At 46.0% G+C, this 143,052-nt stretch overlaps 3 protein-coding genes and 1 pseudogene across 18 annotated transcripts; 2 read left to right on the top strand and 2 right to left on the bottom strand.

Moving 5' to 3' along the window:
• Positions 1-25,120: 25,120 nt before the first annotated feature.
• ZNF207 (zinc finger protein 207) lies at positions 25,121-56,079 on the bottom strand. 11 transcript variants are annotated; one of them, XR_005238556.2, is made up of 15 exons: positions 55,867-56,079; positions 54,329-54,455; positions 47,675-47,813; positions 45,135-45,302; positions 44,933-45,008; positions 44,383-44,430; positions 42,921-42,991; positions 40,287-40,444; positions 39,021-39,113; positions 37,787-38,029; positions 36,357-36,516; positions 36,030-36,213; positions 35,730-35,812; positions 32,664-32,718; positions 25,121-28,211 (listed from the first exon to the last, which is right to left on the bottom strand). XR_005238556.2 is itself a non-coding variant. In XM_008010989.3 (13 exons), exons 1-12 carry the CDS (start codon positions 55,905-55,907, stop codon positions 36,053-36,055), a joined length of 1,485 nt encoding a protein of 494 aa, XP_008009180.1. In that variant the 5' UTR covers positions 55,908-56,079; the 3' UTR covers positions 35,363-35,812; positions 36,030-36,052. The 11 variants fall into 11 exon arrangements, 6 of the variants coding, with proteins under 6 accessions (XP_008009180.1, XP_008009179.1, XP_072860944.1 ...); XR_012088779.1 differs by having other exon boundaries at positions 35,730-36,213; XR_012088780.1 differs by having other exon boundaries at positions 25,121-28,208; positions 35,730-36,213.
• A 6,822-nt stretch (positions 56,080-62,901) lies between these two features.
• On the top strand, positions 62,902-76,302 carry C16H17orf75 (chromosome 16 C17orf75 homolog). Of its 3 annotated transcripts, none has more exons than XM_008010987.3 (10): positions 62,902-63,107; positions 63,827-63,907; positions 65,171-65,296; positions 66,753-66,896; positions 67,150-67,207; positions 69,295-69,321; positions 69,806-69,870; positions 70,042-70,178; positions 71,218-71,321; positions 72,769-76,302. In XM_008010987.3, exons 1-10 carry the CDS (start codon positions 62,968-62,970, stop codon positions 72,982-72,984), a joined length of 1,098 nt encoding a protein of 365 aa, XP_008009178.1. In that variant the 5' UTR covers positions 62,902-62,967; the 3' UTR covers positions 72,985-76,302. The 3 variants fall into 3 exon arrangements, with proteins under 3 accessions (XP_008009178.1, XP_008009177.1, XP_072860943.1); XM_008010986.3 differs by having other exon boundaries at positions 62,903-63,107; positions 69,202-69,321; XM_073004842.1 differs by lacking the exon at positions 62,902-63,107 and adding an exon at positions 63,199-63,244.
• Positions 76,303-80,234: 3,932 nt separating this feature from the next.
• Positions 80,235-140,190, bottom strand: RHBDL3 (rhomboid like 3). 4 transcript variants are annotated; one of them, XM_008010980.3, is made up of 9 exons: positions 139,722-140,190; positions 138,094-138,117; positions 121,333-121,491; positions 116,893-117,117; positions 110,968-111,116; positions 106,615-106,727; positions 99,559-99,659; positions 88,466-88,526; positions 80,235-83,720 (listed from the first exon to the last, which is right to left on the bottom strand). In XM_008010980.3, the coding sequence occupies exons 1-9, from the start codon at positions 139,830-139,832 to the stop codon at positions 83,449-83,451; spliced, it is 1,215 nt and encodes a 404-aa protein (XP_008009171.3). In that variant the 5' UTR covers positions 139,833-140,190; the 3' UTR covers positions 80,235-83,448. The 4 variants fall into 4 exon arrangements, with proteins under 4 accessions (XP_008009171.3, XP_008009172.3, XP_008009175.3 ...); XM_008010981.3 differs by lacking the exon at positions 138,094-138,117; XM_008010984.3 differs by lacking the exons at positions 121,333-121,491; positions 138,094-138,117 and having other exon boundaries at positions 139,722-140,162.
• LOC140708629 (small ribosomal subunit protein eS17 pseudogene) lies at positions 90,390-92,440 on the top strand (annotated as a pseudogene).
• Positions 140,191-143,052: the final 2,862 nt, after the last annotated feature.

Below are 143,052 nucleotides of genomic sequence, written 5' to 3'. Positions count from 1 at the left end.
TCTCTGTCCTGCTGTTTCTCAGAACTCAACTTCCCTGGTCTTTGAAGTTCTGAGTCACCCTCACCCTAATCTTCAGGTTCAACCCTTCCAACAACTACCATTTCCAGAGTTAATCCTGACCCCAGACAAGAAGTAATATAAGGACAGGAAAGACCCAGGGTTAACTTTCACTTAAGTATCCCCCAAGCAACTCATTGTTCCACCCGTCAGTCTACTGAGCAAACATTCATTGACTACTGTCTATGTCAGGTGCTATACTAGGCTTGAGAACAATTATGGCTTTATGGTTAATTGCGGTCTCTACGAGGGTAAGTCTCCTCACATTATTATTCTTCTTTAACGTTGTCTTAACCATTCCAGGCTCTTGCCTTTTCATATAAATTTTGGGTTAAGCTTTTCAAGTTCTAGGGAAAATCATTAGGTATATCATTTAATTTATAATTTGGAGTGAGTTAATTTTTTCTTTTTTAAAATTTATACAGTCTTTATTATTAAAACATTGCATTTCCAAATCACAGTGGTTTCTACTGACACAGTGCCTACAATTCATTTCTTTATTAATTACAAACATTTCAGAGTAATTACACAGCACTTTATCTTGTGCCAGCCAAACTTCACAACAACGCTAGGAGGTAAGCTGTCACACCTACTGTTTGTTTTTCCCTCTAAAGGAGAAGGCAGAGAAAGAAAGTCTTTTGCAGAGTTATACAAATATTTGGCAAAATTCAGAAGAAATCTGAGAGGGCTATTGATAAGAAACTCTTTTCATTATAGACATTCATTCTATCCAAGAATGAGAGAAAAAATAGAATGGAAGATTTAGTCATTACTTCAATTGGAGAAATGAGATAGGAGAGTGGCTCACACAAAAATCCCTAAATATTGTTTTAGAAAGTATGAAAAGTGAACTGGGCGTGGTGGCTCATGCCTATAATCCCAGTACTTTGAGAGGTCAAGGTGGGCAGATCACCTGAAGTCAGGAGCTCCAGATCAGCCTGGTCAACATGATGAAACCCCATCTCAACTAAAAATACAAAAAAATTAGCCAGGCATGGTGGCACATGCCTGTAATCCCAGCTACTTGAGAGGCTAGGGCAGAAGAATTGCTTGAAACTGGAAGGTGGAGGTTGCAGTGAGCCGAGATTGCGCCACCGCACTTCACCCTGGGCAACAAGAATAAAACTGTCTCAAAATAAAAAAAAATATGTAAAGTGGCATTTGTATCCTACTTTGTACACTGCTTATATCTTACCTACGTAGCTCATCCAATATCTCATTGCATCTGACAATTATTTCTGACTACCTTTTAAAAAGATGGAAATGAACCAATTTCATAATTCATTTATTTATAAATATATCTTTATACAAAGGGGAAGGGCCTAAAAGACTATTACAGAACTAATTTTTTAAAAAAATTCAAAATTACATATTACCACCAGATAGCATTTTCCTAGATAGGACTTTGAGTAGGCCGGGACAGTGGCTCACACCTGTAATCCAGGCACTTTGGGAGGCTGAGGTGGGAGGACTATTTGAGCCCAGGAGTGTGAGACCAGCCTAGGCAACATGGTGAGACCCTGTCTCTACAAAAAAATTTAAAACTTAGGCATGGTGGCACATGCCTGTATCCCAGCCACTGGGGAGGCTGAGGCAAGAGGATTACCTGAGTCCAGGAGTTCGGGGATGCAGTGAGCAATGATGGGTTGGCAACACTGCACTCTAGCCTGGATGACAGAGCAAGATCCTGTCTCTATGTTAAGTAAATAAATAAATAAATATTGGCTGGGCGTGGTGACTCACGCCTGTAATCCCAACTCTTTGGGAGGCCAAGGTGGGTGGATAACGAGGTCAGGAGTTCGAGGCTAGCCTGGCTAACATAGTCTCTACTAAAAACACAAAAACTAGCCGGGCACAGGGGTGTGCACCTGTAGTCCCAGCTATTCAGGAGGTTGAGGCAGGAGAATCGCTTGAACCCGAGATCGCACCACTGCACTCCAGCCTGGGCAAAAGATTGAAACACCATCTCAAAATAAATAAATAAATAAATAGTCCTGGCTCAGTGGCTCACGCCTGTAATCCCAGCACTATAGGAGGCTGAGGCCAGTGGATTACCTGAGGTCAGCAGTTCAAGACTAACCTAGTCAACACGAGGCCAGTGGATTACCTGAGGTCAGCAGTTCAAGACTAACCCAGTCAACGTGGTGAAACCCCATCTCTACTAAAAATACAAAAAATTAGCTGGGTGTTGTGGCGGGCGCCTGTAATCCCAGCTGCTTGGGAGGCTGAGGCAGCAGAATCGCTTGAACCCAGGAGGCAAAGGTTGCAGTGAGCCAAGATTACGCCATTGCACTCCAGCCTGAGCAACAAGAAACTCCGTCTCAAAATAAAAGAAAATAAAAATAAATACTTCTACTTTGTTTATAACTAACGTTGCAATAAAAGATGTATAAGGGCCAGGCGTGGTGGCTCACGCCTATAATCCCAGCACTTTGGGAGGCTGAAGTGGGTGAATCATCTGAGGTCAGGAGTTCGAGACCAGTCTGGCCAACATAGTGAAACCCTGTCTCTCCTAAAAATACAAAAATTAACCAGGCATGGTAGTGCACACCTGTAGTCCCAGCCACTTGGGAGGCTGAGGGAGGAAAATTGCTTGAATCTGGGAGGTGCAGATTGCAGGGAGCTGAGATCACACCACTGCACTCCAGCCTGGGCGACAGAGCGAGACTCCCCCGCCAAAAAAAAAAAAAAAAAAGAAAGAAAAAGAAAATACACTTTGGGAGGCCGAGGCTGGCAGATCATGAGGTCTGGAGATCGAGAGCATCCTGACTAACACAGTGAAACCCTGTCTCTAATAAAAATACAAAAAATTAGCCAGGCGTGGTGGCATGCACCTGTAGTCCCAGCTACTCAGGAGGCTGAGGCAGAAGAATTGCTTGAACCCGAGAGGCGGGGGTTGTGGTGAGCCAAGATTGTGCCACTGCACTCCAGCCTGGGCGACAGAGTGAGACTCCATCTCAAAAACAGATAGATAGATAGATAGATAGATAGATAGATAGATAGATAGATAGATAGACAGACAGGCCGGGTGCAATGGCTCACTCCTGTAATCCCAGCACTTTAGGAGGCTGAGGTGGATGTATCAGCTGAGGTCACAAGTTGGAGACCAGCCTGGCTAACATAGTGAAACCCTCTCTCTACTAAAAATACAAAAATTAACCAAGCGTGGTGGTGCATGCCTGTAGTCCCAGCTACTTGGGAGGCTGAGGCAGGAGAATTGTTTGAACCCGGGAGGTGGTGGTTGCAGTGAGCTGAGATTGCACCACTGCACTCCAGCCTGGGTGACAGAGTGAGACTCCAAAGGAAAAAAACGAAGTACAAGGTCAGGTATGGTGGTTCACATGTGTAATCCCAGCAGTTTGGGAGGGTGAGGAAGGAGGATCACTTGAGTCTAGGAGTTTGAGGCTGCAGTGAGCTGTGACTACACAACTGCACTCCAGCCTGGGTGACAGAATGAGAGTCCGCCTCTGAAAAAAAGAGAGTCCATTCTAGGCTGAAGGAACCAGAGGTGCAAAGGCCCTTGGGGCAGAACTCTGTATTTTTGCCATAGGAGAATTTTGAGCAAAAAAGTGTAAATATTTTCAAAGTATTAAATTATTGGACTAGGTGCAGTGGTTCACGCCTGTAATCCCAACACTTTGAGAAGCCGAGGCAAGAGGATCACTTGAGTCCAGGAGTTCAAGACCAGCCTGGGTAACAAAGTGAGACCTTGTCTCTACAAAAAATTACACAAAAATTCAATAATTAGCCAGGTAATAATTTTTAGTGACTGGTACATGCCTGTAGTCCCAGCTCCTGGACAGGCTGAGGTGGTGGGAGGATAGCTTGGGCCCAGGAGGTTGAGACTGCAGTAAGCAAAGGCCTTGCCACTGCATTCCACCCTGGGCAATAGAGCAAGACTCTGCCCCTAAAAAAAAAGAAATTATTGTATTCCAGAATAAATTCTCCTTGTCTATTGTATTTTATTTTTATTATTTATTTATTTTGGGACAGAGTTGCACTCTTCTTGCCCAGGCTGAAGTGCAATGGTGCGATCTCGGCTCACTGCAACCTCCACCTCCTGGATTCAAGCGATTGTCCTGCTTCAGCCTCCCGAGTAGCTGGGATTACGCCCAGCTAATTCTTTGTATTTTTAATAGAGACGGGCTTTCATCATGTTGGCCAGGCTGGTCTCGAACTCCTGACCTCAGATGATCCACCTCCCAAAGTGCTGGGATTACAGGTATGAGTCACTGCACCCAGCCTCATACATTATTTTAGTACACTGCCAAATTTGTGAGAATTTTGCTTTTTTTTTTTTTTTAAGAGACAGTGTTCTCACTGTTTGCAGGCTGGAGTGCAGTGGCTATTCATAGGCACGATCATTGTGCACTACAGTTTCGAACTCCTGGCCTCAGGAGATTCTGCTGCATCAGCCTCCTGAGCTCCTGGCAGAATTTTGCTTTTCTTTATACTCATGAGATTGGTTTCTAATTTCCTTTCTTGAACTTCTTTTGCCCATTGTATTATTAAAAAGAGACAAGGTCTCTGTCATCCAGGCTGAAATGTACTGGCACAATCATAGCTCACTGCAGCCTCAATCTCCTGGGCTCAAGCAATCCTCCCATCTCAGCCTCCCAAGCAGCTGCAAATATAGGTGTGCACCAACATATCTGGTTAATTTTTTATATTTTTTGTAGAGACAGGGCCTCACTATGTATTGTCCAGGTCCTCCCACCTCAGCTGGGATTATAGGCATGAGCCATCACACCCAAAATGTTATCCCTTTTTCTGAGTCTCTTTTCCTTCCTTCTACTGAATTGATTTCTCTATTCCCTTTTTCAGCTGTGCTAATTTGAAAACTATAGATGTGTCTGGGCTTTTTAGTAGTTACTCTTGATTTTAAAGGGACACACTTAACTTTAAGTTTACTCTAAATGTCTAAAGCTATGTCTCTCTTCCTGGGGAATGTGAAGAGATTCTTAGCACACCATTGGACAGGTCCTCCCTCACTATTACTATTCAGGGCAGCACTTCTCAGAGTATGTTCCCCAAGGCCTTTTCAAGGGTCTGAAAGGTTAAAGCTATTTTTATAATAATACTACAAATTGTTCTCAATTGATTGACATTTATTAATGGTACAAAACTGATGATGGGTAAAAGAGCTGGTGTCTTAGTATGAATCTAGGCCGTGTTATTGAACTGTCCCAGTAGTCACTGTATTCTTCATCATGCACTCACAGAAGAAAAAAAGCCCGTTTCACTTAAGATTGCCCCAGATGAGAGAATAAAAACTGTTAATTTTATAAATCCTTGACCCATGAATACACATCTTTTAAAAACTGTGACTGAAGGCCGGGCGCGGTGGCTCAAGCCTGTAATCCCGGCACTTTGGGAGGCCGAGATGGGCGGATCACGAGGTCAGGAGATCGAGACCATCCTGGCTAACACGGTGCATGGTGAAACCCCGTCTCTACTAAAAAATACAAAAAACTACTCGGGCGAGGTGGCGGGCGCCTGTAGTCCCAGCTACTCGGGAGGCTGAGGCAGGAGAATGGCGTAAACCCGGGAGGCGGAGCTTGCAGTGAGCTGAGATCCGGCCACTGCACTCTAGCCTGGGCGACAGAGCGAGACTCCGTCTCAAAAAAAAAAAAAAAAAACCGTGAGTGATAACATAAGAAGCATGCATAAAACACTTCCACACACAGAAGTACGAGAGTTGTCTCATGGAAAGACATTTGTGCGATCCTTTGAGTTGGGCTGAACTAGCTACTTTTCTCAGGGAGCACCATTTTTATTTGCAAGAACAACTGATAGACAACCATGGATCTACAGATGTGGGTATGTGGCAGACATTTTCTCAAAAATGAAGTAACCCTGTCACTTCAAGAAAAACAACTCAGCATGTTGTAATAGAAAACATTCAAGCTTTCAAGTGAAAAAGCTATTAAAATAATCCCTCTCCCAACTACTTGTCTGTGTGAGGTTGGATTTTCTTCAGGTACTTCAACCCAGAAAACAATGCAACGTACTGAACACAGAAGCATATATGAGAATCCAGCTGACTTCTATTAAGACAAACATTAAAGAGATCTGCAAAAATGTACAAATAATGCCACTCGTTACATTTTTGTCTTGGTTTAAATTTTTATTTCGGGAAAAACAAAAACAAAAGTAAATAAATAAATTTTTATTTTGGGGCCAGGCACAGTGGTTCACACCTGTAATCCCAGCACTTTAGGAGGCCAAGGCAGATGGATCATTTGAGGTCAGGAGTTCAAGACCAGCTTGGCCAACATGGCGAGACTTTGTCTCTACTAAAAATACAAAAATTAGCCAGGTGTGGTGGTGCACGCCTATAATTCCAGCTACTTGAGAGGCTGAGGTAGGATAATCACTTGAACCCAGGAGGCAGAGGTTGCAGTGAACCAAGATAGTGCCACTGCATGCCAGCCTGGGTGACAGAGTGAGACCCTGTCTCAAAAAAAAAAAAAAATTAATTTCAGGCCAGGTGTAGTGGCTTACACTGCTAAACCCAGCACTTTGAGAGGCCAAAGCAGGAGGATCACTTGAGGCCAGGAGTTCAAGACCAGCCTGGGCAACATGGCAAAACCCCATTTCTACCAAAAAGAAAAAATAAAACAAAATTAGCCGGGTGTGGTGGAGCATGTCTGTAGTCCCAGTTACTCAGAAGGCTGAGGCAGGAGGACCACTCAAGCCCCAGAGATTGAGACTGCAGTGAGCCGTGATCATGACCGCAGAGTGAGACCCTGCCTCAAAAAAAAAAAAAAAATTATTTTGGCCTTTCATCACAAAAAAGTGTTTAGAGTCAATAAATAATTTAAACTTACTGACTTTTTAAATTAATTCCTATGGTCACATTACTTTTCTTTAAGTCGACCACTCCTCCCACTATAGAAACTACCTTTTGCTTCTTGATGTCCACACTTTCCTTCTGGATTAACTTTTCTTCTTGTAGAGGTATATCCTTTAATAATTTTTTTTAAAGACAGGGTCTCACTGGGTCACATAGGCTGGAGTGCAGTGGTGCAATCTTGGCTCACTGCAGCTTCAACCACCAGGCTTAGGTGATCCTCCTACCTCAGCCTTCTGGATAGCTGGGACTACAGGCAAGCAACACAACATCCCGCTAATTTTTTGTAGAGATAGGATTTTGTCATGTTTCCCAGGCCGGTCTTGAACTCCCAGGCACAAGCAATTCACCCACCTCGACCTCCCAAAGTGCTGGGATTACAGGTGTGAGCCACTGCCTCGGTCTGAATTCTAGAAAACGTTCAGTGATTACCTTCTCAAACGTGATCTGTCATTCCTTCCTTAGCATTACGTTTTTCAATATTCTTGAATGAAAGTTAAGGTTTTGTCTTACTTTTTTTTTTTTTTGAGACGGAGTCTCACTCTGTCCTCCAGGCTGGAGTGCAGTGGTGCAATCTCGGTTCACTGCAAGCTCCACCTCCCAGGTTCACACCATTCTCCTGCTTCAGCCTCCCAAGTAGCTGGGACTACAGGCGCCCACCACCACGCCTAATTTTTTGTATTTTTCAGTCGAGATGGGGTTTCACTGTGTTAGCCAGGATGGTCTCGATCTCCTGACCTTGTGATCCGCCCACCTCGAGCCTCCCAAAGTGCCGGGATTACAGGCGTGAGCCACCGTGCCCGGCCGCTGTCTTACTTTTTAAATCTCTCCCTTTTCTTTCTCTTACCCTACTTTATCTAGAAGGTGTGCAGTTGGCTCCACCTGTTCCTCGAGAGCCTTCAATCAAGATCTAGGACTTCACAGTGTTTTGAACCTTCTGTGTGGATACACTAATATTACAGATTCAGTCACTTGAGCAAACAGGTTACTTTACTGTTTTTGGTCAAAAAGTCATGTTTTTCTCCCTCACCCTCACTAGGCCCATTTTCTTACAAAGCAACAGTCCCAGACAGTCAACCCTTTTATCAGCCTGCTTTCACAAGCTAACACCCATTCCAGGCCCCAGCTTTGAGGAATACTCCCAGCTCCAGGCATCTCTGCCATGGAGTTCTCCTAAGGATCTGTTTTACAGAAAGAGATCAGAGTCCCAGCAAACACTGATTCTTCACCCAGAGCTGGAGTCTCACCGTGAGCCTCACTTGTCACTAGAGCTTTCTCTTTTTTTTTTTTTTTTTTTTGAGACTGAGTCTCACCCTGTTGCCCAGGCTCTAGTGCAGTGGCACAATCTCAGCTCACTGCAACCTCCGCCTCCTGGGTTCAAGCAATTCTCTTGCCTCAGCATCCTGAGTAGCTGGGATTACAGGTATGTGCCACCGCACCCAACTAATTTTTGTATTTTTAGTAGAGACGGGGTTTTGCCATGTTGGCCAGGCTGGTCTCAAACTCTTGACCTCAGGTGACCCACCTGCCTCAGCCTCCCAAAGTGCTAGGATTATAGGTGTGAGCCAACTTGCCTGGCCTCTCTTCTATTTTTAGTCACGTTTTTCCTTTCTGAACATTTATTTATTGCTACGTGTTTGAGGCAGAGGAATTGTGTTGAAGCTGAACTCACTTTAATATCTCAATCAGAAGTCATATATCCTTCTATATTTTATAAAAATAGGAATATATTTTATAATTTAGTAAGTTTTTTATTTTAAATTTGTTTTACTCCCTTTACTATATGTGTATTATAACAGGGGCAAATAAATAGCAGAGTCATGGAAGCAAGGAAGAGCAAATTCTGATAGAGGAAATTAATTTCACAGAAGCTCTCGCCACATACAAAAAATAAAAGAAAAATAAAAGATTTCATTCACATCATTTCAATCACTTGCTTGCCAGCATCCTAAAATTTTCTGTGGATTCACTGGAATGGGCAGATCACCTGAGGTCAGCAGTTCGAGACCAGCCCAGCGAAACCCCATCTCTACTAAAAATATAAAAATTAGCTGGACGTGATGGTGGGCACTTGTAATCCCAGTTACTCAGGAGGCTGAGGCAGGAGAATCGCTTGAACCCAGGAGGTGGAGGTTGTGGTGAGTCAAGATCGTGCCACTGCACTCCAGCCTGGGTGACAGAGCGAGACTCCATCTTGGGAAAAAAAAAGGTAAGAAAGAAAGAAATAAAATTTTAAAAAATGATTAAGATGGTAAATTTTGTTATATGTATTTTACATAAACATAAGAAAAATATACCTGAAGATATCATCCAGGCAACTGACTTTTTTCTTTAATAAGAAAAAAACACTTTTGATTTGGAATTTGTGATGTGAAAGGACTAACAGTTAACATTTAGACTTGTAAAGAAAAATAAGCATAGTAATAGTAATTGTGGCTACAAAGCAGAATGTAAATATGTTATAATTCATTAATAAAGCCACAATAAACTTTCATACAACATTCACATGATATTATTTAATATTACTACAAAAAAGTGATCATGAATAAAATAAAAAGACACTCTACCATTTAACTCACCAGAAAATAGGGGGAAATACCAAAGATGCATAGAGAAATGTGTGCAAGAACTTGTGTTAATGGCTGGGTATTGTGGCTCACACCTGTAATCCCAGCACTTTGGGAGGCTGAGGAGGATGGATCATGAGGTAAGGAGTTTGAGACTAGCCTGGCCAACATGGTAAAACCCCGCCTCTATTAAAAATACAAAAATTAGCCTAGCGTGGTTGCGTGCCTGTAATCCCCACTACTCAGGAGGACTGCTTGAACCTGGGCGGTGGAGGTTGCAGTGAGCTCAGATCACACCATTGCACTCTAGCCTGGGCGACAAAGCAAGACTCCCATTTTGGAAAAACAAAAAACAAAAAAAAACCTTGCATCAAAATGTTAACATGGTGGCCGGGCACGGTGGCTGACGCCTGTAATCCCAGTACTTTGGGAGGCCAAGGCAGGCAATCACGAAGTCAAGAGATTGAGACCATCCTAGCCAACACAGTGAAACCCTGACTCTACTAAAAATACAAAACATTAGTCAGGCGTGGTGATGCACACCTGTAGTCCCAGCTACTTGGGAGGCTGAAGCAGAAGAATTGTTTGAACCCGCGAGGCTGAGGTTGTGGTGAGCCGAGATTGCGCCATTGCACTCCAGCCTGATCAACAAAAGAGAAACGCCATCTCAAAAAACAAATAAACAAAAAAAAAATGTTAACATGGTTATCTCTGGATGGTTGGATTAAGGGTGAGTTCTACTTTTTTTTTTTTTTTTTTTGAGACGGAGTTTTCACTCGTTTCCCAGGCTGGAGTGAAATTGTGTGATCTCAGCTCACTGCAACACCTGCCTCCCAGGTTCAAGCGATTCTCCCGCCTCAGCTTCCCGAGTAGTTGGGAATACAGGCATGCACCACCATGCCCAGCTAACTTTGTAGTAGAGACAGGGTTTCTCCATGTTGGTCAGGCTGGTCTCCAACTCCTGACCTCAGGTGATCGGCCCGCCCCAGCCTCCCAAACTGCTGGGATACAGGCGTGAGCCAGCACGCCCGGCCTCCTTTTATATACATTTTTTTCCCTCTGTGATGGAATCTTGCTATGTTGCCCAGACTGGTCTTGACTCCTGAGATAAAGTGATCCTCCCACCTCTGCCTCCCAAGTAACTGGGATTACAGGCATGCTCCACAGTGCCTGCCTTGCTTTCTTCTTCTTCTTTAATTTTGACGTTTGTTCCCCACCTCTCGACCTTTAGAATTCCCACTCCTACTGCCTAAGACACTCAACCTATGCCTTCTTCACATGGCTGGCTCTTTCTGATCACTTAGATACAGCACACACATAATTTAATTCCTCAGAAAGACCGTCCTTCATCATCTAACGATCTAAAGGAGTCCCAACTCCACCAACCACTATTATTTTACTGTTTTATTGTCTCCATGGCACTTTATCAGTATCTGAAATTAAAAGTTATCTTCTTTAACGTTAATCTCCCAAACTAGAATGGAAGCTCTATGAGGGGAAGGCCCCGTCTGTTTTGTTTACCTAATATATTTCCCCAGGGCCCTGAAACATATTATAGCTCATAACATTGGTTGCAAATGAATATATTTGTGCTAATTTTGTAATCAGAACAACAACAAAAAAGAACTTTTTATTTTTGAGACAAGGTCTGGCTGTGTTGCCCAGGCTGGAGTGCAGTGGTACAATCTTGGCTCACTGCAACCTTGACCTTCTGGGCTGAAGCCATTCTCCCACCTCAGTCTCCCCCATAGCTGGGACCACAGGCATGAACCACCATGCTCAGCTAATTTTTTTTTGTATTTTTAAATAGAGATGGGTTTTCACCACGTTGCCCAGGCTGGTCTTGAACTCCTGAGCTCAAGTGATCCACCCATCTGAGTCTCCCAAAGTGCTGAGATGACAGGAGTGAGCCATCACACCCAGCCCAAATTCTCTTCTTTTCTTTTTTTTCCATCTTGTCTAAGTCTAAATCTAAACCAAACTATTTTCAATAGAGAAAATAATAAAAGTAGAAAGATTTAGTTTAAAAAAACCAAAGATTAAACCATAAGATACATATTATGTACATTCAACTGGCAAAAAAATGTAAAAATGTGAGAAACCTAAATGTTGGAGAAGATACGGATCAGTGAGAACTCTTTATACATTGCTGATGGAGTATAACTTGATTCAACTACTTTTGAAAAGAATTTGACATTTTCTTATCTTTATTATTTACATATTATCCAGCAATTCCACTCCTAGAAAAACCCTTTCACAGATGCATCAGGAGACACAGACAATAGTAATGTTTACGGCAGCACTTTTCATAAAGCAAAAGACTGCAAATCCAAATGTACATCAAAAAGAGAGTGGATACCTTCTGGTATATCAGACAATGAAATACTACACAGTGGAAATGAATGCACTGCAGCCACAAAAAATAACATGAATGAATTTCAGTATGATTTTGTATTATTCCATTTTTTTTTTTTCAGACAGATTATCACTCTGTCCCCCAGGCTGGAGTGCAGTGGCGCGATCTTGGCTCACTGCAACCTCTGCCTCCAGGTTCAAGCGATTCTCCTGCCTCAGCCTCTACAGTACCTAGGATTACAGGCACCCGTGTCCACACCCAGCTAATTTTTGTGTTTTTAGTAGAGACAACATGGGGTTTCACCATGTTGGTCAGGCTTGTCTTGAACTCCTGACCTCAGGTAATCCTTCAGCCTCAGCCTTCCAAAGTGCTGGGATTACAGGTGTGAGCCACCTAGCCCAGAGCAATTTTTTTTTTTTTTTTTTTTTTTTTTTGAGAAAGAGTCTCGCGCCGGGCGAGGTGGCTCATGTCTGTAATCCCAGCACTTTGAGAGGCTGACAAGGGTGGATCACGGGGTCTGTAATCCCAGCACTTTGAGAGGCTGACAAGGGTGGATCACGGGGTCAGGAGATCAAGACCTTCCTGGCCAACATGGTGAAACTCCTCTACTAATAATACTTAAAAAAAAAAAACAAACTAGTTGGGCCGCACGTGCCTGTAATCCCAGCTACTTGGGAGACTGAGGCAGGAGAATTGCTTGAACCAGGGAGTCGGAGGTTGCAGTGAGCCAAGATCGCACCACTGCACTCCAGCCTGGTGACAGAGTGAGACTCCATAACAACAACAACAAAGACAGTCTCACTCTGTCACCCAGGCTGGAGTACAGTGGTGTGATCTCGGCTCACTGCAACCTCCACCTCTTGGTTTCAAGCAATTCTTGTGCCTCAGTCTCCCAAGTAGCTGGGATTACAGGTGGGCACGAACACACCTGGGTATTTTTTTTTTTTGGTATTTTTAGTAGAGGTGGGGTTTCACCATGTTGTTGGCCAAGCTGGTCTTGAACTCCTGACCTCAGGTGACCCACCCACCTCAGCCTCCCAAAGTGCTGGGATTACAGGTGTTCCAGTGAGTAAACTGGAACAATTAAACTTAAATGAACACTATCTTCAATACAATTTAAACTTCTGAAGTTATGTGTATCACTTTTTCTCTTTCACATATTTAGATAGAGTCTGTCACCAATAAAATTAAGGCAAATGTATCAGCTGGGTTCACTTAAATTTTTAAAATTGTACCTGGTACCCTTTACTAATCTTCATTAACATCAAGAAAACATAAAAAGTACACTAGTTGTGCTGGAGAAAAGGAAATTACAAGCAAGACACTGGGTTAAATCTAACAACTTACTAGCAAATAAGTTGAAGATGTAAAGTATAATATATAGGCAAATAAGAGTTTTCAGAAGGACAGTACATTCTTGAGAAAACCCTAACGCATGAAAATTTAAGAAAAAGTTCTAAGATGAAATGGGATTAATAATTGTCTTTGGGCCGGGCGCAGTGGCTCACACCTGTAATCCCAGCACTTTGGAAGGCCAAGGCGGGCAGATCACGAGGTCAGGAGATCAAGACCATCCTGACTAGCACGGTGAAACCCCGTCTCTACTAAAAATACAAAAAAAAATTAGCCGGGCATGGTGGCGGGCCCCTGTAGTCCCAGCTACTCAGGAGGCTGAGGCAGGAGAATGTCGTGAACTCGGGAGGCGGAGCTTGCAGTGAGCTGAGATCGTGCCACTGCACTCCAGCCTGGGTGACAGAGCGAGACTCTGTCTCAAAAAATAATAAATAAATAAATAGTCTTTGCCTGGGCACCGTGGCTCATGCCTGTAATCCCAGCACTTTGGGAGACTGAGGCAGGTGGATCATGAGGCCAGATGTTCACACCAGCCTGGCCAACATAGTGAAACCCCGTATCTACTAAAAATACAAAAATTTGCTGGCCACGGTGGCACACGCCTATGGTCCCAGTTACTCGGGAGGCTGAGGCAGGAGAATCACTTGAACCCGGGAGGTGGAGGTTGCAGTGAGCCAAGATCATGCCACTGCACTCCAGCTTGGGCAACACAGTGAGACTTCGTCTTAAAAAAATTTTTTTTAAAAGAAATAATTGTCTTTGATGAAATCTGAATTACAAACCCCCAGTATAAAGATGAAAAATGTCACTTCAGTAAAAAGAAATAAAAATAAAAATTGATTAATGTACTTGAGTAAAAAAAATAAAAATTAGGCCGGGCATGGTGGCTTATGCCTGTAATCCCAGCACTTTAGGAGGCTGAGGCGGGTAGATCACAATGTCAAGAATTCAAGACCAGCCTGGCCAAGATGGTGAAACCCCATCTCTACTAAAAATACAAAAAAGTAGCCAGGCATGGTGGTGGGTACTTGTAATCCCAGCTATTTGAGAGTCTGAGGCAGAGAACTGCTTGAATCCGGGAGGTGGAGGTTGCAGTGAGTCAACATCACACCACTGCACTCCAGCCTGGGCAACAGACCCTGGGCAAGAGAGCGAGACTCTGTCTCAAAAAAATAATACAAATTAAAATTAAAAGAAAAATGTCCCATCACCTTAGGATGCCTCTCTCCTCCACCTTTTTTCTCTTTTTCCTATTTTGGCTGTCTCACTCCGTCGCGTGGGCTGAAGTTCAGTGGTGTGATCTCAGCTCACTACAGCCTCGACCTCCTAGGCTTAAGTGATCCTCTCATCCCAGCCTCCCAAGTAGCTGGAACTACAGATGCATGCCATCATGCCCAGCTAATTTTTGTGTGTGTGTGTGTGTGTGTGTGTTTTTTTTGTAGAGACGGAGTTTTGCCATATTGCCCAGGCTGGTTTCAAACTCCTGAGCTCAAGCCATCCACCCACCTGGGCCTCTCACAATCTCCTCAACTTCTAAAAAGATTTTGAAGTAAACAAGACCAAAGAGTAAGAAACATATATAGCTAAGTTTTACAAATAAGGAGTAAAATAAAACAAAAAACAGTCCTATTGGTAAAGAAACAGTAATCTAAAATGTTGTATTTACAAAGAAGTAAGTGTTTTCCTGCTTGTGAGTTACATGTTTTTGTTTGAAACAGCGTCTTACTCTGTTGCCCAGGCTGCAGTACAGTGATGTCAACACAGCTCACTGTAGTCTCCATCTCCCTGAGGTTCAGACGATCCTCCCACCTGAGCCTCTCTAGTACCTGGGACAACAGTTGCACACCACCATGCCTGGCAAATTTTTAATTTTTTTTTTTTAAGAGATGGGGTTTTGCCATGTTGGCCAAGCTGGTCTCAAACTCCTGGGCTCAAGCAATCCACCTGCCTTAGCCTCCCAAAGTGCTGGGATTACAGGCATGAGCCACCGTGGCCAGGGTTACACGTTCTACTTTGCCATATCCTACAGGTATTACAAGCAAATCTTCTCCCTACAAAATGAGATTAGACTGATTAGACTAGATCTTTAAGGCAACTTCTGGTTCTAATTTCTTACGGTTTTACAAAGACAGTAATTTTAAGTAGGTTTTAAAAATTCAACTCTTAGACCCAGGTGCATGGCTCACACCTGTAATCCCAGCACTCTGGGAGGCTGAGAGAGGATTGCTTGACTCCAGGAGGTCAAGGCTGCAGTGAGCTGTGATCACACGACTGCACTCCAGCCTGGGTGACAGAGCAAGACCCCGTCTAAAAATAAAATTTCAGTCTTCAAACCAGATGCAATCATTCTGATCCTAATGTAAAACTTTTAACCCGTAAACCAAAATACAAGCTAAAAGTGTCTCCCTCTTTTGCTCGGGGCGGGGGCGGGGGGCGATGGGAAGAACCAATTCAGGTGTCTTGGGTTTCCAGGACTAGGGTTTTTCCACTACTAGAGTAGTGAACAGGGATGTTTCTAGTCCACTACTAGAGTAGTGAACAGTGTCTCATTCAAGAGGGAACACAACAAAGTGAGTCTGAGAAAGTCTTGTGCAGAGAGGCATTGCAAAACCAGCAATCTGGATAAAGATCAAAATAAACTTCCTGTAATCCCAGATGCTCAGGAGGCCAAGGCAGGAGAATCACCTGAACCCAGGAGGTGGAGGTTACAGTAAGCCAAGATCATCCCACTGCACTCCATCCTGGGGGACAGAGGGAGACTCCATCTCAAAAAAGAAACAAAACAAAACTAAACTGAGGCTGCCTAGATGAGGTCAAGAAAAAAATGTGCCAGGTGCGGTGGCTCAAGCCTGTAATCCCAGCACTTTGGGAGGCCGGGATGGGCGGATCACAAGGTCGGGAGATCAAGACCATCCTGGCTAACAGGGTGAAACCCCGTCTCTGCTACAAAATACAAAAAAACTAGCCAGGCAAGGTGGTGGGCGCCTGTAGTCCCAGCTACTCAGGAGGCCGAGGCAGGAGAATGGCGTAAACCTGGGAGGCGGAGCTTGCAGTGAGCTGAGATCCGGCCACTGCACTCCAGCCTGGGCGACAGAGCCAGACTCGGTCTCAAAAAAAAAAAAAAAAAAAAAAAAGAAAAAAATGTCTGTACAGTTCTCCCTTATCTGAAATTTAGCTTTCCATGGTTTCAGTTACCCATGGTCAGCTGTGGTCTGAAAATAGATGAGTACAATATCATATTTTGAGAGATGAAGAGAGACCACATTCACATAACTTTTGTTACAGAATGTTGTTATAACTGTTCTATTATTTGTTAGTTGTTGGTATCAGTCTATCTTATAAATTACATTGTATTAGGTCGGGCGCAGTGGTTCATGCCTTTAATCCCAGCACTTTGGGAGGGCGAGGCAGGCGGATCATGAGGTCAAGAGATCGAGACCATCCTGGCCACCATGGTGAAACCCCATCTCAATTGAAAATACAAAAATTAGCTGGGTGTGGTGGCGCATGACTGGGTTCCCAGCTACTTGGGAGACTGAGGCAGGAGAACCGCTTGCCTGGGAGATGGAGGCTGCAGTGAGCCGAGATTGCACAACTGCACTCCAGCCTGGAGACAGAGTAAGACAGTCTCAAAAAAAAAAAAAAAAGGTATTGCCGGGCGCGGTGGCTCACGCCTGTAATCCCAGCACTTTGGGAGGCCGAGGCGGGCGGATCACAAGGTCAGGAGATCGAGACCATGGTGAAACCCCGTCTCTACTAAAAAATAGAAAAAAATTAGCCAGGCGCAGTGGCGGGCGCCTGTAGTCCCAGCTACTCGGGAGGCTGAGGCAGGAGAATGGCGTGAACCCGGGAGGCGGAGCTTGCAGTGAGCTGAGTTCCCGCCACTGCACTCCAGCCTGGGCGACAGAGCGAGACTCCGTCTCAAAAAAAAAAAAAGAAAAAAAAAGGTATTAAAGGGCTGGGTGCCATGGCTCATGCCTGTAATCCCAGTACTTTGGGAGGCTGAAGCCAGCAGATCACTTAAGCCCAGTAGTTCAAGACCAACCTTGGCACCATAGCAAAACCTCGTTTTTACTAAAAATACAAAAAATTAGCCAGGCATGGTTGTGTGTGCCTGTAATCTCAGTTTCTCAGGCGGCTGACATGGATCATCTGAGCCGGGGAAGTCAAGGCCACAGTTAGCTGTGAATAGGCCACTGCACTCCAGCCTGGGCCTGGATGATGGGTGTGAGATCTTGTCTCAAAAAAAAAAAAAAAAAAAAAGGTTTTGTAGGTAATTTAGAGATGATTTAAAGTATATGGGAGGATGTGCATAGGTAATATCCACATACTACGTCACTTTCATATCAGGGACTTGAGAATCTGCAGATGTTAGTATCGAAGGGAAGTCCTGGAACCAGTCTTTGGATAACAAAGGACAAATGTAGTTCTTCCTGGGGACTGTAGCTGGGAGTAGAGCAGAAAACAATTCCTTTTGTTTAATCCACATTACATATTTATTTATTTATTTATTTATTTATTCATTTATTTATTTAGAGACAGAGTCTCACTCTGTCACCCAGGTTAGAGTGCAGTGGCGCGATCTCGGTTCAAAGAGATTCTCCCACCTCAGCCTCTGCAGTGGCTGGGACCACAGGCATGCGCCACCATGCCCAGCTAATTTTTGTATTTTTTAGTAAACATGGGGTTTCACTATGTTGGTCAGGCTGGTCTTGGACTCCTGACCTCAAGTCATCCACCTGCCTCGGCCTCCCAAAGTGCTGGGATTACAGGAATGAGCCACCACGCCCGGCCTTAGATTTTTAAAAGTAACACGCAACACTTTAAACATAAAGAAAATGTACTTTTAAGAAAAGGAACAGTATGAACTTTCTACAAACTTCCAGAAAACAGGTAAAAGATTATATATTCTTGGTAATTATGAACTACTAGAGTTAAATATTTTGCCTTTTTGTCTCACTACTATTTACTGGGAAACTGAGGACTGAAGTATGCTTTGCTAACACCCTGACAGCTATCATACATTGCTTTCTTTGATTTGAGGATGGCATCAGAGATGAACCTATTCAATGTAACAAACACTTACTGCCCACTAGGTGCCAAGCACTATGAATCAGAGGTAGAAAAACCTCTTTCAAACCCCACAGTAATAAACTTAGTCACCTATTATGACTATATCCAAGATAGGTCCCTCACCATCCAAAAATGTTCACTGATTGTTCTGAAATTTTACTTTTGTGATCTTAGTCTGTTGAGATACTGCATTTCCTAAAAGCCCATCTAGGAACTGAAATATTGATATTGAACACTAATTTATTTATTTAATTTACACACCTACAACCTGTAGCTCAATCACAATAGCCAATTACTGGTTCAACTGCACCAGTCTATTAAGTGGCTTGTTCCCCAACATCATACTGCATCATCTACATCTTGTCTGTCATCAAACCTTCCTCTCTGGGATTATCTATCTGGCTTTCCTCCTGTTGATATAAATTTCCAGAAACATCAGCTTTCATCAAAGAAATCCCACACTGACGATCTACAAGAAAAACTGTCCTGCAGGTGTGATTAGCCCATAGTGTTTAAATTCTCTTTAAATAACTATGAGATCTAACTTCTCTAGAAAAAAACTGAAAGCTGGCCACTGTGGCCAAGCAATGCACACAGCATGAGCCTCATTTGTAACGGTCACGAGTTCCCCAGTCCCCAATTGGCTTGTTTCACTCATTTCTATTACCTGTCTGGTTCTTGTAGGTGTTTCAGTTTGCAATCACTGGTCTAGCCTACCTCTATTCCAAACTAAAGCTATTCTTTCACATAAATAAAACGAGAACCTTTTATTCTAGCAGACATGCCACAGGAAAAGCTACTTTTCAAAAATTCTTCTAATCTTCTTAAACAAATACTGATTTCATTGTTTTGTTGAAACAGCTCTGTCCAAGAGACCTTTGCTATTGTCAGAGGTAATTCTTTAGACAATCACAAGTACCTGTTCTAAAGATCCTGCTCAAAAGGACAGCATGACTGAGTCAGGTTTAACTTGCACAATATTCAAATAAAGGCACATCTCTCTAAACCTCTAGTCTGTTTTGATTAAATAAATTAACCCTGCCGGGCACGGTGGCTCATGCCTGTAATCCAAGCACTTTGGGAGGCCAAGGCGGGCAGATCACGAGGTCAGGAGTTCGAGACCAGCCTGATCAACATGGAGAAACCCCATCTCTACTAAAAATATATAAAACTTAGCCCAGCGTGCTGGGGTATGCCTGTAATCCCAGTTACTCGGTAGGTTGGGGCAGGAGAATCGCTTGAACCCGGGATGCAGAGGTGAGCCGAGATCGCACCGCTGGACTCTAGCCTGGGCAACAGGACGAGACTCCATCTCAAAAACAAACAAACAAAATACAAAAATTAGCCAGATGTGGTGGCGAGTGCCTATAATCCCAGCTACTGAGGAGACTGAGGCAGGAGAATTGCTTTAACCTGGCAGGCAGAAGTTGTGGTGAGCCGAGATCGCACCATTGCACTCCAGCCTGAGTGACAGAGCGAGACTCCATCTCAAAAACAAAACAAAAATTAATGAATCAACCCATTGCTAGTAATGGGTTAATTTAACCCAGCAATTATTATTAAGTGCCTCTTTTTAAGGGTTGTACAATGTGCTAAGTTTTAGGAATGCAACGAACAATACAAAGTCCTGCCTTTGAGGTTGCAGTCCAATACAAACACGCAACATTGATGGTAAGCACATAACGCAGTGAAAGCACATATGAAGGTCATCACAGAGGCTCAGGGATTTGTAAGGGGGAATTAACTCTAAACTAGTATTTGGCAGACGCGAGGAAATGGAAGTTACACAAGTCAAAGTACTAATGGGCAGAGAGGGTGTTGAGAGCTTAAGCCGAGTACCAAGGGAGAATGGCAAGAAATTATTTTGGACAGATAAGCAGGAGTCAGATTACTAAGGGTCTTTGAGCCAAGAGTTTTCAGAGGTAAAACCTGAGCCTCATTCCTGACTCCTATGTCTTATATCAATTGTAATGCAAATTTTATCCTAGGAAAAAGGAGTCATTAAAAGAATGAGAAACAGGGACCAGACATGGTGGCTCATGCCTGTAATCCCAGCACTTTGGTAGGCCGAAGCCGGTGGATCACAAGGTCAGGAGATCAAGACCCTCCTGGCTAATATGGTGAAACCCCACCTCTACTAAAAATACAAAAAATTAGGCAGGCGTGGTGGCATGCACCTGTAGTCCCAGCTACTCAGGAGCCTGAGGCAGGAGAATCATTTGGACTTGGGAGGCAGAGGTTGCAGTGAGTCAAAATTGCGCCACTGCACTCCAGTCTGGGCGACAGAGCAAGACTCCATCTCAAAAAAAAAAAAGAGAAACAGGATACGAAGCTGAAGAAACACAAAAGGGAACAAAGAGACCACTACGATGGCAGAAGTTGGATTCCAGAGCATAGTAAAAGAGGAGAGCTGTAAATGGATGCCTAGTATGTGATAAAAAAGGATGCAAATACAGATTTTATACAGTAGGGTCTTGTTCGAGGCCTTGGCTTTTACCACCTTCATGAATCAGAAAGCCATTAGACAAATGTGTTTATGGCATCAAGGGATGAATCGCAAAAGTAGAGATGTGGAATAGCCAGCGGAATAAGTGAAAAGGGTGACTACCAATTGCTTCATAGCTTCATGATCCTAGCAAATATTGAGACATGGTTATGCACTGCTCACTTCCATTGTACATGGTTATAACACATCCACAATGTATGAATATACACTGGTAGAGACACTAATCTGCAGAATTGTGATTGACTTCACTACAGCACTATCATCATTCTTCAGAGAAAGAATTCACTCCAATTATTTGTTGAACACCTACTACATTCTATTTCTAAGACTTCAATGAAGGGGAACTTTCAGGAATCAGATCAAAAGCAGTGAGGTGGGGTCATGAAAGCAAATAGGGTATTTTTTTTTTTTTTTTTGAGACAGAGTCTCGCTCTGTTGTCCAGGCTGGAGTGCAGTGGCACAATCTCGCTGCAAGCTCTGGGTTCACGCCATTCTCCTGCCTCAGCCTCCCGAGTAGCTGGGACTTCAGGCGCCCGCCACCGCGCCTGGCTAATTTTTTGCATTTTTTTTTTTTTTTTTTTTTAAGTAGAGATAGGGTTTCACCGTGTTAGCCAGGATGGTCTCGATCTCCTGACCTCGTGATCCGCCCGTCTCGGCCTCCCAAAGTGCTGGGATTATAGGTGTGAGCCACCGCGCCCGGCCCAAATGGGGTATGTTTATGTATTTAAAATTGCCCAATTTGTCTTTGGTAATGAGTTTACTGGTCCTCTCAAACTCCAGGAACAAATAATCCAGAATAGTACACTCAATTCATGCAACTGTTAGAAACTATACCCTCTGTGGAGAATCAGCTTTCAGGAAAAGTCCCATGAAGAATTCAGAAAGGGGGGGTGTTCCATTACTACAAAATACATGTGGTGATAACACAGGTTTCTGAGCAGGGGCGCAATGTCCTATAATTGCGAATAGCAAAAAAATTAAGAAACTTAGTCTGTAAACTGACGAAGAAAAACAATGGCCTCAGGTATATTAGGCTTCCAAAACATTTTAAGCTGGCCTTAGTGAACATAAGATAGTTCTAGTTTCAACTCACCAAGTCAATAGCTGTCAGGCCCAATTACGGTTTCTAAAATTTTATTATTCCCTGTCACCCAGATGGTAGTGATATGGAAACATCCTGATAGTGCCAGGAAATAGTGGCAGCCTCTGGTGATACACTCTGGGTGCTTCTGAAAAGACACTGGGTCTAAAACCACAGCCACTGGTGATACACTCTGGGTGCTTCTGAAAAGACACTGGGTCCAAAAACCACAGCCACTGGTGATACACTTTGGGTGCTTCTGAAAAGACACTGGGTCCAAAACCACAGCCACTGCTCTTGTCAAGGTGTTTTTCTTTTGAGACAAAGTCTCACTCCTTGTCCAGGTTGGAGGGCAGTGGCACAATCTTGGGTTACTGCAACCTCCGCCTTCCGGGTTCAAGCGATTCTCCTGTCTCAGCCTCCTGAGTAGCTGGAATTACAGGCACCCACCACCATGCCCGGTTAACTTTTGTATTTTTAGTAGAGACAGGGTTTCACCATGTTGGCCAGGCTGGTCTTGAACTCCTGATCTCATGATCTGCCCTCCTAAGCCTCCTGAAGTGCTGGGATTACAGGTGTGAGCCACTGCGCCCGGGCAGTCAATGTTGTTTCTATGCCAAGAATCCCAAAACACCCCAACTCCTCTAGAAAATGTGTACGCCTAATGTGGTATTCAAGGACCTTTACACTTTAGTCAAATGACCTTATCTCATTCTTTACAATTTTCCTTCATATGCCTCATATCGTTGGGTTTTCCATCTTTTTTTCTAACACTTTTTTTTTCCAATTTGTCCAAATCCTAACAATCCAAGACCTATTTCAAACGCCACCATCCTGAGATCACATAGATGGAATGTGCTTTCTCCAAATTTTATTTCCTTTGAGGGCATTTTCACTTACTTATTACTGATTTATCCCTCTTAGACTCTTGAAGAAACTTATTTTTGACTCTTAATGTCTTACTATCTATTTCCTACATAAGTCTTACCTCTTAGACTCTTGAAACTTATTTTTGACTCTTAATGTCTTACTATCTATTTCCTACATAAGTCTTACAGATTAAGTGGCGCCTAAACGGCATCCAAAAAAACAACAAAAACAAAGAAACCAAAAAACCCCGAAGCCAGCCCACTATATTTCCAATGTTTCCCTTTTTTGAGTTGGGGGCTCTCACTGTTGCCCAGGCACCAGCAAGTGCAGTGGCACCATCATGGTTCACTGCAGCCTTGAACTCATGGCCTGAAGCAATCCTCCCAGCTCAGTCAGTTGCTGAGTTTACAGGCATGAGCCACTGTATCCAGCATCAATATTTTGCTTTTTGCCTTTTCCTGTGTTTCACACATTCAAGAGGGTTAGTATATTCTAACTTCTCCAATGACTATCCAGTAGGTCATTACATGGGTTACTCTTGAGATGTTTGGGGCCAGGTTCTTCTTGCCTTCTAACTGATCCTCATACTACCCACCAACCCAACCTGTCCCACTGCCAACCAACTTAGGATCATCTGTTAATCATAAACCATGTATTACTCACCACCTCCAAGTTCTTCAAGACTTCCATTAGAATGACATTAAAACCATGGTCCCTTGTGTGACTTGGCCTCTCTCCAATCTCCACTCACCTTACATGTGCACACACACCCATCCCATCCACCATTCAGACCTCATTTTTTGTTCAAGATGTTATGCTTTCCCATCTTACGGTTTCTGCACACCTACTGCCCAAAACACTGTTACCCAATGAGACTTTGTGCAAACCCTGACTTCTTAAATCCTCAGTTCCAAAGCCTCTACTCAGATGCACCTTCTCTCTTATTATGTGCAAAGGATAGTAACAAAGCACACTGTGGGCATTCATATGTATGTGCTAAATGAAATTTTTTGGTTTGCAATAACTGTCTGCTCCCACCATTTCCTGTGGTCTAACAAGGTTAGCCCAGATGTATACTGTGTTAGTTCTTTCAAGTAACCATACAGAAAATACTGAGCACTTAAAAAGTGCCAGGCTAAATTCTTTTACATATATATTAACTTGTTTCTCACAAACCTATGAAACTTATGACTACCATTTGAGAAGTACTTGTTCCAGGTCATGTAACTAATAAATAACAGAAAAGCATTTGATTGCAAGCTCTAGTTTTATGCTTACTCTAAATGACTGTTTCTTCCGGCTTATCTACCTATCCAACCTCAACACTGTATCACATACAAAATACCACACTAAGTGTGCTCTTTTACCCCTTACTTTTCCCCGTAGACATTCTGTATTTAATAAAAATAATTCTTCCTTATAGTTCCCAGGATACAACGAAAACTGCTCAGGACAACTGATGCATATCGTAACACCTTCTCGATGTAAACTGTTCTGGATACAAATTTTAAAAATGGGCTCAGACAAGTATCATAAATAATAAACGAAAGATTTTATTCATCTTTATAGACAACAAGCACTCAAAGGTTAATGAGTGAAGGAGATAATCATCTCCAAAGAGGCTTTTAATAAGGCAGAAGCAAAAATCTTTCCACTTTTAGATGAAAACTAAAAAATAACTTCTGATTTCAGATATGGAAATAAAGCACCGTTTTTCAAATGGTAGACTTGGCTTACTTAAAGTAAATAGCCCCAGACCATCTGAAAAAGAAAAACATTTCAATGCCCCTTGTGAGTTCTAATTACATGGCTACATATTAAGGAACGTCTCTCTCTCTGAACCTACTAGTAGACAAAAATTATACAGATAATACACATAAATGTAGGCTTCCATTTCATTTTTCATTTGCACAAGCTTCCAGCTATTTAACAAGGTGACAAATCAAAGTGACAAGATGTACTAATATTATTTGTGAGAACTTTACATTTTAAAAGCTAGTATTTAATTACCCTTAGTGATCCTGTTTACTTACACTAAAAATTATCCTATCAGTCATGATTTTTTATTCAACTAGACCATTTAATAATCCACATGGTCTAACATTCATCACGCTTTATTCAGACCTCCTTACAATCATATCCCATGTATGACTTATGCTTCACATAATCCCTTACCAGTAAAAGTGAAGCCTGAAGATTGACCTGGCCCCTTTACTAACCTTTGCGATCTTGCACCACTTCATAAAATGCTTACTCTAAACCACTAGACTAGTTTGGAAATAAACGGACCTTTTCCTCAGAAATAATCTTTCCTGGTGTAGCAACTGAACACTTTAACCTTCATTTATTATCACTTTATTATTAATACAACATCTCAGGGAATAGACTCCCAAATTTCATCACCTTTCCTTTTTTTTTTTTTTTTTTTTTTGAGGCGGAGTCTCTCTCTGTCACCCAGGCTGGAGTGCAATGGCGCAATCTTGGCTCACTGCAACCTCCTCCTCCTGGGTTCAAGTGATTCTCCTGCCTCAGCCTCCAGAGTAGCTGGGGTTCCAGGCACGTCCGACCACACCCAGCTGATTTTTGTATTTTTAGTAGAGACAGGGTTTCACTATGTTGACCAGGCTGGTCTCAAAAACTCCTAATCTCAGGCAATCCACCCACCTCAGCCGGGGCCCGGCCCCTTTTCTCTCAATTTAAAAACTGCTTTAAAAACTACAACTCAAGTATTGGGTTAATATCACTTTACTGTTACTGATTCCTCTAATATTCCAGAAGGAGCACAAGATTTTTTCCATTTTTGATAGCTGCCTATTGTCAGTTTTAACTGGAGCTGAAAAACAGAAGACTTAAGTAAACTGAAAGCCATCATTGAGTTTTAAAAAGGGACACTGAAATAATTCCTCTTGAAGATATTTTCTTTAACAGCCACTTATTTCTACCCTGCAAAAAGCTTGAAATGTAAAATTAGTATTTAAAGCACCATACAAAATAAAAATAAAAAAAAAACAGACAAAGGAGTAAGGTATGTTCCAATTTAATCTTTATGCACACAAATTTGTAAAAAATGTTAAACACATATATACATTAAGTCACAAAAGAGATGCAATTATTATTGTTCACTTTTAAACATTATCTTATGCTATCAAAATTTGGCTACTTACTCATCACTATTACATGCACTTAAAGTTACATACTTACCAAATTTTCACTGTCTGTTTATTCCTGCTAGGAAAGGACACAGTTCCTTAGAAATTTACTTCACTTTAAATCTTAAAGACACAAATGGAGGGTCCACACTTTGTTTAGTGCTTATCTAAAAGAAGGCATTGCCACATCACATGCTCAGATATCGATTTTCAGATTTCAGAAAACTATCATTGTTCATACTAAAAAGCATCAGAGTTGACTATTCATTACTGGTTCCCAAAGATCACAGGAGGAAACAGAATGTAAAAACATTCTTAGTATATGCTAGTTTTTATCTAGGATACAGTTAAAAACTAGAGGGAAAAAATAATCCATGCGTTACATATACCGAGGCTAAATAAAGCAGGGCATAAAGTAATTAGAAACATACTCAGAAGCTAACTTTCACTGGTATACGTGGTCTCAGAAATCTGTATTTCTAACTCCAATTTTTCATGCAGGGTTAGAGTGGCTTAAATAATACTTTTGAAATGTTTAAGCCTCTCAAAGAAACCCTGTAAGTAACTGGTCTGCATGAAGAATTTTGATTTTGGTAAACCCCTCTTCCACCCGAACTCCAGCTTACTGCTCATGAATCACTGCAACAACAGCTCCAACAAAAACAGAATGAAGTTCTGGTATCTTAACTTTACACCTATGCAATGTCTCCAAAGCACTGAGAAAAATCTTTTGGCTGCCAACTAAAAAGAAAATGTTTAAGAACTTTCTTAAATACTAGTTTTAAACATTTATTCCATCTCATGAAAATGAAATAATTTATGTGTTAAAAGTTTTTGTATGTGTAGTCTGTTAAGTGAAGATCAGAAAAAGGTGAACTTTTTTCTTAAAAAAGCATTAAAAGGGAAATGCCAGGTGGTAAAATAATTTTCTAATATTCTTGATTCAAGTAATATCCAAAGAGATGTAGAAATTCAGACTGCTCCCCTCTTTAATCAAAGTGTCCTAGTTCAGTTAATTTTAGAAGGTAAAATTATAATATATAAAAGTATAAAATAGTACTCACCAGAAAGGCAGCTTTAAAGAGATGGTTTTAAGGAAAACCATTTCCACTGCATCTACACCATTTCATATACAAATTAAACTGTGAAAGGCAATGAAACTTAAGCCCTTGTGCAATTTTACATTAAAAAACAAGTGGATATCTTGTAAGATATATTTTATTATCAGTTGATAAATCCATGTTTTAAAATTTAACAATATGCACAATTTCCATATAATCTGTTATCACAATGGCTAACCACCATCCAGTTCAAGAGGAATTCAAGATTAACTAGTTTTATGGCTAGATCGTCTCAAATTAGGTATCACACAAGGTGCAAAGGAAGAAGCCATACATCCTACCATCAGATTAGGATGGTTCAGGCTTGCGAAAATTAGAAATTAACTTGTATGCTTTATTCCTCCCTCCTCAGTGCTTTACATTTGTATCAACCTAAAAGCACAACATTTAAAGGTTAAAGGATGGTTCAAACAACAATGAACTTGGGTAGAATGAAAAAAATAAAAATAAAAATGTTAAACACATCTTCCACAACCCATTATGTCCCCACTGCCCCTCAAAAGTGTTACATGAAGAATCTAGCTACATTTCTTGATGGGTAGTCAGCTTTCAATATTAAAAAGGTAAGTTATTCTTAGTTCACAGTAAAATGAACTCACTGGTACACCAACAGGATACGTTATAGTTTACAAAAAAAGAAAAAAAAGGAGTACTTGTATCTATAAGTGTTGCTAGAAGAACAAAAAAGCATTATAAAAACATATTCTAGCTTATGACTGTACACCATTTATCATTTCTAGATGTGAGGAAACTTGCCTTTTTTCTTAGGTTGATTCATACTGTAAAAAGTTAAAAGGTGAATGAGAGAACCACCATGAAATAGCTTAAGTAAAAGACCCTGGACCCAAAGCCCTGGACTCCATATCATCTATCAACAAAGGCACAGCCAACTCAAACTGTCTTTTCCTTTTACGTACAATGTATCTACTTAGGTTGAACCACAAGGAGATAACAAAGGAGCAGTATTACACCTTTATTACAACTGGGGTTAGCAAACCTAGATCTACTTTGGCCCAAGTACTGAGTGTTTAAAGTGTCCAATCGATCTATTATTAGTTATACTCACATTTAAGTAATTGCACAGCTTTCTTCCTTGTGTGAGTTATATGGATATGTTTGAAAAAAATAGGAACATCAGGTACTTACAGATTAAACTAACCTGTACTGGCAGGGCTGTGGGATTTTTCTTCTCTACCAGTAAGTAGCAAATGCTGAAATTCTGCTGCTAGTTAACAAAAACACAAATTGTATTAAACTGAGGAGTTCAATCCATAGTTTAAAAAGTCAATGTGCATTAAATTTCCTCAGAGTCTGATATTAATACATTTAAAACTTTTCCCTATTTTTTTTTTTAACAAAAGTTACCTTATATTGGCTATTTAGAATGAGCTAATTAACACTGAAAATCTCTTGGACACATCTCAATTTTAATAAACTATGTATTCCAGTATGTGAACTGTGATGGAAATTGATTATTCTAAAAAGGGGATGGGCATATATCTTAAATATGTGGCAATTTCTAAATTTAAACGAATATGTAGACACACCCCCACAGACAAGCAATTTTTAAAAGCTTTTAATTCAACTTTCACAAAAATTAATTTTGTCACATCAGAGATTCTCAATTTCAAAAACATGTACTGAGGCAAATTCTACTGTTTCTCCTTGAATAAGTGAACAGGTAAAAGGGGGCTTTGCTCAATAACTAGATGCTCCATATTTTTTCTAACTCAGACTAACAGTAACTGTAGCAACTCTTCCCTTGCTCCACTTGGGTAGGTAAGCAGCCTCATTCTATTAGTAAAGACAGGGATACGATGGTGCAAATCTTTTTTTTTGACCCCTGTGATTGCTAAACTATTTTTAAAATTTTAATAAGAAGCTACATTAAATAATATGGTGAGACCTCAGTAACAAATGCAAACCATGAGTAAGAATGCTGTTACTTTTCAATACATTTAAGGTTCTTAAGTCAAGCAACACTACCCAGTGTTCTCTCCCAAATAATCACTATTGGTCCATGTGTAGTAAACTGGGAAAATATCATTCTTCATTTTTATCCAAGTTGGCCATCAAGGAATTTCACAGTTAGTTCCTCAGACTTAACTAATGGTGAAGGAACACAGATTCAACCATAATGGTAAAATGCAAACCAACCAACCCAGACACTAACAATGTCAGAGGGCTTAGAAAATGCCAATAAAGGACTTCACCTTTTTACAAACACAGCACACATTACTGAAGCTGTGCCACATTACTACCTTACAGACCATGACATCATTTAGAATGGGTGGAGTCCAAGTAATCAACCACTAAGACAGTTTACTCACATGTACCTCCTCTAAGGTTATTTTGATAAAAACTGAAACATATACATAAACATTCTTATAACTGATTGTATGCCTCTTAAAGAATCTAACCATCAAAGTTTCCATCTAATTAGCCAGTCTGGATTTATAATAGCGTTCAATTTGCTTCTAATAGGAATAGTTCAAATTAGTTTCAGCGAAGACCTACCTCATTTGGGCTACAAATTTCTGCCTCAATATGACTACTACTTCTGCTTAGTAAAATAGACATTTTACCCTGAGAATACATGAGACTAACCGAACAGATTTAAAGAGAGATGGTTCAGATTTCTCAAACTAATTTAGTTCCAAACTATTCTTTTCCAGAGTTAAGAAAATGAAAAGCTTTTCCTTTCTAGACTATTATGCAAAAATGTATAGAGCCAAGACTAAGAAAAAAATAGTAGTTACTAAAAGCAATTATCTTACTGAAGAATTTTTTTTTAATGTTACTTTAAAACTTAATCTATTTTCTAACAAAAATGCCAGGTAAAAAAAATAAAGACAGATGTTTTAGGGCTTAAACACTTGGAAAAGGTGGATATATTTAAAGTTATTGGGAAGCTCAAACCGAAGTCCTACTTTCTCCATTTCCTACATATTGGTTTGAATTAGATCCATAATAAGGTGTCTAAGAGCTTAAGATACTAGTTTAGAAAATTCAGCACTAATCACAAAATTAATGAATATCCATTATGTACACGACCATACAACATCAAGTGCTTATTTTGCCAAGAAACACCACACAGAAGTCAGATGATTTCTTTGCTATAAAAACAAAAGGTTGTTATTTAAATGATTTAATGACAGAAATTAAAATACTGAGAAAGGGTTTTAAAAAAGGAGTAAACTTTACTGTCATGAGATAGTTAGCATAAGTGGAATTGGGGGAATGTTTACTTATAAAAATCTGCCCTATAGCCAAATAGCCTTAAAACTGAATCCCCTTTCAAAGGACCTTTCCATAAAAGTTATGATGAGGAGCAAACAAATTTCAATTTGGAATAATGCAGAAAGATTATTCAGTATTAGGTCAATAACCACAACCTTTTAAAAAAGACATACATGTCTGTATAAATTTTAGGGTATCTACTTCTAGGGTACATGTCTACTTTCATCAGCTTATTCAAACAAAATTTTGACTCGGTTAAAGTGGTGACTTCACCATTTTCTTTCATTTGCCAAGTTTTACCAGTGGATGTTACAGACACCTAAAAATTACATAATCATCGAAATCTTATTTGTCTGAGTCAGAGAAATACAAAAAAAAAAAAAAAAAAAAAAGGAACTATCTGGAACTATCTTAGTTATCTATATATATTACCTTCAACAAATTATGACATTACTAAATTCCTCCCACCCCCAGTACTCAAGCAGATAAGAGCCTGTATTTCCAGCACACTTTTTTCAATTATCACCATTAGAATTATGACAAGCAACTTAGAAAGATTTCAGCATACTGGGGGATGGTAGGTAATAGACAAAACAGATCTCCAATTAAGGACTCTTACATGTTGATTACTGAGGTTATAAAATAGTTGAATGGAATATTTTGTCATGGAAGCAACAAAATTCTTTAAATATTAAAATCCTTTTACAGTGAAAAACATGTTATTTAATAAGTCAAAATTTGTAATTCACTTAATGCGTATTTTTTCTTTATGCTTCCAAGAATGAAAACCATATACAAACAATTCCAGGTTTGCTAAATGCTACACTGTTCATTGTTACTGCTCAGAGTAAACTATCTGGATAGAATGGTGGCTCAAACACAAGAAACAAAAGTAATTCAGGTTTGTTTTTGGCCTCTCTTCCAATTCTCTAATTATTCCCTACAACACACACACACACACAACTTTTCTCACCAAATAAAAGCAAATTTTAGTTGGAAATAAATGTGCATACTTTTCACATGTCCATAAAACATTGTTCAGTGAGGCTGAAAATGAACCTCAAAATAATCACTCCAAAACCATAGTTTATCATACTTTACCACATGATCAGGTATCAAATTTCAGTTTGGATACCTGAAATTAGCAATCCATCCATGCTGAAAGGTCTGTAACACCCAAATTCTCTTGTTGTATCAACTGTATGGTCTATATCCCCACATACACAAGCACGCACAAAGACACCACCTTCCCACCTTAACAGGGCTCTACATTAACATTTGCTCTAATGTGGTGAGGCTTGAAAACATTTAAAATTAAGCATTTCCAGATGACCTTTTAGCCTTAACATTCAATGCATAAGTTAGTGATTAAGAATGCAGACTTTGGCCAGGCGCAGTGGCTCACGCCTGTAATCCCAGCACTTTAGGAGGCCGAGGCAGGCGGATCACAAAGTTAGGAGATCGAGACCATCCTGGCTAACATGGTGAAACCCTGTCTCTACTAAAAATACAAAAAATTAGCCAGGCGTGGTGGCACATGCCTGTAGTCCCAGCTACTCAGGAGGCTGAGATAGGAGAATCGCTTGATCTCAGGCCAAGATTGCGCCACTGCAATCCAGCCTGGGTGACAGAGCGAGACTCGGTCTCAAAAAAAAAAAAAAAAAAAAAAAATACAGATTTTGGCCAGGTGTGGTGGCTCACACCTATTGTTATCTCAGCACTTGCGGAGGCTGAGGACGGGTGGATCACCTGAGGTCAGGAGTTTGAGACCAGCCTGGCCAATATGGCAAAACCCCGTCCCTACTAAAACATATCTAAAAAATAGCCAGATATGGTGGCAGGAGCCTATAATCCCAGCTACTCAGGAGGCTGAAGCAGGAGAATCACTTGAACCTGGGAGGTAGAGGTCGCAGTGAGCCGAGATCGCACCACTGCACTCCATCCTGGGCGATAAGAGTGAAACTCCGTCTTAAAAAAAAAAAAAAAATGCAGATTTCAGTATCCAGTGGCATTTCCAATGATTAAACTTATCCTTGAGGTTAAATTTAATAGTTTATGGAGAAAATAAAACCAGTAAGATCTTCCTAAAAGTGAAAGTAGAAAATTTGAATGAAACATTTCATGTCTCCAAATCAAAAACATCAAATTTTGTGAATTTACTAAAGTTCAATATAGTAACACAAGCTTTACTGAAGCTGTTAATTATGTAACACAAAGCAAATTACATAAAAATGCATATGAAATACTTAGGTTTATTAACACCACAGTCAAACGTGAATATTAATATAGAGCCTTCTCTGCCAAAAGAGTATAAAAATCCTAAGTTTAATTAAATTTAGGGGCCTTCACCAAACTTGCTGCAAGTTTGGGGACATAAATATCCAACAGCCATAAAGCTGTGAAAGCCCCTATAAGGAATAAAATAAATCCCACTTGCCTCAGACTGAACAGGGCAACACTGAGACTCAGCCTCAGCCTGTCCTATGGCAGGGCTATAGGAAGAAGAAAATTTTAATTTTAGAAAAACAGTTCCCAATTAATTTAAAAGACATGCATTAAATTTAAAAAAAAAAAAATCCCAATGATCAAGCAAGCAAAAGGAGCAGTTTTGTTTTGAAAACTACTGTCCACTACAATTCCATTCTGAGCCCGTACATCTTTTTGTTGGGGAATCCCCCTCCCCAATTAAGTTTCATTAAGGTGAGTCTAAGTTCAAAATGTAACTTAGTGGAATAGGAGTACAGTAGGAATATTTTAATCATACCTAATGGCAAATGTGTGAGAGACTATTAAAATACTAAGTATTCAAATCAAATAATTCCAGCAGCCACTCAAAAATTAATCCTCACCTGCTGTGGCCTTGTTACTGTTACACAGTATGAAAACTTATACAACAGAAACTAGTGCCAGACAAAATGTTTGTTTTTCTAAAAGGGGTGGATGTAAGGTAGAGCCAAAGCTGCCAGCCCTACTAACCTTACAGCTTCCTTAATTATGGCAATCAGCTTGAATTATCAAGTCCCAAAACCTGTCTTCTGTGAGGGCAGCTGACATCCACTTTGACTCAACTTCATCTATTACTTAAGGAAATTTGAGTCAGAGTCATTATGAATGTAATTTGCTCTACTCATGATTCAACCACGCTATGGACCCCAGAAGCATTTAGATAAAAGGTATTTTCTAGAAGCTTAATTATGCTTGGATGCATGCAAAAATTACCCTTCAAATATATTAAATGGGTACACCACCTCTGAGCCTATAGCTACAAACTCAGGAACTCATGAGCTTAAGTTTTATGTGCCAATGCCTAACACTTTCAATTAATTTTTAATTAGAATTCTATCCCATATTAAAAATTTCCATTTTTGCCCATCAGACATATACAGAGAGCAAAAAACCTTGCTATAAAGTCTCTGCCTTCTTTGCATAAAATGCAAATAAAGTTTCACGTAATTTCTGAAACAGGTCTACTAAACCTATTGCAGTTTGTCAATAACCCTGTACATGAAATTCTTGAGAATTTGGGAAAGCATCCCTTACTTAATCATTGTAAATTTAATCTCACCATTTTTATCTTAAAGATTTTCAACACGAGTTTTTCTTCGGCAGTATATTAAGTGTGCTGCCAAATCAAAGAAGCATGTATTAATTTTGAAACCATTTAGGTAGGCAGAGGTTCAGAGGGGAAAGTGGTTTGAGACTTGGTGGCTGGCAGAAGGAAGAAATACATTCTTGGCAAAATAGGGTAGTTTTACTTTCAAACTATGAAAATTTTTGTACCACTATGGTACCACAAGCACAGGAGCCATAAAATCATTGAAGCCAAATAATCAGGTATTTAAATTTATTTTTTGACAGAGTCTCGCTCTGTTGCCCAGGCTGGAGTGAACATAGCTCACCGCAGCCTTGACCTCCTGTGCTCAAGTGATCCTCCTCCCTCAGCCTCTGGAGCAGGTGGGACCACAGACACACACTAAAGCGCCTGGCTAATTTTTAAATGTTTTGTACAGGTGGGGTTTTCCCATGTTGGCCAGGCTGGTCTCAAACTCCTGGACTCAAGCAATCCTCCCACCTCAGCCTTCCAGAAGGCTGGGATTACAGGCGTGAGCCACTGCACCCAGCCAATAAGAGTTAAAATAGCATTCAACTTTATAATACTTGCAATGTTTTGCTTAAAGGTATGACTTCTACCTGTCACATATATACAAACTCTTTTGTGATGGCTAAATCACTTTTCAATATATTTTCCTTCAAAGTTAAAGCCCTTTTTTCTTACAACTTCAGAGTTCCTGTCTTTTATCTATACCTTCACAGTAAAGTTATAAAGAAATGTTACCATTTTCTTGGAAGTCTTAACTTTACAATGAGAAAAACTCGAGTTCATTATATTAATACTTTGCACAGGTTATTTGATGCCTAAAAAATCATAAACTACCCTGCAAAAGTAAAGATCAGAAAAACAGATCCCAAAAAGGTCAACAAGAGCTATTAAGAGGTTGTAACACAAAATACTGAATAGCAGTCATCTCTACAGAAAAGCTCTCTGTAAGAACACAACATTCAAAATTTCCAACGATAAAAAGTTGCACAGTAAGGCTACCTAGGCTTAATAACAGAAGGTACTCAAATGAATAATGTAATCTTCCAGGAACATAATAAAATTAAAAATTGCCAACCCATCTGCTAACCATCCCAACAGAGACACATTTAGATTCTCAGCATTACACTTAGAATAATATATTACAACCCATTAACAGCACAAGAAGCTATTACTGCATGCACCTAAGCTTCTAGAAGTTTGTACCTGAAAAGCTTCTGAGGTCCATGCAGTACTGAAGTCTCAAAAATAATCAAAAGGAAATGAATGGGTCTGGCACTAGGCTCTAAACATCTCAGCAGGAAGGAAAAGTGTTAACATTTACATTTTAAGTATCTATGACATGTGATGTGTACTGACACCAAAGAGGATGGAAAGGTGATTATAAAGACTTCATACCCATTATGTAATGACTCATGTATCTAAGTCTTTCTCTTAACTGAAACATTAACATACAACTCTATACATATTCAGTTTAAAACATGCAGCTAAGAAATAACCTACAACTCAAAAGACAGAATCCAATGATATATCAAAACTGCATTGGTAACTATAAATTTTATTATGTGGACATCTACTGTGGCATGCATCTGTACAAACCTTTCAGGCAGTGGTCCACAGCTGGGTTATGAATAAAAAGGCATAAATTTTTCTCTCATTTTATTACAATGAAGTTTAACAGTACAGAAAAGTCACATGACCTTGGTGGGTCAGATTTCTTAAACCCTGCAACATGAGGAACTCTAAATACATTAAATATTGTTACACATTCAAACTTCCAATGTACAAGTACTTGGAAACAGTTACAGCCCTCACCAAGCTAGGTTGGGGACATGAAGTCCAACAGCATCTGAAATGCTGTGAAGGCAAACTTTACAAATAGCAATGTAAGCTTACAGAACTTGCCTTTATTAAGGTGGTATGTTCATGTAATTCCAGCGCCTTCACAATTTAACGAACCAAATTTACTATACTTCACTTCTAAAAACCTAGATGAAACATGAAAAAGAAGCCATACAGTATAAATTGCAACTTCAGGAAAAGTTCCTGCTTTATTATTCCAAATAATTTTTCCCATGTAAAATAAATGTCCAATAGTTCCTGGTATGTGGGAAGATAATGTTTGTTAAAGTCACAATGAAGCCTTATTGACGGAAGCTTGGCTATATAAACAGCACAAGTTGAGAAAAGGTTTAATCTCCAAACCTATTAGACTGGATGAAGTAAGATCAGTAACGGCCACCTTGCGACATTACAGGAGGTCTCATTCCCATCGGAGGTCGAGGAGGCCCACCCTGGTAAGGGGGCACCATTGGTGGTCCCTGCCCATATGGGGGCATAGCACCAGGAAGGTATCCTGGCATGCCTTGATGATGACCACCATACTGACCTAAAAAACAAGAATTTCAAACACAAAAAATAGATTGTTACGTATTGTACTTTTAAATGCAATGTATACTGCAGATAAATTTAATATTTTATGCATGAACTTAGAAAATCCACTAAATATGATAAACATAAAAAGAGGAATACCATGAGGTGGCATTGGGGGTCTCATTCCTTGTTGCTGTGGGATGCCTGGCTGTGGTGGCATCATACCTCCAATTGGTCCAACTGGTGGATTACCAATGGGGGCCTGTCCTGGCCGAGGAAGATTACGTTGATATTTAGGTAACTGTGCCCTTCTCTCTTCCTGGGAATAAAAATAAGCACAAGGCTAAATACTCAAATGTAGAGGCTCATCAAGCATAAAGGCATGCATCTAAAATCTTACAACGTTAAGAGTAATTTTCAAAAATTTACCCTTACATCCCAACTGTTTACTTTTGCCAGACAAACCAATCCAACTACTTAAACTCTAGATACCTTAAAACTTCACCTATTTGTAAACTTGAAGCATGGCTAACAACTTTCCAGGTATTACAAATTGTTTCAACAAGAAACTAATTAAGTATTGTTAACTTTTTTTTTTTGAGATGGAGTTTTGCTCGTTGCCCAGGCTTGAGTGCAATGGCCAGGTCTCGGCTCACTGCAACCTCCGCCTCCCGGGTTCAAGTGATTCTGCTGCCTCAGCCTCCCGAGTAGCTGGGATTACAGGCATGCGCCACAATGCCCAGCTAATTTTGTATTTTTAGTAGAGATGGTGTTTCTACATGTTGGTCAGGCTGGTCTCGAACTCCCGACCCTCAGGTGATCCACCAGCCTCGGCCTCCCAAAGTGCTGGGATTACAGGCATGAGCCACTGCGCCGGGCCAACATTCTATTTTCATTTTTCAAGATGGAGTCTTGTTCTGTTGCCCAGGCTAGAGTGCAGTGGGTAATCTTGGCTCAATGCAACCTATGCCTCCCAGGTTCAACTGATTATACTGCCTCAGCCTCCTCAGTAGCTGGGATTACAGGTACCCGCCACCACACCCGGCTAATTTTTGTATTGATGGGGTTTCACCATGTTGGCCAGGCTAGTCTTACACTAATGATGTGTCATTTGTCTGTCTTGTGATCCGCCTGTCTTGGCCTCCCAAAGTGCTGGAATTATAGGCGTGAGCCATCATGCCCAGCCGTTATCAACATTCTAAACATTAACTTTATATCAAAATTAATTCCTTTATACGGGGCTTAAGGGATCTGCAGATTCTACCTCACACTTAACGTTTCTTCAATTAACATATGCAAACTTATGTTTAACTAAAATGATTTTTAAGAGAGTTAAGAACCTGACTTGCTGTCTTCTTTTAGAAACAGTCTGGAGGAAGGGGATAGAAAGCATCTAAGACCAAAACATGCAATATCCATTCACTTTAAGTATTTTGTGATTTCTTAAGATTCAGAATGGCAAAAACCACTTAGTTAGCATTAAACCAGATCACAGACCATCTGAGTACAAATTAACACTTTTTAAAGGGGCAAACTGCTATAATGGCTTTAAATTAAACGCTGCTAGTAGAAAACTAAAAACAACTTACCAGGGATATATCCTCATCTGGATGGATCAACTTACTGGTTGCACTAGTTGTTGTGAGTGTAGCAGGCTTACTTGTTATTGAAGCTGCTGGTTTAGCTGCAGTACTATTTGTTGTACTAGTGGTTGAAGCTGTAGATTGTGTATAAGCAGGGAATGTAGGCTTTGGGGGTTCTGTAGTTGTTGCAGGGGTACTATTTAAGGGTTTGAAATCTGTACCAACAGGTCCTTGGACAGCTGCCTGAGCCTGTAAAATATAATACTTCGTCAACAAAACCTCAAAACCCAAAATTAACTATATCTACAACAGTTTAACTTAAAACAAGGCATCAACATCAAAGCACCAAACTTTAAATGAAATTAAAACAAAGTTAACATGTGATAAACACTCCACAAAATTCAAGATAACCCATAAAAACATCGAAAGATGCTGGGTTAAAGTCACACCCACAACACAGCAATGGAAATAAGACTATATTTAACTTGTTAGATGTCTTCTACCTCTTCACCAAAAATTAAATTTACAATGCTCTGTATTTATTCCAGATTGCTGAAATACAGTATAATAGAACAGCATGTGTTCTATTTTTACTGTTCTATTAGTAAGTTTAGTTATTAATCTATCAAACAGCTAAAAAACCAAAAAACTACAGAATGAGAGTTTAAATTCCAGTTACTAAGTATAACATGAACAACGAGTGTAAATGGTGACATATTAAAGATACATCCTTTAGTAGTATTCTTTTTATATATATAAAATCCCCTCCAAATTAACAATGGCTGGGTAATTATCAAGGACAAAAGGGTAAATTTAGCAGGATCTTTTAAAGTAACAAGTTACCAGTAACAAATGTGTTACTTTTCATATTACCACACATCTAAAACATGTAGACTAGGCCAACTTTAGAACCAAAGCAATGTATTAAATTTTCTTACATTAAATGTGATGCATTAAACAGCACAAATCAAAATAGCTTAATCATGCATCAGGCTAACCATTGGCCACTATAATGCATTTACTGCTTACATGCTTTTAACCCTTTAGAACCACAAGAGTTTGGGGTAGTTTTTTTAGCATGAATTAAAATTTTTAAATACCATTTGACTTATACAGCATTAATTTTGCTTTAAAAAAGTAAACAGTATATTCTTGGAAAAATATTCATTTTTTAAGTAGGGTCCAAAGGGTTAAGTTATAAAGCCATTTTAACAATTTTAAACTGCAACTTCCTGCGTACTTGTGCTGTGCTAGGAAACAGAGCTTTAGAAGATGCAGACAGACTTTCTGAATTGGATGAAGCTGTACTTGAGCTTGTGACAGGTGTCCCCATCTGTAGCATAAAAGAAAGGAAACAATGAAAAGTCTCCAAACAAATGGGTCAAAATAAGCCATGTGGTAGACTTTCTAGTAGATTGCATATTTGTAAATGCAAAATTTAATGCAATCAAATGTCATTTACTTTAAAAGGCAGGCAGTTAATGCATTTACAATAAACAAGATTAAAGTATGAGCCTCAAAATTTTAATTCTATACCAATAAAACCTAGTTAACTAGCTTTTCTAAAACTACTGTGTTTTGCATTATTTCAAGAATGATACCTGAAACTGAGAATAATTATGTATAAATAGTGACACTTCAATCTAATTCTGTATCAATGATTCTCTACAAAAAGATTTTTGCCAAATTTTACATCTCTCAATACATAAAATTCCCGTCCACCATAAAGCTAGGTTAATGTGCTTAATAAAAGGCACTTAAAGAAAATGCTTTTAATTTAGCACCCACAAACAGAAAAAACAGTTAAAAAAAAAAAAATCTAAGGGATAATCTAAAAAAGAAAATGAATAAACATACATCCTGATCTAAATTCTGAATTAAACCTGAATCTGCTTAATTCTCAATGAAACGAGGAAAAAAAGCAAAGGTGTTAACCATTATGTGCACACTACATAGAACAGAAGCATCTTTCACTTATGCTCCAGAAAAAAAGTTGTAAAAGCTTTGAAAAAAGACCAATAAGAAATACAAGTGTGCCTAGGTCAAAAGCCATTAAATTACGCCATTTTAGCACAAGTGTGGCATTGTAGCTCATCACTGTTCCATACTAGAGGCAGAGCCTGACAAATAATTTGCTACCATCTTAGGAATGCTCATCTTTGACTTTGCTGTCCTTCCATTCACAGTTCAGCTAGCAAAGGAAAACTTCTGAACACTCCAGATATTAAACTTTCATTAGCTTAAAAAAAAAAAAAAAACTAAAAATAAATAGGGTTCACAACTATGAAAAAGTAACATACTAACTTTGGCTCCATTTAACCTTTTATGGGTAGAGGAAATCAGTGTGTAAACATGGAAGTGGATAAGCCACCTTTTAGAACATTTAATAAATAATATTAAAAATATTATAAACAAAAAAAAACCTGACCTACGAGAATTTCAAAGACTTCTGTAAACAACTGTACTTTATCTTTAAGTGCACTCCTTTACAGGATTTTCACCTTACCTGCCCAGCACTGGGGAAAAGAGGCTTAGTAACTGGAGGCTGCGGAGCAGGTACAGTTGCTGTTGGTGCAGGTGGTCTATTAAGAATACCTGGCGCTGAAACAGCCTGTGCTTGGGTCATTGGAGGAATTCCAGGACGTGGAACAGGTGGGGGCATACCTGCAGAGAAGAAATGTTTGGGGAAACTGAGTCACTGAACTATTTAGTCTAGGAAAAAACACTTCTATACTACAACATTATGAACAATTAACTGCTCAATGACTCGATTAAATCCAAGGAACTCAGGCATTTTCCCCACGCAATATTCTTACCTCAAATTTTCCCTTCCTTTGGACTGCTTCAGAATTTTACAAAGTGGAAGATAACACTAGACTCTGCTGCATGCACAAAACATCTGGCAATTATGCTTACTGATCCTAATGACTTAGCAAACTTCTTGTAATATATAAAATAATTATTTCAATCATCTACAAGACAGATATTTAAATGTTCCCTGAACTCTAGTGCAAATTACAAAAAAAAACTCTGATGAATCAAATACCATGAACAATAAAAACTTTTCCAAAGTTAAACACATCACTACTACATTCTTTAAACTTCCTCAACATGACAAAACTGTTTTTTTTTTTTTTGAGACGGAGTCTCGCTCTGTCGCCCAGGCTGGAGTGCAGCGGTCGGATCTCAGCTCACTGCAAGCTCCGCCTCCCGGGTTCACGCCATTCTCCTACCTCAGCCTCCCGTGTAGCTGGGACTACAGGCGCCCGCCATCTCACCCGGCTAGTTTTTTGTATTTTTTAGTAGAGATGGGGTTTCACCATGTTAGCCAGGATGGTCTCGATCTCCTGACCTCATGATCCGCCCGTCTCGGCCTCCCAAAGTGCTGGGATTACAGGCTTGAGCCACCACGCCCGGCCATGACAAAACTTTTAATGACTTCATATTATCAAATGAACATCAATTATTATTCTGTATTCTTTTAAATACCTAAATATGTATCACAACATAATGTATATGGAGCCGCCAGGCAATTATTCGTATTTTGTTGATGCTTTATTTTTCCTGTGTCCCTTTACATCAATTATTTTCAGCACTCTAAATATGCTACGGATTGCAAACACACCAACATAAAAACCAGGCTAGGGCCGGGTGCGATGGGTCACGCCTATAATCCCAGCACTTTGGGAGGCTGACGCAGGTGGATCAAGAGGTCAAGAGTTCGAGACCAGCTTGACCAACACAGTGAAACCCCATCTCTATTAAAAATACAAAAATTTGCCAGGTGTGGTGGCACATGCCTGTAATCCCAGCTACTCAGGAGGCTGAGGCAGGAGAGAATCGCTTGAACCCAGGAGGCGGATGTTGTGGTGAGCTGAGATCACACCACTGCTCTCCAGCCTGGGTGACAGAGCAAGATTCCATCTTAAAAAAAAAAAAAAAAAAAAAAAAAAGAAAAGAAAAGAAAAAGAAAGAAACAGCCTCGTGTGGTGTACCTCGCTGGCCAACTGAATCCCTCCCTTTCCTTGTGCTGTATTTCCTGCTTCATAGGCCAAATTCTATATACTTAATTTCCCAGGTTCCCTCACAGCATAATATGTAAGGAGCTAAGGCACTTCTGGGAAAGTTACTTTGCTTCCAAATAGAAGAAAAAGGAGGTCAGGTGCTGTGGCTCACTCACACCTGTAATCTCAGCATTTTGGGAGGCTATCTGGCTGCAGTGAGCTATGATCGTGCCACGACACATCAGCCCAGGTATCAGAACAACACCCTGTTTCAAAAAAAAAAAAAAAAAAAAAAAGGAAAAAAAGAAAATGGAGAGTGCACGACTACTGACACCGCTTCTTGTCTGAGCTGTCTTATAACCAAATGACATTTCTGAGGAAAACAAGCTAAGATCAGCAAAGTCAAAAAAGCATGAGTTAGTAAGTATCACTGAGCCACTGGATCTACCACTTTTTTGTTGACTGAGACAATAAATGCCTACACTGTTTAATACAGTTTGTTGGAGCCAGGCGCAGTGGCTCACACCTGTAGTCCCAACACTTTGGGAGGCCAAGGCAGGTGGATAACCTGAGGTCAGGAGTTTGAGACCAGCCTGGCCAACATGGCGAAACCCCGTCTCTACGAAAATACAAAAATGAGCCAGGTGTGGTAGTGGGTGCCTGTACTCCCAGCTACTCGGGAAGCTGAGGCAAGAGAATCACTTGAACCCTGGAAGCAGAGGTTGCAGTGAACCAAGAGCATGCTCCAGCCTGGGTGAGAGTGAGATTCTGTCTAAAAAAAAAAAAAAAAAAAAAAAAAAAAAAAAAAAGTTTGTTGGATTTCTCTATTACTTGTCTAAAATATTCCCAACAAATACAAGCGCTATTAAATACATGAGATTCAGCACATAGGCCATGACTCACTTTGGCTGCTTTGAAACCTATCATCTATTTCAAACTTCAAGAAAGGGCCATGGTCTTCAGATATCCACTAAAATACATTTTTGTAAATAGGGCCCATATAACACTTCTCACAAGAACTTGCAATTTAACGAAAATTTTTAAATTTCATTATACCAATGCCCACAGATGTCTAAAAAAACTTAGAATTAAAGCCTGTACATCATATTAAAAGGAAATTGTCTAACATATCATACCTGGTGGCATTCCAGGCATCAGAGGTGGTATTCCTGGTCCAGGTGGCATCATTCCACCCATTGGCATCATTCTATTAGAAAGCAAATTTCAAGAAACAGTAAGTTAATGAACAGCATAAACCATTAAAAAATATTCTGGCTAAAGCCTGAAACAACACTAGATAGACTTGAATCTGACCTCTAATATTGATATGAATCAAGCTAAAAGAACACACAACACACTGTAACAATCCTATCAAAATAAATTGTTTAAAACCCAGCAAACTCTTTGGTTTACCAATAAAAGAAAAAAAAATGCTGACAAAACATTTAAAGTCATTGAGAACAAATATACTCTCAATATGTATAAGAGACCTCATCTAAAATACGTGTAATGGAAAGCAAAATTACCACTTTTTCCACTTGTAAAATATCCACACAGAGTATTAAATAAAAAGAAGAAACCTCTATTTTAGAGTTGTGTCAGATTTTGAAAAGGAAAAGATTGAATGAATGTACCCTTTGAAATGAGATTTTTTATTTGGCTAGGTGCAGCAGCTCATGCCTGCAATCCCAGAACTTTTGAGAGGCCAACACTCAAGGACTGCTTAAACCCAGGCTGGACAAAAAGTGAGACCATATTTTTTTTAAAAAAAGTATCTTTTAAAAAAAAATTTTAAACATTAGCTGGGTGCAGTACTGTGTGCCTGTAGTCCTAGATACTCAGGGGGCTGAGGTGGGAGGATCACCTGAGCCCAGGAAGTCAAGGTTGCAGTAAGCTGTGACTGCACCACTGCACTGTAGCCTGGGCGACAGAGTAAGACACCCTGTCTCAAATACATACACACACACACACACACATATATATATATTTTTAGAGGAAGGAAATGCTACCACCAAAATTAAAGACACTCAAAAGTAAAATCAGATGGCCTAATATTTACAATAACTACCTAACACTAAACCATGACTTAAAAACACAACCCATTCATTTTTTTCCCCTAAAAGAGCTCACCTTCAAATATCAGTGTCCAATTCACTTAAAAAACGACAAATTGGTCAATTTTCTTCAAAATTTTTAAATTTTTTGTGGGCAAATTCAGTTCTTGATTTAAAATTTTTATCAGAAGATTAACTTCTATTGATAGATTAGAAAATTCCATTATATCCTATGATAATAAAGCACATTTCACAGAATATAGTCTTTCTTAAATACTAACTCTTATTATCAGGTCCCATTACTTTTAATAGTTTGGAGAAAAATCACTGCACGTTTGAAGTATGTTTATATGGGTCTATTACTATTTCCTAAAAGATGTTTTATTTTCCTTCTTTAAGAGACCTGTGTTAATTAGCTTTCAAGTTTTAGTGAGGAAGGTTAGAAAATTTCTGAAGTCAACTGAATAGATACCATTAAACACACACATAAAAAAATGACAGTATGATTATACCTCCTGAATTACATTATGAATGAGATGCTTACATGTTTTCACCGCAAAATGACTGGGTGTATTTTCTCTGATGATGCAATCTGTGAAAATGTATGACAAAATCAAAATCTAACTGTGATTTTCAAAATACAGTGGGAAAGTGTATTGTATACCTCTCACATCCAACAATATTTAAGTAAAAGTGATGGGCACAAGCACCTCATACTCATTTTAGTTTTGATGCTTTGACAAATAAATCATTTACAGAGTTTGTCTGCTTCTTGTCGCAGCTACAAAGTGTCACAGATAGTTCTGAATCTCAGAAACGCAAATCTATAAATAACCAACTACTTTAATCACAGTAAATGCAATTGAAGTAGATGGTTGCTTACATATACCCTAAAACCCAAAAATCTATTATTCAGAGGCAAATTTATACTCCTTAAATTTATTGGTTGATCCCTTTATTAGACAAGATTTATATAGCCCATACCTCCTTCTAAAGCAAAAAATGGAAACTAACATTTCATTCATATAACATCCAAATTGAAAAAGATCATTACTAGGCATAAGCCTACAAGATAAATAAAAAAATTTTCTTACCCAGGTGGCATGCCTGGCATAACTGGTGGCATTCCTGGCATCAGAGGAGGAACACCTGGCATTAATGGAGGTATGCCTACAAGCAAGAATTTCAATCAAAATAATGACAAATATTAAAGAGTCAGGGGGAAGAAAGTAATACTTTGATACAATATAAATAATGCCCTAAAAATGTAAGATTTTAAGCAATCCTATATGCTACCTGGAGGCATTCCTGGTGCTCCTGGTACTGGTGGCAGTCCTGGCTGTGCCATTGGGGGAATATAACCTTGTTGAGGTTGAACAGGCTGTGGCTGAAATGAAGTTGAGGCTGCAGAGTCATCATCATCATATTCATCAGAATCATCTTGTTGCTTCTTTTTTTGACTTTCTGTTACAAAAAAATCTTAATTATTTCCATGGAGTAAAAACTAAGAAAGTTTACTTACAACATTCAATATTTAAAAATACTTATATTGGTAAAATTAGTTCATGAGATTTTTCTTCCCCCAAAATTCAATATTGCTCTATGTTCTTCAAATGTGTTTTCACCCTATATTAAACAAGGTTAACGTTCTTTCCCTGTCCCATAAAAGGTAAAATAATTATCCTAAATCAGTATTTTTTCTTTTAAATTTTTAGTAGGGTCTTGCTCTGTGACGCAGGCTGGAAAGCAATGGCATGACTGCAGCTCACTGCACTCTCAAACTCCTGGGCTGAAGTGATGCTCCCGCCTCAGTCCCCCAAGTAGCTGGGACTGCAGACACATGCCATAACACCGGGCCTTTTTAAAAAATTATTATTGTTATTATTTATGGTAAAGATGAGGTCTCTAACTTTTGGCCTCAATTGATCCTACTGCCTCAGCCACCTAAAGCATCGAAATTATAGGGGGTCCTTCATTTTCATATGCCGTAACACCTGTTAATTCTATTTGGAATTCAATTATGAAAAATAATATAAGAAAATGGAATGATCCAAATGGTACTGCATATATACCAATCAAGTACATGTCTTCAAAAACAGAGCTCAAATTTAAAATTCCAAATAGATAGATCTACCATTCAATTTTATCTATCTTATCTATTAAGTGACTAATCAATTAATTTATCTAGATAGGATCTCACTCTGTTACCCAGGCTGCAGTGGAGAATTCACAGCTCACTGAAGCCTCAACCCCCTGGGCTCAAGACATACTCCCACCTCAGCTGAGACTACAGGCATGTGCCACCACGCCCAGCTAATTTTTATAATTTTTTGTAAAGACAGCGTGTCACTTTCTATTGCCCAGGTTGGTCTCCCAATTTCTGGGCTCAAGCAACCTTCCTGCACTGCCTGCCCATAGTGCTGGGATGACAGGTGTGAGCCACTGCAACTAACCTACCATTACATTTATAATTGAAAATAGTAACTCTGGGCTTCAGTGAGGCTGAAAAAAGAATATTATCACAAGGGGAGACAGATGGTGGCTCACACCTATAATCCCAGCACTTTGGGAGGCCTTGGCAGGTAGACTGCTTGAGGTCAGGAGTTTGAGACCAATCTGACCAACATGGTGAAACTCCGTTTCTACTAAAAAATATAAAAAAAACTAGGCCAAGTGTGGTGACTCAGGTCTGTAATCCCAGCACTTTGGGAGGCTGAGGCGGGTGGATCACTTGAGGCCAAGAGTTTGAGAACAGCCTAGGCAACATGGTGAAACACTGTCTCTACTGAAAACACAGAGGAAAAAAAAAAAATAGCTGGGAATAGTGGTACATGCCTGAAATCCCAGCTGAGCAGCTGAGGCACGAGAATCACTTCAGCCTGTGAAGCTGAGGTTGCAGTGAACTGAAATCATGTCACTGCACTCCAGCCTGGCCAACAGCTAGACTCTGTCTCAAAATAAATAAATTAATTAAAAAAAAAAAAAATACAAGCCGGGCAAGGTGGCTCACACCTGTAATCCCAGCACTTTGGGAGGCCGAGGCGGGTAGATCACTAGGTAAGAAGCAGATCACGAGGTCAGGAGTTCGAGACCAGCCTGACCAACATGGTGAAACCCCTCTCTACTAAAAATACAAAAATTAGCCAGGTGTGGTGGTGCGCACCTCTAATGCCAGCTACTCCAGAGGCTGGGGCAGGAGAATTGCTTGAACCTGGGAAGCGGAGGTTGTGGTGAGCCGAGATCATACCACTGCACTCCAGCCTGGGCAACAGAGACTCCGTCTCAAAAACAAAAGTAAACAAAAATCAGCTGGGTGTGGTGGCACAAACCTGTAATCCCAGCTACTCAGGTGGCTGAGGCACAATTATCACTTAAGGCTGGGCACGATGGCTTGCGCCTGCAATCCCAACACTTTGGGAGGCCAAAGTGGGCAGATCACCACTTAAGGTCTGGAGTTCAAGATCAGCCTGGCCAACATGGTAAAACCACAAAAATTAGCTACTAAAACCACAAAAATTAGCCAGGCGTGGTGGTGCATGCCTGTATTCCCAGCTACTCAGGAGGCCGAGGCAAGACTATCACCTGAACCTGGGAGGCACAGGTTGCAGTGCAGTGAGCTGAGATCATGCCACTGCACTACAGCCTGGCAACAAAGCAAGACTCCACGTCAAAAAAAAAAAAAAAAAAAAAAAAAAAAAGAATCACTTAAACCCCGGAGGCAGAAGATGCAGAGAGCCGAGATCACACCACTGTACTCCAGCCTTGGCTGGACAGAGTAAGACTCTGTCTCAAAAAAAAAAAAAAAAAAAAAAAAAAAAATTTATCCCAATATTTACCTTGTGTTTTCTGCTCAAGAAGTCGTCGTCTTTCATCCATGTCTTTTTCTGGAATACCTTCCATACCGTATATTTCCAATTCTATGTCTGTTCTTCCAGGTATTGCATTTGGTACGGCATCTATTGTTTCTTTATGTACCTAACAACAACAATTTCCATTAGATAAAAGTCTTTTAAGAATAATTACGAATTAATCAAAGACTACTTAGTATAATGTTAAAGAATAAAAGTTCTATGGTGAGGCCATGTAGGGTCAATTCCCAGTTTTGCCATTCACTAGCTCTGACTAATATCAAGCATGTCAGTGGACCTCTAAGCCTCAGTTTACTTCATCTATATAGTAGCTAACTTCTAGAGTTGTTTTTAGGATTAAATACTACATATAAAAAATACTTAGCCAGACGTCTAACACACAGTAAACACTCAATAAACATTCTTTCAAGTTTATCATATAATCTTGATTACTTCAATTATTAGCAGTAACTAGTAGTCCTATCCAAATCAGGGATGTTTCACATGTGAATTAAGAAAAGATTAGGAAACAGCCTCATATTAGAATTACAATATAGCCAGGCGAGGTGGCTCACACCTGTAATCCCAGCACTGGGGAGGCCGAGACAGGTGGTTCACCTGAGTCAGGAGTTTGAGGCCAGCCTGGTCAACATGGCAAAACCCTGTTCCTACCAAAAATACAAAAATTAGCCGGGCGTGGTGGGGGGTGCCTATAATACCAGCTATTCAGGAGGCTGAAGAGGGAGAATCGCTTGAAGTGAGCAGAGATCGCAACACTGCAATCCAGTCTGCATGACAGAGGGAAGAGTCCCTCAAAAATTAAAATAAAATAAAAGCTAGGCATGGTGGTGCACACCAGTAATCCCAACCACTGGACAGGCTGAGGCATGAGAATAACTTGAACACGGGAGGCAGAGGTTGCAGTGAGCACTCCAGCCTGGGCTGAAACAGCGAGACTGTCTCCAAAAATAAAAATAAAAAAATAAAAAGCCGGGCGCAGTGGCTCAGGCCTGTAATCCCAGCACTTTGGGAGGCCAAGGCAGGCGGATCACGAGGTCAGGAGTTTGAGACCAGCCTGACCAACATGGTGAAACCCTGTCTCTACTAAAAATACAAAACTTAGCCTGGCATGGTGGCATGCACCTGTAATTCCAGCTACTCAGGAGGCTGAGGCAGGAGAATCGCTTGCACATGGGAGGCAGAGGTTGCAGTGAGCCGAGACTGCACCATGGCACCGTAGCCTGGGCAAGAGAGCGAGATTCTGTCTCAAAAATAATAATAATAATAATTACAATAGCAAATTTTCTAAGTACAGATCTTGAGACAAGCCTCTGGTTACAAACTAGAAAAGTTACATTTACAATCAGTATCACTTGCAACTAATGAGTTACGTGAGGCATTTTACTTTTTAAGACAGGGTCTCACTCTGCCGCCCAGGCAGGAGTACAGTGGCATTATCTCAGCTCACTGCAGCCTCTGCCTCTCAAGCTCAAGCCATCCTCCCACCTGAGCCTCCCAAGTAATTGGGACTACAGGTGTGTGCGCTGCCATGCCTGGCTAATTTCTGTATTTTCTGTGGCGATGGGGTTTTGTTATATTCCTCACACTGGTCTCAAACTCCTGAACTTAAGGGATGCACCCGCCTCAGTCTCCTAAAGTGCTGGGGTTACAGCGGTGAGCCACCATGCCCTGCCCGGCCCTGAGGCACTTCAACATGTTTCTTGCAACACACTGAAAATCTGGGATATTTTTTTCTCACTATATTGTTTTGCTACATAAATGTTTCTAATCTTCAGATCTGGACAACTTTCGCCAATATCCCTCCCAGTCTTGGTTTCTTCAGCAAGCCATTTTGCTGAAGTAGACATCAAAGTATTTTGCCTAGACTATCAAGTCTTTCTGGAAATGCTAATGCATGCTCAAGTTTGAGAAGCCCTGATTTAGTCTAATGACTTAGATATATTCGCCCAAATAACATTCATTTTTTCTTTCCTCATAAAACATTTTCATGTATGAACAGAAAAATAACTACAAAAAGGTAAGTATTTTCTTCTTAGCAATGTATCTCACTTAAAGATTTGAAACTGGGGCATGCAAACCAAACTCAGAAATTATCTTAATATCTGATTGTTAAAAGCTATTCCTCATATAGCAATTAAAATATTTATGGATAAAGCGGCTCAACAAGTGACTTAATTGCCCTGTTTCCTAAGGATTTTTGGAATATTTTGCTATTCTTAAAGAGATGACGCAACAGGCATTCTATAAACAATTACATTCACATACACACTAATCTTCACTACATTTCTGAGGGCAACAATTTACTAATTTAAAGGTGTTATCTATTATGGTACAGCCAGAATTACATTTCTTGGGACCTTGTCAAGCAAAGTCATAGGGTCTTGGTTGAAAAGACAGGAGGCAAGCATTGATGAGAAACTGCAGGTAACCACCTAACTTACTAATCATGTCTTACTTAGGGTTTATCATCTATAAAATTGGTATGATTTAACTGCCAGGCCTATGTCACAGGTTGCTGTGAAAATATAGGACTAAATAAAGGCACTTAGACAATTAATAATGTTACTAACAGTTTCTCAACTAACCTCCTTGCAGCTTCCACACCACTTCTCCGCTCTTCATATAGTACAACTCCCTAAGAGTGCCTCCGCTTCCTCTCCCTTTGTCTCTTCAAAGCACCGTAATCACACTTCACCCTCACCACTCTTAGCAATGACTTTGTCAAGTCACCAATGACCTTATTAACCCAGTCTCAGTCCTCTTACTGAATCAACCACCAGCATTTGACTCAGTTAAATAAGTCACTCCTTGAAACACATCATTGACTTCCAGGGCACTATTCTTGGTTTTCCTACCTTTCAATCTCCTTGGATGATTCCTTGTAATCTCCTGACCTTCAAATGTTGGAAGTGGCCAACAGCAGAGAGCACCTAATTTCCATCCACATTATAGTCCCTAGAAAGGAAATCTAGTAGCATGGCTTAAACTAGCCACTCTTACATTATATGCTTCCACAATTCTATCTCCTGTTTTAACTTCTGTGAATTCCTGACCTGTACAAACTGCTTAGGTAACCTTTCCGTCTGAATATTTAATAGACCTCAAACATACCTACACTCAAAATTAACACAGGCCTCCCTTATTCTCATTCTTAAGTCTATTACTCCTGTAGCTTTTCACATTTCTATATATGCTAACTCATTTTTCACACTGCTCAGATAAAACATTTTTGAGACAGGGTCTCACTCTTGTAGCCCAAGTTGAAGCTGAGTAGTGCTATCACGGCTCACTGCAGTCTTGTCCTCCCTAGCCCAAGCGATCCTTCCTGCCTCAGCCTCCTCAGTAGCTGGGACACAGGCACGTGCCACCATGCCCAGCTTTGCATTTTTTGTAGAGATAGGGTCTCATTACATTGCCCAGGCTAGTCTCGAACTATTAGGATCAAGTGATTAGTCCAACTCGGCCTCTCAAAGTGCTGATTACAGGCGTGAGCCACTGCACCTAGCCAGACCATCTTGAGATCACCCTTAATTCCTCAGTTTTTCTTATACCCCATACCTAACCTACCAAACTCTGGTCTCTGTCACCATCTCCTCTTGTCTGTAATATTCCAAGTCTTCTAAACTGGTCTCACTGTATTCTGCACTCTACTTTCAACCCTGCAGCCAGAAAAATCCTTTTAAAAAAGTCTTACAGGCTGGATGCCGTGGCTCATGCCTGTGATCCCAGCACTTTGGGAGGCCAAGGAAGGTGGATCAGGGAGACCAGCCTGGCCAAGATGCTGAAACCCCATCTCTACTAAAAATACAAAAAAAATTAGCCAGGCACGATGGTAGGCACCTGTAATCCCAGCTACTCGGGAGGCTGAGGCAGGAGAATCACTTGAACCCGGGGAGCAGAGGTTGCAGTGAGCCAAGATCGCGCCACTGCACTCCAGCCTGGGCAAAAGAGACTACGTCTCAAAAAAAAAAAAAAAAAAAAAAAAAAACACGTCTAACAGAGGCCAGCTGCAGTGACTTATATCTGTAATCCCAGCACTCTGGGAGGCCGAGACAGGATCACATGAAGCCAGGAGTTCAAGACCAGCCTGGCCAACGTGGCGAAACTCCATCTCTACTAAAACTACAAAACTCAGACAGGCACAGTGGTACACGCCTGTAATTCTAGCTACTCAGGAAGCTGATGCACGAGAATCACTTAATCCCAGGAGGCGGAGGTTGCAGTGAGCACAAAACAGAGCAAAACTCTCTTTATTTACTTAATTTTTTTGAGACAGAGCATACATCTCTATTTAAACCCCCATTTCATTCAGAATTAAAGAAAACAGCCAGGCGCAGTGGCTCACAACTGTAATTCCACCACTTTGGGAGGCTGAGGTGGGAGAATTGCTTGATCCCAGGAGTTGGAGACCAGCCTAGGCAACATAGTAAGACCCTGTCTCTATAAACTAAAATTTTAAAAATAGCCGGGCATGGTGGCACACACCTGTGGTCCCAGGTACTCAGGAGGCTGAGGTGGAAGGATCATTTGAGTAAGGGAGTTCAAAGCTGCAGTGAGCTATGATCTGCGCTCCAGCCTGGGCAACAGGGTGAGACCCTGTCAATCAATCAAAAGAAAATGTTCTTATCCACATTATCCAATACAATACGTGTTAGTTACGTGACAAAGAAACTGAACATTTAGCTATTCATAGAATGTCAAATAGCCGCATGTAACTAGTGGCCGCAACAGTGAATAGCTGTGGGTCTAACATGTAGTAGGTTCTCTAATATTTTTTTTTTTCTTTTGAGACGGAGTCTCTGTCACCCAGGCTGGAGGAGTGCAGTGGCACAAACTCAGCTCACTGCAACCTCCACTTTCCAGGTTCAAGTGATTCTCCTGTTTCAGCCCCCTGGGTAGCCAGGACTACAGGCGCCCGCCACCACGCCCAGCTAATTTTTTCTATTTTTAGTAGAGATGGGGTTTCACCATGTTGGCCAGGTTGGTCTCAAACTCCTGACCTCAGGTGATCCATCCGCCTCAGCCTCCCAAAGTGCTGGTATTACAGGCGTGAGCCACCGCACCTGGTCAACATTTTAAAGTGAGTATTAAATTGTTGTTAAAGTATATGGAGTGAAAAGGATCTATATAAATTTATCTTTAAACCCGGAGAAACCATGTCTCCCTACCTCCCACGAATAGTAGTTTCCAATGATTGGGTATTTGATCTTCTCATATTTCTCTAAGGTATAATTTAGCAAAAGTATAGACGGCTCTAGGACTAAGCAAAAGTAGAATAACGTTGAATGAGACATGGAGGTACTTACTAGATCTTAAAAACTGTAAGTTACAATGCTCTATTTTCTAAAAGAACTTAAGAAACCTAGAAATTATTGTTATTATTACTATTATTATTTTGGGGATGGAGTCTCACCCTGTTGCCCAGGCTGGAATGCAGTGGCGCCATCTCGGCTCACTGCAACCTCTACCTCCAGGGTTCAAATGATTCTCCTGCCTCAGACTCCCCAGTAGCTGGGATTACAGGCACACCCCACCACACCCGGCTAATTTTTGTATTCATCATGTTGGTCAGATTGGTCTTGAACTCCTCACCTTGTGATACGCCCACCTCAGCCTCCCAAAGTGCTGGGATTACAGGCGTGAGCCACCGTGCCTGGTTGAAACCTAGAAATTATTAAATGAAATACAATTCTGGGCTGGCACAATGGCTCATGCCTATAATCAATCCCAGGGCTTTGGGAGAACGAGGCAGGAAGATGGCTAGAACCCAGGAGTTTGAGGCTGCAGTGAGCCATAACCATGTCACTGCAATCCAGCCTGGGCCACAGAGCAAGGCCGTCTCTTAGAAGCAAAGAATACAACGCTGCCATTTCAATAAATAAGCTGCTGAAATTAGCCTAGCCCCAAGCTACAGATAATAACATCCTTCAGTGGCAGTGAGTAATGACAGTTAATTAAGTATTAATCCTTATGGCCAGACCACCTACAAAATCTAACTCGCTGATCCTTGCTCTCTGCTCCAAGAACTCAGGAAATATTTTGTGATTTCAATCTGTTACCAATCTACCCTAGTAAGGTACTATCAAACTAAATACAAATATAAACTCTCTTTAAACATAAAAACCCAGTTTTGTTTATTGTCTTGATGGCTATCGAACAATTTTTTTTTTTTAAGGCTGACTAGCTATCTTATCTTCTGCAGTAAGTAAATGAAGAACAACAACAAAAAAAATTACGGTTGTCAGAGAAATAAATGATTATTCTTTCAGCCAGGCGCGGTAGCTCATGCCTGTAATCCCAGCACTCCGGGAGGCCCAGGTGGGTAGATCACCTGAGGTCAGGAGTTCAAGACCAGCCTGGTCAACATGGTGAAACCCCAGTCTGTACTAAAAATACAAAAAATTAGCCAGGCATGGTGGCGGGCGCCTGTAGTCCCAGCTACTCGGGAGGCTGAGGCAGAAGAATCACTTTAACTGGGGAGGCGGAGGTTGCAACGAGCCGAGATTGCATCACTGCACCCCAGCCTGGGCGACAAGACCGAAGCTTAAAAAAATAAAGATTATTCCTTCAAGTTGTTTCCAAATCACAAGCGGACAATAAATACAGAAGAAAAATCCTTACCTGCATGCAATGAATAGCTAAGCCAGGTCCTGTATACAATTTCTTGTGACATATATGGCATTTAAAATGCTTTGCTTTTTGGTGCTGTATAAGGATCTTCTCATCATCAAAATCTCTATTACAATACCTGATCAATACTGTTAAGGCACAAAAACAGCATAATGATGACACTGCCTGTAATAAAAACACATGGATAACACTACAATATAGGAACAGCTAAAACCAAAATGGTACTGTATAGAAACCCTGCTTCTGATATTTATTACACAATTAAGGACTGCACATGCCATGTAATTTCAATATTTTCAATTTCCTAGAAGCCTATCTCTCTTCACTACCTCAAAAAACACATCAGTCATCAGCAATATACTTTGTCAAATTCCTATGTTCAACAGAGATGTCTGCGAAACTTTTGTTACAAATATTTCAACATTTACAAATGCACAGAGGACAGGAAGGAGTTCAGTTAAGAAATCCTCAAGGTTCTGTCAAGACAATTACTTCACTAGATATGTAGACGATAGCAATAACTGGATTAGGAATTTAGCAATATTTAGAATCAAAGATTATATGGTGAACAATAATCACATAATTTTGAATGAACAATCCATAAAATTGTTTCCAATTCCGAATGAATTTGTTGCCAAGCAATGTATTTAAATTCACAGAATAAAATCAATAAAACAGAATTCTTACTACTCAGATTTTCCTAAAATCACATTACAAAATTCGTAACCGTATTTAAGCTATTTTTAAAGCTGTTACATAAATAAATGCAGTACTGTAACAAGCCGCCTTTACGTACAAAACAGAATCAATTTTAATGTAAAGAATATTAACGCTTCCGGAAAAAGTATTAAATAATACCACACTGTAGTAAGAGTTTTCCTAATAAGATAGTCATTTTTTAGTCCTACAAAGTTGGGTAATAGAAACTCCACCCTGTGAGAACGCTTCCTGCAGATTAAGGCGCCTCTGGGTGAGACACGGAAGCTAGTTCTCCTCCAGCCCCAAGAAGAAAAAAATAAAAAAGGTTCGAAACCAGGGTTAACTAACTTGGGTCTTTACTAAACCGCCAATTCGAAAAAACACAAAGCACCCATAAAGTACATAAAAACAGAAAAAGTGGGTGACAGACTGGGAAGCTCTTCCCCAACCCTCCATGGAATTAATAAGCCTATCGCACTCGAAGAAAAGTCCCTTTGTTGAATCGTCACCAAAACAACGGAATGTGGCTGAATAGTCCCTAGGGGACACTGTCCTTGGCGGAGGGGTCCAGGCCGCCTCCCAGAGTCCAAAATTCGCACCAAACAAGATCCTCCTGAGTCAGTCACACGATCCACAACTGCAAGATCCTCTCGACCTCGGAACACCATTTTCCTAGAAGCCTTCCCAAGTCCAATCCCAGCCACCAGGCCACCCACGCCGACGCTTAAATACAAACGCTCCACGCCATAGGCCAAACCCAGGCCTCCCAGTCCCAGGCCCCACCAACCGGCACCCCAGCGCGACCTCGACTTCAAACCGACAAAGGATACCAGCACCACGGCTTCAGCTGCTTCTTCTTCTTGCGACCCATAACTGTGTTCTACCGACAAAGTAAAAGGGAGGAGAAAAGAAGCAGGAGAAACGAGGCGAAAAATCCCTCACTTTCCCGACCCAACGGCTACGACCGCGTCCCACAGGAAGCAGACACAAAATGGCCGACGGCCTCGTTCGCCGCTCCGCCTCCCGTCAGGCACTGCGGCAGGAGGCGGAGCCAGGAAGGGAGGGTCACATGACGCAGACCTCCGCCCTGAGTGGGTGGGACTAAGAGGCGCGAAGAGGTGGCTGACATCTTGTCCGTTTGAGAGTCTTTCGCTTTCGCTGTCAGTGCTTGCGGAGCACTTCGGATTTCTTTTGTAAAGGAGCCAGAGACCTAGGTACGCCAAGGCACATGCAAATGGAAAACAGAAAACGTAAAAACGGGAAAGATTGCCAGTGCAGTTAGGGCTGATCACAAATAAAGATAGAGACAGCGCCCAATTTTAATTTTAACAGTAAATGTTGATTATGTGCCTATTAAATGCTAAACCAAAGAAGTTAGTTTCTGCTTTGTAACTCGCAGATTGGTGACAGACGAGTACACAACGCAGAGCCCTCAGTGCGGCGTTGGGGGAAATGTGAAGTGCTGTAGGACCTCAGAGGGCGGGAGTCCTAAGGCGGCCGTAGTGGTAGTGATCATTGGGTTGTCAAGAAAGGTTTTGTTTTTGTTTGTTTTGTTTTATTTTTCTAAGACGAAGTCTCGCTCTGTCGCCTAGGCTGGAGTGCAGCTGCGCGATCTCTACTCACTGCACCCTCTGTCTCCCGGGTTCAAGCGATTCTCCTACCTCAGCCTCCTGCGGGACTGCAGGCCCGCGCCACCAAGCCCGGCTAATTTTTGTATTTTCAGTAGAAATGGGGTTTCACCGTGTTAGCTAGGCTGGTTTCGAACTCCTGGGCTTAAGTGATCCGCCCGCCTCGTCCTCCCGAAGTGCTGGACTGCAGGCTTGAGCCGCTGCACCCGACACAAGAAAGGTTTCTTGAAGAGTCAAAGGGAGCAAGCAAGGTGAAGGAAAGGGTATCTCAGTAAGGGAGCAAAGAGTTGAAGTCTTTGAGGCTGGGCACGTGAAAACACTAGTCGTGGTAAGACTGGAGCTGATAGCCGGGCGCGGTGGCTCACACCTGTAATCCCAGCACTATAGGCCGTGGCCGGGGCCGAGGCTGAGCCTGGAGGATCACTTGAGGTCAGGAGTTCGAGACCAGCCTGGCCAACATGGTGAAACCCTGTCTACTAAAAATACAAAAATTAGCCAGCCGTAGTGGCAGGCGAATGAGGCAGGAGAATCACTTGAACCTGGGAGGTGAAAGTTGCAGTGAGCCGAGATCTCACGATTGCACTCCAGCCTGGGTGACAGAGTGAGACTCCATCTCAAAAAAAAAAAAAAAAAAAAAAATACTGGAGCTGTCAGTGAAGGTGCTGGTCACAAGAGATAATCCTAGGGAGGCTAGCAAAGGCGGATTCTGGCAAACCCTAGAAACATTGTCAGAAGTTGGATTTCAGGCTGAAGTCTCTGAGAAGGCACAGAGGAGTTCTAAGAGGGCAACTGGAGGATCATGCAAGTGAGAGGTGGTTAAAAGCCCAGTGCTTGGGTTCATAGTCCACCAGTGCCACTGCCTAGCTGCCTGACTTTGGGCAAGGCACTTAAACTTCATCTGGCTGCACTCAGAACAGAACTTGGCATATAGTAATAACTAGTAATGTAAATTATGTGTTACTATTAAAAGCAGAAAATAATAGCAGACATCCATGGAGCACCTACTGTGTGCCAAGCATTGTAGTAAGTTTTAACATTATTTATCTCAGCCTCTGGGGTAGGAGCCATTATTGTCAACTTGTTAATAGAGATGAGATAAAAGAGACTTAAGAGAGCTGGAATAATTTGCCCGAAAGCACAAAGTAAGTGTGGAGCTGAATTGAATTTTAAAGGATAAGTTTAGGCTGGGCGCAGTGGCTCACGCCTGTAATCCCAGCACTCTGGGAGGCTGAGGTGGGTGGATTACCTGAGGTCAGGAGTTCAAGACCAGCCTGGCCAGCATGGTGAAACCCAGTCTTTACTAAAAATACCAAAAAAAAAAAAAAAAAAAGTAGCCAGGCATGGTGGGACACGCCTGTAACCCCAGCTACTCGGGAGGCTGAGGCAGGAGAATCACTTGAACCCGGGAGGCAGAGGCTGCAGTGAGCCAAGATCATACCACTGCACTCCAGCCTGGGCGATAGAGGGAGACTGTCTCAAAAAAAAAAAGGAAGTTCAGGCTGGGTGCAGTTGCTCAAGCCTGTAATCCCAGTGCTTTGGGAGACCGAGGCAGGAGGGTGGCTTGAGGCCAGGAGTGTGAGATCAGCCTGGGTACTATAGTGAGACCATCTCTATGAAAAAATGAATTAAAAAATGAAAAACTTCAAAACCATATTGCAATGTGCTGAATATTCCCCCAACTGCTTGAAACGTAATCACCAATGTGATAGCATTAAGAGGTGGGACCTTTAGCAGGTGATTAAATCATGAGTAAACGGGTGGATTAGTGAGTTTATTAAAGTGCTGGAAGGAACTAAACTTTCTACTCTCTCCTGCCTTCCACCAAATGAGGATGCAGCAAGAATGCCCTCATCAGACACTGAGTACTAGTGCCTTGATCTTGGATTTCCAAATTTCCAGACCATGAGAAAACGAAATTCAGTGGGCGTAGTGGCTCCCACCTGTAATCCCAACACTGGGAGGCTGAGGTGGGTGGATTACCTGAGGTCAGGAGTTCGAGACGAGCCTGGCCAACATGATGAAACCCTGTCTCTACTGAAAATACAAAAAAATTAGCTGGGCATGGTGGCGGGCGCCTGTAATCCCAGCTACTCGGGAGACTGAGGCAGGAGAATCGCTTGAACCCAGGAGGTGGAGGTTGTAGTGAGCCAAGATCGCGCCATTGCACTCCAGCCTGGGCAATAAGACCAAAACTCTATCTCAGGGTAAAAAAAAGAAAAAGAAAAGAAATAAAATGCTGGCCAGGTGTAGTGGCTCATGCCTGTAATCCCAGCACTTTGGAAGGCTGAGGTGGCTGGGTCACCTGAGATCAAGAGTTCGAGACCAGCCTTGCCAACATGGCAAAATCCCATCTCTACTAAAAATACAAAAATTAGCTGGGCATTGTGGTGGGCACCTGTAACCCCAGCTACTCAGGAGGCTGAGGCAGGAGAACCCAGGCTGAGGCTTGAACCTTGCAGGTGGAGGTTGCAGTGAGCTGAGATTGCACGACTATACTCCAGCCTTGGCGACATAGTGAGACTCCATCTTAAAAAAAAAAAAAAGAAAAGAAATACAATTCTGTTACTCATAAATTCCCCAGTCTGTAGTGTTTTGTTATAGCACCACAAACAGATTAAAACACTTTTACTATGAAAGCAATAAAATATTGCTGTTAGTTGGGAGGCTTAGGCGGGCGGATCACCTAAGGTCAAGAGAGAGATCATCCTGGCCAACATGGTGAAACCCTGTCTCTGCTAAAAATACAAAAATTAGCTGGGCCTGGTGGCGTGTGCCTGTAGTCCCAGCTACTTGGGAAGCTGAGGCAGGAGAATCACTTGAACCCAAGAGGCAGAGGTTGCAGTGAGCCAAGATTGCGCCACTGCACTCCAGCCTGGTGACAGACCGAGACTCTGTCTCAAAAAAAAAAAAAAAAAAAAATGCTGTTAGAAATTAAAGAAGGCCTGCTAGGCTAGATCATTCCCAGCACTTTGGGAGGCTGAGGTGGGAGAATCACTTGAAGCCAGAAGTTTAAGGCGAGCCTGGGCAACAAAGCAATATCCTATTCTCTATGAAAATAAAAATTAGCTGGGTTTCGGTGGCCCAGAATAGTAGAGTGCAGTGGTGCAATCGTAGCACACTGCAGCCTCGATCTCCTGGGCTCAATGGATCCTCACACCTCAGCCCACCAAGTAGCAGGGACTACAGGGCCATGCCACCATGCCTTGCTAATTTTTTTATTTTTTATCGAGATAAAGTCTTGCTTTGTTGTCCAGGCTGGTCTTGAACTCCTGGGCTCAAGTGATCCTTCTGTCTCAGTCTCTCAAAGTGTTGAGATTACAGGCGTGAGCTACCATGCTGTGCCTCTCGTAGTGGGTTTATAGATAAGCAAGGGGAGGAGGCTAGAATGATCCATGTGGCCATGGATTAGGGCTGGAGACACCAGTATGAACTCATGTTTATTTAAAATAGATACATAGAGAAATATTTATGGATATGGGTATATACTCAAGTTAGAATAGATACATATATTTCCTTGTCTTATCAGCTGAGAGGGCCTAGAAGCAATAATGCCCCATAGCAAGCATACTTTGCCCCCGGGTCTTGGTTTATAATACCATTCTCCAGTAAAAGCAACCTGAGGTTCTTGGAGAAATGACTGATTTGGGCCGGTCACGGTCATGGCTTATGCCTATAATCCCAGCACTTTGGGAGGCCGAGGAGGGCAGATCACGAGGTCAGGAGTTCGAGACCAGCCTGACCAACATGGGGATTCTTCTGCCTCAGACTCCCGAGTATCTGGGACTACAGGTGTGTGCCACCACGCCTGGATAATTTTTATATTTTTAGTAGAGACAGAGTTTCACCAGGTTTGCCAGGCTGGTCTTGAACTCGTGACCTCAGGTGATCCACCTGCCTCAGCCTCCCAAAGTGCTGGGATTACAGATGTGAGCCACTGCACCCGGCTGGGGTAATTCTTTTCAACCTAGAATTCAATGTCCAATCATATCAGTCTAAAATTCTATTTCTTTCTCCCCCCCACCCAAGACGTAATCTCGCTCTGTTGCCCAGGCTGGAGAGCAGTGGCATGATCTTGGCTCACTGCAGCCGCTGCCTCCCAGGATCAGGTGATTCTCCTGCCTCTTGATTTGATTAAAGCAAATTAAGAGAATAAACCATAATCTAGAAAAAAATGGGATTAACAGGGAAGAATGTGAAGAAATCCAGATTGGAATAGAAGAAAGGGTTGTTGGGGGGACTCTGTATTAGTTTCTTTCTTTCTTTCTTGATACCCTGTCTCTATAAAAAATAAAAATACAGCTGTTTCCTGAGTGAGATTTGGTTTTCAGTCCGGGCAAATGAAGACCATTTTGGGGTTAAAAGGGCTCTTTTTTCTCCATTCCTTGATATGGACCTGTGCTGGAGACTGGTCAGCTATTCAAGTATAATGCACCCAGTTTTGGTTCTGTGCCAGGATTAAACCCATGATATTTCACAATTTGTATATGAACCCCGATGAAGTGTTTCTAGGAGGTGGTTGCCTTGTAACCTATGTTTTGCCAAATATCTACTATGAGTTTTTCTACCATCCTCGTGACTGTGGTATTGTAACTTAACCTCTCCAGGAAGTTCTGCTTAAAACTAAAATCAAGTGTATCTCAAGAGACTACTGTCCGATCTGAAATGCCTCTGTCGTGTGTTGTCCACAATTAGAATCCTCTTTTAAATGTAGTTGAAATGAGAGATAAGGAAACTGACAATGTTACTAAATGGGAGATAGAGGTGAGGATACACATTGCGAATGAAGACATGGCAGTAACTTCTGCAACACAATCTTTTGAGAATCTGACTGCTATACTCCCTTGTTCATCAAATGAGTACCCTTATTGCAAGAGAAGAAACTGTGCTATCCACTTTGATATTGAGAGGCAATTTGGAATCTCTGCTGGGATTGCTTAGGACTGAGGATTTAATGTGCTATTTTGTGAAAATCTGAGAAGCAGGAAGGGGATTTAATGATCTCAACTGTTATCCATCTGAAAAACCTAACTTGTAATTTTAAATAAAATGGCAGGCTGCCTTCCAGTATTCCCTTTTTAAAGTAGGAACTGCCCCTGCTTTTAACTTTATGAAGTTTTATTTATGAATAAAGTTTGTACTACTAAAAAAAAATACAGAACACACGCACACACACGGTGGCTTAAAACAATGGAAATGTATTATTTCACAGTTCTGGATGCTAGAAGTTGACATGGAGGTGCTGGTGGGGACATACTCTCTTGAAGCCTCTAGTGGAGAATCTGTTCCATGTCCTCTCCTAGCTTCTGGTGATGGCCATTAATCCTTGACATTCCTTGGTTTGTAGACACATCACTGCAGTCTGCCTCCTCCTTCACGTGGTGCTATGGTTTAAGTGTTTGTCCACTCCGAAATTCATGTTGAAATTTAACTGCCATTGTAAGACTATTAAGTGGGGCCTTTAAGAGGTGATTATAAATTGCCCACTCTTTGGTATCCTTTTATAGCATCATAAAATGGACTGAGACAGAAAACTGGTACCGGAGAATAGGGTGTTGCAGAAACACCTGAAAATGTGAATTGGTGTTAGAACTGGGTAATGGGCAGAGACTGGAAGGGCTGCTGGGATTACAGGCGTGAACCACCATGCCTGGCTAATTTTTTGTACTTTTGGTAGAGACAGAGTTTCACCATGTTGCCCAGGCTGGTCTTGAACTCCTGACCTCAAGTGATCCGCCTGCGTCGGTCTCCCAAAGGACTGGGATTACAGGCGTGAGCCACCGTGCCCGGCCTTTTAGTTTTTACATAGTCAGATTTTTAAACCGTTTTCCTGTATGATTTCTGTTTTATTATGTTTAGAAAGACCTCCTTAACTTCAAGAATTAACATTATCCCATATTTTCACTTTAACAAAATTCGTTTTAAATTCTTAACTTTTTTATCGAACGGGTGTCTTGTGCGTGCTGGCACGCGCACAAAGAGGCAGACAAGTAGCCTTATTCTTTTCCATGTGGCTAGGCAGTTGTGCCACCCTCATCACATAGTAAGTTTCCTAGACGACTCAAAGGAAAATAAGTTCAAAATAAATGGTAAAAGTTTTTCAGTAAAGGCGAACTCAGTACGCCTGTCAGCCCCTGTGGGGAGAAAAGCCTCCCTTTCCAGGGCAGTCTTTGCCTGCGAACCCGGGAAAACCAGCGGAACGTAGGTGTGCGAGAGCCGGGAGCCGGACGAGCCCGGATACTGACGGCTGCACGGCAGCAGGGGAGCGGTTTGGCGGAGACACAGGGCCACCCAGAGGCCGTCGCGATGCTCCCCTCCTTGCAGGAATCGCTGGATGGAGATGAAAAGGAGCTAGAGAGTAGCGAGGAGGGAGGCTCAGCCGAGGAGCGGAGACTCGAGCCGCCGTCCAGCAGCCACTACTGTCTTTACAGCTACCGCGGAAGCAGGTGCTGGCGCCCAGCTCGGCCTGCCAGCCCGCCTGCCCCTGCGGCCCCGCCCCCGGCCCGCCGCCCGGCCTTGCACCCCACCCTCGGCCCGGCGGCCCGGCCGCTCCTAAAAGCCATCTTCTCCTCTCCCAGCCAAGGTCTCTGGCCTGAAGGGCGCTCCTTGCCTCACGCTGCTCTTCCCAGCCCCCATCGTGGACTTGTATGCCTGGCCCAACCATGCCTGTGCCCTTCATCTGCCCCTATATCATCCCAGCTCCTTACTCTGCGGCTGCCCTTTGTTTAGCGCAGTGCCTCACACGCTCAATAATTTCAGTTCCCGTCCCCTCTCCTTTCTGTCATTATCTCCCCACTTTCTCCCATTTCTGTCACACACACCCCCGTCCCCACCCTCTGGTTTTCCTCTCTTCTTGCTTCCTCTTTTCCCTTCTCCTGACTGACTTTCCTGGAACCTTCTTGGCCCTGTCAAGTTTGGTTTTTAAAGGAGTCTCCTTGAACCTTCTGGGTATTTAGCCTTTCCTCCATCCCTTAGGTGGCCTGGAGAGAGAAGGGGCTCTTGTCAGCACTGCTGTATGGGTTTTCCTTGTCATGAGGATAGGCAGTGCACTTCCACCTTGCAGCATTTTTAGTTGACTCCTTGCCTTACCCTGCTTGCAAGGCCCCCATACTCCTCTTGGTTTAGAGCCCATAATTGATAGCACTATTGGTTTTGTGGCTTGCAGATTGGCACAGCAACGAGGGGACAGTGATGATGGAAGCCCAAGTGGCACAAATGCAGAAACTCCCTCTGGTGATGATTTCAGGTAAAAAGAGCTTCACCGTAATTCATGCATGTGCTTTTATCTTCCCTGCATCTCTGGCCTGTGCATGTCAGTGGGTACTCTATTTCCACTGAGCTTTCCCTGAGTCAAACCATCAATTTCCTCCTGTCCCCTAGGAACCTCATCCTGATTTCCTCATTGACTGGTTCATTCAAGGCAGGGACAAACAAATCCACATACTTGTGCTTGGTGATTAGCTACAAAGAAATCCTTTTTTTTTTTTTCCCTTTTAAATTGAGACCGGGTCTTGCTCTGCTGCCCAGGTTGGAGTGCAGTGGCATGATCTTGGCTCGCTGCAGCGTCAACCTCCCCGGCCTCAGGTGATCCTCTCACTACAGCCTCCCCAGTATCTGGGACTACTGACCACCACGCCTGGCTAATTTTTGTATTTCTGATAGAGATGGGTTTTCGCCATGTTGCCCAGTCTAGTCTTGAACTCCTGGACTGAAGTGATCTGCCCACTTCTGCCTCCCAAAGTGTTGGGATTACAGGCATGAGCCACCTTGCCCAGTCCTGAAATTTTTTTTTTGTTGTTGTTTTTTGAGACAGTCTCCCTCTGTTGCCCAGGCTGGAGTGCAGTGGCACGATCTCGGCTCACTGCAAGCTCCACCTCCCGGGTTCAGGCCATTCTTCTGCCTCAGCCTCCTGAGTAGCTGGGACTACCAGCACCCACCACCATGCCTGGCTAATTTTTTTGTATTTTTTTAGTAGAGACGGGTTTCACTGTGTTAGCCAGGATGATCTCAATCTCCTGACCTCGTGGTCCACCCACCTCAACCTCCCAAAGTGCTGGGATTATAGGCGTGAGCCACTGCGCCCGGTCCCAGCCCTGAAATTTTTAAATCATCAATTATACCTCAATGAAGTTGAAAGATAAAAAAGATAAGAATGTGTGCAGGGGTGTGATTATAATGACTGACCATGGAATTAAGGTGGAATAAGGAGGGAAATGAGATGAGAAACTTGAGAGACTGTGAAAAAGAGGTAGGGTCAGTGGATTGGGGGTTCCAGTGGAGTCACAGTACTGGAGAGAATGAGCTGGAAAGATAGGAGTATTTTAAGCTATTTGATGAGGTAGATCATACTTAGTGACATGCATTCCTAGGAGCTTCACCAATAGGATTCATAAGGACAGCTTTCCCCCGTCCTTAAAAGAGCCCCTGGCTTTGGTACCATTCTGTCTGACTTAATGGGTGTGAATACACTAGTCCACTGGTAAAGAATGTGTGTCTTTCATTTGTCAAGCCTCTCCTTGGCGGATACTAATCTACCATCCGAAGTGGAGCCAGAGCTGCGCAGTTTTATTGCTAAGCGTCTTTCAAAAGGTGCAGTCTTTGAAGGGCTGGGTAATGTTGCATCTGTGGAGCTGAAGTAAGTGCAAAATGTGCTGTGTCCTGAGTTTTTGTTTCTGAACTAAATATGAGAAGTGATGAGAAACTCCAAAAGATCAGCTCCTACTAGACCTGCAGAATTTGTCTTTGTTCTCTGGCAGCCCGAGCACTGGGCCTCACACATAAACATTTGTGGAATGGAATTAATTGAATGGCAGAGACCCTGGCACGCAATTGCACTTTATTTAATTAGCTTATTTTTTTGAGACAAGGTCTTGCTTTGTTGCCCAAGCTGGAGTGCAGTGGCATGATTACAGCTCACTGCAGCCTTGACCTCCTGGGCTTAAGCAATCCTCTTACCTCAGCCTCCCAAGTATCTGGGACTGCAGGCAGGCACTACTATGCCCAACTAATTTTTAAATTTTTTTTTTTTTTTTTGTAGAAATGGCATCCCACTATGTTGCCCAGACTAGTAAGTTTTGTACTTAGAAGAAAGAGTTGATTATTAAAACTAAATTTGTATACAGTTTCTAAAGTATTTTCACAAACTTTTGTAGTTTTCCTTACAAAGGGGAAATATAGCAGATACTTTTATTTTCATTTTCAGATGAGGAAATAAACTCAGAGAAGTTTATATAAGCTCAGGTCATAAGGCTGGTCAAATTGATGGAGTTCAGGCTTAAACATGAGCATTCTTAGTTCAATTCCAACTGTCTTTCCATTACACCTCTATTTTTTTTTTTTCTTTTTTTTAGACAGAGGCTCATTCTGTTGCCCAGGCTGGAGTACAGTAGTCTGATCTTGGCTCACTGCAACCTCCACCTCCCTGGTTCAAGCAATTCTCCTGCCTCAGCATCCCGAATAGCTGGGATTACAGGCATGCAGCACCACACCTGGCTACTTTTTGTATTTTTAGTTGAGATGGGATTTCACCATGTTGGCCAGGCTGGTCTCATACTCCTGACCTCAGGTGATTCACTTGTCTTGGCCTCCCAAAGTGCTGGGATTACAGATGTGAGCCACCACGTCCAGCCTCCATTACACCTCTTAATTATAGTTCAGCTCAGGCCGTGAAGTTAGCATACAGGTTCCCTCAGGAGTTTGAGGCCACGTCCCAAGGATGAGGCCACCTTCAGGCACATCTGCCTGAAACATCAATTTGTAAAAGTTTGGGAGAAGGGAGAACATGCCTTTTTTTAAAAATATAAACATGGGTATGAACTAGAGTGAAATTTGTGTGAATTCTTCACGTAAGACAGGAGAATTCAAAGAAATTTCATGTATGGTAGTGGCTGCTTTAACTAAAGCCCTCCAGGGTATACATTCGTTTTTCTTTGCTGCTACAAGCACACCAACAAGAAGTCTGGGAAGCTCTGAGTTAGTGGGCAGTTTAATGGTGTTGCCAGATCAAGATGACCGAAATTCAGAGCAGTCCACAAAATTATAGATGCATGAGTAACCAAAATAATGCAGTTTACATTTTCTTTCTTTTCTAGAATTCCAGGTTACCGAGTTGGTTGTTATTACTGCCTTTTCCAAAATGAAAAATTGCTTCCTGAAACAGTAACGACAGACTCTGAACATAACCCTTCAGAATATGTGGTCTGTTTTTTAGGAGGGTCTGAAAAAGGACTTGAGCTATATCCTTTCTTTGGTTTTTGAGAACATCAGGAAGGAAAACATGGGAAGGCAGGTGGAAGACTATTACTACCAACCTCCGAAAAGCTTTTCTACTCCTCGTGTATTTAGTTGAATTTCATACCTTCATGTGGCCATTTTGCCTTGGCTTGCTTGCATTTGCAGCTCACATTATTTGAGAGATTTTATATTTCTCGTTGAGAGACAAAATACTGTCTTCATTATTCATCCTTTATTGCTTCCTTAAGAACATACTTTCAGGCTTGAATTGGACAAGTACATTCAAGGGCTGAAAAATAACATGAATTGTGAGGTAAGGTGACTGACTTAATGGTTTTTAAAGACTGAAATGGGGCCAGGCTCAGTGGCTCACACCTGTAATCCCAGCACTTTGGGAGGCCGAGGTGGGCAGATCACAAGGTCAGAGACCAGCCTGGTCAATATGATGAAACCTCGTCTCTACTAAAAATGGAAAAATTAGCCGGGCATGGTAGCGGGTGCCTGTAATCCCAGCTACTCAGGAGGCTGAGGCAGGCGAATCACTTGAACCCGGGAGGCGGAGCTTGCAGTGAGCCGAGATCGCGCCACTGCACTCCAGCCTAGGCGACGAAGCGAGACTCCGTCTCAAAAAAAAAAAAAAGAAAGAAAAATTTGATCTATTCAATGGCATGTAGTAACATGCCTGGCGAGGAAGAGGATGTCCTTTTCCTGATTTCTAGGCATATAAGATTTGTATTATGGTCAGAAGTAGTGGTCCATGCAGCCTCTGGCACAAAGACATGCTATGCAATAGTATGACTGTTCTTGAACTCAACATCAAAGATTCTTAAAAACATTCTATTTTCATTAACTGATCTTTTATGAATTAGGCATATCCATACCAACTTATTCAAACCTTTGCAAAACTGGCTGGGTGTGGTGGCTCACACCTGTAATCTCAGCACTTTGAGAGGCTGAAGCGGGCAGATCACTTGAGCCCAGAAGTTCAAGACCAGCCTGGGCAACAAGGTGAAACCCCTTCTCTACAAAAAATACAAAAATTAGCCAGACATGGTGGCACGTGCCTGTGGTCCTAGCTACTTGGGAAGCTGAGGTGGGAGGATCGCTTGAGCCTGGGAAGTTGAGGCTGCAGTAGCTATGATCGCACCACTGCACTCCAGCCTGGATGACAGAGTGACACCTTGTCCCAAAAAAGCAAACAAAAACTGCTTTCAGCTTGTAGCAGTTGTTAGTCATGACTCTCACAAATTTACTACCTATTACATATATAGTAGTAGTTTTACTTTTCACATACTTAGAAGATACTGCAGGAGAGAGGAAGGGATAGTGCAGGAGTGAGCAAGGGATGCAAGTCTAATAGAGCTGTTCTCCCAGACTAGAGCTCTTCCTGTGTGACACTGGTCTTCAGGGAGCAGCATAGCCTAGAAAGCCAGATGTGCTCATGGCAGCATGTCTGACATTGAAGTGGGGTGGAGTGCTTTGATGAGTTACTTGTATCCTTCCCTGTTCACATTCTGAATACGAATGAATTCTGTATCTACATGCCTTTAGTCATTCAATAGGCACTTAATAAGCTCATACTATGCATGTTTTAGACACTGTACCACAAATGCTGGGGAAATGAGGATTATTGAGTGAGTATCTCCATTGAGTGCACAGTATAGTGGGAGGACAGGGGCATGTGAATGCCCAACTCTTCCCTGTGAAGAAATAGCATGGAACCCTATTAATTCAGTCTCTTCATTTTATGGAATGTATTTCTTGGTGTGTGTTAAATAAATTCAGCACAGAATTAATCCTCACCCTGCCCAACAAGCCAGGAAAGATATATCGCAGTTTCTTTTTTTGAATTGGTGGTGTTAGCTTTAAAAAGGGAGGTATCTATCCTGGTCTTTTTTACCATCAAGGATATGATGAAGAAAATATGAAGTCCACTAAAGGGAAGGCTTCTATTTTTTTTTTTTTTTTTTTTTTTTTTTTTGAGACAGAGTCTCACTCTGTCGCCCAGGCTGAACTGCAGTGGCCAGATCTCAGCTCACTGCAAGCTCCGCCTCCCGGGTTTACGCCATTCTCCTGCCTCAGCCTTCGGAGTAGCTGAGACGACAGGCGCCCGCCACCACGCCCGGCTAGTTTTTTGTATTTTTTAGTAGAGACGGGGTTTCACTGTGTTAGCCAGGATGGTCTCGATCTCCTGACCTCGTGATCCGCCCGTCTCGGCCTCCCAAAGTGCTGGGATTACAGGCTTGAGCCACCGCGCCCGGCCGGGAAGGCTTCTATTAAAGCAAATGGCATTCTTTCTTGATTTAGGAAAGGGGCCTGGAGAGTCACAGAAAGTCCTATCTGAGCAGCTGGTTTGAGGATGTTGTATGCCCAATCCAAAGGGTTGTTCTTCTCTTTCAGGAAAAGCTTACCTTTCTGCTACATGCTGTAAGTACTGCCCAAACGAGAGCATTTCCTTAACTGAGAATCACTTTGGATCATTTAGAAACATACTGATTTTCTCTGAGTATGACTCCCATCCCTCCCCAAATACTGAAACTACGCTTGCTATCAAGATAGACCACACTTTATTTTCTCAGATCTAGAAAGTGATATTACTAAGGTAGAGTTGGATTTCAAATGCTAAGTCTTCCTAATAGGATAAAACATTTTAAAATAATTACTTTTCAAAGTCATCTGGGAAAGGTATAGTTTCCAAAACAATTTGAAAAGGTAAACAAAAATCTAAAGCAATTTTGATTCTATAAAATGTTAATGAGCAGTGGCTGAACAAGGCTCTGGAGAGTTTGTGACCAGTGCCCATCAATCGTTGTCCAGCGTGGTAGGGACTTATAGGGACATTTAGTTATCAGTAGCTGCTCAAGAAAAACTGGAATATATATACCAATCAGGTTTCATTTTTCTCTCATAGGCTTTGAGTTATACTCCTGTTGAAGTTAAAGAATCAGATGAAAAAACAAAGAGAGACATTAACAGGTAAAGAACACAGTTTTTTCAAAGAGAAAAGCTTTTCCACAGCAAGATTGACATCTATGTTTGTAAACTCCTCCTCCCATCCCTTCCCCACCAGCCTAGTGCAAAATAAATTTGTTTTCACCCTTCCGTCCTGCAATATTGTTTGTGGAAATGGACTTGTGTGTGTGGCAGGTTTCTGAGTGTGGCCAGTCTTCAAGGACTTATTCATGAAGGCACCATGACTTCTTTGTGCATGGCCATGACAGAGGAGCAGCATAAGTCTGTGGTCATCGATTGCAGCAGCTCCCAGCCTCAGTTCTGCAATGCAGGTGAGCTACAACCTCTGAAGCAGCCTTCCTACATCTCTTGCGAGTCCCCATCTTTGCACTGAGAGCATATGATACAACCTTATTCTTCCTGCCTTGCACAGTTTTACATGGTTATCTCAAACAATGAGAAACCACTTGCTGAAAACAATATAATTCTAGAAACATGGAAATCATGCTATGCCTAGCAATTCCACGCCTAGTACATAAAGAAATTCTAGTATGTGTACACAAGGAGACGAATTTTAAAATGTCCATAAAGGCATTATTTGAAAAAGGAAGGAATTGGAAGCAATTTAAGTGTTTATCAACAGGAAAACTGATAAACTGCTATACTCATGCAATGGAATATAACAGAGCAGTGAAAATGAATGAACTAGAGCTACTTGTGTCAATATAGCTCTCAAACATACTATTTAGTGAAATAACCATAAAAGAAAAAATACATAAAAGTTTTAACATATGCAGAATAATGTAGATAAAGCTTGCACACACAAAGGTATATGGGAAAAGTTTAAAGACGTCTGTGGGAATGATCATGCTTTCTGATGGGAAAGGAAGGGGGATGTGATTGGGAAGGGGCATACACAGGGCTTCAGCCATTTTGGTATTCCTTAGCCATGTGGTGAGCACACCATTTTTTTTAGGCCATTATACAAGTCTTAAATAATTATAGATGTTTTATATATAAATAAATGGGTCGGGCGTGGTGGCTCACAGCTGTAATCCCAGAACTTTGGGAGGCTGAGGCAGGTGGATCGGAGTTCAGGAGTTCGAGACCAGCCTGGCCAATATTGTGAAACCCTGTCTCTACTAAAAATACAAAAAAATTAGCCAGGCATGGTGGCAGGCACCTGTAATCCCAGCTACTCAGGAGGCTGAGGCAGGAGAATCACTTAAATCCAGGAGGCGGAGGCTGCAGTGAGCCAAGATCACGCCATTGCACTCCAGCCTGGGCAACAAGAGCGAAACTCTGTCTGAAATAAATAAATAAAGCTTTGTAAAATTTCATTTTATTTAGTCTCTCTGAAATGTTTTATAGGAAGTAACCGGTTTTGTGAGGATTGGATGCAAGCTTTTTTAAATGGTGCTGAAGGAGGTAACCCTTTTCTTTTCCGACAAGTACTGGAGAACTTTAAACTAAAGGTAATTAGTTGGCTGTGTGCCAAGTCGCACATGAAATTTTTGTCTGAATTTTAATTAGTACCAGTGACAAGAGTAGCAAACTTGCTTTATAGCTGTGATGTTTGTTAATTAGGATGTTCTCAAAACTGGAATTATCAGAAGACACTTACTTTATTTTTTGGTAGCTTCTGTATACATATCATTTCTAATAAATTGGGTTGAATGCTTGCTTATATTTAAGGAACATCAGTCTTGGCCACAATTTGCGACTTATCTTAGTTGCAAAGCACAAAAAAAGTGGTTCAGTGCCTAAGTTTTCAAAATTCTGTTGGGGGCTGGGCGCGGTGGCTCACGCCTGTAATCCCAGCACTTTGGGAGACCATGGCAGGTGGACTGCTTGAGGCCAGGAGTTCAAGACCAGCCTGGTCAACATGGCAAAACCCTGTCTCTACTAAAATTACAAAAATTAGCTGGGCATTGTGGCATCTGCCTGTTATCCCAGCTATGTCAGGAGGCTGAGGCATGAAAATTGCTTGAACCCAGGAGGCAGAGATTGCAATGAGCCCAGATTATGCCACTGCACTCTGGCCTGGGTGACAGAGTGAGACTTTGTCTAAAAAAAAAAAAAAAAAAAAAGAATTCTGAGGGAGACTTGTTGTCACCTTATTTAGGAGTTTTGTTTGTTTTAAGAGACAGAATATTACTCTCTCACTCAGGCTGGAGTGCAGTGGTGCAATAATGGCTCACTGCAGCCTTAACCTCCTGAGTTCAAGCAATCTTCCTGTCTCAGCCTCCTGAGTAGCTGAAACTACAGGTGTGCACCACCACACTCGGCTAATTATTTTATTTTTTGTAGAGATGGGGTCTCGCTGTGTTGCCCAGGCTAGTCTCAAACTACCGGCCCTTAAGCAATCCTTTTGCCTGGGGCTCCCAAAGTGTTGGGATTACAGCCATGAGCCACCATGCTAGGCAGGAGATTATTTTAAAGTATTTTTACTTCGTATAAGAGATTTTCAGCTGGGCGTAGTGGCTCACGCCTGTAATTCCAACACTTTGGGAGGCTGAGGCGGGTGGATCACTTGAGGTCAGAAGTTCGAGACCAGCCTGGCCAACATGGTGAAACCCTGTCTCTACTAAAAATACAAAATTAGCCGGGTGTGGTGGTGCACACCTGTAGTCCCAGCTACTTCAGAGGCTGAGGCAGGAGAATCACTTGAACCCAGGAGACGGAGTACAAACTCCAAGATCGAGCCATTGTACTCCAGCCTGGGCAACAAGAGCGAAACAAGAAAAAAACAGAGATTTTCTTCTACCAAGGGCAAAGCATACTGTAAATTTTGGAAATATGTAATATGAAAAGCAAACAATTCAGGAAGATATGTTGAGTTCTCAGCTGGATAGGAGTTATTTTTTTTAGCTTCATTATTATTTCACTTAACACATTTTTAACTGGGTAATCTTTTTCTAGGCCATACAAGACACAAACAATTTGAAGAGATTTATCCGACAGGCAGAAATGAATCATTATGCTTTGTTTAAATGTTACATGTTCCTAAAGAACTGTGGTAGCGGAGATATACTTTTGAAGATTGTTAAAGTGGAACATGAAGAAATGCCTGAAGCCAAAAATGTGGTAGCTGTCCTTGAAGAATTCATGAAAGAAGCTCTTGACCAAAGTTTTTGATCATATGTTTTCAGATAATTGTATGATCAAGTGATATATTTAAGTCTTAGTGTTTGAAATTGCAGTTATAATTGTTCATAGGATTGCTATTTAAGATGATTTGAAACTCAATCCAGATTTTCTTTTCATATTTTACCAATTTAACTTAAACAAAAATCTGAGGAACATCTTCAAATGAGTCCTGGACAGATGCGTATGTGAGAGTTGTGGAATTTTCTTCACTGAGTCCTGGACAGACGCGTATGTGAGAGTTGTGGAATTTTCTTCACTGAGTCCTGGACAGACACGTATGTGAGAGTTGTGGAATTTTCTTCACTGAGTCCTGGACAGACGTGTATGTGAGAGTTGTGGAATTTTCTTCACTGAGTCCTGGACAGACGTGTATGTGAGAGTTGTGGAATTTTCTTCACTGAGTCCTGGATAGACGCGTATGTGAGAGTTGTGGAATTTTCTTCACTGAGCCGTAGGTAGATACGTATGTGAGAGTTGTGGAATTTTAGTGTCTCACTGGCCCCATAAATTCCAGGCTTCAGGAAGCTGTTGCTTAAAAAATTTCAGAGATGATTTTGTTTGTGGCTTTTCTCAGGAAAAGCCTGAGTCTGCTGCAGTATTTAGCAACCTTTCTTAGAAAAACCATAATACTTCCTTTTCAATGGGTTGTAGCTTTAAAAAAAAAAAAAAATGTAATCCTAGTCTTAGAACAGATTAATACCACTACACCATTTCAGAGATAGATCTGTGCATCCTGTGGGTGCTTGATACCTTTTTTTGTCTAGTTGATAATGGCATGGATGATAGTCAAGATTTTAAGTCAATATGCAAATCCTGAGTATGTAGAAAATTAAATGAGCTTTAAAAATCGATGCACTAGCTTCAAGATAAAACATTATCTTTGAGAGAAAGCTACTGCAGAAATCGCCCCCAGTCACCATTTCATTTATTTGTTCACAGGTATTTATGAAGAGCCTGTGTTTTCTTTTAGGTGAAAATGCTGGAGTTTTAAAACAGTGTTGAGAAAAGAAACAAAGTACATACAGTTTACAAGCAAACTGTAACATAAGGAATGCAAACAGGTTCTTCATATTAGAGTGACTCATTGATTTTAGTTTTTTGTACATTTGTTACCAGCCTCAGATTGTTTTACTCTGAATCAATTGAAAGTGCCCTCAGCTAGCCATTTACAATTCCCATGGAAGCCTATGTAGCTACACACATACAATTGCAATTTGCTCGGCATAGCTCTTTAATAAATTCATTTGATAATGATTTTTGCTTAGAAGAACAGAAGAAGTCTTGTGTTCTCACTTCCCTGAGGATGCTCAGAGGAGCACAAACCCATAAAGCTGAGGAATCCTTTCTTAAATGGATCTAAATTCACATTAAGTGCTGAGTTTTAACTTTGAAAATGACTGACAATGGCCTTCTGGTTTTTCCTCTACGTAAGCCTCGGGACGTGACTCACCAAGCATTTCTTTTCCTTTAATGAGAAATACAATTCAGGATCTTCATAAATGCTTTCATATGGTTTTAAACTTTAATAACTTGGATTGTAGGTAGTATAGAAAGAAATCGAAGTAGCATTTTTCATAGTATTAAAATGAGAGTGGTTGGGCATGGTGGCTCACGCCTGTAATCCCAGCACTTTGAGAGGCCGAGGTGGGTGGATCACCTGAGGTCAGGAATTTGAGACCAGCCTGACCAATATGGTGAAACCCTGTCTCGACTAAAATTACAAAAACTAGCTGGGAATGGTGGCGTGTCCCTGTCGTCCCAGCTACTTGGGAGGCTGAGGCAGGAGAATCGCTTGAACCCAGGAGGCGGAGGTTGCAGTGAGCCAAGATCGCGCCACTACATTCCAACCTGGACAACAGAGTGAGACTCTGTCTCAAAACAATAAAGTCAGGGTGATTAAGGAAAACCAGTAATTTTATGACACTGTCGTTGAATCTGACTGTCTTTTCCCAATGCAGTTGGTTCCCCATTTAGAAATCATTTTTTTAAGTAAGCCATATTAGCACATCAGTGTTTTAAGTCTGAAAAACATACTTCATTTTCAAATTCATGTCATTGAAGAGTCTGTGTTGTAAATGGTGTTTAAAAGCAAATGTGTTACCTGCTTCACATCATTTATGGATATAGGCAAGGTGTAATTATATATTCTCTCTGTGTTGTATATATTTTTGTAATGTAGGCTCACTACATTACACAGCTCTATATGATAGTCTTATCTTTTTTTTTTTTTTTTTTTAAATGAAATGTGGTCTCACTATGTTGCTCAAGACTGGTCTTAAACTCTTGAACTCAAGCAATCCTCCCACCTTGGCCTCCCAAAGTGAGCCACTGCACCCAGCCTCTGGTAGTCTTATTTTAAAAAAATAAGTCTGGGCCAGGCACGGTGGCTCATGCCTGTAATCCCAGCACTTTGGGAGGCCGAGGCGGGTGGATCATGAGGTCAGGAGATCGAGACCATCCTGGTGAACACGGTGAAACCCCATCTTTACTAAAAATACAAAAAATTAGCCAGGCATGGTGGCGGGCACCTGTAGTCCCAGCTACTCAGGATGCTGAGGCAGGAGAATGGCGTGAACCCGGGAGGTGGAGCTTGCAGTGAGCTGAGATCGCACCACTGCACTCCAGCCTGGGCGACAGAGCGAGACTCCGTCTCAAAAAAAAAAAAAAAAAAAAAAAAAAAAGGTCTGACAAACTGTATATCACTACTCTAGACAAGGAAAATGGTGTCATGGAACTGAATATCTTGGTCATGAGAAGAAACCACAGAGCTCATGACTAGAAACATGTACTGTATTCAAATTTTAATAAGCTACTATCTTGGCTTTTAAAGTTTTTTTGTCTTTGTTTTTGTTTTATGTTTTGAGACGGAGTCTCACTCTGTCGCCCAGGCTGGAGTGCAGTGGCGCAATCTCGGCTCCCTGCAACCTCTGCCTCCCAGGATCAAGCTATTCTCCCGCCTCAGCCTCCCCAGTAGCTGGAACTACAGGCACCCGCCACCACCCCCGGCTAATTTTTTGTATTTTTAGTAGAGACGGAGTTTCACCGTGTTAGCCAGGATGGTCTCCATCTCCTGACCTCGTGATATGCCTGCCTCAGCCTCCCAAAGTGGTGGTATTACAGGCGTGAGCCACTGTGCCCAGCCAGCTTTTAAAGTTTTAAAAAGGATTTGTTTAGACATGGAATATAGTTTTGTATATTACTTGTGTGCTGTACACACAGAGGAAATGTATGTTTGTCATGTATGAAGACTGGCTTCAGTTTATCTGTAATTTGTCATTATAATAATAAAACTTAGCTTCTTATCAAGACAGTTGTTTTTGTTTAATGAGCTCAATCCTCAAGCCTAACATTTGTATTCCCAACAAGTTTGTGAGGAAATTATACTTGTTATACTAAGGAATTTGTTGAAGAAAATCAAATCACTTGCTGGGATACACACCTTTCTGCTTCTTGCAGGAGGCATCATGCACAGTCCAAGAGCAATTTCCCTCACAATGTTTTATTCATCGTCCGGTAGAGTTATACCCGTAGAACTCAATAAACCAAGTTACTTCCTTTCACTCTCATTCATTATTCACCATGACAGAATGCCTGTCCTCTACCAGAGGATCCCTTAGACCAGGTGCCAGGAAAGCCCGTGGGCTTCTTGGAAATCAGATGCAGTTACTAGGACCATACTTTCCTAACAGTGTGTCTTCTCAGTTAATGGAAACCCTGCTGGCTTCAATGAAGTCTTTCCACTTGGAGGTCTGAGAGGGCAGCCCAGTTCTTTTAATTGCTAAAGTTCCTAAATGTGGCTGGGTGTGGTGGCTCAGGCCTGTAATCCCAGCACTTTGTGAGGCCAAGGCAGGAGGACTGCATGAGCCTAGGAGTTCGAGACCAGCCTGGCAACAGAGTGAAACCCCATCTCTACAAAAAGTAAAATTAGCAGGACCTGGTGGTATGTGCCTATAGTCCCAGCTACTCAGGTGGCTGAGGCTAGAAGATTGCTTGATCCCAGGAGCTCAAAGTAAGTGAGCTATGACTGTTCCACTGCACTCCAACCTGGGCAACAGAGTAAAACCCTGTCTCAAATATAAAGAAATAGGCCAGGCATGGTGGCTCACGCCTGTAATCCCAGCACTTTGGGAGGCCTAGGCGAGCAGATCACCTGTCGGGAGTTCGAGACCAGCCAGGCCAACATGAAGAAACCTCATCTCTACTAAAAATACAAAATTAGCCAGGTGTGGTGGCGCATGCCTGTAATCCCAGCTATTCTGGAGGCTGAGGCAGGAGAATCGCTTGAACCTGGGAGGTGGAGGTTGCAGTGAGCCAAGATCATGTCATTGCACTCCAGCCTGGGCAACAAGAGCGAAAATACATATATATGGAAGCAGTAATGAATCGACAGCTGGGGTTTTTCTTGTAAACTACTATGAGGGCTGATAAAGTGAAGGTCCTATTACACGAACTCTGAGTGAATGTCCCGAGGTTCATTCCTGTTACCGGATGGCCCTAGGCCTAATGCAATGAGATGGATCTTTAAACAAAGACCCTGAGGCCTGCACATGCTTAGTGCCCTTACAGTCCTGTGCACATACTGAGGGCTGACAGCATGAACTTTGGTACCAGCAATCTTGGGTGTGAAGCCAGCTTGTGCCACATACTACGAGCAAGTAACTAAATTTCTCTAACCTTTTCCCTTGTGTATAAATAGGGGGATATTTATACCCAGTTCACATAAAGTAGCTGTGGAAATGCCTACCTCAGGGCCTAGCACATAGTAGGTACACAGTAAATTGTCTTCATTTTCTTTTTTTTTTGAGATGGAGTTTCACTCTTGTTGCCCAGGCTGGAGTGTAATGGCACGAACTCAGCTCACCGCAACCTCGGCCTCCCAGGTTCAAGCGATTCTCCTGCCTCAGCCTCCCAAGTAGCTGGAATTACAGGCATGCTCCACCACGCCCGGCTAATTTTATATTTCTAGTAGAGACAGGATTTCTCCATGTTGGTCAGGCTAGTCTCGAACACCCAACCTCAGGTGATCTGCCTGCCTCAGCCTCCCAAAGTGCTGGGATTACAGGCATGAGCGACTGCACCTGTCTTCTTCTTCTTTTTTTTTTTTTGAGATGGAGTTTCGCTCTTGTTGCCCAGGCTGGAGTGCAATGGTGCAATCTCGACTCACTGCAACCTCTGTCTCCTGGGTTCAAGTGATTCTCCTGCCTCAGCCTCCCGAGTAGCTAGGACTACAGGCATGCACCACCATGCTTGGCTAATTTTGTATTTTTAGTATAGGTGGGGTTTTGCCATGTTGGCCAGGCTGGTCTCAAACTCCTGACCTCAGGTGATCCACCTGCCTCGGCCCTCCAAAGTGCTGGGATTACAGGTGTGAGCCACTGTGCCTGGCCCTTCATTTCTTAATTACCTTATTATTGGGAAGTGCCTTATTAATGTATTGAAGAATGAGAATCTAGTATTAATAGAAGGGAAGAACCAGGAAAGTAAAAAAAGGAAAGGCGGCAAAGGCAGAGAATTCAACAGCTTCTGGCTTTCCGAGGAGCTTGCCTTTATTATTATTATTTATTTATTGAGACAGGGTCCACTCTGTCACCCAGACTGGAGTGTTGTGGCAGGATCTCGGCTCACTGCAACCTCTGCCTCCCAGGCTCAAGCATTTCTGCCTCAGCCTCCCGAGTAGCTGGGACTACAGGTGCGCATCACTACCATCCAGCTAATTTTTGTATTTTTAGTAGAGACAGGGTTTCACCATGTTGGCCAGGCTGGTCTGGAACTCCTCACCTCGTGATCTGCCTGCCTCAACCTCCCAAAGTGTTGGGATTACAGGCATGAGCCACTGCGTCTGGCAGTTTTTTTATATTATTAGTAGAGATGTGGTTTTGTCATGTTAGTCAGGCTGGTCTCGAACTTTTGGCCTCAAGTGATCTGCCTGCCTCGGCCTCCCAAACTGCTGGGATTACAGGCATGAACTACCGTGCCTGGTGGGAGCTTGCCTTTAAATTGCTCAGGTACTTGAGCCTGAAGTTGACCTATAAGAGCACTGATGCTCAGAGAGGGTCCTGATTTCTCCTTCTAGGGAAGTTGGATCTCCACACTCTAAACAGAAGTGGGTTCTTTGGCCTTTAGCCTTAACGGCACTCTAATGTTTGTTCTTGGATAGATTCTGCAGCATTTAGATTTTCTTTTCTTTCTCTTTTTTCTTTTTCTTTTTTTTGAGACGGAGTCTACTTCCGTCGCCCAGGCTGGAGTTTAGTGGCATGATCTCAGCTCACTGCAACCTCTGCCTCCAGGGTTCAAGCGATTCTCCTGCCTCAGTCTCCTGAGTAGCTGGGATTACAGGTGCGCGCCACAACATCCAGTTAATTTTTGCATTTTTGGTAGAGACGGGGTTTCACTGTGTTGGCCAGGCTGGTCTCGAACTCCTGACCTTCTGATCCGCCCACCTCAGCCTCCCAAAGTGCTGGGATTACAGGCATGAGCCACTGCGCCCAGGTTTTTTTTTTTTTTTTTTTTTTTTTTTTTTTGAGACGGAGTCTCACTCTGTCGCCAGGCTAGAGTGCAGTGGTGCGATCTTGGCTCACTGCAACCTCCGCCTCCCTGGTTCAAGCGATTCTCCTGCCTCAGCCTCCTAAGTAGCTGGGATTACAGGCATGCACCACCATACCCAGCTAATTTTTTGTATTTTTTGTAGAGATGGGGTTTCATCATGTTGGCCAGGCTGGTCTTGAACTCCTGACCTCAGGTGATCCACATGCGTCAGCCTCCCAAAGTGCTGGGATTACAGGCATGTGCCACCATGTCCGTCCTACATACACATTTTTATGGGAAGAGAAATCACAGCTTTCATCAACCACTCAAAAGAGTTCAGTGATTTGAGAAAAGTAAGAAGCACAGAGCTACAGACTGGTGCTAAGCACTGATGCCCCGATCTGTATTTTACAGAAATCCTAGATCCACCACCACTGCTGTTCACCCTCTCCCACCCATCCTGACCTAGACCCAGATGAAACAGGCCCTAATACCAGCCTTTCAGGTCACTTTCTGAATAACCAATGGCTTGGAAAAAAAAAAAATCTTTAATGGAATCTGTGCTCAAATAATATGTTACAACAAAAATATACAGAATGTACACAATACAAAAATACTTAGAAACAAACATTGCAGTTTGTGTTTTGTTTTTTCCACTTACTCAAGTCCTCGGAGGGGCAATTCACTGTTGGGCACTGTTTTTAAGGCAGAGGAGAACCGTGCTTTCCAGCCAGCACGGGAAGCAATATGAATGATGCCAGGAAGGGCTTTCACGGCACCCAGGGAATCTGCATTATGTATTTGCAAATTAAATTGGACGCTGGGGGAAGATCCCGGCTTGGTGAGCAATGGCTCCTCTAATCCTCTGGGCAAGAATGGTGCTCATGGAAATCGAGAGTCCTATTAGCTGGCAAAACAGCCTCATTAGGGAGCTTTTCCTAATTAAAAAACGAATGATGAATGGTGTCATTAAAGTGAAATTTCTCGTTTGAAGGTCTGCTTTCCCTTCCCCAGTTTCTATGATTCCTCTCCCGTTTAATGAAGGCCAGTGAGTCTATGGCTGCTGCTTGGGGATTCCCCAGATTTCAGTTTCCGTATCCTGTGGATAAAAGGCCAATCTACCTCCACCAGCCTGAAGATTTATACACCCCCTCTGGGCCAGCAGCCACCTCGGACAAGGAAGGAGGCAGGGAGGACACGGCCAGCCTTGGCCATGGCGAAGTGCTGCCGAGAGGGTGGTGGGACCTGCTGAGGAGAAAGTCAGATGCCACAAAGGGAATCCCTCTGACCAGACAGCTGCCTCCTGACCTGGGGAGAGGCCTGGGTCAGGTGAAGTGACCCTGTGACCCCACCCTGTGGCCCTGCTTGGAAGTCATGGTTGGGAGAGGTGGTGGAGGTGGGTGTGCTGACAGGGAACGGCTGGGGCTGGTGGTCTAAGGTGTAGACGAGGATCCTTGGCAGCAGAGGACACACTTAACATGGTGGGAGACACGATTCTGCCTCCACTGTCCTTCTCAGTAACAAGCTTCCCTTGGAGTCCCCGAAGGAGCTGAGTGCTTCTATGAGGGATTTCTAGAGTCTGCTAGTTCAATGCCTTCTCACCCCTGAGAGAGGAAGCCTCCTCTCCAGGTCATACCAGACAGAGGTGGTACTCTGCTCATTCCACCCACACCACAGAAGCCCCAGGGGCCAGGACAGGGATCTGGATGGGATTCTCCACCCCTCCAGGAAAGGACCTCATCGCTCAGCTTAGTGTGGCTGCAGCCCAGGCAGAGGCAGCAATGTCCTGGCTCCTTCTGCATCCTCCCCCGGTCTTCCCTGAGCCCAGCTCCACAGCCTCAGAGCCTCCTCTTCCATCTACATCTTTCTATCACTAGGGCAGAGAACGGCGGGCAGGGCACACACAAGACGCCCCAGGCTGACACAACACCGCCAAAGATGTGGGCCCACAGTGCCACAGGCTGCAGCCCTCAGCACGGCAATGATGCGGGGGAGCAGGACCTACGTAGCTACATATGAGGCCAGGGCAATCTATTTAGCATTGGGCCAAGATGGGGTAGGGCTGGGCCTCGCCCGCCAGTGAGTGAGTGAGCCCATTTACATGTAGTTACCAGGATGGGAAGCCACTGTGGCCCAAGACCACAAATGCCTGGCTTGACTGACCCTGGACCCCGCTACACTCAAGGGCCGGGATGGGCATGAAGCTGGAGAAAGACCATTCCCACACTCCTGCCCGTGTTTCTGGACACGCCCAGCCCCCTGCCTCCTCCCAGGCCTGGCATTCTTTGTTCTTCTGGGCTGTCAGTGGTTGCGAATTCCAAGAGCACGATAAAGGCAGTGTCATCTTTTGTCAAAGGTCAACCTCACACCCTCCATTTGGGGCCTTCACCAGCTCCTATTAGGAGGGTCATTCCCTCCATCTTGTTTTCTCACCCGTGAAATGGGGTGGGGTGGATTTGATAACCACCATATTCTCTCCCACATCCAAGCCTCCGAGGTTACCCTCCCTCTGAGGCTCATCCATGCACCCAAAAATTCTCCTGAGGTAAAGTTTTCCAACTAAATTGGAATTCCTCTTCCTGTAGCCTCCTGTCCCCAATTCAAATGGACACATGGTCTCAACATTCCTACCCCAGCCTCTCTTGCATCCCCAAAGCTCTTTCTCTCCTAAGGGAGACAGGATGGAACATTTTTGGATATGAGGGCCATCTCAGAGGAAAACAAGAGCTGAACCTGGCAAACCTCAGCATCCAGGGATCCCTGGAGGGCCTGAGCTCTCCCTCCAGCAGGGCCATTCTGCCACCAGTCAGTGATGCTCAGGAGCAGGTGTGGAAGGGACGGGAGATGGGAAGGAAGGTGGTAGGCTTTGTCAAAGCAAGGACACTCAGCAACCACAGCACACCATGGTCTCCCACCTCTCACGGACACTCACATGGGCCCCCTGCATCGGCCGTGCCTTCTCTGCAGGCGCTGACTTGCCTCAATTACCTTTCCCATCACACACACACACACACCCCCCCCACATACATACACACACGCAAGAATGTATCAAAACACTGTCTCCATAACCAGAGAGGCACAAAGTAGTGTCAGGGCAGCAAAAGGAAAGAAAACGACCCTAAAAGACAGCTGGGCATGGAGGCTGGGGCACTGGTGTGAGATGCCAACATCCTGGAAGAAAGGGAGGGAGAAGTCTGAAATTGGTCCTGGGTCTGTCTTCTCCAGGGTGGAACTTGGAATGAAGTTTATTCCCCCTGCTTGGGTCCCTCTCACTGGGTACCCCCAGCGCAAAAGGGGGCCTAGAGCCTACAGCGTCCCTGCTCTACCCAACCCAGGCACAACAGATCATGCCCCAGTGCCCACCAACCAGCCCAAGAAGGCACCCTGGTTTCAGCCAGGTCACAGCTGACATGTCCAGTACGCCTTCTTCTTACTGGAGCTCCAGACCCAGCAGGTGTCGAGGAGACACCACATGGCCTGCAATTATCTCTGAGCTAGAGAGGGACCATGCCTAGCTGCAACAACCCTCAGGCCTTCCCATGTCTCTTAGGGTCTCTGAGGGTAGAGGATGAGGAAGAAGCTGCTGCTCAATCCACAGCAGCGAGGGGGCACCCCTGGCCCCATGGAACAAGCCCAGCCCAGGTGAGGGAGGGCCACTCACACAGCCCACCCCAGACCTTCACCCTGGCCCGATGTCATCAGAGCAGCCTAGAAAAATGACAGCAGCCACATTAACTCCTCCGCCAGGTGCCTTTCAGAAAAGGGTCTCCACTGTCTGTCCAAATCTAAACGCAAACATTACAGCAGCCCGGAGTCTTCTGTCCTCGTCTGCCTGGCCTAGCTGAGCTGGTGATGAGAAAAAACCTCACAGGCGCTCCCTGTGAGTGCTGCTTTTCCCTCCCCTCCCCCACCTCAGGCCTCCAGCCCTCAGGGAGGAGGCGGCAGCTTCAAGTCCAGCAGGGTGTAGGCAAAGATGTTCCAGAAGACGGCAAACAGCACGAAGACGGTGTACATGGCCACAAAAATCCACCACAGCGACTGGTCCTGGAGCCTCTGCTCGTAGTTCCTCAGGACCACCACGCCCAGGGTGATGCCCACGGCCACGCCACCCAAGTGCGCCACGAAGCTTGGGTGAGGGCACGGGGGATAGGCCGATGGGTGGAAGCGGAGCCACACAGCCCGCCCAAACTCCATGCTCACTGCAAGGGGAGGAAGCAGAGAGACGCCACAGGAGGGCCCTGAGCAGGGGCTGAGGGCCTTCACTTCATCACCCACCCATGCATTCATTCCCTATTAGGCCAAGCACCATTCTCTGCACTGGGGACACAGTAGTGAAGGAAGCAGGCAAATCTCTGTTCTCCCAGGGCTTGTAGGGTCTAGCGATAAACCAGTAAGCAATTACATACATAAGATAATTTCAAGAAGAGAGACACCTATGGGGGGAAACAGGTGATGTAAAAGCAATACCTGGTTTTAGGAGGGAAATTCTTTAGCTTGGGGAGTCACGCAAGACCTCTCTAAAGAGGTGACATTTGACCGGGCGCGGTGGCTCACACCTGTAATCCCAGCACTTTGGGAGACCGAGGCAGGTGGATCACCTGAGGTCAGGAGTTCAAGACCAGCCTGGCCAACATGGTGAACCCCCGTCTCTACTAAAAATACAAAAATTAGCTGGGCGTGGTGGTGGGCTCCCGTAATCCCAGCTACTCGGGAGGCTGAGGCAGAACTGCTTGAACCCAGGAGGTGGTGGTTGCAGTGAGCTGAGATTGCACCACTGCACTCCAGCCTGGGCAACAGAGCAAGACTCTGTCTCAAAAAACAAACGAGAAAAGAAAACCCAGACCCCAACAAATTGAGGAATTGATCCCTTAACAGATTCTTTTTGTTGTTCTTGTTGACACAGGTCTCACTCTAGGCTGGAGTACAGTGGCACCATCACAGCTCACTACAGCCTCAACTTCCTGGGCTCAGGTGATCCTCTCAACTCAGCCTCCCAAGTAGCTGGGACTATAGGTACCCACCACCACATCTGGGTAATTAAAAAAACCCTTTTTTTTGGCCGGGCGCAGTGGCTCACGCCTGTAATCCCAGCACTTTGGGAGACCGAGTTGGGCGGATCACGAGGTCAGGAGATCGACACCATCCTGGCTAACACGGTGAAACTCCTTCTCTACTAAAAATACAAAAAATTAGCTGGGCGTGTGGCAGGCGCCTGTAATCCCAGCTGCTCGGGAGGCTGAGGTGGGAGAATGGCATGAACTCAGGAGGCAAAGCTTACAGTGAGCTGAGATCGCGCCACTGCACTCCAGCCTGGGCGACAGAGCGAGACTCCATCTCAAAAACAAAAACAAAAACAAAAACAAAAAAAACCCTTTTTTTTGTAGAGATGATGTCTTACTATGTTGCCCAGGCCTGAACTCCTGGGCTCAAGTGAGTCTCCTGCCTCAGCCTCCCACAGTGCTAGGATTACAGGCATGAGCCACCACACCCAGACCCTTAACAGATTCTAAGATGCCTTCATCCTGATCTCCAATCCACGCTTCTTGTGTGAACTTTCTGGGTCAGCCAGTCAAGTGGGGATGAGTCTCTTGAAAGGACGGGTGCTAGGAAACTGCCATCCCATTATCCACTACCAAAGAACATTGAGGGTAGGTATTCTTATTCCCATTTTACAGATGAGAAAACCAAGGCAAATTTGACATTGAAATAAAGCCCTTTGAGGGGAATTTTGTACCTGTTTAGCTACCAGTTAATCAGCCAGGGCACTTCTCTCCACCCTAACCACTGCAGGAGTACCAGAATCTCCAGGGGCCTTCATTTCCCTTGGGGTTGCCCAGCCTTCGGGGCTGAGCCCTGCAACTCCAAGGACGGCCGATAGATGGCAGAAAAGGCGCATCCAGGGACGGACCCTCGGCCCTCCCCTCCCCCACTCCTGCCCTGGGACAGCCTTCCAGCCTTGGCTCCCCAGGTCCAGGGTTTGATAAAGGAGGTTTGAAAGATGATGGTCTCCAACTCCGAAATAGCATTTTAGTTTTTATGATGCTTACAGTTGGATTTTTTTTTTTTTTTAAAAAAACAAGACTCATGCTTCTCTTTCCTTCCTCAAAAACAAACTCAGAGCCCAAGCTGACACAGAAGCTATCCCACAGCCACTGCCACCCCACTGCACCCTATGCCCTGACTCAAGGAGTCCTCAGGTTTTAAGGCTGGAAGGTCCTTCCTGGGATGAGAGATCCTCCAGCCCCATCCAGGAAACTGAGATCCAGAAAGACCCACAGAGGCTCAGGGGCAGACCCGATTTCCTGAAAGCCATGGGGTAAGAAGCAAGGAAGGTGGACATGAATTGAAGTGGAGCCCTCCTAAGCCTGACCCTCCGTCCCAGGTTTGCTCGGACTCAGTCTCCCTCTTACCTACACAGCAAGTGGCTGACCCAGAGAAAGCCCAGGTGCTTACTGTTTAGCTTGGCTAACATGTGGGGCATTTGAAATGGCACAGGCTGGCCCTGAATTCTGGCTCTATCATTTCTTAGCTGGGTGATCTTGGCCAAGGAACCTAACTCTCTGATCCTGGAGTTTCTACCTATAAATTAAGCTAATAATAATGCCCTTTTTAGGCGGGTTTGGAGGACTGGATGAGAAAATGCGTTCACTCCCTCTTCTACCCTCATTGCTTTGCTTTTTTTTTTTTTTTTTTTTTGAGACAGAGTCTTGGTCTGTCGCCAAGGTTGGAGTATAGTGGTACGATCTCGGTTCACTGCAACCTCCGCCTCCCAGGTTCAAGGGATTCCCCTGCCTCAGCCTCCTGAGCAGCTGGGATTACAGGCGCACGCCACCACACCCGGCTAATTTTTGTATTTTTAGTAGAGACAGGGTTTCATCATGTTGGTCAGGCTGGTCTCGAACTCCTGACCTCAGGTGATCTACTCGCTTCGGCCTCCCAAAGTGCTGGGATTACAAGTGTGAGCCACTGTGCCCGGCCTTTTCTTTCTTTTTTTTTTTTTTAAGGCAGGGTCTCACTCTGTCACACAGGCTGAAGTGCAGTGGCATGATCATAGCTCACCGCTGCCTCAAGCTCCTGGGCTAGGACTATAGGCACAAGCCACCATGCCTGGCTAATTTTTAATTTTTAATTTTTTTTTTTTTGTAGAGACAGGGTCTTGCTCTGTTGCCCAGGCTGGTCTTAAACTCCTAGGCTCAAGAGATTTTCCTGCCTCAGTCTAAGTAGCTAGGACTACAGGTGCAAGCCACCATGCCAGGCTAATTTTTTTGTATTGTTTTGTAGAGACAGGGTCTTGCTATATTGCCAAGGCTGGTCTTGAACTCCTGGGCTCAAGCGATCCTCCCACCTTGACCTCCCAAAGTGCTGGGATTTCAGGTGTCAGCCACACTGCCCAGCCCCTTCTTCCATTGCTTCTGTTCAGACTCATTTCTTTCGATCTCAGAAAGAGTCCTTTGGCTTCTGGTCTTATCCCCCTTGTCCCCACAATCTGTTCTCCACACTGCAGCCTGACTGGTTTTTCTAAAACTCTGATTATCCATCAATAACTCTCTTGTTGAAAGCCCTCCAGTGGGATCCCAGGGAATGCAAGGTGAAGTACATTTTCTTTTCTTAGCATTTAAAGACCTTAATGGTCTGACTCCTACTATTTCACTAACTTTATCGCTGATCAAAATCACACACAGTCCCAAAACTAATTCTTTGGTTTTGCTAACCAACTCGCTGGCCATGACCCTTCGCCCATCTATGTGTTAGTTCAGGCTGCAGCTTTGCCTGAAATGTCCTCTTGCACCGTGTTTACTTGGTGGACACCTGCTTGCCGCTAACACTCAGGATGACTTCTGCAGGTAGAACTGAGCTCTCCCAACTAGGGCCCTGAAGATATCTTGTTCCTAGGGGGTTCTTGAACTAGTCACAGTTTGTGAACCTGCTAAAACTGCAGCTTTTGATATACGTGTGTATGCACATGAGTGCACATATATGTATTTTTCTGGTGACAGGGCCTAGGGCTTTCAACAAGGGATCTCAAAGGATCAGTTTCATGACCAAAATGTTAGGAAGTTATTTGTCTTGATCTGGGTGCTGGTCCTTAAGCACTTTTCTGTTTGCATATTATATGTCAATAAAAAGATGAAAAAATAGGCTGGGGCCAGGTGTGGGGGCTCACGCCTATAATCCCAGCACTTTGGGAGGCCAAGGCAGGCAGATCACCTGAGGTCAGGAGTTTGAGACCAGCCTGGCCAACATGGTGAAACCCCTTTTTTACAAAAAATACAAAAAAGTAGCTGGGCATAGTGGCACATGCCTGCAATCCCAGCTAGTTGGGGGGCTGAGACAAGAGAATCGCTTGAACCTGGGAGGTGGAGGTTGCGGTGAGCTGAGATCATGTCACTGCACTCTAGCCTGGGCGACAGAGGGAGGCTCTATCTCCAAAAAAAAAAAGGCCGGGCATGGTGACTCACACTTGTAATCCCAGCAACCTGAGAGGCCAAGGCGGGAGGATTGCTTGAGCCCAGGAGTTCAACACCAGCCTGGGCAACATGGCAAGACCCCCATCTCTGCAAAAATTTTCATACATGTGTAGTCCCAGCTATTTGGGAGGCTGAAGAGGGAGGATCATTGGAGCCCAGGCAGGAGTCTAATGCTGCAGTGAGATATGACTGTGCTGCTGCACTACTGCCTGGATGACAGAGGGAGACATCCTGTCTCAAAGAAAAGACAAAAATATAATTTTTAAAAATAGGTAAATAAATAAAAGATGAATGGTTACGAAGCAGCACAGCAGGACAGACAGCTCTCACAATAGCCCTACTCTTTCACACATCATTGACATGTCCCACTTTTTTTTTCTTGACCACAAGCCCGTGAAGGGCAGGGACTGTGCCATCTTTGAACCCCAGGGCCTGGAGCCAGGCTTTCGTCCCCCAGCTGTCCCATCAGTACTTACTACAGATAAGGGCCACAGCCATCCGCAGCAGCTTGAACTGGCACTTCATTCCTGACCAGTTCTAGGGAAAAAGGAGAGAGTTCAGTCAGTTCCAGATTAGACCACTCTTCTGCCAGTGTGTCTTGCTTAAGAAAACCTGACATGAAAATAAGGATCTCCATGAAGTACTGAAAGAGAGAGAGGGCTGTGGCTTAGTAGCAGAACACACCACATGGCTTTGAGATTTAGGCAACAGCAAGTTTACTCCTGTCATAAAAGCTCTTGAGCTGGACTAACAGAGGAAGGGACTCCAGATCTAGGAAGAGGAGAGGCCCTGTCTCCTCAACATGGACAGAGAACATCTCAGAGCTGCATTCATTGCTGGGCTCCATGGTTGAAAAAGATGCAGGACAGCCAACCAAGCAAAGTCAAAGCAGAAACACCAGGATGATAAAAGAGCTCAACATCCTGCAGATGAGGAATGAATGGGGAAGCCAGGATCTTTTAGCTCAAACAAGAGGAGACTCAGGGGTCAAGTTCATTGTTGTCAAATATCGAATGAGTCAACACAAGGAAAGGGCACATTCGATTCAGTGTAACCTGCAAGCAGAAGATGCAATGGATGAAAACTTCAGAGAGAGACTTTTTAGCTCAGAGTAAGTTTCCATTTCTAGTAAGCAGAGCTCTCCAGAGATACAATGGTCCATCTTGCAGGGGTCATGAGTTTCCCACCATCGGGGATTTCATGTCACTCGGAAAGGATGCTCCAGAGGCGAATCAGGTGCTGGAGAGGGGGTGGCCTAGGTGGCCTTCAAACAACTCCCTCTCTCCCCTGAGAATCTCGGAAAACTCGGAACCTCCAAAGCAGATAAACCGTACAATTATTCACTTTACAAAAGGACTTTTCACTTTACAAAAGACTTCACCACAGGGTTCCTTTGAGAGGCACTCCTGCAGTGCATTCAAAGCACTATTCCATTTATACAGAGGTGCACGTGCACAGAAATAAGCCCGGAATCTTCCTGGAACACAGAAGCCCCAGGGAAGGAGGGCACAACCAGGGGACTTTCGTTCCCTCCCACCACCCAATCTGCCTTTGCTGCCTGGCCCAGGCCCAGCTCGGGGGCATGTCTGGCACTTCTGTGAGGTTGCAGGAACATCCGTGTAACTTTACAGAGGCCCTGAACACTGGCACGGACAACAACATCTATGAAAGCTTCAGTCAAGCAAGCAGGACACATAGCAGATGCCAAAGAGGGGGAAATCCTCACAGCCTTCAGTTCTCGCTCACCTCCTCCCTTCTCCCCATCCTTCCTCACTGACCGGCAACCCCTTCTTCACAGAAAGTGAAGTGTGGGCCACCCGCGGTCCCGCTTTAGGTGGAAAGCCTATCTTCGCTTGCCGACATGTTCTGTGCTAGGAAGCAGATGGCAGGATATCGTTGTCATCTGCTGGTGTCTGCCCACAGAGGAGCCTTGCCAGGAGACAAGGAACAAAACAGGAGTCGGTGCCCTCCCCTGGATCTAGCGACCCAATCTGAGCTGGCTCAGTTAGTGGATGGTGGGCACCGCAGCCTCCCTCCAAGCTGAAACCCTAGGATGGGAGGAAACTTGGGACTCATCTAATGGGACATCTCTTCCCAAAGGCGGACACCCACTGCCAAGCAGCCAACAAGATGGCCCTCCAGCCCAAGTGACGGGGTGCTCCCTGCCTCCTTGGGAGCCCTGGGAAGGGCTCTCACCCCTAACAGTTCTGCCTGCTATTGTTTGCCAGGCTTTCCTTCCCTATAATGTCCCCTCCATGGGTTTCAATTCTCCCTTAAAAGTGATACCCGGCTGGGCATGGTGGCTCATGCCTGCAATCCCAGCACTTTGGGAGGCCGAGGCAGGTGGATCACTTGAGCCAGACTCCGTCTCTTACCCATGTACATAGCAGCATTATTCACCATAGGCAAGACATGGAAGCCACCCCAGTGTCCATGGATGGATGGATGGATAAATGAAATATACATACATATGTCTCTATATTTGGTTTCTTTCCACCTCCTCCCTTCCCCCACTCTTCCTCACTGACCAGCAACCCCTTCTTCACAGAGGGTGAGGTGAGCCACCTGCCTTCCCTTTTTACGTGGAAAGTCTAATCTTCACTTGTTGACATGTTCCAAGCTAAGAAGCAGATGGCAGGATAACGTTGTCACCTGCTGATATATACATACAATGGAATACAATTCAGCCTTAAAAAGGCGGTGGCTCACTCTCAGCACTTTGAGAGGCCCAGACGGGCAGATTACGAGGTCAGGAGATCGAGACCATCCTGGCTAACACGGTGAAACCCCTTCTCTACTAAAAATACAAAAAATTAGCTGGGCGTGGTGGTGGGCGCCTGTAGTCCCAGCTACTTAGGAGTCTGAGACAGGAGAATGGCGTGAACCCAGGAGGCGGAGCTTGCAGTGAGCCAAGATCGCACCACTGCACTCCAGCCTGGGGTGACAGAGCTAGACTCCATCTCAAAAAAAAAAGGGGCGGGGGGAGGGAATTCTGACCCATGTTACAGCACGAATAAACCTGGAGGACCTTATGCTAAGTGAAATAAGGCAGTCACAGAAAGCTAAATACTGTATGATTCCACTTAAGTATAGAGTGAGTAAATTCACGGAGACAGAAAGTAGAATGGTGGTTTCCAGGGGCTGGAGGGAGGAGGGGGGTGGGGAGTCATTGTTTAGTGGGTACAGAGTTTCAGTTTTGCAAGATGAAGAGTTCTAGAGACAGATGGCGATGATTGTACAACAATGTGAATGTATGAATGTACTTAATGCCATTGAACTGTACATTTAAAATGCAACTGTATACTTTAAGATGGTACATTTTATGGTATGTACATTTATCACAATTAAAAGCAAAAGTACAGAAGACTTTTTCTTTTTAAGAGACAGGGCTTCACTCTGTCAACCACGCTGGAATGCAGCAATGCAACCAGAGCTCACTGCAGCCTCAAACTCCTGGGCTCAAGTAATCCTCCCGCCCCAGCTTCCCAGGTAGCCAGGATTATGGGTATGTGCCACCACATCTAGCTAAATTTTTTATTTTTTGTAGATATGGAACTTCACTATGTTATCAGGTTGGTCTCGAACTCCTGGCCTCAAGTGGTCCTCCAGCCTCGGTCTCCCAAAGTGCTGGGATTATAGGCCAGGTGCTCACGCCTGTAATCCCAGCACTTTTGGAAGCCAAGGCAGGAGGACTGCTTGAGCCTGAGAGTTTGAGACCAGCATGGGCAACATGGCGAAACCCTGCCTCTATAAAAAATTAGCTGGGCGCTCTTTTACCAAGGACCCGCCAACATGGGCCGTGTTCACACCAAAACTGTGAAGAAGGCGGCCCAGGTCATCATAGAGAAGTACTACACGTGCCTGGGCAACAACTTCCACACGAACAAGCGCATGTGCGAGGAGATCGCCATTATCCCCAGCAAGAAGCTCTGCAACAAGATAGCAGGCTATGTCACGCATCTGATGAAGCGGATTTAGAGAGGCCCTGTAAGAGGTATCTCCATCAAACTGCAGGAGGAGGAGAGAGAAAGGAGAGACAATTACATTCCTGAGGTCTCAGCCCTGGATCAGGAGATAATTGAAGTAGATCCTGACACTAAGGAAATGTTGAAGCTTTTGGACTTCGGCAGTCTATCCAACCTGCACGTCACTCAGCCTACAGCTGGGATGAATTTCAAAATGCCTCAGGGACCTGTTTGAATTTTTTCTGCAGTGCTATATTATTTTCAATAAATCTGGGACAACAACAACAACAAAAATTAGCTGGGCATGGTGGTGTGCACCTGTAGTGCCAGCTACTCAGGAGGCTGAGGTGGGATGATTGCTTGAGCCCAGGAGGTGGAGGATGCAGTGAGCTGAAATTGCACCAGCGCACTCCAGCCTGGGCAACAGAGTGAGACCCTTTCTCAAAAACAACAGGTCAGGCCGGGCGCGGTGGCTCACGCCTGTAATCCCAGCACTTTGGGAGGCCGAGGCGGGCGGATCACAAGGTCAGGAGATCGAGACCATGGTGAAACCCCGTCTCTACTAAAAATAGAAAAAATTAGCCGGGCGCAGTGGCGGGCGCCTGTAGTCCCAGCTACTCGGGAGGCTGAGGCAGGAGAACGGCGTGAACCTGGGAGGCGGAGCTTGCAGTGAGCCGAGATTGCGCCACAGCACTCCAGCCTGGGCGACAGAGAGAGACTCCGTCTCAAAAAAAAAAAAAAAAAAAAAAAAACAACAGGTCAGGTGTAGTGCCTCAGGCCTGTAATCCCAGCACTTTGGCAAGCTGAGGGAGGCGAATCACTTGAAGTCAGGAGCTCAAGACCAGCCTGGCAAACATAGTGAAACCCCATCTCTACTAAACATACAAAAAAATTACCTGGGTGTGGTGGTACATGCCTGTAACCCCAGCTACTCTGGAGGCACAAGAATTGCTTGAACCTGGGAGGTGGAGGCTGCAGTGAGCTGAGACCGCGCCACTGCACTCCAGCCTGGGTGAAGGGTGAGATTCTGTCTCAAAACAACAACAAAACACAAAGCACTGGGATTACAGGCATGAGCCATTGTGCTTAGCTCCCTCTGAGTAAATATCTTATTATTATTATTATTATTATTATTATTATTATTATTTTCTTTTGAGACAGGGTCTCACTCTATTGCCCAGGCTGGAGTGAAGTGGCATGATCACGGCTCACTGCAGCCTTGACCTTCCGGGCTTAAGTGATCCTCCCACTTCAGCCTCCCAACTAGCTGGGACCATAGGCACACTCTACCACACCCGGCTAATTTAAAAAATTTTTTTTTGTAGAGACAGGGTCTCCCTATGTTGCCCAGGCTGGTCCAGAACTCCTGGGCTCAAACAATTCACCTGCCTCAGCCTCCCAAAGTGCTAGGATTGTAGGCATGAGCCACTGAGCCTGGCCTGAGTGAATATCTTATCTGAAGACAGTGTCTTTTTCACTGTGTCCTGAGTGATAATATCAGGCAAAGTAAGTTAGAACGTGTGGATGGCTCTCTCCTTTATCTGAGGTCTCCTGCCTCCATGCCCCTCCTGGGCCCTATCTGGGTTAGATGTTAAACGCACCATCCTTATTCTTGGCCTGGTTGGTCATTGGTGGGGTGGCTCAGAATTCCTTTTTCTCTATTGTTTTCATTTGTGAATTTGAGGTAACAACAGCACCTTACCTCAGTTACCCACCTCATCGGGTGGTTGTGAGAATGAAATAAATTAATATATGTAAAGTACTAAGACCACTGCCTGGCACGCAGTAGGCATCATCTAAATGTGTGGCAGCATCTTAACCTGAGACAAAGACGGGGAGTTTGCCCTGCAGAGCGGCTTGAAAAATTCTGAATCTGAATGACTACAGTTTTGCCACAGTACCTCCCAGGCACGCTTTATGGGTTTACAACACCTGCCTGGCCCCTGAAAGCCCTGGAGCTTGCCAAACTGATCCAGTCCATCCCTCTGCCGCACACTTTAGGGAAGAAGAAACTGAGGATTCAGGCGGGCTGGTTCAAGGTCACAGTGAGTGAATGGCGAGCTGACTGGGCTCCTGGTCCAGGGCTCTGTCCACCTACACTTCAGAGGTCACATTCCATGTGCCTGTGCCGTCTGTCCCAGCTGCCCACAAACGGAGCGAAGGAACGCCAGTAAATATGATCTGCCTCCCAGCAGCCGAGGGGTTAAACTAGAGAGTCCCTGCTTCCAACCAGCTGCCTTACTTTCCCAATCCAATATTCCCGCCAATAAAATCAGCACTGAAACAACAGGAGAGAGGAAAAAAAATCTCACACGCAGCCAGCACTGCTGCTGCTATAAATGCCGAAAAGCCCGCAGATCCTTGGGGAATACAAACCTTTTGCAGGCCCTTTAATTTCATTCTCTCCCAGAGCCTCAAAGAGTGAGACAGTAACTCACCCACAGTGAACAAGTTGGTAAGCAGTCCCCTCAGCATCTTGCTCACCCAACCAGTTAAGAGTGCAGAGGCTGAAAGCCAGGCCGGGAGCTTCCATTCCAACACAGCTTTCTACATCTATCCCTGGTAGAAACGGTTTCTTGTGAAATGACTTCAAGAAAACCCAACACAGGGAATGTGAGAGCATGACACAGATAAATTAGGGAGTGATTCTTTGTCCTACAAAAGGATTTTTCCTTAATAAAGTAAACCTTTTATTTTTGGAGATGGAGCCTCACTCTGTCACCCAGGCTGGAGCGCAGTGGTGCAATTTCGGCTCACTGCAAGCTCTGCCTCCCAGGTTCACGCCATTCTCCTGCCTCAGCCTCCTGAGTAGCTGGGACCACAGGTGCCCACCACCAAGCCCAGCTAATTTTTTGTATTTTCTTTTTTTCTTTTAGAAGGAGTCTCACTCTGTCGCCCAGGCTGGAGTGCAGTGGCGCAATCTTGGCTCACTGCAACCTCCGCCACGCAAGTTCAAGCAATTCTTCTGCCTCAGCCTCTCGAGTAGCTGGGACTACAGGCACCCACCACCACGCCCAGCTAATTTTTGTATTTTTAGTTGAGATAGGGTTTCATCATATTGGCCAGGCTGGTCTCAAACTCCTGACCTTGTGATCCGCCTGCCTCAGCCTCCCAAAGTGCTTGTATTACAGGCGTGAGCCACTGCACCCAAACAATTTTTTTGTATTTTGTAGTAGATATGGGGTTTCACCATATTAGCCAGGATGGTCTCGAACTCCTGACCTCGTGATCTGCCTGCCTTGGCCTCCCAAAGTGCTGGGATTATAAGCATGAGCCACTGCGCCGGGCCAATAAAGTAAAGCTTATAACAATTCTTTAGTGTGTTTTAGGCAACCATCTTCACTTGTGCTTTGAAAATATGGTTCAGTTTGTGAAAATTCAGATCTCAAATATTTTGGGAAAACATCAATCATACAGAGCAAAGTGTAAGTAAATATCTTGTAGATTAAAAAATTGAATTCTGGCCAGCAGGAGGCAATTAATAAAGTATTCAATTAGGTGTGTCTGTATCTTTCTAGTGTTTAAAATAAGAAGTCTTGGTGGGGCATGGTGGCTCACGCTTGTAATCCCAGCATTGTGGGAGGCAGAGGCAGGTGGATCGCTTGAGTTCAGGAGTTTACGATCAGCCTGGGCAACATGGTGAAACTGTCTCTACAAAAAAATTAAAAAAAAAAAATTAGCTAGGCCTGGTGGCACGAGCCCATGGTCCCAGGTACTTGGGGGGCTGAGGCAGGAGGATCGCTTGAACCCAGGAGGTGGTGGTTGCAGTGAGCTGAGATCGTGCCACTGTACTCCACCAGCCTGGGCGACACAGCGAAATCCTGTCTCAAAAAAAAAAAAAAAAGAAAGAAAGAAAGAAGTCTTGATTATAGGGCTTTTCACATTCCAGTTTTTTTGTTGAAATATTTTGTCCATTTTCTCGTCTCCCAAACAATCGTTTTGTGAAGATGGGATTACGGATGAGACAACTGAGGCTCCAAGAAGTTGAGTAATAGACTCATAGCTATTAAGATGGTGACACTGGTACTCAAATGTGAATTTTCTCTCAAATCTATGCTTTTTCTTTTAGTTCTGATGAGGTACTTTACTGTGTATAACACACACACACACACACACACACACACACACTTCAAACCTTCCTTTTGAAGCTGAAAACAATAGTATATCTATTAGGTAGAACCACATGAAATTGCCACTATTCAAATGCTTATGGCCCATAGAAAGGGCAATTTTTTTTTTTTTTTTTTTTTTTTTTGAGACAGGGTCTCCCTCTGTTGCACAGGCTGGAGTGCAACGGTGTGATCTCGGCTCACTGCAACCTCTGCCTCCTGGGTTCAAGTGATTCTACTGCCTCAGCCTCCTGAGTAGCAGGCATTACAGGCGTGCGCCACCATGCCCAGCTAATTTTGGTGTTTTTAGTAGAGACGGGGTTTCACCATGTTGGTCAGGCTGGTCTCGAACTCCTGACCTTGTGATCCATCCACCTTGGCCTCCCAAAGTGCTGGGATTACAGGCTTGTGCCACCGCACCCGGCCAGAAGGGGCAATTTCATACGGGTCGACCCAACGCATCTCTGAACTGCTTGGCACTGAACTAGTTAGAGTAAAGGTAGCCCCTTGACCAAGAGAAATCAACCTTGTTAATGAGATGATGAGTTTTCTTTCATCGTCAATAAACACCACATAACTTTCTTTCTTTCTTTCGAGACAGGGTTTCACTCTGTTGCCCTGGCTGGAAAGCAGAGACACAATCTCAGCTCACGGCCCTCTGCCTCTCTGGCTCAGGTGATCTCAGCCAGCCTCCAGAGTAGCTGGAACCACAGGTGCAAGACACCACACCAGGATGATTTTTTGTAGTTTTGGTAGAGATGGGTAGAGATGTTGCCCAGGTTGGTCTTGATCTCCTGGGCTCAAGCGATCTGCCTGTGTTGACCTCCCAAAGTGCTGGGATTACAGGTGTGAGCCAGCGCGCCCAGCCCACACAACTTCCTAGAGAAGGGCTCCCCATGTGTCATGCTTTGGGGACTGCACAGCTCCTAGTTGGCTAGGGAAAGCCATTTGCTTCTGGAAGGCATTGGGCTCAGATGGGGCTGCCGGTCTCCACAGCCGCAGGCCATGGGCTACTTGCCAGACAGAAGCGTCAACTGGAACAAAACTGCTCTCACACCTCTCTCGACCCCCATGCCCTACTCCATGGTCCATGGGTGGTCTGACTTCACCATGGGAACTTCTGGGCCATCAGGGCTGTTTCCCATGAAGTGGGGAAGAGGGTGGGAACAGGGCATCGTTATGAACTCCAGCCTGTGTCTTCCTCCCTGTGTTCTCTTTCAGTTGAGCTTGTTCATCACCCCTACACACATACAAGTCTTGGGCGGAATGGGAGGGAGGAGGTTAGCATTTCCTTCCCCTACTGAAAGGAATTGGGGCAGGGGGAGGGGGGAGTGGAGGAGGCAGAATTCAGAGGAAAAGCTGTGTCTGGGGAAAGATGTGGCACTGATACAGAATGACCCATTTAAAAGGGCCATGGGAGGCAGCCCATACGCTCGGGTTTTCAACAAACTGAGCTGTGTGCATGTGCAAACACACCTGCACACACACACTGAGAGGCTCACCGTTCCATGTTTCCCAACACCCGCAGCCTCTCTCTGAGCACTCACCCGAAGGTGCCAAAATTCAGGCCAGTAGCAAGTGTAGGCAGGTACTCAGTGTCTCTCTCTCCCCCTCTCTTCCTTTCTTTTCCCCTCCCTCTTGTGCTCTCTCTTCTCTTGCTCAGTGTACAATGGGCATTTTGATGAGAACAAAAGGGACAGGGTTGGGAGCAGGGTGGGTGACAGTGAGATTGATAAGGAAGAAAAACATGGGATAATTCAGGAACTCCCAGCCCTGTGCACTGCGATCACTGAGCATTCAAACATCTGCCACGTGGGCGAAGACACTGATGGAGGAGTGGGTGAGAACAGGAGGACCCCAAAGAAAAGCTATGCCTTTTCTGGACATTGTTCCTTCCTTCCTTCATTCACTAAAATGTAGCGGGCACCATCTACCATGCTCCCAGCTGTAAGCCAGGTACTGGGGAAACAGACAACTAAGACCTGGAGGCTCCCAGGCCAGCAGAGGGGTTGGGCAGGGTTAGCCACTGACTCCTCCATCAGCCTTCAGACTTCAGACTGCCTCCAAAAAAAGGATTTTGATATCCTCTAAGACTATCAGATCCCCATTTCTGGCCTTCAAGGCTTTGTTTAGTCTGAGCCCATCCTGGCCTCTTCTGTCAGGAGAAGGAAATTAATTTTACATTTATATAGGTGGTTATTTGAACTTTATCTCATTTACTGTATATCATTCCATTTCTTTTCTTTCTTTTTTTAAAAATTGGGACAGGGTCTCACTCTGTTGCCCAGGCTGGTGTGCAGTGGTGCAATCTCTGCCCACTGTAACCTCCACTTCCCAGGCTCAACCGATTCTCCAGCCACAGCCTCTGGAGTAGCTGGAACTATAGGCATGCACCACCGTGCCTGGCTAATTTTTGTATTTTTTATAGAGATGGAGTTTCACCATGTTGCCTGGGCTGGTCTTAAACTCCTGAGCTCAATGCAATCTGCCCACCTCAGCTTCTCAAACTGCTGGGATTACAGTCCTGAGCCACTGTGCCCAGCTCCCATTCCATTTCACAGGTGTAGAAAGTGAGGTGCAAAGTCATTACGTAATTTGCCCAGAGAGTAGCAGGGATTTAGACCTAGGCTGACTGGCTCCACAGCCCAGGTCCTTCACTATCACACTGTACTACCTTCCAGGAAAAGGCAGAGGATGAGAAATGGAGTGCTGCCCTCCTCCCATGACAGGCTGGGATAGGGGAACAACTCTTTTTTTTTTTGAGATGGAGTCTTGCTCTGTCGCCAGGCTGGAGTGCGTTGGCGCAATCTCGGCTCACTGCAACCTCTGCCTCCCAGGTTCAAACAATTCTCTTGCCTGGGCCTCCCAAGTAACTGGGACTACAGGAGCATGCCACCACGCCAAGCTAATTTTTGTATTTTTTTAGTAGAGACGGGGTTTCACCATGTTGGCCAGGATGGTCTCCATCTCTTGACCTTGTGATCCGCCTGCCTTGGCCATCCAAAATGCTGGGATTATAGGCGTGAGCCACCGCGCCTGGCCAGGAAACAACTCTTGAATGGTTGTCAGGAGATACGGGTTCAAGCCCTCATTTTGCCACAAACTTAACTGTGACTTTGGACAAGTCACTTAACCTTTTGAATTTTGATGAGATAATCTCTAAGGCCCTTTTAACAACCCATGATAAAGAAGCAATTCCAATGGCCATATACGCTACTGGCCAAATGTTAACTCTTTAACGTCAGTGAATGAGAAAGAGGCAGAAGAAGGAGATGGGCACGGTCCTAGGCCAAGCCATGACTGGAGAAAACAGGAATCACATTCAGAAGGCACCCATTTGAAATGGGCCTGCAGAGGCTGAGGAGCGTGTGAGAACTCTGCTCCAGGTCAGGTCTGCCTGGCTGTTGGTGAGCCAGCTCCAGTGGATTAATACTCAGGCCCAGTGATGGCAGAGGACAGGGCCAGAAAGACACGCTGAGAATGGGAGGTGCTCACCATGACGATGTTGGCCAAATGGGCAGAGACGAGAGCATACACCCCTCCAGAAGAGCCCACGACTGGAGCGGTCATGTCAGCCACAGATACCGCCAAGGACCCTAGTACAGAAAGACAACGAGAATTCTCAGGAATGTGGGACTCGGCTCACCCACCCCAGCCCCAGGCCTTGGATTCTGCAGGCTCCATGCTAAGACTCCAGAGCAAGAGGCTCCACCTCTTCCTCCTCAGAGTCCATGTTGCCTGGGAGATTCACCCCCCACCCCGCCCTCTCCCCTCCCTTCTCTCCCTCTTCCCCTCCCTCCCTCCTTTCTTTTTCTTTCTTTTTTTTTGGAGATAGGGTCTAACTCTGTCACTCAGGCTGGAGTGCAGTGGCACGGTAAGCTCACTTCAGTCTTGACCTCCGGGCTCAAGTGATCTTTCTGCCTCAGCTTCCCAAGGAGCTGGAACTACAGTCGTGTGCCACAATGCCCAGCTAATTTTTGTATTTTTCTTTGTAGAGACAGAGTCTCACTATGTTGCCCAGTCTGGTCTCAAATTTCTGGACTCAAGCAATCCTCTTGCCTCAGCCTCCCAAAGTTCTGGGGTTACAGGTGTGAGCCACAGAGCCCGGCCTCCAATGCATTTCTTAGAGGATTAATTTCTGGCTGAAAGAACCATTTGATTCTTTGACTCAAAAGAGGGAAGTGTCCAGCCCAAAGTAAAATTCAGACTTCTACCTGGATTATCTGCCTCTCAACCCAACCTCTGCCTGACATGGTGTTATGTCAGGGTTCTGGAACCATAACAAAAATAGTAGCAGTAGTTATTGCAGAAACAGCTGCCACCTAGGTGACATGGATACTAGGCAAACATTTTACAGACTTTCTTCCCTTCAACCCTCAAGACAGCCCTCTGAGGCAGGCGCCAGTAGCCTCATTCCCAAGATGAGGAGACTGAGCCCAGAGTCTCCTGGTAGGAAGTGCTAGAACCAGGATTTGTCTGGGTCTGCCTGATGCAAAACCCACCTGTGTTCTTGACCAAAGCCCGCACTCTTGGCCTCTCTAGCAGCCACATCCCAAACTGGCCCAGAGGTTAACCTCCACCCTCTTCCATCTCTCCCTCTGTTCAACAGCATCTAGAAAACTGCTTACTTAGGGTTACTTCCACCCTTCCTCCAGCCCAGCTAAATCACAAAAGGCCAACAGCATCTCTCAAGTGGGGCTCCTTTGGAAGAAACATGTCCTTGAAAAGTCACGGGGAAGAGAAAGAGATGATGTCATACCCTCTGGGGGAAAGGAAGGGTACACGAGGCTTGGTCTGGGGGATGACAAACTTTTGTCCTGGGAGGGAAGCTGAGCAAAGAAAAGAGGGGAAATTTATTGTTCTGGTCTCATTTAAGTGTGATCAATGCTTTGGCTTCCAGGGAAGGGCATGGGAGACTAAAAATAACTAGGAGGTAGAGCCCAGGGCTCAGAGGATGAGAGGTGGCTGGCCTGGGTGAGTGTGCAGAAATTACCACTGGAAAATGCCTGCGGGCTCAAGAGCCAATTAGCTGCTGGAGAAAGGAGGGACAGGCAGAAAGCCAAATTCTGCAGGCTCTATGGGGTGCAAGATCCACGGACTTAGGAGGAGGCTTGGCCCAGCCCAGCAACCAGAGCACCCAAGGACCTGGCAGCAGAGCCCCCTGATAAACTGTTCCACCTCCCCTGCCCCCACCTCCATCAAGGCCTCCCCTACTCACTGAGGTCTTCAAGAAAGAGATTCCCCACAACCAATTCTTGGTCTCAAGGGGGATGTAATCTCTAAAACAAAAAAAACCTGTCATGAACTGAGGACTCCCAAGTCCTCCTCCCCTCCCAGGGCAACTATAAATCTTTCATGCCTTCCCTCTGGCTTTAATTAGGTATTGATCTATTGTCAGATGACTTTCTTTTTCTTTTGCTTTTTTTACTGCTTAGCCACAGGGTCAGCCATATATAACACGAAAGGAAAATCCCAGGGCGGCAAACAAGCAGGCAGCAGGATCTGCATGACAAAGGTTTCCCAGGCTCTGCTGCCGGGGCTGTCTGCGAAGGCTGCACTGCGGGGCTGTCTGCGAAGGCTGCACTGCGGGGCTGCAATGAGGGCTGGCTGCCCAGGCTGCTCCTCATTCATTACCTTTTGGACAGAGGAAGCCCCAGCCTCCCTAGGCTGGCGCCTCTTCGCAGAGCAGGTCTGTACAAACCCGCCCAGAGTCCACTCCCTCGCCCCTGCCCCAGCGCGGTCCACCAAGGCAGAGCTGCCTCAGGGCAGCCCCAGGCAGGGAAGGGCCCCTGCCAGGGTCAAGCTGGCACACCCTGACCTTTCCCTCACCCCATCCACACTCGGAGTCCTGACCCTAGGGTCAAGGGTCAGCTTCGGATTGTGGCAGGAGTATGGAAGGGGCCTGGCCAGCTAGCTGTGTGACCTTGGGCACAGTCCCTGAATTCTTTGGGCTTCAGTTTTCTTTCACATCTATAGAATGAGGTCTAAGGCTTTCCGACTTTTGAGCAGCAAAATTCTCTTCAAAGGAAACCTTTCAGGGACGCCCTAAGCCATGGAGCAGAACACAGGCAGCAGCTCTGGCTCCGTGGGGACGGGGCCTAGGGAACAGTTTGCCAGTGCTGGAGGGGACCTCCCTGGTTCCTTCCAGATCAGAAATTCAGTGACCTGAGTTTTGGCCTAAGATCCAGGGGCCGAGGCTTGGGTTCCAGTTCTGGAACCTCGAAGGTAACGGCCTGAATCCACCTGCCCCCCAGTGGTGATATAAAGACTTTTGGGCCAGTGTGGTGGCTCACCCCTGTAATCTCAGCACGTTGGGAGGCTGAGGCAGGCAGATCACCTGAGATCACGAGTTCGAGACCAACCTGGCCAACATGGTGAAACCCCATTTCTACTAAAAAAAAAAAAAAAGCAAAAATTAGCTGGACATGGTGGCACACGCATATAGCCTCAGTTACTCGGAATGCTGAGGCATGAGAATCGCTTGAACCTGGGAGGTAGAGGTTGCAGTGAGCCGAAATCACACCACTACACTCCAGCCTGGATGACAGAGCAAGACTTCGTCTCAAAAAAACCTCAAAAAACAAAAAAGCAAAGACTTTCAGTGACTGCAGGTGAGGCCTGGACTAGAGCAACTGGGAGAGACCAAAGACAAACATGGGGCTGTGTACACATAAACACAGTAATAAAGGCCCTCCCTGGGCAGGAAGTGTGGGTCAGGGAGGAATCCCCTCACAAGCTCTGAACGATCCTAACAGGTACAGGCAGATAAGACCAGTATGAATTCCACAGAGGTCATGGGGGCAGAGGACCAGGAGAGAATGAACTGGAGTGACACGCCACACCTCTGCACAGAGGCAACCCATGGGCCTTAGTTCAGGATTACAAATTCTGTATCCCGCACCCCAAAATTCCAAGTTCATGTCAGCACACAGATAAACTGGCAACTTTGCCATAATGTACAGCTGTGATAATTTTAGCCCAGAAAATTTTAAAGCAGGTGTTCTTCAACATCTTCTTTGACCTTAAAAAAAAATCCCAAAATTGGTGGAACATTTATCTTTAAATAATATAACTTTATTTACTTATCTTTCCTTTTTTTTTTTTTTTTTTTTTGAGAAGGAGTTTCACTCTTGTTGCCCAGGCTGTGGCTCAATGGTGCCATCTTGGCTCACTGCAACCACCACCTCCCAGGTTCAAGCAATTTTCCTTCCTCAGCCTCCTGAGAAGCTGGGATTACGGGTGCCGCCATCATGCCCGGCTAATTTTTGTATTTTTAGTAGAGACAAGGTTTCACCATGTTGGCCAGGATGGTCTAGAACTCCTGATCTCACGTGATCCGCCCGCCTCGGCCTCCCAGAGTGCTGGGATTACAGGTGTGAGCCACCAGGCCTGGCCACTTTCCTTTATTCTACAAATATTTATTGCCTAACATGTGCCAAGCCCTGTGCTAGGCTCTGGGGATGCACACATGGTTAGTAATCTATACAATCTGTAATATAAGATTGGTGATGCATTTAAGATATTGATTTTTGGCCGGGCGCGGTGATATACAAGATATTGATATACAAAATCAATATCTTGTATTTTTTTTTTTTTTTGGTAGAGATGGGGTCTCACTATCTTGCCCAGGCTGGTCTTGAACTCCTGGCCTCAAGTAATACCCTCACCTCCACCTCCCAAAGTGTTGGGATTACAGGAGTGAGCCACTTTGCCCGGCCCAAGATACAGGTTTTTAAAATATCTACATTATGTGCCATATAATTGCTAGCCATAAGTAATTTGCACATTGGCCTCAAGCATTGGTTAGAAGCACAGGGCTTGGGAAGGGCTCCTCCCTAGTTGTAGTACTTCTCAGGTAAGCAAATCTGCAAGTCATTTCACCTCTCTGGGCTGCCTGTAAAATGGGAGTGACAGTACCCACCGTATAGGACAGCTGTGATGAGAATAGCATCCACGAACATCCGCGAACCCCTCATCATATGCCTGGAGCACGTATATGCTCCATAGAGGTTAGCTATCCTCGTTACAAAGTGTGGGTTGGAAACACTTTCACTGGGCAGGAATTAGAGAGTAAGGCTGCCAGACATCTATTAAGGTCTCCTTTGGTTTTTCTTTCTTTCTTTCTTTTTTGAGACAGGGTCTTGCTCTGTCACCCAGGCTGGAGTGCAGTGGTGTTATCACAGCTCACTTCAGCCTTGAACTCCTGGGCTCAAGTGATCCTCCTGCATCAGCATCCCAAGTAGCTGGGACTACAGGCCTACACCACCATGCCCAGCTAATATTTTTAAAAGCTTTTTGTAGAGACAGGATCTCCCTATGTTGCCCAGGCTGACCTCGAACTCTTGGACTCAAGCGATCCTCCTGCCTTGACCTCCCAAAGTGTTGGGATTACAGGTGTGAGTCACTGCACCTGGTCTGCCTTGGTTTCTGACAATAAATTAACTGCAAAAAGGACAGGGCCCGTCTTTTGGTTCTCGTCATACTATTGTAGTGGTTGAGATCACAGCGTGGGGGGTCAAACAGCCTGGGTGTGTGCCCAGCTCCACCACTTTCTAACTGTATCTTCTTGGGCGAGTCACTTAGCCCTCTAAGCCTTGGTTTCCTATCCGTGCTGGGGGAGAGCAACAGCGTCCACCTTGTAGCGTTGTCGTGTGGATGAATTACGGCCTGCATATGGTAGGCACTGATAACTGCCACCCGTCCAATCCAGGGCTGGCTAGCTGTAAACCAGCTCCCCTCTCAGAGGACAGCTTGGGAGGACAGGAAAGGGTAGACAGCAGAGGCAGATCAATCAACTCAATCATGAAGATCAATGACATGTGTGGGGACCAGAGTGCCCTCTGGTCTTAATCAATGACTCAGACAGAACAGTGCATGCCATGTGCTCAATGATACAGCCCTACATGCTCACATTCAGGTGACGAGCTCTGCTTCTGTCTGAATCTTCCCACTCTGCACTGGTGTCACTGGGGAGGTGACAACTACAACGTCCCCCCACTGCATGTCACCTGGTTTGGGTGAGGTCTGAGTCCGTTTGAATCTTGTTTTTGTCTTCTAGGTTATTGGCATTCCCATCTAATTGAATACTAAGGCTGCAAATGTTATTAATGTCTTCCCTGTTCCTTGCTATTTGACATCTGGGTCTCTGGGTATTGAGGTATGGAAAATGGGGCTATAAATCCTCAGATGTCAGGATTAGGGGGTGTGTGGGTGGCTGAACAAGTCTGGCACTTAGAGATGCTCATTAGCCCTTTGTTCAAGGACGCGGTGAGCCTTGGATTCTAGGAGGGGCTTGCAGGGGTGCTGTCCAAGGTGCCAGTGATTTTAACCTCGGCGCATACAGGAGCGAAGGAGATGGTGCAGGGTGAATCTTCTGGGTCAAGGGTTCATGCACTAGCAGACCAGCCTCCTGTGGGTGGGGTGGGACCCTTCCTCTTTGATTTCTGAAACCACTTCAGTTACTCCCAGGGTCCCTGCCTGCCTCTTGTTTACAAGGCTGACACTGCCCGGCTCTCCTGATGACAACTTTAATACCACTCAGAAAGGATTAAGATCTTACTTAAACATACACACAAAGCTCCCTTGGGCACAGCTGTCAAGCTGAAGAGCTGAAGCGGCAAACCTTGTTAAAAAAAAAAAAAAAGAAAAAAAAAAAAACAGCTGGCAATAAAGTTGGAGACATCACGAGGGAGATCCTCATGTTCAGAGGCCTGGCTGGCAGACTCTTCCTGCAGAAAGCCACGCTCTGCCCAGCTCACTTCGCCCACCTCACCTCCCACTGGGGAGGGGCAAGCCACGCTCTCCCCAGGTCACTTCACCCACCTCACTTCCCACTGGGGAGGGGCAGAAGGTGGAAGGCTCACTGGAAGTCACTCTGGCCACTATCCATGAAGGATGATCACCTGCCACATGTGTGCCCAGTCAGCTGGAGGCCCAGACGCCTTCAGATGGAGCCAGGGCTCACTGCCTCTTAGGCCAGACTCCCTGTCAGCAGTGGGTCAGGCAAGGGAACTGCGGTTGGTCTGGGTAGCAGCCAGCTCTCCTTTTGGGGACAGGTGCTATGCGGCCAGGACGGTACCTGGCTCCACTCACCCCTTTGATTCCCCCTTGGGGATCTCACTGTGCCCTTGCAGTTATCGGAGCACTGTTGTTCCATCTGTTGCCTCACTCACTCCACCCTCCGAGCAACCCTATAGGCAGATCTCATTAGTTCCCTCTTAAAGCTTAACATGGCCAAAAGAGGTTAGGAAATTTCCCCAAGCTCAGAAGCTACCACATGGTGGTGTGAGACTGAGAGTCGGTTGGCCAGCCTGTCCCAAATCCAGGGCTCTCCTCCCCCGTCCTGCCACACACCTCCCTCTCTGGGCAGCAGTCCCCTCTCCAGCCTCCTGGGGAGGTGCGTGTGCCTGGAGGACAGCCCGGTAAGTCAGGAGCCTTGGAGATGAGGATCTTCTGTGTGTCCTGGAAGCCTGGGGCTTGTCCCACCCCACAGGGTCTCCCACCCCACCCTGGGGCAATGTGCCTTTGCGGACACAGGGCCTACCTGCCTACCTGCCACAACGCCGGCCACGTAGACAAGCCCAATTCGGGTGGCTCCATGCACCATCTCCAGGGGCACCCCCACCAGCAGCTGCAGCACCACATTGAGTCCCAGGTGTTCTATCCTGTGACAGAGAGACCACACTCATTCATTCATTCATTCATTCATTCAACAAACACCTGCATCCCCCAAGATGCCAGGGATCCAGGAGTGAACAACACCATCTCTGCCTCTGAGGAGCTCATGGTCTAGGGGAAGGAATGACAATTCAGACCATCTTGGAAAGAGTGTTCCTTCCAGATGGGACAGGAACACATGTGCAAGGCCTGGGCGATGACTGGCAGCATTTCAGTTGGCACAGTGAGACAGACTAACCACAGTCAAGATCCAGCAACTAGGCTGGGCGCAGTGGCCCACGCCTGTAAGCCCAACACTTTGAGAGGCCAAGGTGGGAGGACCACTTGAACATAGGAGTTCAAGATCAGCCTGGGCAACATAGTGAGACCCCATCTCTTAAAAAAAAAAAAAGAAAAAGGCCGGGTGCAGTGGCTCACACCTGTAACCCCAGCACTTTGAGAGGCCGAGGTGGGCAGATCACAAGGTCAGGAGATCAAGACCATCCTGACTAAAAACGGTGAAACCCCCCTCTACTAAAAATACAAAAACAAAATTAGCCAGCGAAGTGGTGGGCACCTGTAGTCTCAGCTACTTAGGAGGCTGAGGCAGGAGAATGGCGTGAACCTGGGAGGCAGAGCTTGCAGTGAGCTGAGATCGCGCCACTGCACTCCAGCCTGGGCAGCACAGCGAGACTCTGTCTCAAAAAAAAAAAAAAAAAAAAAAAATCCAGCAACTCCATCAGTCAGTTAACCTGTGGAAAAACAAAGCTCAGAGATAGTGACCAGTCACAGTTAGTGGCCATGCTGAGACAACAGCTCAGGTCTCTAATCTGCCTGACCTGCTCCATTCACTGGGTCATGTGGTCGTTCTGGCTCTATTTGTTTTTTGTTTGTTCTTGTTTTGTTTTGTTTTGTTTTTTGAGATGGAGTCTTACTCTGTCAACCAAGCTGGAATGCAGTGGCATGCTCTTGGCTCACTGCAACCTCTGCCTCCTGGGTTCAAGCAATTCTCCTGTCTCAGCATCCCGAGTAGTTGGGACTACAAGCATGTGCCACCACACTGACTAATTTTTGTATTTTTAGTAGAGATAGGGTTTCACCATGTTGGGCAGGCTGGTCTCGAACTCCTGAACTCAACTGATCCACCCCTTGGCCTCCCAAAGTGTTGGGATTACAGACATGAGTCACTGTGCCCAGCCATGTTCTGGCTCTATTTGTAAGAGCTACGGATGTTTAAAGAAAAATATGTTCTCAAAACAAGTGCAGGCATTAAAGATACATCTTATAACTTAATAATTCAAAGTTTTCCCTTAAAGTCAATTAAAGGGAGGTTTCTCTTTCCTGGTATAAGAAGAGACCTAGGCCGGGCACGGTGGCTCAAGCCTGTAATCCCAGCACTTTGGGAGGCCGAGGTGGGTGGATCATGACGTCAGGAGTTCAAGACCAGCCTGGCCAATATGATGAAACCCCATCTCTACTAAAAATACAAAAACTAGCTGGGGGTGGTGGCATGCGCCTGTAATCCCAGCTACTCGGGGGGCTGAGGCAGGAGAATTGCTTGAACCTGGGAGGCGGAGGCTGCAGTGAGCCGAGATCATGCCACCGCACTCCAGCCTGGGTGACAGAGTGAGACTCCATCTCAGGAAAAAAAAAAAAAGAGAGAGACCTATTCTGCTCCAAAATCCTCAGGACTGGGAGATGGGACCCCAGGTTTTCTGACCCTGTGAACACCTGCCTCCCTATACTACCTGTGACTAGATCTTGCTGCTAAAATTGTGGGGTGTCTAGCTGTGTGCATATTACCAGAAAAGATTGTAACATGACTATTACTAAATCAATCGGGTGCTTCCAACTTTATACAGCACTTTAACACCCACTGTCTCATTTAAATTGAGCAGACATCCCCCGGGAAGCTCCCAGGGGATGCTGTATGTCAGGGAGTAACAGCCTTTAACAGGGAGCCTGGGCCCTGCCTGGGTCTCCACCTTGCTGCTGGCCACAGGGCCCTGCCTGGAGGCCCAGCTGTGCTGCAGAGGAACTGTGGGCAACACATGGGCACCTGCTTACTCAGGAGTGCACCTGCGAGGTAGTTCAGGCAGGTTAGGCTGTGTCCTAAATTCCTACTATGCTACAATCTTCTACCCACCACTGACTGCTACCTAAAGGATTCTAGGGAGATTAGAGGTGTCAGGAGAAGTCACTGGAAAGAGAGCTGAGTGACAACATCAGATTCCCAGGCGGAGGGGCCTTACAGGCTTTTCTAGAACCATGCCCTGTTTTACAGTCTCAGAACCTAAGACTAGCAGAGGCCAGGGGAGGAACTCAGGGCTCCTGCCTCCTAATCTGAGCTCTTCTTTACCACACTGGCTTCTGGATTCCCAGGCCTACAGTGTGTCTCTGAGTAACAGGTCACTTTTTTTTAGGTGACTTTTTTTTTTTTTTTTTTTTTTTTGAGACAGGGTCTCACTCTGTTTCCCAGGTTGGAGTACAGCGACGCAGTCTTGGCTCACTGTAGCCTTGACCTCCTGGGCTCAAGCGATCCTCCCACCTCAGCCTCCAGAGTGGCTGAGACTACTGGCAAGCACCACCTGGCCTGGCTAAGTTTTTTATCTTTCGTAGAGATAAGGTCTCACTATGTTGCCCATGTAGATCTCAAACTCCTGGCCTCAAGTGATCCTCCCACCTTGGCCTCCCAAAATGCTAGGATTACAGGTGTGAGCCAATCAATACACCTGGCCAACAGGTCACTTTGCTGCGATCTCCCTAGATGCTGGCCAGCTGTCCCTATCTCCTATCTACTGCTATCTCTGTTACACCAGGCAAGAGCCCCTTGTTCAAAATCCATAGACCTGGAGAATCCTCCCAGGACTCTTCCTGGCAGGCGTTGACCCATCAAAGGAACTACTGGAGAAAGGTCCATGGCCAGCCCTCTAGGCCTCAGCTGGAGGCATCCAAGCCCTGTCCACCGTGAGCACATTGTTTTTGGCTCCAGGAGGCAGAGGATGGAGCAAGGAGGCTTTGGCTCTTCTCCTTCCTCAGCCTGAGGCACCAAGAGAAGTCAGGGGGCAGTCCTGCAAAGAAGGCAGACAGTCCCAACCCACGTGCGGCCACTGGCTTGCGATGCCTGGGCAGGGAAGCCCCCGTGTCTGTTGTCACCCCTGGCTTATGAGTGGATGTGAGTGAAGCATGACAGCCATCCTGCTGCTCCTTATCCCTGTGAGATCGAAGCCTGGGGCAAGCCAGACAAAGTAAGCAGCCTGTACCAATGGTAATCTTCGCCCGAGCAGAGGTGTTCATTCAGGTCTCTTCACCAGAAAGCACCCTCCTCCCCTGCAGGTGCAGCCAATTCGCGATTAGCTCTTGCATCTGCTTTAGAGGCTCTGGGGAAGGGAGGCTCATGGGACAACCCTCTTGGTCATTGCAGGTCTTTCTCCTGAGCAACGGGAATGATGGCGTCATTGGGGCCAGAGTCACCCCCTTCCCAGTTCTCACTCCAGGGCCAGGCACCCCCAGGGCTTTCTCCAGGCTAACTGTGAGCTCCTTCACTTCTCTGGAGAGGCTGCAGAAGAGAAGACACCACAAAGGCTTGGTGTCTGGGGTCTCTCCTCTCCCATCAAAGGGCTTCCACCATATGAAAGCCTCCAGACTGCTGCTCAAGGGACATGGACCTGGGTGGTCACCTAGCCAGCTGGTAGGTTTTTATCATGAAGTGGGAGGCACTAGTGAAAACTAATTGTGCTCCAGCCCCAAAATAGGCTACAGGGCTCTATAAAAAGAAACTATAATTATCACCAGAGTTCCTCAAGAAGACCCTCTATCTACATGGAGACCAGACTGGGAGGAACTCACACACAGTAAGGGCACTCACACAGTTATGGACAATAAATCTGGTGGCTTGACATCCCTTTTTGCTCTAGTGGCCAAAGCAAAAGCTCTAGGAAGCCACTAGGAAGCACTAGAATAAATTTTTAAGCCACCTCTAGCAAGTACATGGAATCAAATGCTGTGTATGTATGTGCTGTTCTCACTGCTGGCTTTTAGCATTTTCCTTCTTATATATTTTTCCCTTTCCCATTCACTCTCAATAATTTACATAATTTTGGTATTAAATGAGTTTCAAGCAGCCATCTCAAATCCTGTGTCCAAGTAGATAAAAATAAACTAAAAACTATATTTCAATCCAGGCTATCTTGACCACTTGTTTTTCTGTAGGGTCTTTTGACAGAGCAAAAGAAGACAGGTACTCACCCTGCATGCATGAAGATGTATGTCAGGTAGCGCCAAGCCTGTGCTCGCAGCTGTGGGTGGTAAACCAGGGAGTTCTTCAAGTAACGTGGATGAGTTACCTGCAGTACAAATTGACCTAGCGACACCCCATTGTAGAGGAAAAAGGCAACCTGGACAGAACAGAGAGACTCTGTTACTAGGTGCACACTGCCCAGGAAACTTCCTGTTGTGCTGACTAGCACTGGGAGTCCCTACGGGAATTTATCACCTTTCCTTCTCAGAGAAAGAGGGATACCCCACAGTCAGTACCCAACTAAGCAATTTTTTTTTTTTTTTTTTTTTTTTTTTTTTTTTTTTTGAGATGGAGTTTCGCTTTTGTTGCCCAGGCTGGAGTGCAATGGCACAATCTCGGCTCACGGCAACCTCCGCCTCCTGGATTCAAGCAATTCTCCTGCCTCAGCCTCCTGAGTAGCTGGAATTACAGACATGCGCCACCACGCCCAGTTAATTTTGTATTTTTTAGTACAGATGGGGTTTCTCCATGTTGGTCAAGTTGGTCTTGAACTCCCAACCTCAGGTGATCCGCCCACCTTGGCCTTCCAAAGTGCTGGGATTACAGGCGTAAGCCACCATGCCCGGTCTAAGCTGAGCTTTTAACCACCCCTCACCCACTTCTGTTTGCTTATCTTGTGTCAAATGGAAACAAAATGGTCCTGGGGTCTCTTTGTCCACACTTCCTCCATGCTAAGTAGAAAGGATTTGGAGGATTTTGAACTTTAATTCCAGTAATAACTCACATACCCACTTGGGAGATGACAAATTCCACACAGGTTGATTTCTTTAAAAGCTATAGTGAAATAAACATGAAATTTACCATCTTAATCAGTTTTTTTGGGTTTTTTTTGAGACAGGGTCTTGCTCTGTCGCCCAGGCTGGAGTGCAATTATGCAATCTTGGCTCACCGCAACCTCCGCCTCCCGGATTCAAGCGATTATCCAATCTCAGCCTCCCAAGTATCTGGGATTGCAGGAGTGCACCACCATGCCCAGCTGATTTTTGTATTTTAGTAGAGATAGGGTTTCACCATGTTGGCCAGGCCAGTTTAGAACTCCTAACCTCATGTGACCTGCCCACCTTGGCCTCCCAAAGTGCTGGGATTACAGGCATGAGCCACTGAGCCCGGCCTTAATCAGTTCAGTGGCATTAAATGACATTCATGTTGCTGTGCTACCATCACTGCCTATCCATCCACAGAACTCTTCATTTGCAAAACTGAAACTCTGTACCCACTGAACAATGACATCCCACCCCCTCCTCCCCTCCAGCCCCTGGCAACCACTATTCTACTTTCTGTCTCCATGAATTTGACTACTCTAGGTACCTCATATAAGTGGAATCATACAGTATTTGTCTTTTTGTATCTGCCTTATTTCACTTGGTATAATATTTTCAAGGTTCATCCATGTTGTAGCATGTGTCAGAATGATTCCCCCCCCTTTTTTTTTGAGACAGGATCTCGCTCTGTTGCCCTGGCTAGAGTGCAGTGGGGCAGTCTCAGATTGCAACTTCTACCTCCCAGGCTGGTCTTGAACTCCTGGGTTCAAGCAATCCTCCTGCCTCCTCAAGTGCTGAGATTACAGGCATGAGCCACTGCACCCAGCCTTCCCTTCCTTTTTTTTGAGACGGAGTCTCGCTCTGTCGCCCAGGCTGGAGTGCAGTGGCATGATCTCAGTTCACTGCAACTTCTGCCTCCCGGGTTCAAGCAATTCTCCTGCCTCAGCCTCCCAAGTAGCTGGGATTAGACGTTTGCCACCATACCCAGCTAAGTTTGTATTTTTAGTAGAGATAGGGTTTCACCATGTTAACCAGGCTGGTCTCGAACTCCAGACCTCAGGTGATGCACCTTCCTCGGCCTCCCACAGTGCTGGGATTACAGGCGTGGGCCACCGGGCCCAGCCTCCACTGTGAACATAGACCACATTTTGTTTATCCATTCGTCTACTGACGGACACTTGGGTTGCTTCTACCTTTTGACTATTGTGAATAATGCTACTATGAATATGGGTGTATCAATATCTCTTCCAGTCCCTTTCAACTCTTTTGAGATATAGTCAGAAGTGGAATTGCTGGATCATATGGTAATTCTATGTTTAATTTTTTGAGGCAACGCCAGACTGTTTTCCATAGCAGCTGCACCACTTTACCTTCCCACCAACAGTGCACAAGGGCTCCAGTTTCTCCACATTCTCACCAACATTCCACAGAAGTTGATTTTGCACACGTGACTGAAGCATACTTGTTTAATCTCTAAAAGGGTATTTATCTTAACTCTTTTTTTTTTTTTCTGGGACTCCTGCTAAAATGTATCATTTACGTCCCTGTGTTCTTAATCAGGGCATATGCATAACTGTTTAAGAATATCTCAGGTATGAGCTGGGTGGGGTGGCTCACGCCTGTAATCCCAGCACTTTGGGAGGCGGAGGCGGGCAGATCACGAGGTCAGGAGTTTGAGACCAGACTGACCAATGTGGTGAAACCCTGTCTCTACTAAAAATACGAAAATTAACCAGGCTTGGCGGCAGGCGCCTGTAACCCCAGCTACTCAGGAGGCCGAGGCAGGAGAATTGCTTGAATCCAGGAGGCGGAGGTTGCAGTGAGCCAAGATTGCGCCACTGGATGACAGAGTGAGACTCCATCTAAAAAAAAAAGAAAGAATATCTCAGGTATTGATCTGGGCTGTAAGAGTGACATTTTCTCCAGCAACCCCAGGAAGATGGCATTTTTTGTTTGCTTTTGTTTTTGTTTTGAGATAGAGCCTTGTTCTGTCACCCAGGCTGGAGTGCAGTGGTACAGTCTCACTGTAACCTCTGCCTCCTGAGTTCAAGCAAGTCTCATGCCTCAGCCTCCCGAGTAGCTGGTATTACAGGCACCCACCACGACACATAACTAATTTTTGTAGTTTTAGTAGAGACAGGGTTTCACCATGTTGCCCAGGCTGGTCTTGAAATCCTGACCTCAATGATTCACCTGCCTCAGCCTCCCAAAGTGCTGGAATTACAGGCGTGAGCCACCACGCTCAGCCAGGATAGTGTTTTTGCTCGTATACCCAAGGCTCTATTTTTTTGAGACAGAGTCTCGCTCTGTTGCCCAGGCTGGAGTGCAGTGGCACTATCTTGGCTCACTGCAACCTCTGCCTCCTGGGTTCAAGCAATTCTCCTGCCTCGGTCTCCCCAGTAGCTGGGATTACAGGTACCCACCACCACACCTGGCTAATTTTTGTATTTTTAGTAGAGACAGGGTTTCACCATGTTGGCCAGGCTGGTCTTGAACTCCTAACCTCAAGTGATCCGCCCACCTCAGCCTTTGAAAGTGCTGGGATTATAGGTGTGAGCCACTGCGTCCGGCTAAGCCCCCCAAATTCTTGTATGCCTTTTCCTTTTTTTTTTTTTTTTTTTGTTTTTCTTGAGACAGGATCTCGCTCTGTCACTCAGGCTGGAGTGCTGTGGTATGGACACAGCTCACTGCAGCCTCGACCTCCTGGGCTGAAGCGATCCTCTTGCCTCAGCCTCCCATGTAGCTAGGACCACAGGCATGCACCACCACACCTGGCTAATGTTTTGATTTTTTGTAGAGACAGAGTCTCACTTTGTTGCCCAGACTCATCTTGAACTCCTGGGCTCAAGAGATCCTCCCACTTGACCTCCCAAAGTGCTGGCATTACAGATGTGAGCTACCGCACTCAGCTAATTATTGTATTGCTTTAAGATTCAGGTCTGCTGGCCGGGCGCCGTGGCTCAAGCCTGTAATCCCAGCACTTTGGGAGGCCGAGACGGGCAGATCATGAGGTCAGGAGATCGAGATCATCCTGGCTAACACAGTGAAACCCCGTCTCTACTAAAAAATACAAAAAAACTAGCCGGGCGAGGTGGTGGGCGCCTGTAGTCCCAGCTACTCGGGAGGCTGAGGCAGGAGAATCACTTGAACACAGGAGGCAGAGGTTGCAGTGAGCTGAGATCCGGCCACTGCGCTCCAACCTGGGCGACAAAGCGAGACTCCGTCTCAAAAAAAAAAAAAAAAAAAAAGATTCAGGTCTGCTTTAAACTTTTCTTTTGTCACTGCCTTCACTGCCAGGCTGTCAGCTACTATTTCTTTTCTTTTTTTTTTTTTTTTTTTTTGATATTTATAGAAAGTTGGTTTTAATTTTTTTTTTTTAATTATACTTTAAGTTCTAGGGTACATGTGCATAACGTGCAGGTTTGTTACATATGTATACTTGTGCCATGTTGGTGTGCTGCACCCATCAACTCGTCAGCACCCGAATTGCTTGCTGGTAGTGGACCCCTTTGTTTCTTCGCACCATGTCCCTCCTATTTTCTATTCATTATGGAATCTGAAAGCCAGGTTACTTCTTTTGTATAGAAGACAAAAGCCTTGGGCGTTATAGCACAAGGGCTTTGAGATCGTTATTTCAGCTATTTGAGCACTTCCCAGTTTCTTCTAGATTGGCGGTTTGGGTTTACATAGCTGAGGTTCATACGAAACAATCTGGACACAAAATCACTCCTCTTGATCAACCTGGGCAAACTGAATTCTCTGGTCCTCAGTTTCTTTATCTGGAAATGGGTACCAATACCCAGACTTCCAGAGTGGCCATGAGGTTTAAAAGTGATAAACTATACACAAAGAGCCAGCCCCTTGCCCGGCACACACTTAGAGAAGGAAGCTATAATTAGTGTCGAGTTAAAACCTTCTGCGCTCAGCCTGGGAATGGCTTGGTCCCCTGGTAGCTGTATTCTCCTGGGCTCTCTGAGGAGCTGTTCTGTCCACCTAACACCATGAGGGTGGCCTGGCAGCAAATCCTGCTTCCAAGGCATCTTGTTATTATTGGGCCTCAAATAGAAGTTAATAAATAGACCAACACAGTAAGCACTTGAAGAACAAGTCCAAGAATATCTCAGAAAAATTGCAACTTCAACATGTACTTGGATGAAGCCATAACAACAAACAGGGGAACGCTGGCCTGCACACCAGATATTCTGACTTAGAAAAAAAGAAGAAGGATGCCGTGAAGCTTAACGATCCTGCCGTTTGATTAGGCAGGAACTTTACAAGAACATATGCAGAGGCGGTAATTAGGCCCGTGGCTTTGGAAGAGAAACAGCGGAGATCATCAAATCCCAGAGTGAAGCCAAGCATCCGTTCGGGAGCTGGAGCTGGGGTGGGCTACACAGGTTCTTGAGCGGAGAAGTCAAAAGAATTGAGTTTTATCACACATGGGCACCAACACAGCGAGGGGTACCTTTGGATTCTGTTGCATAAGCAATAGAATTTAGCATAACAATAGGTACAGAGGATTCCCTAAGGGAAGAATGTTCTTTAAAAATGTTAAGCCCATATTTACCTGTTCACACTCCCTCCCAGATGTGTTTGTATGATGCTTTTGTGTTCAGAAAGCACCATAGCCATTCTCTCACTATAATAAAGGTGTCCTGGGAGAGGGAGTGCAGGTCTGGTTATTTCTGATTTTCAGGCGGGAAAATGGAGCAAATGACTGGTCCACATTACCCACCTGGGGAGGAACTAAATAAACTGGCTTTAATGAGTTAGCCTGGCTAGATCTCCCAAGTCAATGAACTTATGACATCGTTTTTGCTGCTGTTGTTTTGGGGTGGGTGGGGGGCAGTGGTCCTATGGGGATTTGGCTGCAGTCAATATTGTTGGAAGTAATAATCTTTAGAATATCTTTGCAGTCCAGGGTTACAACACTGGTATCCACTGCAACAGAGTCTGACTTGCAATACAACTATTATTTGATCCTCAACCATCGCCCTTCAATGGAAAAGAAATGTCCCTCTTCCCTCATGATCTGTGTCATCCTCTTGGCTCCTCTCCCCATACCCACCACTCCCCAAGGCAGAGCGACCCCCTCCCCACCCTCGTTCTTGCCTCCAGCAGCGTGACTGTGATCATGAACCAGGGTGGGGGGCAGCAGGTGTAGCTGTCATAGTACCACTTGCGGTCAATTTCCCGGGGCAGGGTCTCATAGGCCACGTGGCGGATGAGTCGTTTCGACAGGCTCAGCCCCTTCTCCTCCAGCAGAGCCTTGCTGCTTAGCCTGCGGTTGCCCTGTAGGATGGCCTGGCGGAAGCTGTTGGAACGCTTGTTGCTCATCTGTGCAGGAAATGGAATTGGGAGAGGGTCAGAGCTGGGGCCCAGCGGAGCCCCCCACCCACTTTCCAGCCAGCATGTTCCTTGCACCAGGCCTGATCCCGCATTTCCCTTTCTCCTATAATAGTTAATAAGAAGCAACATTCACCAAGGTCTTGTTAGGTGTTGGGGTTATTCTCAGCCCTTCATGTTTTTTGGCTCATTTGATGATCACCAGTCTTCCTGTTAGATAAGGACTATTAACATCCCCATTCTACTGGATTAGGAAACTGAGACACAGAGAGCTTTAGGAATCCATCAAGTTCACACCCAGTAAGCTTCCAGAGCCCATATTTGTGTTCACTATACCTTCCGTCATCCACTCATTCATCATCCGTCCATCACAATTTACTGAGCAACTCCTAAGTGTCAGGCTTATTACCAGGCACAGGGAGGGATACGGTGGCGCTCAGGACAGATTAGTAACCAGCAATCACAGTTCAGATGGCTGCTGTGGGAGCACACAAGAGGGAGACCAATCCATTCCTAAGGGAGGTCAGAGGACAAGGAAGGCTTCCTGGAGGAGGTGAAGTCTGAGTGAGAATCAAAGGATGAGCAGGAGGTAGCACCCTCAGACACACTAGCTTGGGAAGAGGCAGGCAGCCCTTGGTTTGCAGAGAGGCTCCCAGAGCCAAAACCCAAGCTGTGCCTGGGGAAGGTCACCACTCCCGAGGGCCTTCACAAGACCTGCAATGCCTAGCAAGCCCAAGGACTGGCTGCAGAGCTCCACCTGGAGACCGGCTCTATCCTCAGCGGCCTGAAGCTTCCCTGACACATACTGGGTAGAGCTCTGGCAGCCTCACCCAGTGGTCAGCCTGACTCCGAGACCAGAGGTGGCCTTGCTGACTCCTGGCCTCCCGAGGCCTCCATTACCTCCCACCTGCCTTCCATGGCCAACTCTAGATCCTTCTCATGGGGAGAAATCCTAGAGGTATGGCTCTCCCAACCCCACACCTCAGCTGTCCCCATGTTTACTCGTGTGGGGATTATCAACGTATTCCTGGGACTCTGGGCCCAGCAGTAGACATCAGGCTAAACCCGAAGGCAGGAGCCCAGTGGGCTGGTGAGGTGAACCAGGCCAGACCATAGCACAGGGGTTGTAGGCCTTGTCAGAGGGCAGGTGGCTGGGGAGGATCTAGGTTCAGACCACACCAGGCGGTGTGGACTTCCATCTGTAGGGTCCCCCCACCTCATATTCCTGAGCTCTGTTGTGTCTCACAGTTAAAATCTAGCTTAAACTTTGCCCCCTCCAGCAGGTCGTCCCAGATGAACCTTTTCTAACCATTCTCTGTTCACATCCTCTCCATGCATACAAAGCTTAGATCTAGTTCTTCTCAATGGCCCAGAAGCTCTGTAAATGTGGGCCAGGGTTAGGGTCCTCGTGCACATTGTGAGCCCAAGACAGGATCACGTTGTCAGATTATTTTGTGGCCACTCTTACCTGTCTCTCTCCCAGTCCCTGAGGATGTACCTGCACAGGGGCATACGCACAGCACACACACACACACACACACACACTCTCTCTCTCTCACACACACATACACACACACACTCTCTCTCACACACACATACACACACACACACACTCTCTCTCACACACACATACACACACACGCACTCACACACACACATACACACACACTCTCACACACACACACACTCTCTCTCACACACACATACACACACACACACACTCTCACACACACACACGGCCCAGGGGCCCTGAAGACCCATGGTGAGAGCTGGCTTAGCAGGATTACACACTCACCATCCACCTGTGTCCCTCACGTGGCCAGTGCTGTGCTGGGCACAGTTGTGACCATGGGCTCGGGCCTCATGGAACTTACAAGGGGAGACAGAAGTGTAAAAACAGCAAAAGAGGGTGCCATCGTAGTTATTTGGCGCCCCGTATTATTTTGACGTTACAAATACGGGTACTGAAGCTTGGAGAGGGTGAGTAGTTTCCCCAGGTACTCACACTTAATAAACCACAGAGTCAGGACTCAAATCCAGATCTGCCTGACTCCACAGTCCACGATAGCCCATACGGACCTGTTGTGCCAATTAGATAAAGGAGCCTCTTCTTCTGGATGGGTGCACCCATGCCAAGCCTTGGGAAGCAAAGTCCAGGCCAGATTTCAGTCTCCATCATCTCTCAGCTAGGCACCCTTGTACAGTATACAACCTGCACACTCACACATGACTACCCAGGCTGCTCAGCTGTAATGCAGTGTGGCGGTCTGTACTACGAGAGAGGCCTGGGCAAGGCACTGTGGGGGCTCTGAAAAAGGTTGACTCACTCTGCCTGGATTGGGCAGGTAAAGGCTCACAAAGGATGCAGAGGAGTTTACCTGGTGGAAGAACATTAAGAGACATCAAAAACATTCAAATACTTTTATTTGATCCTTGCAGCAACCCTGAAGAGGGGATCCTTTGGCTTCATTTTACAAATGAGAAAAGCCAGGCTCAGAGGCTCTTTCCCAGTGAGTGGCAAAGGCAGAGCTAGACCAGGACCCAGGTTTGCCAGACTCCAGGTCCTCAGCTCTCTGCTCTACTCAGAGCTTCCCCTCTGGTGAGTCCCTTCTTTGTCTGCTCTCCAGGGCAGCCCTGCTCCTACGGATCCAGTGCAGAATTTGAACAGAGAAATCCCAGAAATCCCAGCAGTAACAAGTAACTGGCTGTCCTGAGCTGACACAGAGGCTCCATTGACCCCTGGCTGGAGAGAAGCCACTCCTGGCCCCGCGTGCCCGACTCTGCCCTATGACCAAGCAGGGTACCTTGCAACAAACACACAGGTGCTAGGGCTGGGGCTGTGGATGAGCCTGGGCAGGCTCAAACCTTTGGCCTGGTCTTTGGTTGCACTGCCGGGTTCCAAGTCACAGGACTCACCCCCACTGCCTATCCTGTGAATCCTGACTGCCCCCTCCCGTGCTCAGCTCAGCTCTGTCCCTTGCCCTCCACAAGGTCTGCTATCTGGGTCCACTCTGAACAGCAGTCGATTCCTCCACTCCTAAATGCCCCATAGCAGCTCCCCGCAATCACGCCAACCCTTGGACCAAGGCTGGCCCTCAGCCAAGAGGTTGTTGAAACATCTCCTCTTCCTGGGCATCCACATCAGAGCACTCATGTGGCACAATGACAGGCTCCAGTGGTGGCAGCTCCCCCATCACTGGTGCCTTTGAATTCTAGGAGCCTGGGGCGCTTCACCCAAGTTATTTCACTCTCACTCCCTCCATGGGTGACACGAAGAGAGGTGACCAGCTCCATCTCACCAGTAGGGAAACCCAGCAAAAACTGTGGGTCTTATTTTCAACCTGCTTGTTCATGCCACTTTTTTACTGATGTCACCTGCATCCCATGGTGGGTAAAATACTGCCTGCTTAACCCCACTGAACCCCAGTCCACAGCAGCCCCTGAAACAGCACAGCATTAACCCTCAGTGAGGGGAAGTCTCTGCTCTGAGATACGGGCCGCTGGGCAGGATTCATGGGCCTCTCTTCTCCAGCCTCTTTGGCAGCCCAGGGCATCTGCTGAGCAGATCTGCTGAGCTCTGGCTCTACCACGTGCTGCACTGACGCTCCTGGCCCCCACTCCCCAGCCCCTTCTCCTGCCACTAATACTCTACCTACTCCCAGTCCTTCATTTTGGTGGAACTGACCCCACTCGCAGCTCCAGGGGTGGGGCTATGATTGGTTTAACTCAATCTACCCATCCTACTGACCCAATCTAGGCCAATGAGAGGGAGAATATACCAGGCCTTGTGCAAGAGCTACCCCAAGAAGGATCTCTCTCTCTCTCCTCTCTCTCTCCTCTCTCTCCCCTCCCCTCCTCTTCTGTCTCTCTCTGTCTCTCTCTCTCTCCCCCGCTCCCTCCCTCCTTTTCTCCCTCCCTCCCTCCCCTCTTCTGCAAGGTGCAGCCTGAGGGTATGAGGGCTGGAACAGCTGCTGCCATAATGGGAGGGTGTGAAATTGCCTTGAGGATGGGCTGACAAGGCAGAGGGCTGAGCCTAGAGACAGAGAGAAGATGAGTCCTTGGTGGTACACTTTCACCTGCAGAAGCCTGGACTTTTTCAATGCTGCTGGCCAGCAGATCCTTTGAATTGCCTAAATCCTTTAAATGTGTGGAAGCCACAACCCTCAAACAGGTCCCTCCCAGCACCCAGGGCCCCAAAGCACTCACTAGGCTGATAAAATCATGGTAGCAGATCTGCCCATCCGCGTGGCTGTCGGCAAGGGCCAGGAGTACCTCCCTTTTGTGAGGGTCCAGCTTGGAGCTGTGGCTCTCCAGAAGACTCCGGAACTTGCCTGTGCTGATATAGCCTGTGTTCCCAGGGTCAAACTGAGGGAAAAGCAGACAGCAGCGGGGTCAGCAGGGCACCACCTCCTCTTCACACTGATGTGGGTGCCCCGATCTCCACTACTATTCACTGGCTTTAGTCCCCAGCCCCTGGCAAAGAGTCTCAGTCAGTGTCTGGGAGGTTTCCAAGGACCTCCCTGGGAAACATCTAAATAGGAATGACAATCACTTAAAGTCCTAGAGGACCTGCAGACCTTCAGGATCACCCAATCCAGCCATCTCATGTGGATAAGGAAACTGAGGCTCAAAGAGGTTAAACTGCCTCCTCTCACCATGGAGAGGGAAGTACAAATGAAAAGGCAATGGGTGAAGGAAGATGAGAAACTTCTGGGGCCTGGAACAGGGGAGAGGACAGCAGGAGAAGGACGTTTCAGCTGTGACTGGCAAAGGGAAAGGGGACTGGGCCAGAGGGACTCCAGGGGGGATGCCAGAGGGCCCTGGGGAGCAAGAAGCACCGCCTTGCAAGTCCTTCCGCCCCTGGCCACCCTCCCACAGCCCCTCCCACACACCCAGGCAGGGAGGATTGGCGGGGCTCCCCAGGGACACTCTGCTCTGTGGTTTTTGTTTTGGGGGGTGTTTGTGCACGCACATGAGTGTGCATCTGTGTTTTACACCATGCTCTTTCATCGTTTGCAGCTTTGCACATGAATCTGCCTGGGATTCCCTTTCTTCCTCCGTCTCCCTGGAAGACTCCGACTCACCCTTCCTGACTACTCAGATGTGCCCTTCTCTTGGAAGGCTCCCCTCAGGCATGGCCTCTTCTTACTGTGCCCTCTGCTCTGTCCAGACCTCTGGGCCTCCAGCCCACACTAGTGTCTGTCTGCTTTTGCCTCCTCCTTGGACTGTGCACCTCGCAGATGGGTATCACAACTTATCCCCAAGGCTTAGCACAGAGCCTGGCATTATCAGCACTCAATCAAGATTTGTTGGATGAATAAATAGTGGGTGTTCAGATGAACAGACAGGCACTGATTTTCCATGAAAAGCCTCATTGGTTCAGTTAGAAAAGGCAGGATCAGGCCGGGCGCGGTGGCTCACACCTGTAATCCCAGCACCTTGGGAGGCCGAGGCGGGCAGATCACGAGGTCAGGAGATTGAGACCATCCTGGCTAACACAGTGAAACCCCATCTCTACTAAAAATACAAAAAATTAGCTGGGCGAGGTAGCAGGTGCCTGTAGTCCCAGCTACTCGGGAGGCTGAGGCAGGAGAATGGCATGAACCCGGGAGGCGGAGCTTGTAGTGAGCTGAGATCGCGCCACTGCACTCCAGCCTGGGTGACAGAGCAAGGCTCCATCTCAAAAAAAAAAAAAAAAAAAAAAAAGAAGAAGAAGAAAAGACAGGATCTTAGTCACCTCTCCCAGAGAAGACCTTATCATTTTTGTCCCTTCCCTCACGGAACCCACCCAATGCCCACAGCAACACTTTTTACACCAAGCATCTCCTGGGCGCCAGTTTTCCTGTTCACAAGGTGCATCCTGGAGACGTAGCTGTGAGTTGTTTAAAAGGCAAACAGATATTGAGGGTGTATGTGTGTGCATGATGAGGGAGCCCGGAATACCAAACCCACGTTTTCGCGTTTTCTAGATGGTCAATGAAGGCTATTTCAGGAAAGTGGATTCTGCGTGTAGCACTTCTGAGACAATCAAAGAGCAACAGTCTGGAATCCCAGTCATGGGCTATTTCAATTCTCCACCGAATTCAACAAGAAAGGACATCTCCAATGAGGTCTACTGCTTTTTGTTTTGTTTTAGACAGGATCTCGCTTTGTCACCCAGGCTGGGGTGAAGTGGTGCCATCCTAGCTCACCGAAGCCTCAACCTCCTGGGCTCAAGCAATCCTCCCACCTCAGCCTCTCAAGTAGCTGGGACCACAGTTGTGTGCCACCACAACCAGCTAATATTTAAATTTTTTGTAGTGATGGGCTCTCACTATGTTGCTCAGGCTGGTCTCGAACTCCTGGGCTTAAGCGATTCTCCTGCCTCAGCCTCCCAAAGTACTGGGATTACAGGCATGAGCTACCACGCCTGGTCCTGAGGCATATTTTAAAATCTGTATCTCCCACCTTCAAGCCAAAATGCCAGGTTTCACGAATGACATCTGTTTGGTTCACAACATCAAGTATTTCAGGAAACTCACCTACTCGTTGCTTAGTAAAGATCTTGAAGAATAAAAACACCTAATATTTGCTGACTGTTTTCATGGAGCCAAGTACTGTTCTAAGCACCTTATGCATATAATGTCTTTGAACCCTACACAACCTTATGTAGCAGATCCTATCCATGTCCCCGTATTACAGATGAGGAAATAGAGGCACAGAAAAGTTATCACGGAGACGTGAAGTGATTTGCCCAGCAAGCGGCAGAGCCTGGATTCCACCTCCAGCCAGCCAAGCACGATTCCTCTAAGCCATGGCCAGGTACCTCTGACCTCCAGCTCCAGAGACTGCTCTGATGCCCAGGAACAAAATTTAAGTATCAAAGAGGTGAGTGCGGGGCCCAGGAGAGGAAGGGGCTGCAGGAGTCTCACAGCCCTACAGCAGGCAGAGATTTTTTTTTTTTTTTTTTTTTTTAGATGGAATCTTGCTTTGTCACCCAGACTGGAATGCGGTGGCTTGATCTCGGCTCACTGCAACCTCCGCCTTCCAGGTTCAAGCAGTTCTCTGCCTCAGCCTCCTGAGTAGCTGGGACTATAGGCACCTGCCACCACGCCCGGCTAATTTTTGTATTTTTAGTAGAGACGCGGTTTCACCATCTTGGCCAGGCTAGTCTTGAACTCCTGACCTCGTGATCCACCCACCTCAGCCTCCCAGTGTGCTGGGATTACAGGCGTGAGCCACGGCGCCCAGCCCCATAGACAGAGATTTTTAAATCAGGAAAGAGCCCCAGACAGCAACAGCTCCAACCTCCTTCATTGCTCAGCTAAGAAAATGGAGCCTGAAGAGGAAATGTGGCAACCGCAGCCAGGGAGGGTCTGTTTCCTTGGTGCCTGGGACCCCTCCCATCTCTACAAGCCACCTGTGCCAATCCCTGCTCCATCACAGGGTTTCACTAGCCTGGCCCTCCTGTGCTGGGTGGGCAGATGGGGGGGTTGCGGGCTGAGAAGGAGCAGGTGGAGTCCTGGGAAGCCCCCCAGTGGGGGGTGCAAGGGGGCCACTGGTCTTCAGCACAGCTTGTGCAGTCTCTCCTGCCTCAGCCTGGGGGAGGGAGCCCAGCGGCTTTGCAGTGCCCTGGGAGCAGGCACCAATCCCCTTCCAGGGGCTGCCTCCCAGGCTGGGGAGGGCCGTGGGGTGGGGGTGCGGTGGGGGTGCTGGGATCAGGCTCCAGACAAAGAACCACCTGCTCTCTCCCTCAACCTCCCCCTCCAGGGCTCCCTGCTGTTGTCCTAGTGACATGGCTGCCCTGTGGCTCCTCAAGCCCCCACCCCCAACCAGGGCCTGCCTGCCCTGCCCCGAGCATAGTAACAGGCTCCAGACAGCAGAGAACAAGCTGGAATCAGGCCGAGCCTCGGTTCTCTGCCAAAACTCTACCTTTCATGGCAGGGCCAGACAGGCCAGACAATGCGGGGGTCACCGCTACCCTAATAATGAGGCCTTGGGGATGCCCAGAAGACAGCTGGGGGAGGGGGAGGGAGAGGCAGCAATGGGGCCGGCTGCCTGGGCTCTGTGAATGCACAGGACACCTTTTGACCTCCACCCCCAGCCCCAGGAAGATGAGAGCAAGGGCAGGTGCTGACAATGCGTGTGGGGCGTGGGGGAGAGAGAAAGGGAGGCAAAGGGACAAAGAGACAGAGAGAGAGAGCCAGGGAGAGCATGAGTGCCCAGAAAGCAGGAGAGAGGTGCATTCCATTGCCCCAGAAGGAAGCTGGGAGCTTCTAACAGAGGCTGCACCCTTCACTCAGGGGTAGCAAGGAATATGGCAAACCTCATGCTTGTGTCCGCCACTAACCAGGGTTTGTGTAATTTACAGTAAACTCCCGAGCCACAACTACCTCATCTACAAAGTGGGCTACCTTCCTCTCGCAGGGCAGTAGCTCAACAGGGCCTGGGCTTGAAGGCCAGACCAGCTTCCCTTGCGGCAAAGCTGGGAGCATCCTGCTGTGATGGAGGTGTGGCCGGCCCTCTCTGGGCACATATCCTACCCTTCGCCTCCTTCACAGCCTGCTTAAGGGGGATGGGATCATTAGGCAGACCCAAACTGTGGTTTGGAGCTTTCGGGAAAACAAGCCCTTTTAATGCAGTTTCCTTGTTAATACCGTGGCGCTGGTCCTGAAGCTCCCCTCCCCCAGGCGCCGTGCCCCGGCTTCACCCACTTTGGTAGTGAGGTGTTTCTGATGGGGTCTGGGCTGGGTGGGATTGAGGCGGCCTGACCAGGGCTGCTCTGGGGCTGGTCGGGGCAGCCATTAGAATGTGGGCTGCGAATGGGCCACAGGGGCCCAGCAGAGAGCCAGGAGCCTGGGAGCGTCCTGGAAGCTGCCTCCTGAATAGGGGTCAGCGCCATGGAGGGAGGGGCAGCCAAGTCCACATTCAGCCTGAGCGGATGATACAGACGTACTGAGGAGCTGGCCCGCCCACCTGCCTCAGCCTTTAATCACACCAGCACCCAGCGTCCGACCCTAATCCTCCAGGTCACAGCTCGCCCCAGCCTGAGTCCTCCCACACAGTCTGCCATCTCCTATCCTCCATGCTGGACTCCTTCCTGGGGTGCTCAGTCCACCTAGGTGGGGGAGCTGACCCACCAGATTCTCTCTTTATATTGTTGCCATCTGGGGCTCCTTCCCTACTCTGGGGCAAGGGGAGGAAGAGAGTTCCAGAAGGCTCCACTCGCAGCTGTTGTGCCACCTTGGGTAGTTCATTCAACCACCCTGCCTCAGTTTCTCCATCAATCAAGCAGAAACTCATCTCAGGGAGATGTAAGGGCCAGCCACCCCATGCACATAAGTGTGCCATATGAAAATGGGGGGTAGAAAAGGAGAAATCCACAACCCATGCAGCCCACGAGGGCAGCCAATCTTCTATTCGGAGTCTTTGCACAGTCAAGGGGCTACGGGACATTCGGGATCGGAGCAGGCAATTCCACACGGGAGTGAGGAAGGGCTGGGGTCATTTGGGTCTGTGCTGTTGGAGGGGCCTGGTAACACTGGGGAGAGGGACAGCACGTCAGGGAATCAGAAATCACGGTACAGGAAAGCAGGAGGGAAACTCAGTGGTTTTCAAACTGCGCTGCAGAGTTCTAGGCGCTATGGGGCCTCCAAAGCCCAGAGGTGCTGGGGAGGGGACTGAGGAGCAGCCCCCAGCTCTCCTCAGGCAGGGCTGCTCCATTCAGAGCTAGTTTATGTGCTGACCTTCTGCATACTATCCCGGTGAACAGCAACATGATAAGGGCTGATTATGTGTGGAAAGTTTGCTGTGTATCAGGCACCCCTTGACTGAAACCTCAGGCCACCACACATCCTGGTTTTTCTGTGACAGTCCTGGCATATACTTGTTGTCCAAGCATAATAATTATTATTGTTCTTGTTTAACAAACAACAGGATCTTGCTCTGTTGCCCAGGCTGGGGTGCAGTGGTGTGACTAGCGCATCACAACCTTGAATTCTTGGGCTCAAGCAATCTTCCTGCATTGGCTTCCTGAGTAGCTGGGACCACAGGTATGTGCTATCATACCTGGCTAATTTTTAATTTTTTTTTATTTTTTGTAGAGACAGGGTCTTGCTATGTTGCCCAAGCTGGTCTTGAACTCCTGGCCTCAAGCAATTCTCCCACTTTGGCCTCCTAAAGTGCTGGGATTATCGGCGTGAGCCACCGTGTCGGCCTTGAGTGTGATTTACAGTGGCTCCTTCACTCTCAAATGTCCTAACTTGGTCACTTTGAGAGTGGTCCCCCCTATATAAACCTCACAGCAACCCTAAGAGGTAGATACTACTGTGAGCTCCATTTTACAGGAGAGGAAACCAAGGCACCAAGAGCTGGGGTGCCCAAGTGTGAACGGCTGGTCATCAGTGCAGATGGATTCATATCCAGGCAGAGGGGTGAGAGCCTGCACTCTCCCCCATCACTAGAGTGCTGTGGCTAAAGACAGTTTGAGAGACCCTCATCCGATCCTCTTACGGGTCCACCTAACACATATTCACTAAGGATCAACTGTGGCCCAGGCATCACACTCGTTTTATGGGGAAACGGGTGCAGAGGGCAAAAGGAACAAAATAAACTAGTCCAGGTCAGAGAGTGAGTTCGCGGTGAAGATAGAAACAGTTCAGGATTCCTCCACTGTGCTGGTTGGTCCCATCTTGCCCTCCCTTGTTTTTCTCCGTCTTGTTCAGTTGAATGAAACATAGCCCGAGTTTATTTTTATTTTTATTTTTTTTGAGATGGAGTCTCACTGTGTCACCAGGCTGAAGTGCAGTGGTATGATCACCAAGATCTTGGCTCACTGCAATCTCCATCTCCCAGGTTCAAGCAATCTTCCTGCCTCAGCCTCCTGAGTAGCTGGGACTATAGCACCCATCACCACACCTGGCTAGTTTTTGGTATTTTTAGTAGAGACGGGGTTTCACCATGTTGGCCAGGCTGGTCTCCAGCTCCTGACCTCGTGACCTGCCTGCCTCAGCCTCCCGAAGTGCTGGGATTACAGGGGTGAGCCACCGCGCCCGGCTGATGTTTAAGCGTTTCCCCATGTGTATCCTGTGGAATACCAGGTACCTGATGGTACCTGAAATAAGGGTTCTGTGCTCCTACAAGTAGAAAACCCTCTTGGAGGGTCATAATGCACCATATCGCGGACTCTGCAAGGTCTTAGGCTGGAGAAACCTGTCTGATTTTGTTCAGTCCAGCATTCTTCAAACTTATTTGACCTTTGATCGTAGTATTTTTTCACAGTAACACTCGATGGAACACTCTTTGGGAACAAGGCATGAGTCCACAGCAGTCATGTTTCCCTTTGGTGAACCCAGCCCCTTGGCCGCTGGTTCAGAACCAGAGCCTTTCACTTCCACCCCATGAGTAGCACAGGCTCTCTGGGTAGCTGACGCTTTGCTGGAGTCTTCCAGCAATGCTAGAAGTCTGTGGGCTCCAGGCCCAGCCTGAGGGTTGACTGGGGACACCAGGCCCCGGGAGAGGCTGAGGAGTCTGTGACTGGCCTAATGGGGCTGCTGAGCTGAGCTCTCAGGGAGCAAACCCTGCTGGAGCTGGCATTTGCCTGCTCAGCACCCAGGACAGCAGCACTGCTTCTCCCCTCCTAGGGGCCAGCCCATGAGACAGGCCAAGGCTTCAGAATCTGCCCAGCAGCAGGAAAGCATGAGAGAAAGAAGGGCATACCTCTATCTTCTTGTGTCTATGATGTATGTGTGATTTTCATCAGCTGCATTTCCAGGACAAATACATGTCTCCTCCAGCCCTAGCACCGTACTCCAGCCCTAGCACCGTACTCCAGCCTCCAAGCTTGAATTCTCTCTCCCAGGAGGACCCTCTCCCTGTCCATGATCTAGACAGGCCCTGGACCTCAGGGAGGGATGTGAGTACTCTCAAGGACCTCAAAGGCAGTACCCGGGGCCAAGGAACCAGCTGCCACTGGGGTAAAGACCTCTTGGGCCAGGAAGGTAGAGACCTGGGATCTAGAGCGGGTTCCCACCCGGATCCCCATTGTCTTCTCCCCTGCACACATACCAAGGCAGAATGAGCCCTGGGAAATGAGCACAGGCACGTGTGCTAGGGCTGGAGTCCGGTGCAGGCAGCTGTCTCTCCCCTCTGGTGGGTGGTGGTGAAGGTTACCATGGCTTATCTGCTGGCCCCCTGCCTCATTACCCGGCTTCTGAGCAGAGCAGAATTAACGAGGCTGCCCAGGGGTTTATGGTTCAGTAGAGCTCTCCCCACCCAACGGCCAGAGCCCACCAGGGAACTCTGGCCCATTCATGGATATTTACAGCCCCATAAATTAGGTCCAGGCTGCAGCTGCCGAGGTCAGCAGGGAGGTTAGGGGAGTAGGAGCTTTCTCTTCCAGTTCTGCTTCCTTGCAAATGAGGATGCTAATTCGCCCATAGAGAAAACCACCTCACACTTTCCCCTGACCTTTTCCCCTGACTCTTTAAAACACTGACTTTCACAATTTGTTTTTGTTTTTGTTCTCATGCCAACCCTAGAGTAAGTCTGGTTCGTCCCATTTAACAGATACAGAAACTGAGGTACTCAGAGACATGCCCACTGCCTGAGGCAGTCTGGAAGGGGTGGACCCGGGCAGTCCGGCCTGCTTCAAGCTGGGGCTGGGAGTGGGTTTTCAGAGACCTCAAACCTCCGTGGGAAGGAGAGAGACCAGCTCTTAAAACCAGGTTCTGATACCTCTTGTCCTCCAGCCTCCCCAGATGGAGGCATGAGGGGCCCTTGTGACCCCTACTCCCCTGGGGTCTGGCCAGGCCAGGCTCCTGATGGCTGGAGAAGCCTCCAGGATTCCCAGTCGTATTATTTCTGCTCCCTCAGCTGCCACCATAGAGGGGTGGGGAAGGCAGCGCAGCCCTCTAATGGGGCTTCTCCCAAAAGCCCCAAGTGGCCCCCTGAGCATCCCCCTTGCCCTAAGTCAAACAGCCGAACCCTAGGATGGGGGTAGGCAGGCTGACTAGGGAGAGGCAGGGATCCTGGCCTGAACTCAGGCTGAGCCCTTGACAATCGGCATGCTTCCGGAAAACCACCCAGCTCTCCCAACACCTGGGCAGTGAGGGCAAGAAACGACCACACACCTTCCCTGGAAGGCATGCAGCCGGGGATGGGTGGGGGGGGCAGCATGGGGTGGGGGCCTGCCTCCTCCACTGAGCCTATTCCGTCCCGCCCCTGGGGGACTCCTGCAGGCCCCTTTTCCTTCTGACCTCCTCACAAGGACTCTCAGGCACACAGACAGCTCCCTCCCCATTCGAGATCAGCCCCTGCCTTTGCCAGGCCACTGAGGGGGCTGCTGGGGGCTGTGACTCAGAGGCCCTTGGGTACCCGGGAGGAGCAGATGTAACATCCACGCTGACTCATCCGGCCCAGCGTGCCGCCTGGGGACTGAAGCCGAGTCATGGCCATGAAGCCCAGGAGTCTCAAGGGAGCTGCAGGCAGGGAGTGGAGAGTGAATGTCAGCAGGGAGAGGTCTGACATCACTCCATCCCTCCCCTTCAGCCTAAACCTCTGGCTGCTGCTGCTTCTCCTGGCAGCCACCGAAGGGTCCCTCTGGTCCCCCAGAGGAGAGAGAGCTGACAGATCCAGGGAGAGAGCAGAGCAAGATGCAGAGGGGGTGCATGGCAGGCAGGATAAAGGGCTGGAAGGATAAAGTGTGCTCAGCTGCTCCTGTATCTCCTGGCCCGTTTCGGGAGCCACCCAGAAGCCTTGTGGGGACACACACGTGCAAACACACACGAACACACGCGCACGCTTACACACATATGCGACTGCAGCAGAAGGTCCTCACTGCTGTCTTTGGGCAAACTCTACCCCCTCAAACCTCACTTTCCTCTTTTTTATTTTAAATAGAGAACGGGTTTTGTTACGTTGACCAGGCTGGTCTTGAACTCCTGGCCTCAAGTAATCCATCCTCCCATCTCAACCTCCCAAAGTGGTGGAATTACAGGTGTGAGCTACTGCACCAAGCCAGTTTCCTCTTTTGAGGTGCAGCACCACACACCTCACAGGGCTGCTGAGAGATCAAAATGAGACAACAAATTTATATGCACGCAGTTAGACATCCAATGTTTGCTCCCTCAAAGAGTATTTACTGACTCAAATATACTGATTTCAACCTGTACCTTGCTTCACAAAAGCCTGGGGAATGGTGATGGGGGCTACCTCTAGTTGTTCACAGCTTAAGACACACATGGACTCGTTTCTTTAGCACAAGACAATGGCCCCAATGTCATGACAGCCCACTAAGTAAAGCTCCAGCAGGAACTGCCAGATCAGAACACCAGACAGAGGAGTGCCAGCCCTGTCTACCTGGTGGCCAGACGCCTCATCTCACCCTTCACCCTCTGCCATGCACGACACTCCCCAGGCAGCTTTTGTCCAAAACCTTCTCTCCTTTCTCTCTGGAAAGTTCAGGGGGAATGTGATTTTTCAGCTTCTTCCCTAAAGCAGGCAGCCTGATATGGTAGAAGGAACCGCAACTGGGGCTCTGAAGACTCTGATTCAAGACCGACGTCTGGCCAGGCGCAGTGGCTCACGCCTGTAATCCCAGCACTTTGGGAGGCTGAGGCAGGCAGATCGCTTGAGGTCGGGAGTTCAAGACCAGCCTGGCCAACATGGTGAAACCCCGTCTCTATTAAAAATACAAAAATTAGCCAGACGTGATTGCACATGCCTGTAATGCCAGCTACTTGGGAGCCTGAGGCAGGTGAATGACTCAAACCCGGGAGACAGGTTGCAGTGAGCCAAGATTGCGCCGCTGCACTCCAGCCTGGACAACAGAGTAAGACTCTGCCTCAAAAAAACAAAACAAACAAACAAACAAAAACAAAAAAACCTACTCTATTATATGTCTTTTTAAAATTCCTTTAAATGTAACACCCAATAGTATTTATGAGGTGCTCACTACATACTGCGCCAGGCACTATACACACAGCATCCTGTCTTCACAACAACGTGGAGGGGAAGGTATTTGTCTGGCACTTTACGGATGAGAAAACTGAAGCCTGAAGAGGTCACTCGGCTTGCCCATTGCCACACACCTAGTAGGAGCAGAATTGGGACTTGACCTAGATGTGTGTCCTCTCCACCTGCTTTGCTTACTCAAGGCACCAACTAAGTGAATGGCCTGGTGGCAGGAACACAGTTCAGATAGAAAGCAGGGTTGGGATCTAGTCTCAGCTCTGGCTCTATTGCACCAAGTGACCTCAGTAGGCCACTGACTTCTGTTTCCTCATTTGCAAAATGAGCAGACGGGGCCGGCACGGTGGCTCACGCCTGTAATCCCAGCACTTTGGGAGGCCAAGGCGGGTGAATTACCTGAGGTCAGGAGTTTGAGACCAGCCTGGCCAACATGGTGAAACCCCGTCTCTACTAAAAATACCAAAAAATTAGCCAGGCGTGGTGACGGGCACGTGTAATCCCAGCTACTCGGGAGGTTGAGGTAGGAGAATCGCTTGAACCCGGGAGGTAGAGGTTGCGGTAAACCGAGATCGTGGTACTACACTCTAGCCTGGGCAACAAGAGTGAAACTATGTCTCAAAACAAATAAACAAACAAACAAACAAAAACAAAATGAGCAGACTGGACAAGATGACTCCATCAACCTTCTAATAACTTATATTCCTTGAGGTGGCAGCAGCCATACGGTGGCAGAGGGGCTGCCATGAGTGTCGTAGCTGCACAGTCATGGCCTGCTCCTAGAGACGATATTTTAACCCAAGACAATGCATGCAGAGATGTAGCTCGACCTGTCATTTGCTCAAACGTGTGTATCTATTATGTGTCAGGAAGGCAGCCAGGCCACATTCAATCTGGGATCCCTCGGCCCTGTTGCCCAAAGCAATCAAATGCATTTCTGTGAGTGGTCAGGAATAAAAGGGTTAATGTCAGTATAGCTGATGGGGTCACTGGGGCAGGAGCAAGGTAGAGAAGCAGGCTCTGTGGTGGAGAGGAGTCCACAGCCTCAAGGGTCAAGAGGCCACCTGATAAGGAGTTGGGGGTGCAGAGCCCAAGGGCTCCAGTTTAGCCTGTGCCTTTGTTCCTCTCTGGGAACCCTGCTGTGTTGGCTAATTGTGAGTTCTGGGGGTGGCCAACACCCTGTCTCTGGGGCAGGTGTTTTCTCTGCAGCTCCTTGCTAACCCCTTCAGGGGTCTTATCAGAACACCCTTAAGCCAGCTTGAAGCGGGGACTACAAATGAAGTTAGGCCAAGGGAACAGCCCCAGGCTGGAGGGCAGGGGGCTGGGAAGGGGAGACACTGGAAGACAGAAAGCAGAAAAATCCTCTGGGCTCAGAAGTGTCTGTTGAGGAGCTGCCTTCCCCACAGGGGCCCGGATCTCAGAAGTGGTCCTTGTGCTTCTCCAATCTAATTCTGATTCTCAATGAAGATACATTTGTTGAATGTCCACTGTGAATCAGATATTGCAAAGGGAATTTCCACTTCCATTTAATTCTCATAGTCACCCTGGAGTTAAACATTACTGTCCCCATTTTACAGAGGAGGAAACTGAGGCTCAGAGAGCTAATGTAATTACCTCCAATCACAAAGTGAGTAAGACTTGAACCCAGGTCTATCTGACTCTAAATCCAAGTTTCTGCCTCCAGCAACCCACCGAAGCGGTGGCCCCATGCCTTCTGTTCATCGTAGCACATGTTTATGTTTATAATTTTGGTGAGATAGTACTTGTCTGCTTTCCTTCTGGGAGATTAGCAAAATTGGGGTCTCTTTTGGGGGTCTAGGAAATACAGGCTCCCAGTGAGAAGGGAAAAAGGAAGACAGTCAAGTTACTTTCAATTTTGCCTTTTCCCTTTTGTTCTTTTGAGCTCGAAAGCAATTGTGCTTTGTTGACTTAACAGAACTCTGCTCCAAACCCTTTTGTTCATTAAACATTCAGAGATCTTGGAGGCATTTTTACGGGTAAACCTGGAAATGACTTTTCCAACCCAAGAAGCCCTTTGTGGGTTAACTGGGCTCCAGTCCCATATCTGTCACTGCCTCGCTATTTGGCCTTTGACTAAATATTTGACCTCGGATCAAAGCTCCCTGGGATTCAGGAAGGGACTGAGAATAAGACTATCAAAGCATAACCCGAAAAAGGGAAGCTTTTCAGAAACATATGGAACAGATATAAAGCGATAACTAAAGGGGACATTACCTGTGCAAAATTATAAATACCTGTTTATAATAAATCAGAAATAAAAAATAAACCCAACCACACACAAAAATTTACCAAATAACATTTCTCAAACAATATAATAAAGAAGGCTTACTTAATAAGTGATGCTGGCCAGGCGCGGTGGCTCAAGCCTGTAATCCCAGCACTTTGGGAGGCCGAGACGGGCGGATCACGAGGTCAGGAGATCGAGACCATCCTGGCTAACACGGTGAAACCCCGTCTCTACTAAAAAGTACAAAAAACTAGCCGGGCGAGGTGGCGGGCGCCTGTAGTCCCAGCTACTCCGGAGGCTGAGGCAGGAGAATGGCGTAAACCCGGGAGGCGGAGCTTGCGGTGAGCAGAGATCCCGCCACTGCACTCCAGCCTGGGTGACAGAGCCAGACTCCGTCTCAAAAAAAAAAAAAAATAAGTGATGCTAGCACAGCTGGATAGGAATCAGATGCCGGTGGAGTACAGGGTTATATGATGTTTTAAATCATAGAAAAAGCAGTAGGAAATAGAAGCGCATATTTATGAGATCTGAGGAGGGATGAAAACTATCTCAGGTCTGAAGCAACAGAAGGAATCATGAAGGAAAAGCTCAACAGATTCCACAGAAAATAAGACTTTTTTCTTTCACAAAAATTTTTTTTTAACTTTTAAAAAACAGGGATGGGGATGGGGTCGGGGTCTCGCTCTGTTGCCCAGGCTGGTCTTTAACTCCTGGGCTCAAGCAATCTGCCCACCTTGGCTTCCCAAAGTGTTGGGATTACAGGTGTGAGCACCCAGTCAGAAAAATAAAACATCTTTACTATGATATTATACTGTAACAACAGACTAATATTTATGGTAAATTTTAAACCTACTTAAATATTTAGGAAAACCATCAAGATCTCCAAAATATGAAAAGACGATTCCCTCAAGAAGAAGTTTGAACAGGACATGAACACATGGAACATACCGAGTTGAACTGATGACCTTCAGGTCTCCCGCCTGCTGTTAACTTCTGGGACCCATGGGGAAGAAATGGGGGAGTGAGGGTGTATGGCATGGATTGACTCTGCTATACTCCTGCTTGAGCGGGCCAAATGCCAGAATGCCAGGGAGGGGGACACAGAAGCTTCCATGGGACTGGGGTCACCTGCTTTCATCACCTCCAATTCCCACAACAGGTATCCTGGCCATTTAGTTTAAGGGTGACCTTATAGGACCAACAAGACCAACGCCATGGCTTCTAGCCCTTGGGGTCCAGTTGGTGTCATGCTAGATCAAGGTTACTCCACATGCTGAAGAACCAGACAGTACAGAGGGACTGGTCTAATCCATCCCTAACACCTGGAACACAGATCCTAACAGATCCCAGTTTTAAACTGGGTGACCACTGGTGTCTGCTTGACCCAAGAAGGGAGGGAGGAGATGCTTGACTGGTTCTAGCCTCCCATGCCACTGATCTCTGGAAGGTGAACTCCAGAGCCACTTGTGCTTACAGGGACTCTGATGGGCATCATGTCCCATCCTTGACTGCAGTTTGACCTATCAGGGTTGCTTGCTTCTTTTTTTTTTTTTTTTTTTTGAGAAAGGGTCTCACTTTTTGGGAGGCCATCCTCCTGTTTCAGCCTCCCAAAATGCCGGGATTACCGGTATTAGCCGCTGTGCCTGGCCTAATTTCTTTCCTAGAATTAATTCTGGGCAGGCCTCCCAGAAGCAGGGGTATGCTCTTTGTGACACCCAGGACCTACCTTCAGTTGGAAAAAATTGGATTTCATAGACCACTAGCTACTATCAGGTGCTACACATTCCCTTGAGTTCCAAATTCTTCCTACTAAAAGCTCTTTTCCTTTCGCCCAAATGGTTTGTTTTAAAATGTACACATACACACAAGGACTGGCAAAGGAAATAAATCAAATGAGAAAGACAGACACAGACAGAGAAAAAAAAGAACGATACACTTTGTTCTAGGTTCTGATTCTAAATCTGGCAGGAGGTGTGAAGGGCTGGCAGCTTGGTGGTAGTGGCGGCAGTGGCGCAGCGGGCTCCCTCCTGCCTTGGGGCATCAGGCCAGCAGCTGCTGTACTCTTAGGAGCCAGAGGGAGAGATGCTCTACCCGTCAGGACAGGAGCCAGTGCATGCTCTGAACTTCAAACCACAGCCAGGCCTCGTGGTTAATGTGGATGATAACCCCAAATCCTCACCCCAGGCCTTTCCCACTGCAATTCAGTGTCATCACGCCCACTCCAGCATCTGCAACCAGCTGGCTCCTCTAACTGAACTTGTCTCAAACCAAAGTTGTCATTTTTGCCAACGTCTCTCCGCACTCCAACTTGTTTTTTGTTTTTGTTTTGAGACAGGTCCTACTCTGTCACTCAGGCTGGAGTGCAGTAGCACGATCGCGGCTCACTGCAGCCTCAACTTCCTGGGCTCAAGCAATCCCCCTGCCTCAGTCTCCCATGTAGCTGGACCCACAGGAGTGTGCTACCATGCCTGGCTAATTTTTTAATTTTTTGTAGAGATGAGGTCTTACTTTGTTGGCCAGGCTGGTCTTGAACCTGGCCAGGCTGGTCTTGAACCTTCAAGTGATCCTCCTGCATTAGCCTCTCAAAGTGTTGGGATTACAGGTGTGAGGCACCACACCCCGCCCCACTCCAACTTTTTCTTTCCCTCCTAGGTTCAGAATCTCAAAGTTAGATATGTGGTTCCCCTCATCTATGGTCTACTAAGATCTTCCAATTCTTCCATCTCCATGTCCCTCTTCCTGTCCATCCTCATTGTCACCTTCTTGCCTCCATTCAGTGCTGCAGCTACTGCCTACCTTCCCTGGTCCCTGCAGGCCATTCACCCTTTGTCCCCTAAGACACTGGAGCTTTCCCAAGCCTGGCTTGGATCACTAACAACCCTGCTAAAAAAACTTTCTAAGGCTTCCCCTGCCTACGACAAAGTCCTGGTTCAAGCTAATTTTTCAGCTTTATCTTCTTCTCCAACCAACACATTCCCTCTGGCCCACTCACACCAATTTCTTAAAGTTGCACAAACTTCATGGCACAATCATTCTCACCCCAGGACCACAGCACTCAACTATCCTCCAACATGGGGCAAAGAGGGAGAAGGAAGCACATAACAGCACCCACCACAAATGCTAAGCAAAGAGGAGAACCATTTCCTTGCTGAAGGTCAAATGTCCATCTCCAGGTTAAAAAGCCAATACTTGGCACCCCCAACCCCACTCCCTACACCTAGACTCCAGGCATTGCACAAAGAATCACATACAATTTCCCCTCTGTAACCTCCCAGCACTCCCTCATCCCTAAGACACAATTCAAAACACTGAATCAGCCTTCAAAAGAGTCCGTACTGTAAGTCAGCCCCCCAAGGATGGCAGAGATTTGACCTCAGTGGTGGCCACGGACCCTCCATAGTGGAGGTAGAAAGGGAGAGGGATTGTCAGCCCGAGCCCTTCCCCCACCTCTCCAGCCCCCTACTGCAATCCCCTGGCATACGGAGGATTTCCCAGGCATTCAATATATAACGTCCAATTTATATATGGTGTAAACCCGGCTCTGGTGCAGCAGAGTGGGAGGAGGCAGGAGGGAGATCCTCTCAGGGGAGTCCATCTCTTCCTCCTGATACCTGGAGAGCAGCGTCGTTCAGTCCCAGAGATGCACGAAGCCACACCCCCACCCCACGTCACCATCTCAGGAGCGCGGAGCTAGGGAAGCCCACGCAAGCAGGGAGACTGAGACCGATTTCAGGGAGGGCTGGAAGGAAGTGGGGGGTTAACTGCTCACATACCTGATCAAACAGGACTTTCCAGTGCTGGCAGAGAGGGAGGCCATGCAGGAGAGAAGGAATAGGAGAGAAAGAAAGACACACTTATCACCAAGGTCTCTGTAGCCCTCGGATGTTTCTGACATAGCCTCCCAGCGACTGCCCAAGAGTCATGACCAGGCTCAAGGACTGGCCACAGGAGAGCAGGGGAAGTCTGGGAGGAGCTCCCCAATGAGTCCACACTGAGCAGAGGGAGGAAACTCACAGTAAGGGATGGGGTGGGGGCGGGGGCGGCAAGGTGGGTGTTGCTGGTTCTGGAACTGGCAGAACAAGTGATTCTCAACAATTACTAAATAAAGGCGTCCAACTCTGTCCAAGAGCCTCTAATAATTTCTGCTGCCTAAAGCTTATGTCCACAGCTACTCCAGGCCTGGGAGAGCACGGCCAGGTGCAATTCCATCAGCCCCTGCCGCAATGGGTCTCACCTGCTGGGGGCTAGAGACCCTCGCCCCACAGAAGAACTCACCTCTGCATAAACACTAACATTTTGCCTGCAGTTTTTTTTTGTTTTGTTTTTTGTTTTTATTGGGGGGGGAGCGGGCGGGTGGGGGGTGAATGCCGAATGCGGTGAAGCCCACTCATTCTCTTCCAAGGCTGAGTCTAAGAGGTGACTACATCAGATTCTGCCAGGGATTTAGGGCCAGAAGGAAGTGATAGATTTAACTGCAGACGCCAAAGACAGAAGATGGTAAATTATCCCCCAACCCCATTCAGACTTTCCCGCTTTGGTTGTGTAGGTTGGGAGCCTGGTTTCACTTTCATCTCCCCACCCTGAGGAGGGGGGTGGGCAGGGCAGGGTGTCTGCCCGGTTTTTCACCCCTATTTGTAGGTTAGCCCCGGGAGGTTAACCCAATAAACTCCAGTTCCCAGGGCTTCCCAGGGCCGGCCCGCAGGACCGGAGGGATGGAGACCAGAGCAGCAGAGGGCGGGGAAGCCCTGGGGCAACCCCTCCCTCTTCTCGCCCAGGGGACCGTCCCCTGGCACAGCCACGGTCTTGGACTCACGGGCCTCCTTCTAGGAGCAAAGCCGCTCCCAGCACTTTCCCTCCCTGCTCCGGCCGGGGTCAGAGGCGGGGGCCGGCTTGAATTTCAATCAGAGTCGCGACAAGGCGGGTGCCGGGGGCGGGGGGGAAGCTAATCCGGGAGCGGAGGAAGGGGTCGCCAGACCCGCCTGCACGGCCAGGGACCGGGACTCTGCGGCGTCCGTTCCTTCCTCAGCTCCGGGAGCCCGCAGGTCGCGGGCGTGAGGGGAGGGGGAGTCACTGCCGTGACGCGGCCGCCTCTGCGGGAAAACGCCGTGTCCCCGGCACTGCACCAGCGGCGGGGAGGGGGCTCTGGCGGCGACAGGTCCGCGGCGCAGCTGCGGGGCTGTGTCCCGCAGGGAAGCCGCGGGAACCAGAGCGAGGGAAGCGGTGCGCGCGCGTTTCGGGGTAACCGGTCCCTCCGCCCCCTCCTGCCCGCGGGGACCCGGCCAATCCGGGGCGCTCCCGCGTCACCTTGAAACCTCCAAGTTGCCCGGCGTGGGGCGAGACAGGGGCGGCTTTTCCCCCAGGCGCCCCCAGAAAGTTTGCCGGGCGGGGAGGGGGCACTCACGTCCTCCGGCGCCGCGGGCAGCTGCTCATCGGCCTCGGGTTCCAGCTCCTCGATGCGCTCCGCCTCGGCGCAGGCGGCCACCGCGGGGCCCGGACTGGGGTGCTCGCCCATGGCCGAGACGGGGTCCGGGGGCGGCGGCGGCTGCGGGGCTCGTCCCGGGGCGCCGGGCTAACTTTGCGCCGCGGCGGCCGCGCCGCTCCGGGGGCTCAGTGCGCACCGCGCCGCCTCCGCGCCCGCCCCGCAGCCCGCGCCCGCCCCCATGGCCCCGGTCCCCGCGCCGCCACCGCCTCCTCGCGACCCCGGGACGCCCGGCCCCTCCGCCGCCAAACTTCTCTGCGCTCGCTGCCCGGCTGGCCTCCGCCTCCGCCCCGGCCCCCGCGTCCGGCTCAGAGGCGAGGGCGCCCTTGGGCCGGCCCCGGCCCCGCCGCTCCCCGCGCTCCCTTCCCGCTTCTCGCGGCCCCCGCTCTGCGCCCGAGTCTCCTCCTCCCCGCGGAGTCCTCGGGGGCGGTGCGCGGGCGGGGGCGGGGCTGCTCGCGGGGAACGCCGGCCCCCGCCCCGCACCCCACCCCGGGCGCCGCCACCCGGGCCCAGTCGGTCAGAGCGGCGCGGCCCGGGAGGGGGAGGGCTGCGGCGGGGCTGGCGAGAAAGTGGCTGCGCTTCCCGGGGCGGGGATGGGGACTGCGCCGTCCCCGGCCCCGTCACCACCGGCCTGCACTCCGGGCCTGGGCTTGGCTCTTCCATCGGCTTAACCATCACTTGGAGGTGGCAGATATGTGATGGAGACACTCTGTTGGCGACGTCAGGGTTAACTAGGAGTGAATTAGGGGCGCGATGCTGTAAGGACGGGATCCCTTCTCCCCCGCCCCATTATCCTTACGTCCTATTCACTGCGGTCTCAGATTCTGGGAGGTCTCGAGAGGCCCAGAAATGGGAGAAGTCAGATTGCGGGGTCCTGGGTCCCAAAGCCTAAATCTTGCCCTTCCTACACCCAGAGCTAAGTGACCATGCCCAGGCTTCATTTGACCACGTGGACCAAGGTAAACCCAGGGAAGTGCCCCATCTGGGGAGAGGGACGGTAAAGAAACTAAAGCAATCAGAAAGGAAGTTAGCCAAAAAGGAGTAGGGGATCTTTTAAAGAAAAAAATCGATGCTGTTTCCCTTCAGGAAAGCGCCCCCAAGAGAGACCATCTCCCGAAGCAGAGGCTCTGGCTGTAAATGGTGCCAGTGGCCGACCAGCAGGGGCCAGCTTCCCCCAGAGGCTCAGGGGCTTCTCCAAGAGGCATCTCGCAGTCAGTCCCCGACCCACACCAAGGCTGTGCCCTTCCACTCCGCTTCCTTTCCTCTTCCCACCACCCACTCACTCACTAGTCCTTGCCCTCTTCCTTCCTCTCGGAAACGAAGCAGGCTCCTTTCCATTAGCGAGAGCTGCAATTAATGCAGTCGTCTTCAGAAAGCAAGCACATAACCCTGTGCCCAGGATCCGATCTGTGACCATCTCATCCAGCAATGACTGCTCCCCTTAAACACCGAGAAGGGAATTAACTTGATTCTAATTAGGTGAGTTTGCTACAGACACCAATTTTCATCTCTGTTTCAGAAAGTGTGATCATTTCAACTATTTTTGTTTCTCACCACCCTCCTCCCCATCCCTACTCTACTAACAAGTCAAGATCCTGCCAAGATTTTCTTGTAAATAAAACTGTCTGCATGGGGTGTGATTTTGAAAACAGCCTTCAGGGGACAGAAGAGAGGCTGATTTCTTTGTGGAGAGGAGCCCAGAAGGACAAGTGACTGCTGGGGCCCTGGGGCCTGTGCCTCCTGCACCCCTTGCTGTCATTTGCATGGCCTGAATGGGTGTTGGCTCTGTTATACTTAGATCTCTGGGACCAGAGAAGTGGGCCAGGAAGCCTGGTTCCAGGGGAACTGGAAGGAGAAGGGCACAGAAAAGGGTTGGCCACTCTGCTGGGATGCCCAGCCGCCCTGGACAGTGTTCTGATACCAGCTACCCATGGGAGCTGCCTCTTCATCAGCCCAGGGACAGCTCTTATCAACGTATCCAACTCTATCATCCCTTCATGGGGAAGGGAGCTTAGCAGGCTCAGTTCTGTTCCTGAACATGTATTAAGCTCCTACTAAGTACCAATGACAGGGCTTTGAGAATACAGAGGTGGATAAGACCCAGACCCTGCCCTCTAGAAATGGATAATTGGGGGTGACAGTCACATTCAACACAAGGGTGAGTCCTGGATTCAAGGGAAGCCCAGAGGGTGTAGAACTCCGAAGGAGGGGGTCCCTGTGGGTCCGGGAAGGCTTCCCAAAGGATAAGCCTCCAGAACTAGGCAACGTGGAAAAGGTGAAGGAGGTGTTCCAGGTAGAGGGGACAGCACGGCCAGGCTTGTGGAGCAGCATCCTATGGGAGGCAAACGACAAGTAGTTTGGCATGACTGGAAACTGGAGCACGATGACCAGTCTAAAGAGCCCAGCCTGAATGGGAAGGTTGTGAGGGGCTGTGAGTTTCATGGGAAAAGAGCTTGGACTTTACCTAAGGGCAATGGGGAGTCATTGAAAGATTGTGAGCAGGAGAGTAATATTTAAAATCCCTCTGGCTGTAGTGTAGAGTCTAGACAGGAGGGAGGTTGGCCTGAGCAGAGGGACATGACAGGTGCTATCCTCTCAAGGAAGCGGTCACAAGGTCAGTAGCAGTTAGAATAAAAGGGAGAGGGAAGATGGGAAACATCCGGATGGCTATCCTGTTCCTCCTTCTGCCCCTAGGAACATTTACCCTGCCTTGGCAGAGTGTGTTCCCAAAAGTCTCCTAAGAAGGAATTCCTGATCACTCACCAGGATTCTTGCTTCACGGGGCGGCTTCCCTCACCTTGGCCCTTACTGGGAGGTGATGGGTGTCTGGACTTGGAGACTGTTAGGACAAGTTGTTACATCCATCATCCTCCATGAGCCTGAGGCCACCCTTCACCTATTGTCCTCAATGTCACCTATGCCCAGCTGGTTAGGCCACTCTGCCCCTCAGCCCCAGGAGAATCTGCAACCCAGTCCCCAGCAGGCGGTAGGATATGGGGCCTGGGGCCCAGGCCTAGAAAGCTCCAGAGGATAGGAGTGGCTGGGCTCCCTGACACCTTTTGTTCTACTCTCACCTGAGATAGCCTAAGGACTGGCATATTCTGCAGCGTTTTGGGAGCAGAGGAGGGAATGAGCATGGTGTCACTTTCACTGACCAGCTGCAGCGGGCAGGCACTCGTCGATGCCTGGAGGTGTGCCATGCACAGGTCCCACCCTGGAAAAACCCTTGGCGCTAATGAGAAGTGACACCAAA

The sequence above is a fragment of the Chlorocebus sabaeus genome, chromosome 16 (genome assembly GCF_047675955.1).
Source record: "Chlorocebus sabaeus isolate Y175 chromosome 16, mChlSab1.0.hap1, whole genome shotgun sequence".
NCBI classification, from domain to species: domain Eukaryota; kingdom Metazoa; phylum Chordata; class Mammalia; order Primates; family Cercopithecidae; genus Chlorocebus; species Chlorocebus sabaeus.
The sequence above is the reverse complement of the archived record's forward strand: the minus strand, read 5'-3'. Positions and strand labels throughout refer to the sequence as shown.

Excerpts from the sequence above, each read along its gene's own strand:
- ZNF207 (XM_008010988.3), bottom strand. The coding sequence starts at position 55,907 with ATGGGTCGCAAGAAGAAGAAGCAGCTGAAGCCGTGGTGCTG. Across the intron at positions 54,456-55,866 it reads CAGCTGAAGCCGTGGTGCTG|GTATTGTAATAGAGATTTTG; the intron begins GTATCCTTTGTC and ends AGTATTGATCAG. Across the intron at positions 40,445-42,920 it reads GATGCCTGGAATGCCACCAG|GTATGCCCCCACCTGTTCCA; the intron begins GTATGATATGTT and ends TCTTCTCTGCAG.
- C16H17orf75 (XM_008010986.3), top strand. The coding sequence starts at position 62,968 with ATGCTCCCCTCCTTGCAGGAATCGCTGGATGGAGATGAAAAGGAGCTA. Across the intron at positions 63,908-65,170 it reads CCCTCTGGTGATGATTTCAG|CCTCTCCTTGGCGGATACTA; the intron begins GTAAAAAGAGCT and ends TCATTTGTCAAG. Across the intron at positions 66,897-67,149 it reads TCTGAAAAAGGACTTGAGCT|TTTCAGGCTTGAATTGGACA; the intron begins ATATCCTTTCTT and ends TTAAGAACATAC.
- RHBDL3 (XM_008010980.3), bottom strand. The coding sequence starts at position 139,832 with ATGGGCGAGCACCCCAGTCCGGGCCCCGCGGTGGCCGCCTGCGCCGAG. Across the intron at positions 99,660-106,614 it reads CGTGGCCGGCGTTGTGGCAG|GGTCCTTGGCGGTATCTGTG; the intron begins GTAGGCAGGTAG and ends TTTCTGTACTAG. Across the intron at positions 83,721-88,465 it reads GGCTGTGGCCCTTATCTGTA|TGAGCATGGAGTTTGGGCGG; the intron begins GTAAGTACTGAT and ends CTCCCCTTGCAG.